General features: G+C 40.1%; 1 protein-coding gene across 2 annotated transcripts; it reads right to left on the bottom strand.

Annotated features, from left to right (window-relative positions):
* Positions 1-24026: 24026 nt before the first annotated feature.
* On the bottom strand, positions 24027-143875 carry adgra3 (adhesion G protein-coupled receptor A3). 2 transcript variants are annotated; one of them, XM_063043368.1, is made up of 19 exons: positions 143612-143875; positions 102448-102519; positions 70114-70185; positions 63024-63095; positions 59410-59481; positions 57884-58044; positions 53864-54077; positions 52956-53120; positions 45701-45899; positions 43573-43722; positions 42290-42451; positions 41811-42023; positions 38871-39078; positions 37729-37937; positions 36790-36914; positions 34598-34721; positions 33061-33206; positions 31747-31842; positions 24027-26180 (listed from the first exon to the last, which is right to left on the bottom strand). In XM_063043368.1, the coding sequence occupies exons 1-19, from the start codon at positions 143857-143859 to the stop codon at positions 24917-24919; spliced, it is 3972 nt and encodes a 1323-aa protein (XP_062899438.1). In that variant the 5' UTR covers positions 143860-143875; the 3' UTR covers positions 24027-24916. The 2 variants fall into 2 exon arrangements, with proteins under 2 accessions (XP_062899438.1, XP_062899439.1); XM_063043369.1 differs by lacking the exon at positions 143612-143875 and adding an exon at positions 102637-102685 and having other exon boundaries at positions 24028-26180.
* Positions 143876-144179: the final 304 nt, after the last annotated feature.

Raw genomic sequence — 144179 nt, 5'->3', positions numbered from 1 at the left:
ACTTCCCTCCCTGATGAATCTGAGACAATGGACAAAGGGACTTGTTAAAAGTAGCAAAAGCAGAATAAAATCTTACAGCAAGATAGCCCTTCAATTTTCTTTCATTTGTAAATTTTAATCCTTAATATTATTCACATTCTTTATCCATTTTAATTGGACTCTTGTTTACATTAAGAAAATGCTAATCATCAGCAATACATGTATTTCTTGAAACAACGTCTGCCTATACATATTATTACTTGGTCTATTTCTGACACCACTTTCCCCTTTCTTGATCTCTGCCTCCATCTCTGGAGACATACTATCTTCTGATATTTATTATAAACCTACTACTCTCACACATAACTTGACTATACTTCTTCCCACCTTGTCACTTGTTGAAATGCCATTCCTTTTTCTCAGTTCCCATGTCTCTGCTGCATCCATTCCCAGGATAAAGCATCCCTGTTGAGGATATCAGGGATGTCCTCCTTCAAAGAATGGTGTTTCCCTTCCTCTACTATTGAAGCTGTTCTCACCCATTTCTCCTCCATTTCCTGAACATCCACCCTCACCCCATCCTCCCGCCACCTTAACAGAGATATAGTTCCTCTTCTCCTTACTTGTCACCACATGAACCTCCACATTCAGCACAGCATCCTTCACAGCTTCAACACGATCTGTCACCAAATATACCTTCACCTCCCCCTCCCCACTTCTGTAGAGAACGCTTTGTTGTCCATGACTCCCTTGTGCTCTCATCCACCTCACTGATGCCCGCGCCCCCCCCCCGTCCTTGGCATTTATCCCTGCAAGCAGAAGTGCTAAACCTGTCCATTCACCTCCTCCCTCACCACCATTCAGGGTTCCAAACAGTCCTTCCATATGAGGCAATACTTCATCTCTGAGTCTGCCAGGATAGGCTGCAATATTTGGTCCTCCTGATGTGGCCTCATCTACATCGGAGAGACTCAATATCAATTGGAGGACCACTTGGATGAGCACCTTCATTCCCTCCACAAGAAGCAGGATTTCCCAGTAGCCAACCATTTGAATTCCACTTCCCCATTCCCAATCTTACTTGTCTGTCCATGGTTTCCTCTACTGCCATGTTGAGGCCACTCTCAGATTGGAGGAGAAGACCTCATATTTCTTCTAGGTGGCCTCCAACCTGATGGCATGAATATCAATTTATCTGACCTCCAGTAATATCTCACCCTCCTCTTTTTTTCCATTTCCCATTCTGACTTCTGTCGTACCCCTTCTCTTCAATTCACCTGCCTATCAGCTCCATCTGGTGCCCCTCTTCCTTCCCTGTCTCTCATGGTACATTCTACTCTTCCATCAGTTTCCCTCTCCTTCAGCCCATGATCTTTTTCACCCATTAACTCCCAGCTTCTCACTTCATCTCCCCCTCCTCTTCACCTATCACCTTCTAACTTGTTCTCCATCTCCTCCTCTCACCTTTTTATTCTGGCTTCTTCCCTCTTCCTTTCCAGTCCTGATGAAGGTTCTCAGCCCAAAACATCGACTCTTTATTCCTTTCCATAAAGATACCTGACTGGCTGAGTCGCTCCAGCATTTTTTGTGTGTTACTCTGGATTTCTAGTATCTGCAGAACCTCTTGAGGTTACTTGATTTATGATTCCTAGAGGAACGTTTGTCTGCTCTTGGACTGTATTCCTTGGAGTTTAGAAGAATGAGGGGAGACCTCATAGAAACATTTCGAATGTTGAAAGGCATGGACAGAGTGGGTGTGGCAAAGTTGTTTCCCATGATGGGGGAGTCTAGTACAAGAGGGCATGACTTAAGGATTGAAGGGCGCCCATTCAGAACAGAAATGCGAAGAAATTTTTTTAGTCAGAGGGTGGTGAATCTATGGAATTTGTTGCCACGGGCAGCAGTGGAGGCCAAGTCATTGGGTGTATTTAAGGCAGCGATTGATAGGTATCTGAGTAGCCAGGGCATCAAAGGTTATGATGAGAAGGCGGGGGAGTGGGACTAAATGGGAGAATGGATCAGCTCATGATAAAATGGTGGAGCAGACTCGATGGGCTGAATGGCCGACTTCTGCTCCTTTGTCTTATGGTCTAATATACATGCCACTGAAAATTAAAATTAAACCCATGATATTCTGATAAAATGTAATATAATATACAAAACTGAGGCTCTAAATACAACATAAGCATGGACTTGATTGAGTAAGGGGTTAGAATTTCAAACTTGCACCCAAATCCTTGCTGTGCGCAATTGAGTTGGGCAGAAGTAAAATCCAAAGGTGGAGGTTTGTACTAACAGAAATTCTTTCTTGTAAGAGAAGTATTATGATACCACAGCTTAATACCATTTTACATTGACTAAATGTTTATCAGAATACATAATACAGGCCAGGGGAGATGGAAGTTGGAAATGCAGTGGAAACTTACAAAATGAATTAGATTTTAAGAGAGTTAGGGTTAACTCAATGGGTTTTTGTTTATTGCTCTCTGCTCTATAGGTTTGTGTAATGGGATTTTATTTTAGTTAAGCATGGAAACTGTGGAATAGATTGCAAGTTCAGTTATGTCTGTTAATTGAATCCAAAGGAGGAGGTGTGATTCATTCTGAGGGAAGGATTGAATCCTGAAATGTAAATATTGATTCTGAAGGAGATAGATTCTGGAATGTAAGTTCATGCTATGCTTGTCTCTCAAAGATGGAGAGATGGTATGGATTTGTATCAGTAGTTTTGATGCAGGAGAATACAGGATGCTGGGAGGAATAGAAGTGCCTCCTACTAAAAATGCGAGAAAAGAAAGTCATCTTAATCCCAGTGCTTTCATTGCCACACTGAATCTTCTGTGTATCATGAGACCCATGATCCTTGACCATATGTGGGTTGAATCAGAGGCATTCAGCCTCCCGATCATAAATAAATTGTGGATCTACTTAGGTACAGATCGGCTCCCTACATCAGTATGTTATTGGTGTACCAAGATGATGCCACCAACTTATCTTTTCAGATTTAACCATCTGTTCCCAATATTTTTGCTGGCATGCTTTTGTACCTTATAATAGAAACATAGAAAATAGGTGCAGGAGCAGGCCATTCAGCCCTTCGAGCCTGCACCACCATTCAGTATGATCATAGAAACATAGAAACATAGAAAATAGGTGCAGGAGTAGGCCATTCGGCCCTTCGAGCCTGCACCGCCATTCAGTATGATCATGGCTGATCATCCAACTCAGAACCCTGTACCTGCCTTCTCTCCATACCCCCTGATCCCTTTAGCCACAAGGGCCATATCTAACTCCGTCTTAAATATAGCCAATGAGCTGGCCTCAACAGTTTCCTGTGGCAGAGAATTCCACAGATTGACCACTCTATGTGTGAAGAAGTTTTTCCTCATCTTGGTCCTAAAAGGCTTCCCCTTTATCCTTAAACTGTGACCTCTTGTTCTGGACTTTCCCAACATCGGGAACAATCTTCCTGCATCTAGCCTGTCCAATCCCTTCAGGATCTTATACGTTTCAATCAGATCCCCCCTCAATCTTCTAAATTCCAACGAGTACAAGCCCAGTTCATCCAGTCTTTCTTCATATGAAAGTCCTGCCATCCCAGGAATCAATCTGGTGAACCTTCTTTGTATTCCCTCTATAGCAAAGATGTCTTTCCTCAGATTAGGGGACCAAAACTGCACACAATACTCCAGGTGTGGTCTCACCAAGGCCTTGTACAACTGCAGTAGTACCTCCCTGCTCCTGTACTCGAATCCTCTCGCTATAAATGCCAGCATACCATTCACCTTTTTCACCGCCTGCTGTACCTGCATGCCCACTTTCAATGACTGGTGTACAATGACACCCAGGTCTCGTTGCACCTCCCCTTTTCCTAATCGGCCACCATTCAGATAATAATCCGTTTTCCTGTTTTTGCCACCAAAGTGGATAACCTCACATTTATCCACATAAATTGCATCTACCATGAATTTGCCCACTCACCTAACCTATCCAAGTCACCCTGCATCCTCCTCACAGCTAACACTGCCGCACAGCTTTGTGTCATCGGCAAACTTGGAGATGCTGCATTTAATTCCCTCATCTAAGTCATTAATATATATTGTAAATAACTGGGGTCCCAGCACTGAGCCTTGCGGTACCCCACTAGTCACTGCCTCCACTCCATTGGTTGGGTGTTTTTAACTCACTGTGTTCAACTCAAAACAAAATGGTAAAAATGATCTTGTAACAAAGGCTTTAACTCCTAAAATGTTGTTTAAATCCAGCAGGAGAGTCAATGGGAAAGGAGGGACCGGTGTCAAATAACGAAATATCCTCTTTTCAAACATGAGCACCTGAAATAGTTTGTATGAACTTATTGGCCTACATTAGGTGCATGCTTGTCCGTTTATTCCTTGGAATTGAACCAACGTCTTTCCAAAGCCGAAATGTTTAAATTCCTGCGCATAGGGATGGATCTTATGAACGTAAATGCAAGCAAATTGGGACTGAAAATCAATTAAAAAAATGGTTAGTATTCTTAGGTCTGCGTGTGTATCATGCGTGTGTAGCAAGGAAACAGTCAGTTGTTTAGCAGCTCAATTTGTAATTGTTGAGGAGACAACAAAGGAATAATTGGAGAAAGGTGCAATAAAAACTGAAACAATGGTCAGATAGCATTGAGAAAGAAAGACAATTATTGTTTAAGCTTGATGATCTTTCATCAACAGGGAGATGTGATTTGTTATGGTGTACAGACTTTAGTTCCTTAGATTAAGAAACAAGTGATGTTTTTAACCCCAAAGGCTGTTTTATATATTATTGAAATGTGGCTGGGAAATCACAGGTGAAATGTTTGGACCTTTGCATTGTTTTAATTGTTAGAAATGCTCACATTAAATTGCACATGTGTACTTACAAATGCCAATTAGATAAACAGCTATTTAACATCATGAAATCTGCACTTGCTGTAAAAATGAAATAACAGAGTACTAGAAATACCAAGCAAGTTGGGCCACATCTGCGGTGAGACAATCAGGCAATATTTCAGGTCAACGATTCTTCACCAGTTATGAATAAAGAGTAAACAGAAATGTCCATAATATGTGAATCAATATTTTAAAGTAAAGAAGAAATAATAGCTTAAAATCCTCGTGTTTTAGAATTCATGGTACCGTTCTAAACAGTGAGTGCAGAGACTGTGATTTCCCCGAACTGCTTTGATTCCAAACAATCATGCGTATGGCCATATTATTCATGAAAGAGGGATTAGATTAGATTATGAGGACATTCAGTCCTCATTTATTGTCATCTAGAAATGCATGCATTAAAAAATGATACAACGTTCCTCCAGAATTATATCACAAGAAAACATAGGACAAACCAAGACTAAAACTTACACAACCACATAATTATAACATATCACGCAAACACGATGACCCTGGGCTTCCCCCTCCCCCTTTTTTTCTCCCTAGGCCTCCTGTCCCATGATCCTCTCATATCCCTTTTGCCAATCAACTGTCCAGCTCTTAGCTCCATCCCTCCCCCTCCTGTCTTCCCCTATCATTTTGGATCTCCCCTCTCCCTCCCGCTTTCAAATCTCTTACTAGCTCTTCTTTCAGGGTCTCGGCCCGAAACGTCAACTGTACCTCTTCCTGGAGATGCTGCCTGGCCTTCTGTGTTCACCAGCAACTTTGATGTGTGTTGCTAATTATAACATATAGTTACAACAGTGCAAAGCAATACCATAATTTGATAAAGAGCAGACCATGAGCACAGTAAAAAAAGTCTCAAAGTCCCGATAGCCTCATCATCTCACGCAGACAGTAGAAAGGAGAAACTCTCCCTGCCATGAACCTCCAAGCGCCGCAAACTTGCCGATGCAGCACCATTGGAAGCACCCGACCGCAGCAGACTCCGAGACTGTCCAAAAACTTCGAGCCTCCGACCAGCCCCTCCGACACAGCCTCTCTGAGCACCATCCTCTGCCGAGCACTTCGACTCTGCCCTGGCTGCCGAGCAACAAGCAAAGCCGAGGACTCGGGGCCTACCCCCCGGAGATTCCAGACCACACAATAGCAGCAGCAGCAGCGAAGCAGGCATTTCTGAAGTTTCACCAGATGTTCCTCCGTACTCTTAAGTCCATCTCCATCAAATCAGGATTGTGCACAGCACCATACTTGACAAATAACAGACATCACCACTGGAGTGTCCGCTGCAAGCTGCATCACGCCGCCATCTTCTCCCTCCAGGATGGAAGCCAAAACGTAAACAATTATCCCAATACCAGAAGAGATGAAAATACTCGAATATTATTTAAAAGTGCTATATCAAGACACTGTATAACAGCTCTGACTTTCAGAGCCAGAGTTTCTATTTCAACTATTTAAAGATACAACATGGTATCAGGCCCTTCCAGCCCAACAAGCTTAGGCTGCCCAATTACTCACATGTGCCCAATTAACCTACAAACATCTTTGGATCTGGTACATCTTTGGAGGGTGGATGGAAACCGGAGCACCCAGAGGAAAGCTATGCAGTACTGGGGGGAACGTACTAACTCCTTAAAGACAGTGGTGGAATTGAACCTGGGTCGCTGGCTCTGTAACAGTATCGTGCTAACACTACACTACTGCGCTGCCCCTTTCATTGTAAGGAGACTATGGTTCGGTAAATTAGTTCAGATTTTTAAGAACATATTAGCCAGATTAGAAGGGGGAGAAACCTGGGGACATAGTAAATTTAGATTTTCAGAACACCTTCAGTAAAGTGCCACTCAAGGGGTTATATTACAGAAGACCTTCTTGGGGTAATAAATCAAAATTGAATGATTGTCACTGCTTCATCACAGACTTTCGCTCCATGTGGCTCCAAGTGAGAATGATCAATGATGATTCATTGATGCTCAATTCCAATTGCAATTCCTTAATGAAGCATTCTGTGACTGCAGGCAGCAAGACTAAGCTGATTAAGGCAAAAGCTGGTAAATGGCAAATAAAATTAATGTTCTCAGGTGCGAAGCCACTACAATCTTGAATGAGAAATTCTAACTACTTTCCTTTGAAATGTTCAGGTGTATTACCCTTGCTGAACTTTGACCCATTTGGGGGTTCACCATTACTTCATACAAAAGGACGCACTGAGACCATGACAGCTCCCAGCAGAAAATTCCTTTCAAACACAAGAAATTCCGCAGATGTTGGAAATCCAAACCAATATTCACAAGATGCTGGAGGAACTCAGGTCAGGCAGCATCTATAGAAGTGAACAAACAGTCGATATTTCAGGCTGAGACACTTCTTCAGGGCTGGAAAGGAAAGGGGGAAAGATGCCAGAATATAAAAAGGTGTGTGGGGGTAGAGGTAAAAAAAATAGCTACAATGTGAAAGGTGAAGCCAGGTGGGCGGGAAAGGTAAAGGGCTCGAGATTAAGGAATCTGATGGGAGAAGAGGGTGGACCACAGGAAAAAGGGACGGAGGAGGGCACCATGGGGACATGAGAGGCAGGTGAAAACAAGTAGGAGGCCAGAGTGGGGAATAGAAGAAGAAGGGAGGGGGGAGGGAAATTTTTTAAACTGGAAGGTAAAAGCAACATCATGCCATCTGGTTGGAGGCTACCCAGACGGGATATGATGTGTTGTTCGTATGCCCTGAGAGTGACCTCATCATTGCACAAGAGGAAACCATGGATCGACATGTCAGAATGGGAATGGGAAATCAGAATTAAAATGTTGGCCCACCGGGAAGTTCTGCTGTTAGCAGATGGAGTGGAGGTCCTCATTGAAGTCGTTTCCCAATTTATGGTGTGCCTTACCAATATAGAGGAGGTCGCATCGGAAGCACGAGATATAATAAGTGACTCCAGCAGATTCGCAGGTGAAGTGATGCCTCACCTGGAAGGACTGTTTATGGCTCTGAATGAAGGTGAGGGAAGAGGTGAATGCTCAGGTGTAGCACTTTGGCCGCTTGCAGGGATAAGTACCGTGCGGCAGATTACTGGGGAGGGATGAATGGACAAGGGAATCACGGAGGGAGCAATCCCTGCAGAAAGGAGAGAGTTGGGGATAGATGAAGATATGTGTTTAGTGGCAGAATGATTTTGGAGATGGCAAAAGTTGCAGAAAATGATGTATTGCTTGCAGAAGGTTCATGGGGTGGTAGGTAAGGATGAAAGGAACTCTATCACTGTTAAGGTGGTGGGAAGATAGAGTGAGCGCAGGCGTCCGGGAAGCGAAGGAGATGCGGGTGAGGGCAGCATCATAGTGGGTGAAGGACAACATCTCTGATATTCTGAAAAGGAAAGCCTCATCCTGGGAACAGATGCAGCAGAGATGAAGGAACTGAGAAAAGGGAACAGTATTTTTACAGCAGACAGGGTGAGAGGTGGTATAGTTAAAATGACTGTGCGAATTGGTAAGTTTATAAAAGATTGTTATTAGACTGTTTGTCTCCAGAGATGGAGAAAGGGAAGGGAGGTGTCAGAAATGGGCCAAGTGAATTTAAGGGCAGGGTGGATGTCGGAGAAAGAGTTGATGAAAATGACAAGCTCAGCATGGGTGCATGAAGCAGCACCAATGCAGTTGTCAATGTAGAAGAAGAGTTGGGGTGTATTACCAGGGAAGGCTTGGAACATGGGCAGGTCTATGTGGCTAACAAAAAGGCAGGCATAGCTGAGGCCCATGCAGGTGACCATGGCTATCCCTCGAGTCTGGAGAAAGTGGGAGGAGCTGAAGGAGAACACGTTTTGCGAGATGGGGGATGGTGGCGGCGGTGGGGAACTGGTTGGTTCTTTTATTGAGAAAGAAGCAGAGAGCTTTAAAGACTTCTTGATGGGGGATAGAAGTGTATAGGGACTTAGGTAAAAATAAGGCAGCCAGGGCCAGGGAACCGAATCTTAGTGAGGAGATTGAGAACATGAGAAGTGTCATGGGTGTGGGAGGGAAGGGATTACTTTATGTCCCTTTTCCTCTTCTTTCTCTATGATGTTGAAACTTTCACGTAACCCTCAGCTCCATTTGGATTCTTTTTGCAACTTGCCCAATAGGTAACTTTTAGTAGCCAATTAACTTTCGGGATATGGGAGTAAACCGCTGTGCCCTGCAGAAACGCATGCAGTTACAGGAAGGATGGTCAAAGTTGGCGCAGGCAGCATCTGAGGATGGTTGCTGGAGCTATGAGTCAGCAGCACGAACTGCTGGACCACTGTGTCATCCATCGTGCCATCCAAGGCATAACTGTACCAGCAATATAAACACTGTGGCTATAAAAAACACTCAGAGAACGAACACTGCAGCACCAGTACTGAGGATCAAGAAGGTATGGACAAGGGAAGTGCAGGAGCCCAAACAGGACTGCTTTGAATTGGTGGACTGGACTGTATTCAGAGATTCATCGTGGAGTCTGAATGAGTATGCCACAGCTGTCACTGAGTTCATTAAAGCTCGTGTGGATGAGTGTGTGTCTATGAGAACATACTGTACGTACCCACATCAAATGCCGTAGGTGTATCAAGAGGTTTGTAGTCTGCTGAGGGCCAGATCTGTGGCAGTCAAGTCAGGTGATCTAGATCTGTACAAGAAAACCAAGTATGACTTGCCAAGGGCTATCTCAAGAGTAAAGGTACAATTCCGTACGACATTGGAGGTGGAATAAGATGCACACCAACTCTGGCAGGATTTGTAGACCATTTTCTCCTACAAAGCATAACCTAACATCAGGAATGGCAGTGATGTTTCACTCCCAGACAGCTCAACACCTTTTATGCTTGCTTTGAAAGGGAGAATAAAACCACAACTATGAGGAACCCTGCAACACCTGGTGACCCTGTGATCCCTGTCTCAGAGGCTGACATCAGGCTGTCTTTTCAAGAGGGTGAACCCTTGCAAGGTGATAGGCCCTGAAGGAGTACCTGGTAGGTCTCTGAAAACCTGTGCCAACCAACTGGCGTGTGTGTTTAAAGACATTGCCAATTCTCATTGCTATAGTCGGAAGACACCACCTGCTTCAAAAGGGCAACAATTATACCAGTGCCCAAGGAAGAGCAGGGTAAGCCGCCTTAATGACTATCGTCCAGTCGCTCTCACATCTACAGTGATGAAGTGCTTTGAGAGATTGGTTATGGCTAGAATTAAGTCTTGTCTCAGCAAGGACCTGGATCCACTGCAATTTGCCTCTTGCCACAACAGGTCTACTACAGATGTGATCTCATTTGTTCTCCACACGGCTTGGATCATCTGGACAATACAAATACCAATGTCGGGATACTGTTTGTTGACTACAGCTCAGCATTTAACACAATCATTCGTACAGTTCTGATCAAAAAACTCCAGAACCTAGGCCTCTGTACCTCCTTTCGCAATTAGATCCTTGACTTCCTAACCGGGAGATCACAATCTGTGTGGATCAGAAATACAACACCTCTACTTGGCCAACATAACACTGGTGCACCTCAGGGATGTGTGTTTAGCCCACTGCTCTACTCTCTCTACACCCATCACTGTGTGGCTAGGCACAACTCAAATGTCATCTATTAATTTGCTGATGATACAACCGTTGCTGGGATAATTTCAGATGGTGACGAGAAGGCATATAGGAGTGAGGTATATTATCTAGTTGAATTGTCTTGCAGCAAAAGCCTTGCGCTCAACGTCAGTAAAGCCAAAGAATTGATTGCGGACTTCAGAAAGGGCAAGACAAGGGAACACATAGGAGTCGTCAGAGAGGGATCGGAAATGGAAAGAGTGAGCAACTTCAAGATCCTGGGTGTCAACATCTCTGAAGATCTATCCTGGACCCAATATATCAATGCAGCTACAGAAGAATGCACAACAGCAGCTATATTTCACAGAGCCTGAGATTTGGTACATTAGCAAAGATACTCGCAAATTTCTACAGATGTACCATGGAGAACATTCTAGCTGGCTGATTCACTGTCTTGTATGGGGCTGGGGAGCTACTGCACAGGATCAAAATAAGCTGCAGAGTTGTCAACTTAGTCAGCTCAATAGTTGGCACTAGCCTTCATAGTATCCAGGACATTTTCAAGGAGCGATGCCTCAAAAAGGCAGCATCCATTATTAAGGATCCCCCTTACCCAGATCATGCCTTGGTCGCATTGCTACCACCAGGGACGAGGTACAGAAGTCTGAAGGCACACACTCAATGATTCAGAAACAGTTTCTTTCCCTGTGCCATCGATTTCTGGGTGAACATTGAACCCTTCAACACTATCTTGCTGCTTTTTTATTTCTATTTCTGACCTGCAATGAGGCACACATCCTCCCTCCCTGAAAGATTTCGTACCATCTCCAGAAACTATACAGTCCTGATACTGACCTCTCATACCTACGCACTGAAGATATCTCCTTAAATCTCTTTCCATTTCTCTTTTCTCTCTAAATCTCTTTTCTACCAAACTTTTAGTTATTGTTTGAATCAGTCAGATTTTTTATTCATTTGGTGACAGCCACATGAAGTGCCTTGCAATGCTTTACTGTGTTCCTGGTTGCAAATTGCTGTTATAATTGACCAATGTTGACAGAACTGCTGGGGCAATCTTGGGAACAGAACCACGAACTGCAAAGAGTATAATAAATTCTAACTGACAAAGTAAATGTTCCCATGAGCCTTAATGGGTCTCAATATATCACAAAATCTCTCATTTCCATGACAAAAGTTGTTAATATATATCTTTGAATGGTGAATAAAATTAAGGTCTTGACATTTGAATACATGAAAAGAAACGTTGTGGTTTCTCTGAAAACACACTTAAATGTGTTAAATGTGCATCCTTTGTTTGCAAATGCATAAGTACTAGTTCATTCCTTTGGATAATCATTTCCTCATTTATACCCCTTGCTCTAATTATATGCTCCTGAGATCCCAGCAGCATCTAACCACATTTGTCTTTATATAAACAAATTATATCAGACCACAAAGGTAACAACAACCCAATGTGATTTTTTCAGCATAATTCTTCAATGCAGCTGGCAGTGTATTTATTTCATTAAGTGTTCATTTCTGTAGATCTTTAATGATCTGTGATTGAAACAACCATCGATACTCTCCAAATCAAATAAAGGTACCAGCATAAACTGGTGACAATACAAATCTAATATGTGCCAAACCAGCAGGAACAAATATATTTGGGGATTTAACTTTAGGATTGTAGAATGTGCAACAGAGAAACTGGCCCTTTTAATTTTTTTTAAATTCTGACATACAGACCCTTCTGTTCCTCCCAGCTATGCCACCCAGCAAATCCCTGATTTAGTCACAGGACAATTACAACAACCAACTAACCTACCAAACGCTACGCCTTTGGACTGTGAGGGAAACCAGAGCACGCAGGGGAAACCCACATGGTCTCAGTAAGAGCATACAAACTCCTGTGAAGTATTGTACTAACCACCATGCTAACTGCAGTGTCCTTCTATGCCAATCCCATCCGCATGCAATAGAACCATATTCCTCTCTGCCCTTTCTATTTATCTGCTTTTCCAAGTACTTTTTCAATATTATATCTACTGTACTTTTATCATCTCAGACAGCTTGTTCCAGATAAACATCAACCTCTGTGTGAAAACTTACTCCTCAGTTCTCCTTTAAATTTCTCCCCTCCGATTTCCAACCTGTGTTTTCTAGTTCTAGACCTTTCAGCCATGGGAAAGAAAGATTCTGACTGTCTATCCCCTTTATAATTCTCGAGACCTCCTCAGAATCAGCCCTGAGTCTCCTATGTCGCAGTGAGAATGAATCCAGCCTAGCCAATATGTTCTTATAATTTAAGCCTCCATTCCAAGCAACATCCTGATGAATGTCTTGTACACTCTTTGCAATCACATCATTCCTGTAGCAACCATAACTGTACACACGGTGCACCGTAATGAATGTTTTGTACAACTGCAACGTGATATCCCAGCTCTTATAATCAATGCCTCTCTGTTTGAAGGAGCCTTTTTCATTATCCTATATGTCCTAATGCAATTTGACAATTGAAAGGTTCATTACCTCACACATGGAAAATGTACTGTTCCCCAACAACCTGAGTATTTAAATTAATTTAATGAATAAACAATATCAATATTAATAAATCATAGCTCTGACTTCAAATGCATATTGAAGGTGTAAAATTAATTTGAGTTTGGTTGGTCACTTGATTGAACTTGTCCTCTCATTAAGCAACTCCTCCTTCAACTTCACTTATTTTCTTCAGAACAAAGATGAAGCTATGATCATTCAGGTGGGCTCAAGCTATGCCAGTTTATTTTTGGAAACACAGAACAGTTTTTGTTTCAATTCAGCTTGAGCTCACTCCCCCAACTCTTTCTCTGGCACATTATCAACTGCATTCCTGCTGGGTTTTGTCTGTACTAGCATAGACCTTGGAAAAATTCATCTTTTTGTACCTACTTCTAACTTTTTCAAGTTCCATCTCTGACTCCTCTTTCCTTTTCTAATTCTCCCTTTCTCCGTCTATTATAATCCCCCAGCTATCTCGATTACAGTTCCTCCCACCCTTCCCCCTGTAATGCTTCCATTCCATTCTCTCACTTCCTCCGTTTCCATCATATTTGCCTCGATGGTCAGACATTCCACACAGAGGCATCTGAAATGTCTTCCTTTCTCGAGGATCCACTTTATTCACCATAAACATTAATATGTATTAGGCCTTTATTATAACCTTCCCCATGTCCCAGTGAATGCTAATAATGTGAAGTGTGTCAGTGGGATGACAATAGACAATAGGTGCAGGAGTAGGCCATTCAGCCCTTCGAGCCAGCACCGCCATTCACTGTGATCATGGCTGATCATCCACAATCAGTACCCTTTTCCTGCCTTCTCCCCATATCCCTTGACTCTGCTATCTTTAAGAGCTCTATCTAACTCTTTCTTGAAAAAATCCAGAGAATTGGTCTCCACTGCCTTCTGAGGCAGAGCATTCCACAGAACCACAACCCTCTGTGTGAAAATTTTTTCCTCAACTCCGTTCTAAATGGCCTACCCCTTATTCTTAAACTGTGGCCTCTGGTTCTGGACTCCCCCAACATCGGGAACATGTTTCCTGCCTCCAGCATATCCAATCCCTTAATAATCTTATATGTTTCAATCAGATCCCCTCTCATCCTTCTAAATTCCAGTGTATACAAGCCCAGTCGCTCCAGCTTTTCAACATATGACAGTCCCGCCATCCCCGGAATTAACCTCGTGAATCTACACTGCACTCCCTCAATAGCTAGAATGTCCTTCCTCAAATTTGGAGACCAAAACTGTACACAATACTCCAGGTGGGGTCTCACCAGGGCCCTGTACAACCGCAGAAGGACCTCTTTGCTCCATTACTCAACTCCCCTTGTTATGAAGGCCAACATGCCATTAGCTTTCTTTACTGCCTGCTGTACCTGCATGCTTACTTTCAGTGACTGATGAACAAGGACACCAAGATCTCGTTGTACTTCCCCTTTTCCTAACTTGACATCATTCAGATAGTAATCTGCCTTCCTGTTCTTACCACCAAAGTGGATAACCTCACATTTATCCACATTAAACTGCATCTGCCATGCATCTGCCCACTCACCCAACCTGTCCAAGTCACCCTGCATTCTCATAACATCCTCCTCACATTTCACACTGCCACCCAGCTTTGTGTCATCTGCAAATTTGCTAATGTTACTTTTAATCCCTTCATCTAAATCATCAATGTATATTGTAAATAGCTGTGGTCCCTGCACCGAGCCTTGCGGTACCCCATTAGTCACTGCCTGCCATTCTGAAAAGGACTCATTAATCCCTACTCTGTTTCCTGTCTGCCAACCAATTTTCCATCCATGTCAGTACCCTGATGTCAGACTAACTGGTCTATAATTGCCTGTTTTCTCTCTCCCTCCTTTCTTAAAAAGTGGGATAACATTAGCTACCCTCTAATCCGCAGGAACTGATCCTGAATCTATAGAACATTGGAAAATGATTACCAATGCATCCACGATTGCTAGAGCCACCTCCTCAAGTACCCTGGGATGCAGACCATCAGGCCCTGGGGAGTTATCAGCCTTCAGTCCCATCAGTTTACCCAACACCATTTTCTGCCTGATGAGAATTTCCTTCAGTTCCTCTGTTACCCTAGGTCCTCTGGCCACTATTACATCTGGGAGATTGTGTCTTCCTAGTGAAGACAGATTCAAAGTATCTGTTCAGCTCATCTGCCATTTCCTTGTTCCCCATAATAATTTCACCTGTTTCTATCTTCAAGGGCCCAACTTTGGTCTCAACTAATTTTTTCCTCTTCACATACCTAAAGAAGCTTTTACTATCCTCCTTTATATTCTTGGCTAGTTTACCTTCATACCTCATCTTCCCCCAACCGGTCCCCAGTATTGCCTTTTTAGTTATCTTTTGTTGCTCTTTAAAAGTCTCCCAATCCTCTGGCTTCCCACTCATCCTTGCTATGTTATACTTCCTCTTTTTTATTTTTATACTGTCCTTGACTTCCCTTGTCATCCACGGTCACCCCTTACTCCCCTTAGAATCTTTCTTCCTCTTTGGAATGAACTGATCCTGCACCCTCTGTATTATTCCCAGAAATAACTGCCATTGTGGTTCCACTGTCATCCCTGCTAGGGTATCCTTCCAGTCAATTTTGGCCAGCTCCTCCCCCATGGGTCCATAGTCCCCTTTGTTCAACTGTAATACTGACACTTCTGATCTTCCCTTCTCCCTCTCAAATTGTAGATTAAAACTTATCATATTATGGTCACTACCTCCTAATGGCTCCCTTACCTCGAGTTCCCTTATCAAATCTGGCTCATTGCACAACACCAAATTCAGAATTGCCTTCTCCCTGGTAGGCTCTGATACAAGCTGCTCTAAGAATCCATCCCCGACGATTCAAATGAGATTGGCATGGTTGCCATTGGACAGTGGTGACACATACGGCAGCAGCAAACAATCAAAGGTATCTATTTCACACACAAAAAGCTGGAGGAACTCAGCAGGCCAGGCAGCATCTATGGAAGAGAGTACAGTCGATGTTTCAGTCCAAAGACCCTTCAGCAGGACTGAAGGAAAAAATTCAGTAGATTAAAAAGGTGTGGGGGGGGGAGGGGAGAGAGAAACACAAGGTGAAAGGTGAAAGGGGAGGGATGAGGTAAAGAGCTGTGAAAGTTGATTGGTGAAAGAGATACAGGGCTGGAGAAGGGGGGAGAGCGATAGAAGAGGAAAGAAGGCCCTAGAAGAAAGAAAAGGGTGGGAGGAGTACCAGAAGGGTGTGATGGGCAGGCAAGAAGATAAGGTGAGAGGGAAAAGGAGATGGGGAATGGTGAAGGGGGGGGGCATTACTTGAAGTACTCTTTTTCATAGATGCTGCCTGGCCTGCTGAGTTCCTCCAGCATCTTGTGGGTATTGCTTGGATTTCTAGCATCTGTAGATTTTCTCTTGTTTGTGAAAGGTATCTATTTGTTTTATTTCACCTACTTTTTACTAGTCTCCCTACAATTCAGTGTTTCAAATGTTAGGTCACAAGCACCGAGTCTCCCATTCTGCTGCTGTAAAAGTAAACTCTGCATTAGTCCTTATAAATATCTTAAAGCAGATGAGGGACAAGACTCCACTTGGTTTGAATTTCCTGTCCAATAATAGATGAGCAATCAGTATGTTCTCTCAAGAAGAATAGGATTAATGAGTTTCATTATCATATAACAGAATTTCCTTCAGATTAAAGAAGGTAACTGTTTTTTTAATTCTATAGTCAAACTGACTAGGATAATGAGTTTCATCAAGGATTACCAGATACAAAATATCAATCACTATTTCTCCGTATTGCTGATTTGTCTGATTTCCAACATTTGAGCCCTTGGAGTTCTGCAGCCAATTCAACTGACAGATTTGATGTCATTCCACATCTTCCCCACCTCATAACAGTCAGAAAATCTAGTACTCCTGGCATTGGGATTTGTATTTAGTTGTTGTTATTCAATGATAACAATATATTCCATGATAATCTCTTTGAAAATACAGTTTAAGTTGGAGCATAAAACCATCCACTAATCCCTCATTTACAAAACTTCTAGTAATTTTTTTTGATTTAGAAAAAATGATATTGATTTCTGCACATTATGAAATCTGAAGTAAATCCATACATTTTCTTATTAAATGATGCAGAACCCATGTTGTTGCTAAGAAAAATACAATTTTTTAAACAAACACTTCTAAATGTTTTATTTATTTTCCCCTTTATTTCAGTATCCCTCCTGAAATTGTAGCAATTCTCCAGTGTTGTGTCCTGGTTTATCATTCTCAAAATTTATAATTACTCTCTCCATCTAGAGCAGCACGTTTTAAAAGAGTTAAGCAAACAACTAACACATTGCCCCTTCAACCTGCCTCATGTCAGCACAGAATTCTCTAAAACAATTGAGACACAAGAGGGGGCAGGGGCTGGAATATGGAGCAACAAAATATGCTAGAGGAACTCAGTGGGTCACAGCGCATCTGTAGATTAGGGAAGGGACGTGGCCTGCCTCCAACCATCACCACTTACCTATCAACCTTCAGCCTTTGGGAGGTAAGATGAGCAGTATAAAGAGGAGGAGGAGCTGGACCAAAGTTCAAAGTAGATTTATTACCAAAGTATGCAACCATTATACAACCTTGAGATTCGTCTCCTAACAGACAGCCACAAGAAATGCAAAATAGTCCATTAAAAATGAATACTGTTAAACAGTTAATGTGCAGAGAGGAACGAAGACACAACTTCAAAAAGGAAGTCCGTCCACAGAGCCTTAGTTCAGAGCAGAGCAGCAAGCTGAACTGACTCATCCCTTGCCTCGGCCCCCAACACCCCGACATTTTCAATCTTGCTTGGCACCTAAGTCACCCTCTCAGTCCTAATGCAAGGTTTCAACTCGAAATATCAAAAATTCCTTCCCTTACCCACATCTCACAGATGCTGCTTGGCCTGATGAGTTTTTCCAGCAGATTAATTCTTCAACAACTTGTGTGTCACCTTTCCTATTTCCTCACATTACCTGTCTCACCTGTCCGTATCTCCTATTGAAATTGTTCAGAGAATTTATTTTCCAGATCTGTTGAACCTATATGTATTCGTTATACAGTAACTTGAAAGGAATAGTAAAAAGAAAGTCAAAGCAAAATCAGAAGGTGAAATCCAAAACAAAATGACATAACAAAAGTATGTATATGCTTAGTGTAGGTACCTTGATAAAGGACTCAAGTTGACTTTGAATCTCATTTGAAATTATGTATATTTTTATCTAATCACATGATGAGCTACAAAATTAAAATAATTGACTCTGCATTGGAATTTGTGAGATATGAGCATTTGTTTATTAAAGGGGGGTAGAGAGAGGGGGGCTAGAGGGGCAGAGAGAGACGGGGGTAGAGGAGGGAGTTGGGGAGAGGGGAGGTGTGTGTGTGTGTATATATATATATATATGTGTATGACAGTAACTCGGATAACAGCAGTGTGCAGAAGAGCATCTCTGAATGCACAACATCAAAGTTTGAAGTGGATGGGCTACAGCAGCAGAAAACCAAACATGCTCAGTGGCAACTTGATTAGGTATAGGAATTGCCAAATAAAGTGGCCACTGAGTATAGCCCAATTTACACTTTTAAAACAATAAAAAGGACCCTTGGAGAAACAGCATCTGGAAGTCTATTCATACACTCATTAGTAATACTCATTAAAGTGCTAAACGAGCTTATATTTCTCTACTAATTTCAAGACAAAGTATGGCATGGTAGGATTGTCAAAAATGCTGTAGGTTTAAGAAAGGAATTCTAAAGGGGTTCTTGGAAGAATACTTTTTCACAGGAACCTGCAGCCAGTGAATTTGGTGAAATCCAGTATAATCATTACATTTTAACAGTATCTAGACAGGCACTTGAATAATCAAGGCAAAAGTGGATATGGACCTCACAGGCAAATGGTATTAGTGTATTCAGGCAAAGAGTTTGGCAAGGATATGGTGGCCAAGTGGACTATTTTTATGTTGTACAACTGCTTCTATCCCCTTTCATCTGTTAGAGTAATGAAAACACTCAGTTAGAAATACTCTACACTTTTCTCTGTAAGGAGTGGGAAAAACATTATATTTCACATCTTTGATCTTGGACATCGACTTAAACTGTTAACTGTTTTTCTCCCTTCTGATGCTATTTGTTTTAGTTCAGAATATTAGTATCTCCAGTTCATTTTCTTTTACATAGAACATTGTACAACTCAGTACAGGCCTTCAGCCCACATGTAAAATTTTAACTTACTCCAAGAACAATTTAATCCTTCCCTCCCACATAGCCGTTTCTCTTTTATCAAGATGCTTATCTAAGAGTCTCTAAAATTTCCCTAATATATCAGCCTCTGCAACCAGCCCCAGCAGTACAATCCATGCACTTACCACTCTGTGTAAAAATAAACCTGTCTCTGACATTTCCCTCTACACTTTTCTCCAGTCACCTTAAAAGTACGTCCGCTCATACTAGCGACTGATGCCCTAGCAAATGGGTGCAAGCAGCCCACTTTATCTTGTATACTGTATCTCTATCATGTTGCCTTTCATTCTTCTTCACTTCAAAGAGAAAAGTCCTAACTTGCTCAGCCTATCGTCAAAAGATATTTAGCCCAGGGAGTATCCTGCTAAATCTCCTCTGCACCCTCTCTAAAGCTTCCTCATTCTTCCTATAATGAGGCAACCAGAACTGCATATAAAGTATGGCCTAACCAGAGTTTTATAGAGAGGCAACATTACCTCATATCTTTTGAGCTCAATACCCTGACTAATGAAGGCCAACACACCATACGGCTTCTTAAACACCCTATCAACGTGCATGGTAACTTCGAGGGACCTATGCACTTGGACCCCAAGACCCTATGTTCCTCTACATCATTAAGAGTCCTGCCATTAATCTTTTACTCTGCCATCAAGTTCAACCTTCCAAAATGCATCACTCTCAGCTTTTCCAGGTTGAATTCCATCTGCCACTTCTCAGCCCAGCTCTCATCCTGTTAATGTCTCATTATAAATTATGACAACAGCACCAAGATTTCTCAACAAAGTTGTATTCGAATATTTCATAGGAATCTTCCCAAAGAATATTTGATGACAAGCTCTTGAAAGAGCTATGAGGACTAAGATAGGCTTTTAAGATGTTGCATAAAGGAGATGAAAAATATGGAAAGGTCATTTAGGAAGGAAAATGCCCTTGGTCAGTGCATCTGTAACATTAGACAATGGATAGGAACTTCCAGTTTAAGATGTTGCTCATCATGATGATGTAAAGTCTTAATGATGTAAAGCCAAGAACTGTTGTTGAAAATGCATGTTCATATTACATTTTACCTACTCTAAAATGATGGAAAATGTTACCTTTCACTAGTTATTCAAAAACCTCCATGACTTTGAAGGTCATCAAGATTTACAGTGGGATCTTGATCATCTGAATAAGAGGGCCGAGCAATAGCAAATTGAGTTCACTTCAGATAAATACAAAGTGTACATTTTAGTAGTCAAATCAAGATAGGCCTTTTACAATAAACGGTAGGGCCCTGTAGAACAGAGGGACTTTGAGTTCAGACACATGGTTCTCTGAAAGTGGAGTTACAAGTAGACGGGATTATGAAGGTGGCTTTTGGCATGCTTGCCTTCACCAGAACAGTCACTGAGTATAAAGCTGGTGATTACATTGCAGTTTTATGTGATGTTGGCGAAGCCACACTTAGGAGTATGGTGACTAAGACCATAAGACAGAGGAGCAGAATTAGACTATTCAGTCCACTAAGTCTGCTCTGCCATTCAGTCATGGCTGATTTGTTTTCCCGCTCAACCCCATTCTCCTGCCTTCTCTCTGTAACATCTGACACCCTTGCTAATCAAGAACCTATCAACCTCCATTTCAAGTATACGCTTTGACTTGGCCTCCACAGCCACCTGTGGCATTGAAGTCCACAGATTCACCACCCTCTTGATAAGGAAGTCCCTCCTCATCTCTGTTCTAAAGAGGCACGCTTCTAACCCGAGGCTGTGTCATCTGGTCCTAGATTCTCCCACTATTGGATACAACCTCTCCACATCCACTCAATCCAGGCCTTTCAATATTTGGTAGGTTTAAATGAGATGCCCCCTTGTTCTTCTAAACTTCAGTGAGTGCATGCCTAGAGCTATCACTCCTTATATGTTAGCCTTTTCATTACCAGGATTAATCTCATACGCTTCATCTGGACCTCCCTCAAAAGCCTGCACATCCTTTCCTAGATATGGGATCCAAAACAGCTAATATTCCATATGTGGTCTGACCAATACCTTAAAAAGCCTCAGCATTACATCATTGCTTTGATGTTATCAAACTGAGAAGAGTGCAAGAAAGATTTACAACTATATTGCCAGGACTCAGGGGACTGAGGTCTAGGGAGTGATTGGTCAGGTTAGGAACTTTTTTCTCAGACTAAGGTGGTTAAAATCAGGAAGGCATAGGTATGGTGAATGCAGTCAGCCTTTCTCCCCCAAGGTTGTGGATTCCAGCACCAGAGGGCATAGATTTAAAGTGAGAGGAAAAAAAATTTGAGAGGAACTTGAGGGTGCAACCTTTTTCTTTACATAGTGGGTGGTACATATATGGAATGCGCAGCCAGAGGAGGCAGATCAGGCAGGTACAATAACAACCTTTAAAAGGTTCTTCAACAGGTATATGAATAGGAAAGGTTAAAAACACTATGGACAAATGGGACTAGATTTTATTGGCATTTTGGTTGGCACGGACCAGTTATGCAGAAGGCCCAATTCCATGCTGTTTGACTCTATAACAGGATCTTTGGCCCAATCTGTCCATACTGGTCAACAAGCACATTTAAGCCACCTATTTCTCCATGTTTGACCCATTTTCCTCTAAACCTTTCCTATCCATGTGTCTTTCAAACATTGATAGTGTACTTGCCTCAGACACTTCCCCTAGCAACTTGTCCACTCTGCATGAGTATGCCCGCAGGTCCCTTTTAACTTTTCTTCTCTCACCTTAAACCTATGTTCTCTAATTTTAAGATTCTCCTTCCTGGATACTAAAAAATTATAACAACACTGTCATCCCCATAAGAGGCAGAAGGATGGAATAAATTACTTCAGGTTTTAGTTCTAATGAAAGCTGAGGATGATTATGATGCAAAGTCTGAATTTAAACAAAACTAGAAAATACTGATGAGAACACAGAGGTCATGCAGCATCCATGGAATGAGAAACAGTCAAATACTTCACTCCACAGACCCCTTGATAAAGAAGTATAGTGGGTAACGGATGGTATGCAATGGATGGCTTTGACGATCTGAGAACAGCGCTGCTGTGAGGATGGTTGGTAATGAGGCAGTTTGAACACAAGAAGGGAATGTGCTCTGCTGCATATAAAATATCAGGATATGCTGTTGAAGCAGGGGAAGATACTTGACCAAAAATCACTGATTGATACCAGATATTTCCCCAATTACCTTAGCTCAATTGAATGAGAATGGAGTAAATTTTCCAAAAATACGAGACCTTCAAAAGCTCTGTTGCACATGCAGTATAATTGTCAGATCTCTACCATATTCAGCAAGCCATCGAAAATAGCATGACCCAAATTACAGTAAATCAACACAGCAAGTTCAGCTTAATCAGTAACTGCAGCTCTAACAGATTCAGCAAATGATAGGACACGACCAAATTGAAGTTCTTGGAAGAAAATGGGAGGATGTCTGGAGAAGTGCTGGAATACTATACAAGGCAATAAAGGCAGACATGAGTATTCAGCAACAAATGAGTAGAGGTTAGTGCCCAGGTTTAGGGAATGCTATTGGAAATAAGTCATCTATGTGATGATTTACCTAGTCAGAAGCTGGGTCAAATATGGCATTAGGGTTGCAACCAGTTTTGTACAATTCTAGACAGCTGGCAAATTTGGGTTATCAAGAATGAACAATGGGTTTGTTTATTATTATTTTTAATTAGAGGAAATTTCAGCTCTTGCAGTGATGTACATTGGACAAGCAAAGTGGCAGATTATCACTAAAGTGTCAAGAGAAAGGATTCTTCTTCTGTAAGTGGAAGCTGGTATTGCTTTCAGATAAACAATGAGAAACAATACATGGATGTGAAACTGGATTACTTCATGGGAAACACTTTTGGTCAGTGTATCAGAGCAGGCCGAGAAACGACGACAATGATTTCATAACTGGATGGATGAGAATGCAGACACATTTGAAAAGTTAAACAACAGGAATTCTGCAGATGCTGGAAATTCAAGCAACATACATCAAAGTTGCTGGTGAACACAGCAGGCCAAGCAGCATCTATAGGAAGAGGCGCAGTCGACGTTTCAGGCCGAGACCCTTCGTCAGGACTAACTGAAGGAAGAGCTTACTCACTCTTCCTTCAGTTAGTCCTGACGAAGGGTCTCGGCCTGAAACGTCGACTGCGCCTCTTCCTATAGATGCTGCTTGGCCTGCTGCGTTCACCAGCAACATTTGAAAAGTTACACATTAACAAAAGTGAGGAGGTTTGGTCTTGCCTCTTTGCCTGGGAGAGATGGGAGGCTGAGTCCTTATCTCAATATGAGAATGAGTATGGTCATCAACTGCTTCAAGGAGCTTCAGTTTTAAAACTTGACATCGCTTTCAAAAACAAAGTTACCATCTCTTTGCAGCTCAAGTGACTCTAAATCCCTTTGGTGTGACCAATGTACGCAAACGAACTGAGGCCTTGAGTGAGGAAACTTAAATGCTTGAAGTGCCTTCCTGCATCTTTCATAAATATATTGCCTTTCAAATGATAGGCATTCCCCGCAGTACTGGCCCATCACCAAGCTGCTCACTACAAAGGGCACTAGCTGAGTTAGTCCTGCAAACCGTTCATAGTAAATAATAGGATCAAAATTATTGAGTGATTGCCCAAGTAAAACCACACTACAGTTAAATTTCATGCACTGAGATTTGAAGATTATTTAATTTTGAAACCTGCTCAAACTCAGTTGTAAATCACTTATTTTTATGCAATGGAAAGATCTGGGATTCTCTTGCAAATCAGCAATTAGATTATTGATCTAATCTATGTTTAAAGAGTACTAGAAAAACAAATGTGTTGAAAACTGGTTTAATAGCTCCTTATACAGTCACATCTTATCCCTCTTTGGAAGATGCATATTTATGATGGGACATTGTTCTGCAGTCCAGAGCCTGCAGCAATTCACTAGCGCCATAAACAAACATCACGAACAATGTAAATTCTGATCCCATCAGAAGTGAGCAGTGAATTGTGATCAGTGAATCATAGTGAGCAGCAAAACTTGCACTAATTCTTTCCATTTCTAATTTTATCAAACCAGTTCAGTTTAGCTATTACAGTGCTAATCTAGCAGTTTTCTGGTCTTTTCCTCAGAACTAAAGTCATGTATCCATCCACCCACAAAATCAATGAGATAAAATAGCATCTGTGAAGTACATAGGAAATATATTTGTTAAAATTTTACATTACAAATTGAAAGCAAGCATAAAATTGCTTAATCCGCTTGATTTTCTAAAACACTCAGACTCTTATAATTGTGTCACAAGGCAAACCTTTTATTACTTAGAAAATTACATGCTGAGAAGCATGTAATGCCCAATGCTTCTGAGCTCTATTTCTCATGCAAATTTATGTATAAGAACATCCAGTCATGTGTAACAAAACAGGACTAAATGCTACAAAAGTAGAAACTGCGAAACTGTATTCAGTGTGACTCCACAAAACTGGCAACCTTGGGTCTCTTAAAAAGATATAAAATTAGATACAAGAAACTTATAGCTTCACATACTAGATGTATGACAGTACCTTCAGTTTCAATACACAATGCAAAACAATTCTGTAAACTTTTACAATAATTTTAATTGGAAAGGAATGCATGTCACAGTTTTATTTGCTTTAATAAAATTAAGGAGTTTTCGCAAACTACACGGTAGTCTCATTTCTCCAAAATCCAGTTCTGACATTTCCAGTGCTGTCTGCACTTAGCAAGGGAACATCTTGACCACTGCCTTTCAGCAGTCCGTTTTGACTGGCCAGATTAAGGCCATAAGATTTATTGTTCTCATGTTCAGTCACTATTGGTTTTTGCTTGCTTTCTCTACTACTACTACTAACTCCATTCTTTACTGTATTCTGATTGCACTGTGGCAGTGTGTAACAAATATCACTACCATCAGGTTGGTTGCGGCTTTGATGACGGTCTCTAAAAGTGGAGCGAGACTTCCTAATGCCATGATGACTTTCATGGTTACTGTGCCTACTCCTTGGCTGGATATTATATACACTCCCTTCCACACTTGTAGGTACATCATATGCATATTCTCGTAACACTGTCAGCCTGCTGTGCCGATGAGCTTGATGGGCCCTAGTCCGGTTTTTATGATGCCTGTTCACTTGTCCATTAGAACGGAATGGAACTTCCACAGGAGTCACATGCATTTTCAGATCATTGTCCATTGAATGTTCTGTAAGGCTGTTATCCAGCTGTGTTGATAAGTTACTTGCCAAAGGGGCATGCTGGTTCTGTACCGCAGCAATGTGAAGATTAGTTAGCTTACATCCTTGGGATAGTTTGTTATTGCTGGAAGCAGTCTTATTTGTGCAGGAGGATTCCGTGCTACTGTTGGTAAGTTTTGGAGTTTCACCATTAGCATGATTAGAATCTGTAGGTGGGACATTAATTTGAATGGAATAAGTACTCCTCCCTGGACAGCAAGTGGTCATCCAACACTGGCGGACATCTTCTCTGCCAATACAATGATGAAGTATGAGAAATGCAGCCAGGCTCAAAGCTGTGGCCCCGAACAGGCAGCTAAATATAAGGTCCATAGGGTAGTACTGGGATACTGCCAATGCCCCAGATACCCACAGGGCAATGTACATAAACAATGACAAACATGTGCCCAACAATTGTGCTTGAAAAGTGTGTTCATTCTCCAGTGCAGAGGATGAAACAACAGAACAGTTTGCTTGTGATGTTGAGGTTGAATCATTAATATTCGATTCTCCGTGGTCTGTATTCGCCAAATGCTGCTGTTCCTCCGCTGATTCCTTCAGCTCATATTTCCGTTCAGGGTGCTGCTTAAGTTGCACAAATATGCTGAGAAAATAAATGCAGTTTACGAAGATGATAAACCCAACAGGTCCATAAAATGCTCCCAAGCTGGGTTCCCAAGCCATCCAGCAGCTGAAAGGCAAAAAGGTTGAAACATAATTCTGTTAGAATAGAAGCACTGAGCAAATGGATACAAATGCAAAACCATTTGGATTAATCCACAAGATAGTGTATTCCAAAAAAAAATTCAAACTCAGGTCAAAGTCCAGTTATTCAATTCTAAAACATGTTTAAAAGTTATCATAGTTAAAAAATTTTATTTTGTTACATACCATTAAAACAAATTTCTGCACTTTGAGGTCTCTGATACTGCATAAACTCTTCTCAGGCTTCCACCCCGGTCCAGGTGTCAATTTTAACTGATGTTTTGATGACAAACTCAGCCATCTTCGTCAGGAATGATGCCTAGGCATGTCTATTCCAGTAAATATATATACACTCAACTCCTGTTGTCTATCCCTCCTGGTTGGTTAGTCCTCAACCAATCAGGTTTTCACTGTCTCACCTTGTTTAAAATCATATTCCAGTAGGATTATGATTACAACAGCGGAATCCTGATTGGTTGAGGACTAAAAAATCAGGAGGGATGGACAACGGGAGTTGAGCGTATTCTTTTACCCAACTAGACATGCCCAGGCATCATTCCTGATGAAGATGGTGGAGTTCGTCATCAAAACCTCAGTTAAAATTGACACTCAGTCCCAGCTGGAAGCCCGAAAAGAATTTATGTGTCATCTACATCGTAAAAACACTAGATCCTTTGTCACTGATACTTCTGATGTGTAATACCCTGGTTTAAGACCATGCTTTAGTTTATTAATACAGTTATGCTGTTGGGTATTTTATTTTCTGCAGATTTTCTTAAAATACAATGTGTTCCTTTAATTACATTATACAATTGAGTCATTCAGTTGATTGATAAGTGAGGCTTGTTGAATTAGCCAATAAGATTTGTCTTGTTAACATTTTGGACAATAAGATGCCCTGAAACATTCTAGAGGGATCAGGGGTAGCCATTTTCTGGAGTTTTGGAAGGAGGAGGAGAAAGATGAAAGAATGGAGACGGACAACAAACACGAGTAAAGAGCATGGTGAAATGCTCACAGAACCCATTTGGAAGGACAGATAGTGCTGTTGGAAAATCCTCATGCAGACAATGGTCTCACAGAGAATGTACAGATCACTTTTAATTAGCTAGTTATCATGCGACCTTGGAGAATGTTTGATGTCTTGTCCTTGGATGCTGCACAGATATTTATTTATGTTTTGCTTGGACTGTGCTTTCAGGCAGATATGTTCGGTATCATGAGTAAACAAAGTGAAGCCAACCAATTGACTAGGTAACAATAAGCTCCAATGATTATGTGCACACTGTGAACTAATACATGTAATGGGCCCTATTTTGTTTGTTACAGTTTAAAATATTTTGTCAATGCAATTTTAATCTAAGTTTATACTGATGTGAGCTAAATTATTGCTCCCTGGCGAATGATAAATTTGCATAGGTGTGTCAGCCTCATTTTCTCTTAAAGGGAGATTCAAACTTTAACGTTTGTATTTACCCGAATCATATTTACCCTAGACGTGTTGGAAATTGCCTTCTCATTATTTTCCATACGTTGTAGAGTTATGTTGCTATTAGGCTGATGAGTTCACAGTAATAGCTAACTCATTACAAGCTTACAGTGAGAGGATTACAGACTAACCTATTTTTCTCAATAGGTCCAAATGTCTCAGAAGGTAAACCTGAAGAGATGGAATAGATCATCCAAAATGGGACAGTGGGCTCTGCTCCTTTGTATTCAAAAGTAAATTATTTAATATTTATCATAAAATACATTTCCAAGCCATCCTACTGTGCTCACTCTGAAGGAAAATGTTCACATTGCGATACATAAGTACGCATGTGACACTTTTCAACTTAAGAACAGAGGCAGTCACAGTGACAATGAACCTCTTGTCTTTACAATACGGGTGTTAGAATAGAGGTAAAGGAAGGTAGTTATTTTATTATTTGAATCGGATAAGATTGCTGTTAGCACTTGCTATCCCTTGGACAGTTTGTCAAACATTAGAACATTGAAATTCATCCACTTATTGATTGATAAGATTAGCAAGTAATGAAGGGTAGCTTATCAGGTACATTTTTATAAGGAACATTCAGATTATAAGTGCAGTTTCATTTACCCACAATTATAATAGTGTGTGATAAATCCACAATGCCAGTCAAATGAAAATGTAGCCTCGTTTAAAAATTATTTTTAGGAAGTCAACATGACTGCTGCAGTTCACTTATTACCACTAGATGGTGCAACTTTTCTTTGTAAAAAAATTTGTGTAACATATTCTACATAGCTTGCAGCAAAAAAACTGTAGGCCTGCATTATATGCCAGTATCCCCTCCTCTTAATATCTACTGTGGCGTCCTTACCAGAGCACATCACTAAGATAATTCAAACATACACTATTATATCTGGATTTGATGTTCCATCATTCTAAAAATGTCTGATATCTCGACTTGTCTAACTGCCAATTTTCCATCACCCAATTCAGAATCAGGTTTAGTATCACTGAAATATGTTGTGAAATCTGTTGTTTTGCAGCAGCAGTACAACACACAAGAAAATACATTGTAACAATAAAAAAAAAAGGTAGTGCAAAAAGAATGAGGTAGTGTTCATGCACCATTCAGACATCTGATTTCAGAGGGGAAGAAGCTGGTCCTAAAACGTCAAGTGGGTGTCAACAGGCTCCTGTACCTCCTCCCTGATGGTAGCAATAGGAAGAGGGCATGTCCTAGACAGTGAGGGTCCTTAAACAATGAATGCTACCTTCTTGAGGCATCACCTTCTGAATATGCCCTAAACGGTGGGGAGGCTAGTGCCCATGATGGAACTGGTGGAGCTTACAACCCTCCGCAGCTTTTTTCCCATCTTGTGCATTGGACTTCCAAATCAGATGGTGATACAACCAGTCAGAATGCTCTCCACAGTACCACCTGTAGAAATTTGCTGGTGAAATGCCAGACCACCTCAAACCTCTATTGAAATATAGCTGCTAGGGTGCCTTCTTCATAATTGCATCAATATGTTGGGCCCAGAATAGATCTTCAGAGATGTTGACACTCAGCTGCTCACCTTTTCCACTGCTGACACTCGATGAGAACTAGTGTATATTCTCCCACTTTCCAGTTCCTAAGGTCCACATTAACTCCTTGGTCTTAGTGACGTTGAGTGCAAGGTTGGTGCTGCAGTATCACTCAAACAGCCGAACTCACTCCTGTCCACCTCCTCATCACTATGTGCCAACCATTGTTGATCCTTGCAGTTCTTCAGTATTTCAACTAAAAATTTAATCCTCCTCCTTAATGCTATTCATAATCACCCCTTTCTCTACCTGCCCTACCTTCACGAGATTTAATATGTCACCTTCCTAAACCCTTCATTCCGATTGTCTCCAGACCCCTCTGCACCACTTCCATTTCAAAATTTCAAAGTAAATTTATTAACAATGTATACCATATACAACCTTGAGTTTCATCTTCTTGCAGGGCAGCCACAAAACAAAGAAACACAATGGAATCCATGAAAAACCCCACACAACAAAGATGGACGAACATCAACGTGTGAGAAAAAGAACAAATCGTACAAACAATAAAAAAAGTAAACAAATTACACACAGAAGGTGAACCACAGAGTCCCTGAATGCGAGTCCACAGTCACACAGCCAGTTCAGTGCTGAGACATGTGAAGCCAGTCTAGGAGCCCAATGGCCGCAGAACAAACACTACTCCTGAACCTGGCAGCATGGACCCAAGACTCCAGCACCAACTGCCCAATGACAGAAGTGAGAAGAGAGGAAGCAGGGTCAAAACCAGGGAGATGGGACGGGCTCAGGTGGGGGATCTTGGCTGACAAGGACAAGTAAACTGAACACCACTTTGTCCTCTGCACTCTGTCTTGACACCCTAATAGTTTAAAATCTGGCTTGGTGCTTAAATCAGCTAAACATCGGCTAAATTCTTGCTCTCAGGCCCATGCCCTACTGCTTCAACCCGGCCCCACATCCACTCCAGTAATGGCTGCCGCAGGCGCACCTGCATTCTCGGGAGTCCAGCTCACCGAACCCTTTAGGAGACTGCAAAAATGCCAGGTCAATCAGATGGTTTAAAATCTCCTGAAGGAAATTACAGGGTGCGGATTGCAGTGAATGTAGTCCAAGGGAAGTATATCTAGTAGAATAACTCAGTTTTGTGAGCTGCCCGCAAAACATCGCCAGCACCATCATGGGCTTTTTTACCCCACGAGCAGGGATTAGAACTGATGAAGGTTCTTTGATATGAAATTAGTTCTGTTTTGCTTTACACGGGCTACCCAACTTCCAGCATTTACTGTTTTTATTTCAGCTTTTCAGTTTCTGGAGAGCATTTTTTAAATTTTCAATCCTTGGCCAAGTTATGCTGAACTTGGGTAACCTTTGATTTAGTCTTTAGTTTTCTGAAGCCACGTGCAGCTTTGGGATTCTTTTTCCATCAACGAACATTAATTACAAATTATGATTGCTATGCGCCATTCCAGGTTTACTATCATCGACAAATGTCGTGAAATTTGTTGTTTTGCGGCAGCTAGTACAGTGCTGACACACCTGCCTAATGCGGGAAGTTGACCATAGGTTAAAATTGACAGAATGCTAGTAGTCAAGCTGTTCAGTAGACACAGAGGGAAGAGCAGAGACCATTGCTCAGTATTAAATTAGGTAACTTCCCTACACCAAAGTAGGCATACAATACAAAAATTACATCATTCAGATGTTACTAGTGTCTTTCGAAATGTGATAACTAAAAATACAGCTCTTGCTTTTCCTTTGCTTATTTCAATTAATTTTCTTTGTAAATAAGTATCTAAGTTGTGTTTAATAAATATTTAGATACAATTCTGTGATTCTCTCAACACCCACTGATCCATTATAAAGCAGCTATAAAGACAATGGTTTCATTGCTTAGGCCCACAAAATTAAATTTATTGCAGTGGGAACTCTACAAAATCAATGCTGAATTTGTAGATATTTTTAATAATAACATAAAAACAAAGGAGACAACTTCCACTCAACACATCAGCTTGAGCCCACACCTTGCTCTCAAAATGTTCTACATTCATAATGACTCAATTCAATGTCATTGAAATGGATAGTGTAACATATTCTCTTCCCTTTGGAACCAATTAGGATTTATGGTAATACTTTAGGCTAAGTCCACAAATTCTGATTTACTGATTCATTTTCAGCCTTATGAATGAGAAAACATTAATTTTTCTAGACCTACAATATAACCATTACAAAGCTACTTCATGAAAATAGAATAAAAATATGTAGTTTTTGCATGCTCAACGGAATGGTTTAACTGTAATTTCTAGTAAATGTAAATGCTCCAAAATACCTAGTCTCTAAAATTTCTTCAGATAAAAAGATATTGCATTAACTTGTAATTCATTAAACTGATAACAAAATTCAATAAGCTGTTTTTAGGACGTGACATTTTTCAATATTACAATTTCAGTCAATTTCTTTTCCCAACTCATCTCAATTCCAATGGAAGTTCACTCAACAATACATCTGAAGATAAAAAGTAAACACTACTTACTATGGTACATTCACTTTACTTCCGTAATTTTTAATATTAGCTGCTGCTGTGATACCGCACACGATGATGGGAATTCCTCCTCCAATTAGATAGAACCTTTAAAGAAATGCTCATCAGGGAAAGTATGAAACAACTGCATGTCTAACAGATATAACTATTTATGAGATTTAGATTAACCAACCAGAGATGCAACATGTATGTTTATTCCATCTTAATTAAATTCAATTTCAGCACAAAGGCAATTTGTTATTTCTTGCTTCACAGCTGGTGAGATTTCCTTTAGCTTCTGGGTGAAAATGGCTATGTATTAATTTAGATTTAACACAACCTGCTGTTTTAATAGGTACGTGACTTGTTACTTTGCAAAATACTGAATTTATGTTTGGAAGCAAGGCACAATGTTTTGATTGATTAGCGTTAACAGAAATACATATCCTGTTTCTGTACTAAGCACACTATTTGTCACAACACATTATGCTGAACCTCTTCTCAGATATCCTTGTCCAACTCTTTCAACATAACATTCCATTTATCTGTCCATCTCTATGTTTCAACTTCTCCCTAATGATTTTTCTCACCCATTTCCTTATCACAGTGAATTACATATTCTAAGCCATGCTTTCTAAACCCCTAAATTTTATCCTAATTTCCCTCCTGCGTTGATTAATTAACTTTCAAGTTTTGGTTCTGCTGCAAGTTTATATTGTTTCTTAAATAGATTAGTATGTAAATAAGTGGTGTCAAATTAAATATTTTCTGCATGATTTTTCCTCAATGATTCTACTTGAAAGATTCATAACTTAACGCTTCAGCAAGATAAATGTGCATTCCAAATTCTATTAAGTTATTGCAGTTGTGGCTACTTCTTCAGTGAAAGCAACTTAAAAAAACCTCACATTTAAAATAACGGAAGAGCTTCAAAAGATCTGTACGATTAAGACCTAACTCAACTAATACAAGTGGCAATCAGTCCCTTGAGCCTTTATTCACCAGTCCCTTTATTCACCATTGAATAACATAAATAATCTTTTAACTAAGTGCCACTTTCCTGCAAGAACACCTATCTTTGGATACCTCTTCATATTCAAAAATCTATTCCTCATCTTAAACATATTTAGTGACCAGGTCTCCAGAACAGTCGAGTAGAGGCAAAGACTCATCCATCACTCACTGGGTGCAAACAACATTTCAATCTAATTGGCTGACCCATTACTTTGACACTGTGATATCTTGGGATAATGTAGCTTTATCTGTTTTACAACAAAACACAGTGCACATTAAGAATGATGTAATATGAAGAAAGCCTCTGCCTACCTTAGCATCGGCCGAGGTGGGGGAGGCGGTTCATCAGGATCCTGACTTCTCTTTGCTTTCCTCGTCAACTGTTTGAAAATATTTCGTGCTGTGACACCAACCCACAAGATGGTGGCAAGAGTAGAATAGTGTAGAATTATCCCAACCTATATTTTTTTTAAAGATTTAACACATGAGGATATATAGAAATATATAACCTGGAAGCCAGTCAAAAAGCCGTGGGAAGCCTTGTTATGATAATGGGTTTATGTTTCATGATTACGTTATAAAACATATTACAGAGTAAAACATACTAAACACAGACAACAAACTTTGTGCCTACAGGTTAACCCATCACTGAAAAACCAATCCATTTTTCTGTATTATTTATTGAGCTTTTACATTACATCGCAATCATAACTCCCAGTTCCCCAACGTGAAATAACTTCTTCCCATATTAAATCAAGAAACTCTAGTATTTAAGGAGCCTGCAGTATTTAAGAAGCGTACTGCACTCCCAGCAACTGACACTTTTCCTCCATTCTCATCATAATGCTACTTCAATGGAAATTCACTCTCCCAACTCAAGATTAGGCTCCCCTTCCCATTTAGAAACAGAGCCTTTCCAAAGTAAATACACGTGACAAACAAAATTAAAATCAAAATCAATAGGTAGACCCAGCATGGATATCCAGTAAAATTTTGTTTTTTTTAAATAAGACAGGAATAGTTCCCAGAACTACAGCTGACAGACTTATACTTAGGTAATAATTACTAATCTTGGACACTAAATAAATTGAAGAGGTGACTTTCTGAAAAGATGATGTCTCACCCTATTTAAGTCCCAAGTAAGGACATATATTTGCTGTATTTTACACAAAAATAATCAACAAGTGGCATTACTGAAGTTAAAATGTTGTGATTCTGTAATGGTAATTAAAATATTGGTCTCAACACACTAATGAAAATTTGCAAGCATGCCAATTTGCTTCTTGTACAACTGATGTTTAAAATCACAAACCCTCCTTCCCCTGATGAGAACCTTTTTCTGTTTCCATTGTTTCCGACAGAGTAAATACATACCACAAAATTAATCAATTTAAGATTTGTGTGGTCAGAAAAATTGCATGAACCTTGGGAACATTTTAATAATGGAGGTGTATAGAGATATATTTTGAAATACAGCTTATTTTATCTGCATGTTCTCACATTTTTAGAATACTCTTAAAATGACATTCCATATCAAGTCTCTGAACATTTTCAACCTGGCAGCACGGCCTCCCTCAACTGAATGAGAACAAAATTATCTTCACAATCTTCAAAGAACTGTGACAATAACATTCTGCCATTATTTCAAAATACATTTGATCACTGTCTCATATCTGAACTTCCAATCAACTAATCTCCAGAGATATTTAATTCTAATTTGTTGGTTCTTATTTCACCAATTTTCGATTGATGTTATTGAAAAAAATTGTCCTATTGCAAAACTTTACTGGTAAAAAAAAAATCCTGTCATTACGGAACAATTATGAAGTATGAAAATATTTTTACTTACCGCCTGGCAAACACTAATATTTCTGGTCTGATAGATGCCAATTACAAACACCGCACACGTAAGGAAAACGTGAAAGCAGAAGTTAACCAACATATGCCAACTCTTTCTGCTGATCCGGATCACCCTGCCACAACAAAACAAATTTATCAGGACTGTTCTCAAATAACCTTAAGTAAACTCTAATATTTCTTTGTCTTTTATTCCCTTCCTCACCTACATTGCTTGCACACGTGTCAGTATCGTGGAGCCACCGACATTCAACAGAAGAAATAGGAGAAGGAATTGGCCATCTGGCCCATTAAGCCTGCTCCGCCATTCAATAGGATCATGGCTGATCTGGCCATGGACGCACTTCCACCTACCTGCCTTCTCCCCATAACCCTTAAATCCCCTACTATGCAAAAATCCATCCAACCTTGTCTTAAATACAATTACTGAAGCAGTGGAGGCTACCTCATCAGGCAGAGAATTCCAAATTCAACAGCTACAATATTCAGCTGGCAAATACCTTACTCAAAGACACGTGCAACCTGTCTTTTGCCATGTAGTACTGAATAATTTTTTGCTATCTTTGGAATCAAACTTCATTTAGCATATGAGCAGCACCCTTTATTTTTTTTAAAAAAGTGATATGTAATTAAGTTTGTGGATATATGCACAGAAGAATTACAATATAGTTACCCAATGGTTAAAGTGCTAATCATATATAAATTTGAGTTTGCAATTGGATTTCTCCATTACAGTGGATTGTCAGAACTTGAACAATAACTTCCATTTAGATCAAAATCAGCTGTTCTCAGAAGAAAATCAACTCACTACCAATAATATGCAATCAACTTCAGACTGCAGTTAATGGCAGACAACTGATAAAACCTAGCTCCTAAGTTCCCATTCAGAAATGAATGCCTAAGAAGTACACACCAAGCAGTGACTACTAGCCCTGCAATTACTTTCAACAACATGGGATCTAACTAAGCACATTCTGGTATTTCTCCTGAATTGTACTGTATTTCAAACTTCTAGCTACAAATGTCTAGTTCCTGCAGTTTGGTCTTTAGCAAACATACAGCTCAACTAATGCCAAGAATCAGCAAGTCAGAAGGTTATTTTAACTTGCTTAGGCAGTGACCAACAGGGAAAAAAATCAAATGGAAAATAGTTACCATTCTAGAAATCAAAATGTTTGAAGATTTTTTCCCTTTGCTTTCATACATGTTATGCATATACACTCCAAATTCCAGAGAAAAGGATGCCTGACTCCATGAATAGATTTCTTTTTGGTAGATAGATTTGATAGGATATACAAGCCAGTATTTAATGACTTCTATATTTTCATGATCAGCCAGTGATGCAACCAACACCATTAACCCTCCGCAATTCTCTTGATTATTATCCTCCAGTACCAGAACCTTCTCCTTGCACCAAACTGAACAATCTTCCAGCAACCCACCAAGCACTGAGGTATGCAGCATACTTTATATAATCACATAAATATTTGCTGGATTCTGTTTTTCCAACTCTCAGCAGAAAACTGTATTCAGCATATGGAAGCAGCAGTGAAATCTGCAGTTCTTTCAACATTAGGGTTTAATCACCAAATAGCTATGCCCAACCACAATATGATTAATGTACAACCACTGATAAATGAAGCAAAAATCTGGCATGACATTTTAATTTGTACTTGTGCCCAAACTAAACATATACTCATTAATAATATGCCAAATGCACAATTATACAAACTTTTTGTTTACACAGGGCATGTCATTATAAAGCAAAGCTTTTGCTATTGCTCTTGAATTCAAGAGTTGATCCATCCTTCAATCACCAGGGTCTTCTGAAATATGTTTAGCACCGACTTCTCATTCACTTTATTTCCTGATACAATCAGTAGGCAAAATAGTCAAACTGATGGGCCTATGGAGCTTTATTAGGTGAGGCTCTCACTGTCTTACAATGATCTGCCTTTTTCCACTTTCACTTCCACGCTAAATCTGAATCACTTTAATATATTACTGAGTGGAAACTAGAAACTCCTACATTTCTAAGCACAGATTTTAAACACTGCTTTTTCAAAATATGCAGCAAGCAATAAGATTAAATGACTATTGTTTTGTTCATATGATATCATTTGCATTTAGTTTGAACTAATGGCACAATCGCTATATATCATTAAATGCTAGAGAAGGCATTACCTGTGGTAATATATGTAACTTATGATAATTATAACCAAGCAAGTGAGTAATACTGTTCCCGCAACATATATTACTGGATGCAAGAACTCAACAGTCTGCAGTAGGAAATCAGCACCGGTCAGATCCTGATGGGACAATAACATTCACGATTAAAAATAGAAATACACATATTCATTAGATCAGAGATGACAACTAACAGCAAAATGCTGCCACAAATAAAGCAGTTACACACTCTTTTCAGGGGAAGAATGGTTAAAAGGTAATAGTTTCAAAGCTTATTGATAAAATTCAGTCCATTTTCGATTTTCATTTGGAACAAATTTTGATACTAATATTTATAATTCATAAGCATAGATGGTTAGAATTTGTTTCTCTGCATTCAGGCTTGATGATGAAAATGACAGTGTAGCAAATGTAGGCTGCCAAATACATCGGCAGTGTGAGAGCTGCATAATCACATGTATTTCATGCAAAGTTTTGTTTTAAAAGTGGAACTAGAAGACCAGACAAAATCTAAGATTATTCAGGTCACCTTTAAGTTTATCCAGAGTAGCACAGTAGAGGTAAGGCAACCCCAACATCACAGTGGGGGTGGGGGAAGTGTGCGTTCCTAGAGAATGTGCTGTCCTTTCCTTTAGGTGAAGCCCAGTGCATGTGTCAAGAAATGAGAGTTGAAAAAAAAGTTTATTTATTTCAGTTTACACATAAATTCTATGAGAGCAAATGTTATTCCATATCTCAAGGGCTTGGCGAGTGATTTATGAATTTTGTAAGTGTCAATTTCTGTTAAAAGCAGGGGTTGCCTAGTGAATAAAAGATAACGCTGAATTTGTTGTTTGTGTTCAGAGGGAAGGTAGGCTACTCAGAGTTCCACAGTTTTCAGGTCACTGCCATCAAGCTTCTATTGGTGACGAGTTACGTAGAATATCAAGTCTTTACCATCAGCACTGCATAGTTGTTCAAAGTGTGACACTGCATGGTGGTGACATTCTCATCCGATGTGACAATCTGGCAGCCATCAGAAATCCACCCTCCATAACCATTCAGAAGGTTGAAGTCCCAGTACGCTGCAACAGCATCCACCCCGTGCGCAATACGACGCAGTGTAATAGTGACAGGTTGACTGAGAGAATACAGATTGTTGTCATCTTTTAAAAGAAAGCAAAGAAATATTACCAATTACAGATGCATGTATAACTAACTGAAGGATAAATATGGATAGCAAAAAGCTTCACTAAACTTTTATCACTTTTGGGTTTACTAATGTCACTCTTCCTCAGTGCTGGAAATGTCATCAAGAGGATTGTGTAATCTAGAATATAAACGTTGTACTAGAACGAACTATTCCTTTTGGATTCAAGATCACTATAATCAAAATTCTACAACTGAGTTCCATCCAGTTAATAAAAATCAACAAAATTTAAAGATGCAGTAGCAGGCATTTTGTGTGCATGACTGTTTTGAACGGGCAGGGTTTACTGAGGAGTTGAAGAGGAGGAATTACACATAAAAGACTTACTGAAGGTGAAGTTCAAAAGTAATGATTTCTTTTTCTCCTCATTAGTTTAAAATAAGCCTTTAACAATATTGGCATCAAGCCTCTTATCTGCAATAGTTATATAGAATATCATTAAGAACATATCAACTCTGGAGCAGGCTCGATGGGCTGAATGGCCTAATTCTGCTCCTATGTCTTATAAACCAGTTTCTAAAAAGAATTATGAATTACTTAATATACATATCTGCTTATAAACAGCTGGCTTGTTTTCTCCTATCAAGTCCATAAATTTAAGTTGCTTGACCAAATACTAAGACAACCAGAACCAATCAGATGAAAACCAATTGTTTGGAAAAGCATTGGGTCTCCTGTTTATCATTTACCATTTTGTGATTGCAAATTTTTCATTTTAAAATCATAATTACAAAATCACTCCAAGGATAATTTTTTTAAAATTCAAGCACCAACAGTGCAATGCAATAAACATATCTCCCCATCCATCACTTAGTAATTCTCTTAAATACTGCTCTAAAGTATTTACTGAAAAAAAGGAATGAGAAATGAAACCTGGGTACCTCCCTACCTATCTTAGTGTAGATGACTGGAGAGGCCACAGTCCGTCTCTTTCCATCATCTGCCAAATTTGTAGAATTCCCCGTGCTTGGAAAGAGTTTGCCATTCCGAAAAGCAATAAGCTGCAATTTGTAGACTGCATCTTCCGTTTGGCTTAGTACAGGATTTTGGGAAAACAAGGATGGTGGTAATTGAATAGATGCCTCTGCAATAGTATTCTATGGAGTATTTAAATAAATAGTTTTAGAATTGTTGTATCATTAGTCACTTGTCAAATGGAGTAGCAACAAATACAATGATTTTTATAAAAGTATTTTTACTTTACATTCTACCTGAGTGACGAGTGTTGATTTTGCCAATATTGTGACATACTGCTTAATGAAAACAAAAAAAACCACTTGGATTTACATTGCATAATTCATATCCTTTACATGATCCAAAATTGTTTACAGCCAATTAAGCTCCAAGTACAATGAAGTGGAATCACATATTTTAAGGGAAATATTCAGCCGCTCAGTACAATCAGTTATCCAAAATCAATCTGCCACACAAATGTATATCTGTTCAACTAGCTCTGTGGCATATTTTTTGTTTTGCAAATACATAGTGAACAATACACAATTTTTTCAGGCCACGATATAAACTTTGACTGCCACAAACACAGAATTCACATAGTATAAAATTAACCTGTTCAGGAGTAATCTAGAAAATTTGGGCCAATCTTCTATAGTAAATGAAGGGACAGAGAAAAACCAGACACGGAATTTAGCTAATTCACAACATATTAAACTTCTTTTAGCCAGTATGGTTGTTTGAAGCTGAAAAGCAGCTTTTAACCATTGACATAACTAAAATAGGCACTCAAAATCTCCCGGCAATTATCATTAGTTAGTACTAACTATAGCATTTTTCAACAGAGTGATGAACTGCATATTGTCGAGGCTTTATGCTTTTCAAACTTCTAGCCCATTTCTCAAAGCTTTGATGTGTATTAATTTTGAGAAATACTAATTTTATACAAGTATAGTCTCTTACATAGATGGATGTCACCTTATTAAAGACTACTTTGATCATTGTAACTCACATCATGTTGCAAAAGTTCCACATTATTACTGCAATTTTCCAGTGGAGCTACTGTTACCCCCAGTTTTGAAATATTTTAAAGATGTACTTCAATTCAGTCTCTTACACCATGGTTAGCAATGAATATATTCCAACCTAAACTGTCAAGACATTTCATTTCTAATTGTAATGAATCCTTGAATGGTATCTAACTGCTCCACTCCCAGGTTCATCAGGCATTCAAGTTCTCTGCAATAGAGCGAATGAACTGTCTATAGACTGACCAAAGCATTGCATGTCTCAGATATTCTTTTGTAAACCGCATTTTCTCCCCCCCACCCAGTTTTTAATTTTTATAATATAAAAATTACACACACACACATATATATGCACACACAATAGCACACTCCTGCTTATGTTCTCACATTTCAACACCCACTGGGCTGATAGCAACAGATAATTGCACAAACCCTATTCCTATTTAAGTCTTTTTTCTGTCCATAAACAGAATTCTACTGCTTCTATATGTAATTGGCTAAAATCAAGGAATTGCTGTGGTAGAGGAATTAAACTGTATTCTCATTGCTGAAGAGATCAGAATAAAGGTGTATGACCTCACAATTAGAGCTGGGTGCTCACAAGGCACCACAACAATTTAGAAAAAGAATAATTTTCATCTGCAGTTATTACATTTCACTGTAGTCAGTACTGCTTAATAACAATTGCAGGAAGGTTCTGGATGGTTACCTCAGAAGTGCCAATGGGTTAAAACCCATCACATTGAGATAATGTTACCTTATCCACCTACATTGGCTCCGTATGCTTCGATAACATTGGTTATCAAAAATCTACCACACCATGTGGGGCAGAGTTTATCATCTTTTGTATGCAAATATTGAATTTCCACTTAACTGCAAATATTGCAGTACATTTACAGTATGGCCCTCTACTTTGTACTCCAAGTAATTTAAAAGATAAATCACTGATCCTCTTGAGATAGGGGATTGAATATTCACTACTATACTACACAGTCCGCTAAACTAGTGGTGCATAGCCTTCATTACAGATCATAGCTCAGCAAGCTGCCATGCTTGCTATCACCCTAACCATAGTTACCTGGAACAAGTTACCAATGTTACTTTCAGTTCAAGGGTTTTCTGCTGGGGGAAAATGGCATTTCCTCTCTATATAAATGCTTTAATAATTGGTTAAGTGACTTTGATAATTGATCCATATGTATTCTTCCAAATTGCATTTGTTCGCTTTTAAATAAACATTTACAGAAAACAAGAAGCGATATTTGTACTAACCAATGGAATTTTTTTTTTATGATCAAAACGAAGCAATTCTAAGCTGTGGGCTGCCAGTTTTATTTTTGACAATTTCCTCTGAAGAACAGCCCTAACCATTAATTGTAATTTACCTTAACAAGCATCTATTCCATCTCAGTGAAATTAATAATAGTTACAATTAGCCCCAATTTAAGTATAAATTATAGTGAAGCATTTTACTTTGTTATTCAGTGTTCCGCAGGTGATCTTCTAAAACGCTGCAATACACAGCTGTCCAACCCACCCACTCAGATCTCTCCCATGCTCCTTGAGCCAACTGTAGTATTTTAATAAAAATAATAAGCAGAAAGGTTAAAACATTAAGTGGTGTTAAAAAGATAACACGAAGATATATTTTGCCAGTAATTACTGGCAATTCAGTAAAGTCAGCTGATTATTTTGCCCATCTCCAGGGGCACGGTTTCCAACAATAACTCTTAAGTGTATAATTATCTTTCTTTACGAAACCAACTTTTATACAAGTGACAATATGGTTAATAGAGCAAATTTAATATACAGTGCAGACACATCCTATATAGCCCAGATTGACTGCTTACCTTGATTACAAAACTAGAAAGTGTGTTGCTGATATTGCCAGGACTGCACTTAAAACTGAACTGTTTATCTAGGTTGCCATCAGGATCTCTGCGCCCAAAGTCAGTAAGTCCTGTTCGATCCGCCATAGCAACCTTCTGGAACACAGTGCAAGTCATTCCAGCAAAGCCATGGGCTTTCACCACAGAAGCTTCCATTGCAATGTTTGGAGAATACTGTACAAAGGGGGGGTAAAAGCATTAGAAAGCACATTACGTAACACATCAATAGAATAATTAACATTTTTACCTGCTATGGAAAAATGGTGATGGAAAAAAAAATGCGGGGGGGGGGGGTATGCTTTATACTTTAATAATAAAATTACATGATTTAGCAAAGTTGGTTGAAACTCAGACAGAAGGGAAGCATCAACTTAGCAGATTTGTTTCCCATCTGCACAATACGCAATATCTACAAAATATCTTAAAGACCCCATTCTTACTGTGGAATAAACTTGAGCTCCACTGGCAAGCCTGTAAGTAGCAATCCGTTGTAAGCACTGAACAATTCGAGTGCAGGCTTTTGCTTCCCACTGGGCCATCCAGAGGACGTGCTCATCTGCTAACATGATGTTACTGGCAATATCCACCATGACATCTCCAAGCTAAAAGAAATAAGCATTCTTTTTCAAATGTAACCCTTATATAGAAAAAAACTCACCAATAAGTTGTACAGTACAAAGTACTAAAACCATGTTTAGGTCAAAACTGACAACTTTAAGACAAAAAACAAACATTTGTTTAAAATAATTGAAAACAATATACCCACTGTACAGTTGCATTTTCTTTGATAAACTGGATGTCAGTACATATCCTGAGCTTTCATAATAGTTCCAGTGCCAGGAAATGAATTATAATTTTAAAAATGTTTTATAGATTATATGTCTTTCTTCTAATGTACCATTGGTTTTGTTTGTCAAAACAAAATACAAACCAAAGAGAAATGTACACAATGTACTGGAAGAGCTCAACAGGTCAGACGTTTCGGGGAGATACCCTTCATCTTGGCCCGAAATGTTGACTATTTATTCCCACCCACTGATGCTGCCTGACCTGCTGAGCTCCTCTCATTGCTCTAGATTTCCAGCATCCGCAGTACCTCGTGTGTACAACTAAAGATAAATAATTCTTTTTTAACTTTAAGCAATATTAATCTGGTCCTGATGTACTAGTCCTAATGTGTCCCAATTAACCAGAATCCACAGTATTTCTATTCCTTAATGCTACAAGATTAGTTATGTAATCTGATACAAGACAATTACAAACTCCCCACTGTGAAAGCACAATTGAATATTTAGTAAGGAAGGAAATGATGTTTGTATATTTATGTTAGTAACATAATAACATAATAAACCAAAGCATCTAGGCAAATTTCATAGAGAGAGCACAAGATGTCAGATCAAACGTGCTCGCTGGAGCCGCGGGACAGCTGCACCACATAAAGTAAGGCCACTCATACAAGCCTAATTAATCATTCCCACCATATGTAATTTGTCCTCTTGCAGATCCTACCCTTTATTGCCTAGTTAAAAATAACTTTTCTGAAATAAAATTCTCATCAACACGTGGATAATAAAATGAAGATACATTTGTCTGAGAATTTGACAATTACAAATCTCACAGAAAGCAAAATTAAGCATCGCTATTTTTGGTTTTAGGTTCATAATTTTAATGTGTTTAAATATTTATAGGTAAGTATTACAATCAAGTTGTAAGCAAAACTCACCTCCTTGTATTTCTCTGCAAACCTACCGAACTTTTCAATCATTTCAGCCACAAAAATGACATCCATCTTATCTGAGAAGTTTGCTGCTTCCATTGTATAAGCCAGCAGTTGCTGTGCTGTTGCTACAGCATTTGTAAGGTTCAAAGGCATCTATTTAAAATAAAAGATAAATTCAGCTGTAAAATGCCAACCCAAATACCTTTTTGTAACACATGGATCAGCATGGATAAAGTATTTGCAAAGACCTTGCAATGAAACTCTGTATTTTTCTTCTACAATCTTGTAGAAGTGAGACATGCTGTGAATCAGGCATTGAAAAATACTTCAAATGTTGTACCTGCCAATCTTGCAGACATCCAATAAATGCATTTCTATTGGTTACTGCGTCAGCAATTTGCTATTCTGAAAAGCAACCCAAGGGCTGCACACATAGAATCATAGAGCACTACAGCACAGAAATAAGCCCTTCAGCCCAGCTAGTGCTTGCCAAATTGTTACTCTGCCTTATCCAAGCTTCTCTTAAATGTTGCAATTAAACCCACTTCCAAAACTTCTGCTGGCAGCTCCTCACTTGCACCACCTTCCAAGTGAAGCTGTTCCCCCCAACCCCCACCCTCCCAGGTTCCCATTCTAATTTCACCCTTAATCCACGTCTTCTAGTTCTAGTCTCAAGCAGCGTCAGTGGAAAAAGCCTGCTTGCATTTACTCCATTTATACCTCTCAATTTTGTATACCTCTATCAAATCTTCCATCATTCTCCTATGTTCCAAAAAGGAAAAAAAAAGTCTTAACCATCTCAACCTTTCCCTATAACTCAGGTCCTCCAGTCCCGGCAACAGCCTAGTATATGTTCTCTGAATATATCAAATAATTCATTTGTACCAGATGCAGAAGTATGTACCATACAAAAGATAGAACATCCATTTTTTGGCATTAATCACAACACCCTTTACTCTTGCATGCAAATTTGAATGCACATCTAAATACCGTTTCCCCAATAAAAATTATCCAAAAACAGTATTGATTTCCAAGTGTTTAGATGACATCCAAGTCAATCTTACCAATACCCCTTCCAATTTTTCCATCTGAAACACCTGACAACTGAGCTGAAGAACAAACACGAAGACCACCTATTAAACGCTAGAAAGATCAAAGACTTGCCTCAAGTCTCCTTCACAAACTTTATTCCCTACCCACTGATTTCATCCCCATCTCTTCTACCTATTCCAAAAAAAAATCAGTCCATTTGCAACTTCAATATCAGATCTAACCCTAAAATATGCTGCTTATATTATGTTTACTCAGCAACAAGTTCAGCTGTTTACATATATCTATTCATTTGGTGTTGAAATTTCTATTCAGACTTGCTAATACAATGAACCAGTCTTCCTTCCTCTACTCTCTGTAAACTTGTGGACATACAAATTTTACTCTCAAGAGCCACCATCCCCTTCCTGCCAGTCCTTGCAAATACTAGTCACCCAAACTTGCTAATCTATGCTTACTCCAGGTTAAATAAACCCTAGATATTTCGATTTTCACCCGTGTTCTCAAATCTTCAACACCTTCAGAGTTAGCTTAATTGCTTATATGTCTCCCAGCAGACCTCCAATTCTGGATTTTTGCTCATCCCTCAACAATATTAATCCAATAACTCCCATGCTTTCTGCTGCCAAGGTTCTAAACTCTGGAATTTACTCATTAAACTCAGAGGTGAAAACAGGCTCATACAGTTTTTGGTCATTTTCTCCACTACCTCCTTTAGTCATTTACTGTAAAAATTGGTTTGATGAGGCTTTTGTGATGCCGTTTGGGATATAGGGACACGTTAAAGGGATACAGAAATAAAAAATTCTATTGTCGTAGTGCAGATTTTTTAGCCTGGATTGTGGGTTCAAGTTCCAGTGTGATAACCAAGCTGGCAATCTTTGTACAGAAGCTAAGAAGAGCACCCGTGAAGTAATAGAATAAATGAAGCTCTGCAAAGATAAAATGGATCTTCACCAACAAAAATATGACTACTGAACAATGCATTGCTATATTCATACAGGTATCTTTTCATTATACTTATTAAAGTCAATTTACAGGTTTAACTTCAAATAATTATAATGCTAATGATATTTTGTACCTGGTTAAACATGTAAAGAACCCGTGTAACATCATTTGCATACTGACATCGAGAGTAGTTGTCATCTGACCAAAAGCCTCCTCGATCGCATTTGCGCCAAGCCTTCTCATCCTGAGAGCCACCAGGGTAGATCCCAGTGCTTGCAGAGTAACGGGTACAGAGCAGATAGGCAGTGATGCCAGCCAGTGTACGAGGCCACCTGAAGACAGAATGTTCATTCATTCAATCTATCCATTGGGTTTTAATCAGAAATATAGCATAACCTTAACACCCAGTAAATGAACACATTCAACTATTAGATAGAAGATCTATGGCAGTGCTGCATGCTTGCTGAAAGCTCTTCAGGTGGAAGAAAATAGATAAGTTCTTCCCCTATATCATGGGAATAAATCACGGCATATTTTAGAACTGGAAAAAAGACAAACTGGTGCCTGTAGCTAGGGAAAATACAAAATTAATTTTGCACTTTTATGCTAGGGTGCTGCTTTCTCCAACTACTGAAAAAAACTACCATAATTTCCAAGTATTGTAGAGTCACCATATGCAAACAGATTACTTTAGCCCTGACCCCCAACCAGAATTAATGCTACAGAGGACTGTTTCCATCCATGCCCCTGAAATCAGTCCAAAAGCTATTACACAAAATCACTTGCTAGCTTACTTTTGTGGGGGAAGCGGGAGAGGAGAGAGAACCTGCTATTAAAACAAAATAGTCAAAAAAGATGCATACCAAAGATCAAAGGAAACAGTACAAAATAGCTGAGGGGCAAAAGAATGCACAATATTCTAAAGACTATTTGCGAAATGATAAGATTTCTAACATTTCCAAGTTTAAGTAGTACAAAGAATGCCCTAGGAGAGAATTTGGATCATTGGAATGTACCAGCTGAAGAGAGAGATGCAGATTGGCAATGGTGTCATGTGCAGAGTACTAGAATCAAAAATGTAGCCAGTACCTTACAAAATACATGAAGTATGGTAACAACAGCAGAATCTTATAAAGTCTGGTTGGAAATTTAGATTTGGTCCTTTTCCCCTTTACCGGATCTTGCCCTTTTTTTTTTAAAAAAAACAGCACAATGTTCTCCAAAGTTCTACCTACATTGGCGAGTTATCCTAACTAGTCCCAAACAAAATACTGAACAGGATTTGTAGGACTATGTGACCAAGAATACTTAAATACACAAGTGATTATTTTTAGAAGTTTTCTTTTGCATTGCTTCTGATTTTGAAGATATATCAGTTTGTAACATTGGCAACCTCAGCAAAGGCTTTCCATGACATTGACTCATCCAATGCTTCATCGACCTACAGTTGCAAGAAAAGTGTGTGAACCCTTTGCAATTACCTGGTTTTCTACATTTATTACTCATAAAATGTGGTCTGATCTTCATTCAGGTCATAATAATACAAACACAATCTCCCTGAACTAATAACACACAAACAATTGTACTTTTATGTCTTTATTGAACACATTGTTTAATCATAGTCCACGCTAGACAAAGTATATGAACCCTGGTATTTAATAATTGGTCGAACCTCCTTTAGCAGCCCCCACCAAACATCTGTATCTGCTAATCACACTTGCACAATGGCGAGGAGGAATTTTAGACCATTCTTCCACACAAAACTGTTTGAGTTCATCAATATTTCTGGGATACCTTGCATAAACAGCCTCTTCAGGTCTTGCCACAGCATCTCAATTGAGTTAGGGTCTGGACTCTGACTTGGCCATTCAAAAACATGCATTTTCCTCTTTTTAAACCAATCTGTTGTTGATTTACTCTTGTGTTTCGGATCATTGGCTTGCTGCATCATCCAACTTCTATTTAGCTTTAGCTGATGGACTGCTACCCTGACATTCTCCTGTAAATTGCCTTGATACAATTTTGAATTTTGGGCGGGGTTCTGAGTTGGATGATCAGCCATGATCATAATAAATGGTGGTGCAGGCTCGAAGGGCCGAATGGCCTACTCCTACACCTATTTTCTATGTTTCTATGTTTCTATTATTCCCTGAACGACTACAAGCTGTCCAGGCACCGAGACAGCAGAGGAACCCCAAACTATGATGCTCCTTCCACCACGCTTCACAGTTAGGATGAGGTTTTGGTGTTGGGTGTGCAGTGCCCTTTTTCCCCCCAAACCAGGGTATCTGCATTTCCACCCAGAAGTTCAACTTCTGTCTCAGAGGCACTGTAGAACATCCAGGTGGTCTTCTGCAAACTTGAGACATGCAGCAATGCTTTTCTTGGACAGCAATGGTTTCCTCTGCAGTGTTCTTCTATGAAGCATGATGCTTCTTCCACCATGCTTGTTCAGTGTTGTTCTTGCAGTGGACACATCACATGAACAGAGACTTTAGCAAGCTCTTGAGATTTCTGCAGGTCTTTTAGGTTCTTCATCACCTCCTTCAGCATTGCACGTTGTGCTCTTGTTGTGATCTTTGCAAAACACCCACTCCTAGGGAGAGGAGCAAGAATACTGAGTTTCCTCCATTTGTAGACAGTTTCTCTTACTGTGAACTGATGAACACTCAGGTCTTCAGAAATGCTTTTGCAGCTTTTTCCAGCTTCGTTCATCTCTATAATTATTCTTTTAAGGTCCTCTTAAAGTTGTTTTGATCGAAGCATTCTACACATAAACAGATCTTTCTGGACAAGAGCAGGCTCTGTCAGTAACCTGACTTTGTGCGTCTCTTTTTTTTTATATACAGCAAGGCACGTCTACAACCACTACCTGCAATCTCATCTCATTGATTGGAACACCCGACTCCAAATAGTTTTTGTACAGGTTCACATATTTTTTAAATGTAGAACGTAGACTGTGATTGTTTAAATGATGTACTCAGTATTGATGAGAAGTAGTACACTGTTTGTGTATTGTTAGTTTAGGCAGATTGTGTTTGTCTATTATTGTAACTTAGATGAAGATCAGACAACATTTTATGAGTAATTAATGCAGAAAACCAGCTAATTGCAAAAGGTTCACATAATTTTTCTTGTAACTGTACATCCAAACTCCCACTCTATTTACCCTTTACTACCATACTCATTCACCTGTGCTGGCCATCAGTTGGAAACTCAATTGAAAATTATCTCTCCTGTTCCACTGATTCGGGCTTCACCACCTCCCACACCTCAACTTGAAACTTCTCCATACAGTTAAAGCAAATTCTCAAACTTTAACCTTGTTCGATTCATAGCCAAAACCTGCTGCTCTTTCAACTTCCAGCACTGGAGACATGAAGGTTCAAAATTACAACTTGTTTTTTTTTAAAAAGTAATAGTAGTTGACTATTTATGAACATTATTTCTAAAGTCAGCATTATCCCACTACCTTAGATCACAGAGTACATTTTATTGCACTACATATTTCATTGGATTTCATTGATGTTAAAAGTATTATTTTTGTTTAAGCATAGTGTATCAAACTAAAATTAAAGATTGTAACACACATCAAAGTTGCTGGTGAATGCAGCAGGCCAGGCAGCATCTCTAGGAAGTGGTACAGTCGACGTTTCAGGCCGAGACCCTTCATCAGGACTAACTGAAGGAAGAGTGAGTAAGAGATTTGAAAGTTGGAGGGGGAGGGGGAGATCCAAAATGATAGGAGAAGACAGGAGGGGGAGGGATGGAGCCAAGAGCTGGACAGGTGATAGCAAAAGGGGATATGAGAGGATCATGGCACAGGAGGTCCGGGGAGAAAGACAAGGAGGGGGAAAACCCAGAGGATTGGCAAGGGGTATAGTCAGAAGGACAGAGGGAGAAAAAGGAGAGTGAGAGAAAGAATGTGTGTATAAAAATAAATAACGGATGGGGTACGAGGGGGAGGCGGGGCATTAGCGGAAGTTAGAGAAGTCAATGTTTATGCCATCAGGTTGGAGGCTACCCAGACGGAATATAAGGTGTTGTTCCTCCAACCTGAGTGTGGTTTCATCTTTACAGTAGAGGAGGCCGTGGATAGACATGTCAGAATGGGAGTGGGATGTGGAATTAAATGTGTGGCCACTGGGAGATCCTGCTTTCTCTGACGGACAGAGCGTAGGTGTTCAGCAAAGCGGTCTCCCAGTCTGCATCGGGTCTCGCCAATATATAGAAGGCCACATCGGGAGCACCGGACGCAGTATATCACCCCAGCCGACTCACAGGTGAAGTGTCGCCTCACCTGGAAGGACTGTTTGGGGCCCTGAATGGTGGTAAGGGAGGAAGTGTAAGGGCATGTGTAGCACTTGTTCTGCTTACAAGGATAAGTGCCAGGAGGGAGATCAGTGGGGAGGGATGGGGGGGACGAATGGACAAGGGAGTCGCCTAGGGAGCGATCCCTGCGGAAAGCGGGGGGGGGGGAGGGAAAGATGTGCTTAGTGGTGGGATCCCGTTGGAGGTGGCGGAAGTTACGGAGAATAATATGTTGGACCCGGAGGCTGGTGGGGTGGTAGGTGAGGACCAGGGGAACCCTATTCCTAGTGGGGTGGCGGGAGGATGGAGTGAGAGCAGATGTACGTGAAATGGGGGAGATGCGTTTGAGAGCAGAGTAACCTAGTTCATTTCAGGGGAGAACTCTTAAAAGTAATGCAGAATTATTGCCTCCATGTATCGATAAAATTGTACACGGAAAGAAAATGGTCTGTACCAAAGAAGATTATACTGTTACAACCAGCTCATCTTATTCAATGGAAATTTAAATATTGACAACTAGGGTGCCCAGAAGAAAACTAATCTTTGACTTAACCAGAAAAGCACAAAATAGATTTTCCAAATATCAGCTAGCTCCAAATTCTCAACAATTTACTCCTATTTTCGTACACCATTTTTGCTGCATTTCATTTTTAGTAAATGTTAGACATGTTAAGGCTAGCTTTCAAATATACTGTCTCCTTTAAACAGTGCAGTCAGCAGTTTTATCACACTCATTGCCACAGACTGAAATGGATGTTTCAGAACATTAATATTCTGCAGTGCCCCAGCTATTTACCTTTAGATATATGGCAGATAAATCTGCAGCAGATTTGTAATGGCATGGGGAGAGCTGTCAAGAGACTAACCATGTGACACACACCCAGGTCTGATCAGCCTGCGGTGGGCCTGCCTCAGCTGAGGGTATCTTGTGATAAAAGGCCAAAACACCCAGTGATATCGAGGTACACAACTGAAGATATGTCGTAATGGTAGTAACATCTAGTGGTCATCTTTAAGAACTACTTCCACTCAAGTCAAGTGCAGTGCAGAAACTTTAGGGATTGTAACATCCAGTCCTATTAATCAAACTATTTCAACAGAAGGTTAACAGAGTCAGGAATATCATCAGAAAGATGAAACCTGCCATGGATGAACCAGGAGGTACGTTGTCCGCTGAAGGGTAGATCTCTAGCATTCAAGTCTGGCGACCCAGGCCTGTACCAGAAAACCAGGTATGATTTGCAGAGGGCTATTTCAAAGGTGAAGGGACAATTTCAAACGAGGTTGGAAGCAACACTGGATGCACAGCAGCTCTGGCAGGGTCTGCAAGACATTACTTCCTACAAAGCAAAACCCAATTGTATGAATGGCAGCGATGCTTCACTACCAGATGAACTCAACACCTTCTATGCACACTTTGAAAGGGAGAACACCACTACAGCTGTGAAGATTCCTGCTACACCTGATGACCCTGTGATCTCTGTCTCAGAGGTCAATGTTAGGTTGTCTTTAAAGACTGTGAACCCTCGCAAGGTGGAAGGTCTCGATGGGAGTACCTGGTAAGGCTCTGAAAACCTGTGCCAACAACTAGCGGGAGTACTCAAGGACATTTTCAACCCCTCACTGCTACGGGTGGAAGTTCCCACTTACTTCAAAAAGGCAACAATTATACCAGTGCCTAAGAATAATCATGTGAGCTGCCTTAATGACTATTGTCCAGTAGCACTCATATTGACAGTGATGAAATGCTTTGAGAGGTTGGTCATGACTAGACTGAACTCCTGCCTCAGCAAGGACCTGGACTCACTGCAATTTGCTTATCGTTACAATAGGTCAACGGCAGACGCAATTTTAATGGCTCTCCACACAGTTTTAGACCACCTGGACAATACAAACACCTACATCAGGATGCTGTTCATCGACTATAGCTCAGCATTAATACCATCATTCGCACAATCCTGATTGAAAAGTTGCAGAACCTGGGCCTCTGTACCTCCCTCTGCAACTGGATCCTTGACTTCCTGACTGGAAGATCACAATCTGTGTAGATCGGCGATAACATCTCCTCCTCGCTGACGATCAACACTGGTGCACCTCAGGGGTGTGTGCTTAGCCCACTGCTCTACTCTCTGTATACACATGACTGTGTGTCTAGGCGTAGCTGAAATACCATCTATAAATTTGCTGACGATACAGCCATTGTTGGTAGAATCTCAGGTGGTGACGAGAGGGCGTACAGGAGTGAGGTATGCCAACTAGTGGAACGGTGCCGCAGCAACAACCTGGCACTCAACATCAGTAAGACGGAAGAGCTGATTGTGGATTTCAGGAAGGATAAGATGAAGGAACATATGCCAATCCTCAGAGGGATCAGAAGTGGAGAGAGTGAGCAGTTTCAAGTTCCTTGGTGTCAAGATCTCTGAGGATCTAACCTGGTCCCAACATATCGATGTAGTTATAAAGAAGGCAAGACAGCGGATATATTTTATTAGGAGTTTGGAGAGATTTGGCATATCAACAGCATTCTGACAGGCTGCATCACTGTCTGGTATGGAGGGGCTACTGCACAGGACTGAAAGAAGCTGCAGGGGGTTGAAAACCTAGTCAGCTCCATCTTGGATACTAGCCTACAAAATACCCAGGACATCTTCAGGGAGCGGTGTCTCAGAAAGGCAGCGTCCATTATTAAAGAAAGACCTCCAGCACCCAGGGCATGCCCTTTTCTCACTGTTACCATCAGGTCGGAGGTACAGAAGCCTGAAGAGACACACTCAGCAATTCAGGAACAGCTTCTTCCCCTCTGCCATCCAATTCCTAAATGGACATTGAATCTTTAGACACTCTCTCACGTTTTTTAAAATATACAGTACTTCTGTTTTTACACTTTTTAAAAATCTATTCAATATACATAATTGATTTACTTGTCTATTTATTGTTATTATTATTTTTATTTTATTTATCATTATTTTTATTTCTGCTAGATTATGTATTGCATTGAACTGCTGCTCCTAAGTTAACAAATTTCATGTCACATGCTGGTGATAATAATCCCGATTCTGAACTTAATGGAAGTTTACCTGAAATCTCCTTTATTATTCATAACCATCTCTGGAGGGCAATACTTAGCCGAGCTTTCCAAGACAACTACATCAACTTGTTTACTGCTGTTTCCACGTTTAGTTTGGACATGACATTCCCAGTTGCCAGAGGAATCCATTTGGATATTTGAAATAGTTAGTGTACTGCATTCAGAAACAGTATATATATATTAATTGCAAGCATATAATGTTCAATGAAAAGCCACATTTTCGCAATGTTTCTATGCTTTCAAATCTATCACATGCTTTCACATACTTTAAACTGGCAAATATAATTGTACAACATAAACTTGGCAGGTCAAAATCTTTAGATTCTAAACCAAAATATACACGTTTCTGATAATCAGGTGTTATCATCTTAAATTCTGCCATACAAGCATAAAATTGCCACCTTCATTAAAAATATATGGAGATATGAACTAGTATTTGCAGGTTTTGTCTGAAGAATGTATCTCCCGCAGTCATGAAGTTAGTTTGTTTTGTCTAAGTTTTGTACGAAAATGTTTTAAACAATTCTTCTACAGAATGTGGCATCACAAGCAAAGCCTATATTTATTGCCCAAACTTAATTGTCCTCAACTGGCTTGGACTTAAGTCAGTTTTTATTCTTGATTAATCTAATTAACTAAATTTAAAATTCTCAAATTTCTATTGTAGGTTTTGTACATTTTTTGAGATAGTTACTGCAAAATATTTTTAGAAAGATAAAACATTTCAAATATGCCAACGGGTCTGCATGAAATCAAAATATCTACGTTTAGTACAGAAACTGAATATTTTACAAAACTGTTTTACTTAGAGTACAGGAAGACGTTATTAAAACTATGCAACATGACACATTCTTACTTTTAATTCCAATAAATAAATTATGCAAGTTGTTGTATTACCTTGCAATAAAGGAACAATTATGAACCATATTTTTTTCAACATAAATTCCTTGGGACTCATTAGTTTCCACTATTTTTCCATTCTGATACCAGAGCACTTGCATGTCTTGGTCAATGTAAGAAGCAATACACTGGAAAGGAAGACTGTCTCCCTCAAACACCACCTGACGATGGGAAGGACTCAGCTGAAAGGATGGCAACTCAAGAGGGGCATCTGCAATACAAAAGGTAAAATGATTCCACAACTACACTCAAGTTACAGCATCAAATTACAGTAAAACTCAACTAATCTATCAATCAGAAATGCCAATAATTTGGCATCTAGCCGACATGGTGCCTTTCACCTCACTGGGTTCATTAGACAACTTTTTATAACAACGTGTAACACCCAAAAGAAAATGAATTAAAGGTGTGATGAGGTACAAACAGTGTAGAATCTGTAAATTCTGTTAGACCAGCATCAAGGTCCTGAGTGTGACAGATTTATTGGAGTTTTACTGTAAAAACACATTTATAAAATACAAAATGAAATGCTCCAACATTATCTGCTCAATTTATCATTCAAATTAGAAGTACTGAAATTTGAAAATGCAGAGTTAAAACACAGCATCCTGCATGTTCCAACATCACCAATTTGAAATGATTATATATTACCTCTAATTTAAAAGAAACAAACTCATTTCATAGATAGCTGCAGAAACGTATCCCTAAGAATTCTTGATTCTGGCAAATTAAGTCTTATTCACACGAATACACAAAGATTAACAACTCTGTTTTCACCACTCAGATCACTCACCACTATACAATTTACAGTGACTAATTAACCTATCATCAGTGGCAGAGAACGCACGTGGTCACAGGGAACTCTACGCAGACTGGATTGAACTGAGATTGCTGGAGCTGTAGGACAGCAGCTGTACTGTTTGCCACCCTAAATTACACAATATGCCACTCTTTTGTATGCACTTTTCTGTATTTTGTTAAACAAAAGTTAGAAGTGTTGATTGGAATCAGTCACTAATTCCATTTTCAACTTCTGTGTACACAGGAATGGAAGAGCAAAGGTGAGAAGTGAGTGATACATTAATGTCAGTCTCAGCTGTTATGCTACATTCTATATTCTTACTCTCCAAGCAGGGGACTTCTCTTGAACAAAAACATGAACTGCTGCTTTCTATGTGATGCAGAGTACAGTGTGTGTTAACATTTAGACTGAATTTACTCTGAAGCCCTGCTTTTCCTGAGAAATTCTTTAAAATTTACCTTCAAAAATATTCTTTTGTTCAATATAATTTACAATCTGTCAGAGATTAAATAGCATGTTACTTCTTACTAGAAGTGTTCAAATTTTGTCTTCATCTACTAGGTAATATACCATAAAGATTAATAAATGGCTGTTGCCTTCCCACCAGTTCAGAAAGCCAAGGCACAGCCACAGCCCATGAATCTCTGCTAAGCCCAAAACTTTAGTTACTTTTCCCTTTAAATGTACAATTTCCATTATTACTTTATTCAACTTCTTCAGCTTCTTAGGATTTCTCCGTGATGAATCAAGAAGAGTTATGAAGCATCCTGTATTCATCTTCAAGAGTTAGGACATTCTGTTAATGTATGCTGGAGAGCAGAGACCATAGAGGTAGGACAAAGAATAGGCAGTTTAGGAATAGGCAAGGCCAGGCCATTAGAATGTAGATTTTTTTAAAAAACACAAAGTAGTTTTAAATATTTCTCAATTCATGAATCATTGGCATCTAATGTATCAGCACCCACTGTTAAAAATTGTTTGAAGATGCCTTGTTTAAATTGTTGGGTGGTTAGATATCAATTCCACAACTCAGTGCTGAGGAATTTTCCTCAACAAGACTCCCACGACCACAGATGAGTTGCTAACTCATTCTAGAAATGTGAATCACTTGTCCTTTTCAATTTTTTTTTGCAGTCCTGTGGCAGACAGGACACCTCCTCCTTTCCAAAGAAAACAATCTGACAACTAGCAATATTGACACTTAAATGAACAGAGAATATTATAGTTTGTGTCTATACAAAAATGATGCTTTGTTTATTTGCCTATCATTTAAAATAGAATATATTTCTCAAAAATATTTAACTATGAACATGTCCAATAAATTTAATTTTCCTTAACACTGCACAAAAAATAACATAAGAAATGTTTTGTGGAACCTCAAGCTTGTGATAACATTCAGCAAGATCATGGCTGACCTAATCGTGGTATCAGTCACTCGTAGTCTCGGCTACCATACAAATCAAAAGTTATTTTAGTATTAAATACCTTCTGTGTTTCAGCCTTCTCAGCTCATTGAAACACAGAATCTGAAACATTCACTATTCTCATACAGACGAAATTCCTCCTCAGCTCCTTATGAAACAGGCATCCCTTTATACCTCAAAACTATTAACGTTACTTCTAGAGATATCCTCTTGGTAGCTACACTGTCAAGATCCCTCAGAATTCCATGTTTTAATAAGACCACTTTTCACGCTTCAAAAGTATTATGAGCACATACCAAATCATTGTATTTTTCTTTCAGAATGCAAGGCCTTCTACTCAGAAGTCAACATAGTGGGCTTTCTCTCAACTTTTATCATGTAAATACACCCTCAAATACTGTAGTTAGCATCTCACTTAACACTGAGGCAGTCGTAGCAAGACTTCTTTTCACCTTGCTCTCTTTGCAATGAAAATCAATACCTTATTTGCCTTTAACACCTGCTGCTGTTGCATACTAAATTTCTACACCTTCTGTGCATTTTTCTTCATCCACTCTTAAACAATATTCTGCTTTATTACTCCTACCGAAGGGAATAACTTCACATTTCCTTACACCATCTGCCAATTTCTTTTTAAACTTATTTGCTTAATCTGTCCATATCCTTTTGAAGACTACTACTTATGTGCTATTAGTAAATCGGGCACACACAGCTGCAAATACTTATCAGGTTAGGAGGCAATGGAGGGAGAAACAAGAGTTAATATTTGAGAACCACAAACAAGAGAAAATCTACAGATGCTGGAAATCCAAGTAACACACACAGAACACTGCAGGAACTCAGCAGGCCAGGCAGCCTCTCTGGAAAATAAGGACAGTCGAGCAATCGGGCTTCACTTTGTGGGAGGTGATAACATTCAAGCCCTGCTGAAGGGTCTTGGCCCAAAACATCAACTGTCTTTCCATAGATGCTGTCTGACCTGCCGAGTTCCTCTAGCATTTTGTGTGTGTTGCTTAATATTTGAGGTTCTGTTCCAGTAAAGTTTACTAACTTGAAATGTTAATACTAACCTGCCAGTACTTTTACAGCATTTCCAGGATTTTTTTTGTCAGATTTCTAGCATCAGTTTTTATTTGTTTTGATTTTGGCTTCAATATACCAGTCCCTCCCTCTAAGATAGCAATATTGATTATGAATGTTGAGGCATCAGAATTGAACCAAATGGAATCACAATAAATAAATGTTGCCAACTTAAAAATGAACAATTTATCCTGTTTATATTGCACTTAGTTAGCCAGTCTCCTATTTCTGCTAATATTCATCCTCCAACATCATGAGCTCTTAACCTATACAATGGCATTATGTGGCCCTTTATTAAATGCTTAGGGAAATCTCAATACACTACGTCAACTGTTCCACTTTATCCATCCATACCATTACAGCATAAAGAACTCCAATACTTTTTCATTATATGGTGTCAGAGTCAATATTGATGATCTTCTAAATATTCTGTTATTATCTCCTTAATAACAAATTCCATAATCATCTCAAAGGTGCCCAGGTTTCAAAGATAAACGTTCAATCAATGGACAGGCAACCAACAGAAAGGAATATTACTTGTAATAACTTAATGAGCAATTGCTTCTAGTTTTGTACAGTAAAATTTCTTCTCCATTGTTATTAAGTCAAGGCAAATATGTTAGTATTACAGAATCAATATCACCAGCATCTGTTGTGAAATTTGTTCATTTGTTAACAGTGTAAATATAAAGAGAAAATATGGACACTTACCACAAGTCAAAAGTTCTTTCTTAACACTCATGACAAGCTGCCTTTGCAGAGACTTTGGGAAGGCACATTTAGTTTCTCTTACAGTTATATTTTTGGTCTTTATCCATTGAATCATCCATAACAAGTTGCAATCACACAAAAGATAATCAGTCTGAAATTCTCTGACAATGATAAAATTGAAAATTAAATGCAAAGATTTCAAATAGATGTTAGTTTACAAGTGCCTCTCCCTCAATTCACCTAGTTATTAATTTTTTTAAGTTATCCAAGATCAATGTTATCCTTGAACACACAAAATCAATGAAGGATTGATCCACAGTATTGGAATTTAGGTTAACTTCTATCAAATTTCCTTATGGTAAAATTATAAGTTCACAATTTCATAATCTGAAAATTATGCTTTTATATAGTTCTGTAAGAATGATACAAGGACACTAAAATTCCACTGTGTTATGCATAGAGTAATTGAAAAATATTTAAATCACTATATACTAACATAGAAGTTGTGACAAGGTGTTCAAGCAATATAAAAGTCATGTAGGAATATTTTATATACACCAGTGTTTTTAAATGAAATCATGAAATTTAAGTACTGTTCCTGTTACATTTTGCAACACTACCTATATGGACAATCTGGCAGTAAATCCACGCTTAGATTTTTTGACATAAATAATTACAGAAGTCTTGTACAATGATTCGTATTGCAGCACACAATGGTGGCCTCTTCCCATGAACTACTGACTAATGTTTTGCTCCAAAAGGAAGTATATTCTCAGAATCTTGATGCTTTATTTAATTAAGGAGGGTGCTTCATACCAACTAGGTGGTTGATAGAGAGGATAGAGTAGCATGGGAATAGTTTACTCGCCTCCCTTCTGCATCATAGCTATTATGTGGCACAAAGCTCGATATCATTAATTAATGGAGAAACAAAAGGCCTTAGGAAGCTAGGAACAGTATGAACAGAGTGGTAGGTCTGATGAACCGCAGCCAGGGGTGTTTAAGAGACTCTTACATAGGCACATGGATGAAGGAAAAATGAGGGGCTACATAGGAAGGATGGGTTAGATTACTCTTGGAGTACATTAAAGGATCAGCACAACATTGTGGGCTGAAGGGCCTATACAGTACTGATCTATGTTCTCTGTTTACTATCAAGAGATAAATATAACACTTACAAAACTAATGTATAGTTGATTTGAGGTTGGTTGTGAAGCAAATGGGCAATTAATTAGTAACTTTGAATATCAATTGTACAAAATAAAACAATTTTAGTTATAACTAGTCAAAAACACTCAAAACTAAGATTTTTTTATGTACATCTGCAATCCAAAATAAATACAAGGGTCTTCAATGAATTATTCTGGAGAACAACATTTTGCTTAATGCAATCAACCAAAGTTGAAACCATGTGTTTCCTGTTACATCAGAATTTAATGTTTTATATAGTAATAAGTAGAAAGTTAACAGGACACAACTTTGTAAAGAACTGCCAAGAAACAAATCATCTTATGCAGCCAACTTACACATATTTCAACAACTGCAGATTCTTAAATATCCCGTCTGACAGTGTAGAAAACAGATTTCCTGAAATGTTTCTGAAAAATGAAAAAAAGTTAGTAACTTAAAACTTTAATATTATCACTTTCAGTGATTTTTAAATGACTAAAATTGTGAGGAATGGTCAACACCATATTAAACTGCAACAAATTAAAACAATACATTTATAAACTTGAATAATATGCACAGATCAAATTAATTCCAAAATCAAAGTTCAAAGTAAATTTATTATCAAAGTACACGTTACCATATACAACCCCGAGGTTCAATTTCTTGTGGACATACACAGTAAATCCAAGAACCAAAATTGAATCAATGACAAACAGCTAGTATACAAAAGACAACTATGCAAATACAAAAGAAATGTAATAATAATAATAAATAAATGAGCAGTAATATCAAGAACATGAGATGAAGAATCCTTTAAAGTAGCCCATAGACTGTGGGAACAGTTCAGTGTTGGGGCGAGTGAAATTATCCCCTCTTGTTCAAGAGCCTGATTGTCGAGAGGTAACAACTGTTCCTGAACTGGTGGTGTGGATCCTGAGGCTCCAGTACCTCCTTCCTCATGGCAGCAGTGAGAAGAGAACATGACTTGGGTGGTAGGGTCCTTGATGACGGATGCCGCTTTCCTGTTACAGCGCTTCGTGTAGATGTGTTCAATGGCAGGGAGAGCTTTGCCCATGATGGACTGGGCTGTACCTGATACTTTTTGCAGGATTTTCCATACAAGGGCATTGGTGTTTCCATACCAGGCTGCGATGCAGCCAGCTAACAGTCTCCACCACAAATCTATAGAAGTTTATCAAAGTTTTAGATGTTACGCTGAATCATCACAAACTTCTAAGAAAGTCTAGAGGTGCTGCCATACTTTATTAGAAATGGCACTACAAGCTAAACCAGAACAGATCTTCTGAAATGATAACACCGCAGAATTTAAAGTTGCTGACCTTCTCCATCTCTGATTCCCCCCCCCCACCCCCGAAGAGTGATTCATGGACCTCCGGTTTCCTCCTCCTGAAATCAATAATCAACTCCGTGGTCTTGTTGATATGGAGTGAGAGGTTATAGCCGTGGAACCAGTCGTATTTTCAATCTCCCTCTTACATGCCAATTCATCACCACCTTCCATTCAATCAACAACAGTGGCAACTTATGGAGATTTAAGTGTGGCGTTGGAGCTCTGCTTAGCCTCACAGACACAAGTATAAAGCGAGTAGAGCAGGAGACTAAGCACACAGCCTGTAGTGCACCTGTACCGATGGAGACCATGGAGATGTTTTTGCCAATCCCAACTGACTGGCGTCGACAAGTGAAGATCCAGTATTGAGGCCAACGTCTTGTATTGATTAGTTTTGGGGGAATGATGGTATTGAATGCAGAGCTGTAGTCGATGAAGAGCATCCTGATGTATGCATCTTCACTGTCTAGAGGTTCTTCTTAAGCACCAGTAGATCTGAAGTCTGCTTGAAGCAGATACGTACCTCAGACTGCTGAAGCAAGAGGTTAAAGATCTCAGTGAACACTCCAGCCAGTTGATCGGCACAGGTCTTTAGCACTTGGGCAGGTACCCCATCTGGGCCAGATGCTTTCTGAGGGTTCATCCTCCTGAAGGAGGCTCTTACATTGGTCTCTGAAACTGAAATCACAGGTTCAAAGGAGGCTGTAGGAGTTCGTGATGGTTCCTCTGTGTTTTGACAGTCAAAGTGAGCATAGAAGGCACTGATCTCATCTGGGAGTGAAGCCTTATTGCCACCTATGTCACTTAGTTTTGTTTTCTAAGAGTTGATAGCACTCAAGCCCGGCCATAACCGTCAAGCATCCTTCAGTGATTCAATGCCACTGTGCACGTGAGATGGTTTTCTGAAGACCACACCTGGACCTATTTTATCCTACTGGTCACCAGAGCTGAATAGAGTTGAGCTGGCTGTCATAGACCACAGATCTCATGGTTTATCCAGGGCTTCTGGTTGGGAAAGACTCTGAATGATTTTGTGGGGACACACTCATCTACAACCATGGAGCCCTGATGAGTCCTTGAACAAGGACCAGTCCACCAACTAAGCAATCCCCTAGCTGTTCCTCTGCCTCCTGCGACTACCTTTTTGTTGTCCCCATCCCTGGCGCCTTGCACTTAAGCCTTCTCTTGTATGCAGGCATGCGAAGGACAGCCAAGTGATCACATTTCCTGAAATGCGGACTAGATGTGGAATGGTTGACATTCCTAACTGTACTATTGTAGTGGTCGAGTGTGTAGAGGGCCCATGGTGCTGCAGGGTATACATTGATGATAATTTGACAGAGTTCCTCAAACAAGCCTGATTAAATTCTCAACAATAATTTGAAAGGCTTCTTGTTTGCTGATGGCGGTATTTAATATCTCAAGTATGTGATTAAGTGGCCTTTGATGGTAGTGAACTGCAATCAGGATCACTGAGGAGAACTCTCTTGGTAAGTGGAATGGCTGGCACTTGATTGTTACACGTTCCAGGTTGAGGGAAACAACAGTGCGACAAGCCCACTGCCTCCAAGCATCTCAAAGAGTTTTTCATGAAACAAAGATCCCCACCTTTTACATTCTCCACATCAGCAGTCTGGTCCATCCTTTGCATCAAAAATCCCTCGGGCCTTACCAACATATCCGGCATATCCACAGTGAGCCACATCTTCACAAAACACAGAATGCAGCAATTTCTCATTTCCCTCTGATACTGCAATCTTGCCCTTGGGTCCTCAACCTTGTTCTCCAGCAACATAACATTTGCTAACAAGATGCTGGGTAGTGGAAGTTTCATTGCCCTGCATTTCATTCTAGCTTCATGTTCTCTCCCACCCCCTACCCCTCTAATGCCTTGGCAACATACCTTTGTCTACTTAAAGGTGCCATGCCAGCATATTTGAAAGTCAAGTCCACCAACTCCTTCAGAAGATTGTGAAATCGCTAGTTTGTCAAGGTGGTTCAAAAGTATGTTGCTTAAAGTGAAATTACAGGCTGCAGACAGCAGTGAGAGTAGTTCAGAAGTATAGTTAGAAGTTTTGTAGGCTACCCGCATCCCATCACTATGGTTCACTAGTGCCATCTTGTTAATCACTTGACTTATTACAATTCCTAAAGAAAGTCCACCAGTATTACCTGGAAACTGAGAATTTTAGTGGCATAGGAAAGTGCTGAGGTACCCCAATCTCGATGAAACTTCCCTAAGTCGGCACTCTGCAAAGTCTGCTTTCTGAGGAAAAGCACTGAGTAGCTCCATTTTAGATATCTTGAGGAGGCACCCAACCAAATTAGTTTTTAATGAATGGGAATCCTTTGCTAGGTATACTTGTGTGGAAAGGAAAAACTAACAGACATCAATATGACAGTCACAAGAAAGGCACGAAGAGTATCAAGAGAACTTTCTTTACTTGAGAATGTTGAAGATGCAGAGTTCAAACATTATATAGCTGAAACTAACAGTACTGAGGTAGTTTAGTGGAAGCAAGATTTCAAGGACATAAAATATATTGAATGCAGCATCAAAACAAGAACAATTTACAAACAACTTTTAAAATAAATTACAAATAGGCTTTAATAACTTACAATCGGATAAGATTGGACAAGCCTTTGAACATTTCTCCATTGAGACAGCTTATCCTGTTGTTAGATAAATCCCTGCAAGAAAAATAAAAATATAATCCCCCAGGTCAAATCAGCTAATTTATACAATAGCAGAATCTTTATTACATTCTATTAAACAACATTTCATCTTACAAAGGCAGATACCAAAGATTATCTTGTATTTTTCAAAACATCTTTCCTCTCCTGTGCCATAGGTTTCATGACTGTCCAGATGTCAAAAGTACCCAGCAGAATCACTGGATAGTTGAGCAGATATGCCCATATCAAAATACATTGAAAAGATGGAGATCTAGGCTGACATGTTACATGGAAGTCTGACTGATTAGATAGATATTAAAAATCTTAAGGTACAAACACCTTTTTCATAGATGTGTGGGGTTAAATATCAGTTGTTTCTATTCTAGATCTGAGCAGTTGAATCTGCAGATTCTGTTCAACTCAGGGCAATGCTCCTTAACGAGATGGGTTAGTAGACAGTAAGAGAGGTGGTCCATTCCTGTTATTTTTACTGAACTTCCTATTGCTTTTATGAAAACATTAGAGGTTCCCAGGGACGTCACAGATGCTCTTTCACCATTTTGAATAATCATGAACTAAAAATTCTAGCAGCTCTGTGCAGATTCTACAACATTTTAAAGCAGCTTTCAGAACATCTTGAACAGTTTCTTCTGTCCTCCTGATAAATTTTGAACCAACCATAATGGAGTACATTGTAGACCATTTATTTCAAATGTAATGCAGAATTCCGTAAGAAATCAGTTATTTGCTCACCTCCCATTAAAAAAAAATTAAAGCCCAGCTAGTCCTACAGCAGCTGAACTCTGTCACCTTTACAACTTTATCGAACACTGCTCTGGCATCTCTGAACCAAGCTCTTGTGAAGATCAATTGCCTGGTGCCATTGAACCTGACATCGTTGCAATGAAGTCTGTTTGCATACTAACTTTCTGGGGTCCTAACTGCATCAGCCCATCTGTTTTAGGTACTGGATCTCCCACAATATTTAAAACAGAAATTCTGCAATCCACTATCCTGGTTTTTAATTGGGTTTATCTAGTTTTATCTAAGAGATGTCAAAGCCTCTTCAACCATGGAGCAGTCATACTGCTAGCCAGATGGCCGCAAGTTTATTGTCTCCCAGCTTTAATGTTTCACCTTCAGCTTCAACTTTGAGAAATGATAGCTATTCTATACCAAAACTCCTGCTGGTTATGCCCTTGTCAATAAGCAAAGTACTCCTGCTGAGAACAAGGGCAGAACTCAAAATGGCTGAATTCTCCGACATTATAATGGAGATCAACCTGTTGATCTACTGGGTTGAATGTGAAGCAGTAACAGTGGCTCTCTTCATCCGAGTAGCAGGGAATGATTATGAAGAGGCAACTTACATTAATTTTTACTTAAAATGTTCACGTTCTTTAACGTTACTTAACATTTTAAAAATGAGTGAATAAAATTATTAATTTAATACTTTTGCTTTTAATTCTTTAGAATGCTCCCAAGTTTTAGGTAGCTTTCACAGGTAGATATATGACTCTTTCCAGTGTTCCAATAATTTTTTTCAGCCGTATCTTGGTTGAACATTATCTTAAGATTTTTTTGCAGGCCCCTGGATCGGATCCTGAATTTACCAGCAAGTTAACGTATGTGTGATCTACAAAAGCTAAATTCAGGCTTTTTCCATTACAACAGCTGTGAGTATGATTGGTTTTGGGCAGGCAATGACTTCATATTATCCTATTTCTATAACCACATAATCTCACATACCGTCACCACCACTTATTAGGTAGAGGAGTGGTCCTCTCGTCCTGTAGCCCATCTACATCAAGGTTTGGTACGTCGTGCTTTCAGAGATGATCTTCTGCACACCAATGTTGTACCATGTGATTATTTGAGTTACTGTTGCCTTCCTGTCAGCTTGAACCAGTCTGGCCATTCTCCTCTGACCTCTCTCATTAACAAAGTGTTTTCAGCCACTCACTGGATATTTTGTTTCATTTATCACACCATTTTCTGCAAATTCTTGGGCCTGTTGTGTGTGAAAATCCCAGGGGATCAGCAGTTTCTGAGATAATTAAACCACCCTTTCTGACACCAACAATCATTCCATGGTCAAAGTCACTTGGATCAAATTTCTTCCCCATTATGATGTTTGGTCTGAACAACTGAAACTCTTGTCCATGTGTGCATGCTATTATGCATACAGTTGCTAGACATGATTAGCTGATTAGATAATTGCATTAGCAAGAAGGTACACCTAATAAAGTGACCATTGAGTGTATGTTAGCTCTTTCTCAATTCATCTTCTTCTCCTCATTCCCCCCTTTTATACTTCTATCTTATAAATAGAAACCAAGAAGCTGACATCTCATTTTGTAAGTAATTCGTAACTTATGTTCCAGAGCAACTTACTTCTGTAGGTTCTGCAACCAAAACCCCTCTAACTCGCAGACTTCATTGTCTCACAAAATTTGAGATGTGTCCATTTTAATGCAAGAAGCATCATGAACAAAGTGGATGAGTTTAGAGTGTGGATCAGTACTTGGAGCTATGATGTTGTGACCATTACAGAGACTTGGATGGCTCAGGGGCAGGAATGGTTACTTAAAGTATCAGGCTTCAGATTTGTCAGAAAGGACAAGGAAGGGTCAAAAGAGGTGGGGGCGTGGCACTGCTGATCAAAGATAGAGTCACGGCTGCAGAAAAGGAGAAAGTCATGGAGGGATTGTCTACTGAGTCTCTGTAGGTGGAAGTTAGAAACAAGAAGGGTTCAATAACTCTACTGGGTGTTTTTTTTATAGACCACTGAATGGTAACAGGGACATCGAGGAGCAGACAGGGAGACAAGATTCTGGGAAGATATAATAATAACAGGGTTGTCGTGGTGGGAGAATTTAACTTCCCAAATATTGATTGGCATCTCCCTAGAGCAAGGGGTTTAGATGGGGTGGAGCTTGTTAGGTGTGTTCAGGAAGGTTTCCTGACACAATATGTAGATAAGCCTACAAGAGGAGAAGCTGTACTTGATCTGGTATTGGGAAATGAACCTGGTCAGGTGTCAGGTCTCTCAGTTGGAGGGCATTTTGCAGATAGTGATTACAATTCTATCTCCTTTACCATAGCAATGGAGAGGGATAGGAACAGACAAGTTAGGAAAGCGTTCAATCGGAGTAAGGGGAAATATGAAGCTATCAGGTAGGAACTTGGAAGCATAAATTGGGAACAGATGTTCTCCGGGAAATGTACGGCAGAAATGTGGCAAATGTTCAGGGGATATTTGCGTGACGTTCTGCATAGGTACGTTCCAATCAGACAGGGAAAGGATGGTAGGGTACAGGAACTGTGGTGTACAAAGGCTGTTGAAAATCTAGTCAAGAAGAAAAGAAAACCTCATGAAAGGTTCAAAAAAAATACTAGGTAATGGTAGAGATCTAGAAGATTATAAGGCTAGCAGGAAGGAGTTTAAGAATGAAATTAGGAGAGCCAGAAGGGGCTATGAGAAGGCCTTGGCAAGCAGCATTAAAGAAAACTTCAAGGCATTCTACAAGTACGTGAAAAGCAAGAATATAAGATATGCGAGAAGAGGACCAATCAAGTGTGACAGTGGAAACGTGTGTATGGAACTGGAGGAGATAGCAGAGGTACTTAATGAATACTTTGCTTCAGTATTCGCTACAGAAAAGGATCCTGGCGATTGTAGGGATGACTGACAGCAGACTGAAAAGCTTGAGCAGACAGACATTAAGAAAGAGGATGTGCTGGAGCTTTTGGAAAGCATCAAGCTGGATAAGTCTCCGGGACCAGACAAGATGTACCCCAGGCTACTGTGGGAGGCGAGGGAGGAGATTGCTGAGCCTCTGGCAACGATCTTTGCATCATCAATGGGGACGGGAGAGGTTCCAAGGGATTGGAGGGTTGCAGATGTTATTCTATTATTCAAGAAAAGGAGTAGAGTTAGCCCAGGAAATTATAGAACAGTGGGTTTTACTTCAGCGGTTGGCAAGTTGGTGGAGAAGATCCTGAGAAGCAGGACTTATGAACATTTGGAGAGGTATAATATGATAAGGAATAGTCAGCATGGATTTGTCAAAGGCAGATCGTGCCTTATGAGCCTGATTGAATTATTTGAGGATGTGACTAAACACATTGATGAAGGAAGAGCAGTAGATGTAGTGTATATGGATTTCAGCAAGGCATTTGATAAGGTACCCCATGCAAGGCATATTGAGAAAGTAAGAAGGCATGGGATCCAAGGGGACATTGCTTTGTGGATGCAGAATTACCTTGCCCACAGAAGGCAAAGAGTGGTTGTAGGTCATATTCAGCATGGAGGTCAGTGACCCACAGTGTGCCTCAGGGATCTGTTCTGTGACTCCTTCTTTTGTGATTTTTATGAATGACCTGGATGAGGAAGTGGAGGGATGGTTTAGTAAATTTGCTGATGACACAAAGGTTGGGGGTGTTGTGGATAGTGTGTAGGGCTGTCAGAGGTTACAGCAGGATATTGATAGGATGCAAAACTGGGCTGAGAAGTGGCAGGTGGAGTTCAACCCAGATAAATGTGAAGTGGTTCATTTTAGTAGGTCAAATATGATGGCAAAATATAGTATTAATGGTAAGACTCTTGGCAGTGTGGAGGATCAGAGGGATCTTGGGATCTGAGTCCATAGGACACTCAAAGCAGCTGCACAGGTTGACTGTGTGGTTAAGAAGGCATACAGTGCATTGGCCTTCATTAACCGTGGGATTGAGTTTAAGAGCCGAGAGGTAATGTTGCAGCTATACAGGGCCCTGGTCAGACCTCACTTGGAGTACTGTGCTCAGTTCTGGTCACCTCACTACAGGAAGGATGTGGAAGCCATAGAAAGGGTGCAGAGGAGATTTACAAGGATGTTGCCTGGATTGGGGAGCATGCCTTATGAGAATAGGTTGAGTGAACTCGGCCTTTTCTCCTTGGAGCAACGGAGGATGAGAAGTGACCTGATAGAGGTGTACAAGATAATGAGAGGCATTGATCATGTGGAGAGTCAGAGGCTTTTTCCCAGGGCTGAAATGGCTAACAAGAGAGGACATAGTAACACGAGAGGGCATAGTTTTAAGGTGCTCGGAAGTGGGTACAGAGCAGATGTCCGGGGTAAGTTGTTTGTTTGTTCGTTTGTTTTTTTTTAGAAACGCTGAGAGTGGTGAGTACGTGGAATGGGCTGCCGGCAACGGTGGTGGAGGCGGATACAATAGTGTCTTTTAAGAGACTCCTGGATTCGTACATGGAGCTTAGAAAAATAAAGTGACACAGCATTGTTGGCCGAAGTGCCTGTATTGTGCTGTAGGTTTTCTATTTTTCTGTTTCTAAAATAAACCGGAATCAAACTAAATCTTCCCCCAACTAAAATGAGGAGCTTAGGTCATGCTAGATTTTAACATCAGTTTTACATTCTTATTTCAAATGCTAGCTATTAAATCATTCCAGAGGAGCTTATGCACATCATGTCATTTTTGCCCAAGGCCTACTCAGGTTCTTGTCACTAAGACCATCTAAGGTCTACCTTCTGAATTCATCTAAAATAAGCTGGTTGAGCACAGGGAATAGGGGGAGTGGGGAGCAGGGAGTAAAAACTTGTGGACTTGTGTCAGAATTTTCTTCCTCTGCACAAACTCAAAGCTCCTTATTCATTTGCAAGAGCTTAAACACTAACAGAAACCCTTTCTTGAAATGATACCTAGGTGTTCTCATCACTACTGCAGGATGAACTCCCCAACTTCTTTAAACATTTTTTTCCGAAGCATAAAGGGGAGAATAACTCTTAAATCTTTGTAGAAACTGGCTCAGACATCAGTTTGCTGATAGATCCCAGAAAGTTTACAATGCCAAGAAGTTTTAAAAGTAAACAGTACTCGCCGAATGCAATCCACCAGTTCCAACAAGTGTACATGACAAGGAAACAAAGCACCAGACTGCAGGCAACAAATAAACAGGGTGGCAGAGCGGACCTTGTGAAAGGCAGCCAGAAAAGTTAAATCAAAAAATTTCTTGACCTGCACCACCAGTGATTTATTCAAATAAAAATAATGTTGAAACAAGGTATGAATGGACTTATGGCAAATAAAAGAAAGCTGCTTTAAAATTAATATATTGGCAAAGTCATACATATCAAATGAACAAATCTGTGTCATCCAATTGTAGAATCAGAATCAACTTGAATGCTTAAATCACTTCTTTAGGTCTATACTGTGAAGTATCTAAACAGGTCAACTGAAGACCAGAAACAAACTACTGGAGCTTACAGCTCTATTTATTTTTTTGGCATTTAGGCCTTACAAATTTGGAAATGGAGAGTTTCAGCTTTACCAGTCCAAAGAATCACAATTTGGGAAAATCAATATTTGAGATGTAAAACACTAATATTCAATGACACTATAAAAGATTAAATGTACAATTATTACAGGAGTAGTAGTATTTTGAGTAGAATTTCCATCTGTAATTTCTTGGGAGGGTACCGGAAGTAAAATGGGAACTTGAGACAAGTCTTCAATTATCAATCACACATTTGCCAATCCACAAAGTTAAAAAAAAAGAAATTTGGGTTGATTTATAAATGAATCAGCTTTCTGATATTGTCTAGTTTGTCCTCTCACTGATGATGATTTTCAAGCACCTGAAACTTGCTCCAAAAGAGTGTTTTTCCATTTCAATCCCAAGCATGAAATCACAAGTTTTCCTAATGTGCTCATGGCTTACGTTCCTTGTTGACGATGCCAGGATTTATGGCCAACATCCCAGGTTACCACTAGACTGGGGAGGCAATTAAGAAAATAAAATTGACAGAACTGGAGTCATAAGGGCCAGTCAGGAGGGGAAGGCAGATTTTCTTCCCTTGAACCAGAAGGATCATGAAAATCCAATATGTTCATAGCTTCTGTGACTGCAACTACAAACGTTTGTAGATTTGTATCTTGCTCCTACCTTACTTGATTTGAACTTTTGTCTTTGAACCTATGATACCATACACATAGTGGATGCCTCATACCTGTATGCATGATTATCAATACTCACAGTCTTTTTAGTGCTGAAAGTCCCCATAAGGCAGCTAATTCTATGTTACTGATAAGGTTGTTCCTCATATCTCTGCAACAGAAAAAAAAAACAATATTTGAAATACTTCATTAGTTGTAATGCAGTCCTCATCTTCCTATCCTATCGTTCCAAAAAAACTAGATTTATTTATTTTTCTTTAACAATCACCAACAAGCAAGCATCTCTCATAATGGCTTCTTTGCCAACACCAAGCAAAGGACTCAAAAGTATTAATTGATAAGATTTTGAGTATTCAGTTAGACCTAGATGTGCAACTAAATTATCATTACCGTTCGCATATGCCAATGTAATGAACAACTTAATTTCTCTACTGGGCCTTATTTTTTTAAAGATGTATTAGTAAGAGAAATACATTTTAAAGCACAAATCAGTAGGAACAAAGGAGAAAAGTACATACTTTTTCTTAAAGTGCAAGTACGATAAAAATGCAGATAAAATTTGTTATGACTTCATAATCGGATAAAAAGGAAATGATCACAAAATAGTAAACAGTTAGTACAGCTCTTAAACTGATTATCTTCTACTATCTCCTATGTGCACGTTAAAAGTAAAATAAATGCCTTCATCTTGTACATCTTCTTCTCTTCATGTGCTTTGCACGTTACACGCGTGGGCAATCATGGCTCTCCACATCAAACGATCCCTCGCAGCGTCAATGATATCTCGCACACTTAGATCTGATAGTTCTTGCACAGTATCCATATATTTTCTTCTTTGCCTTCCTCTACCGCGTTTCCCAGGCATACAGCCTTGTAATGTAAGGCATTCTATTTCTCCCTTTCTGATGACATGGCCCAGGAATTTAAGTTTCCTCTCATGTAATGTTCTCATTAAAGATCTTTTTGTATGGGCACTTTGGAGTACTGTCTCATTAGTTACCCCAGCTCTAAGAAATCACATTTCTGTTGCTTCTATGTTTCTTTGGAGTTCTGGTGTTATAGTCCATGTTTCGGAAGCACACAGCAAGATTGAACAGATGTAACATTTTAGTAGCCTAAGCCTTGTTGTCATAGAAATGTGTCTGTTGGTAAAAATGGGTTTCATTTTTTGGATTTCAAGTTCCCTGGCCCCCACCACCTTATTTTCATCATGGATGTCCAGTCCCTATATACCTCCATCCCCCACCAGAAAGGGCTCAAAGCTCTCCGTTTCTTCTTGGATTCCAGACCTAACCAGTTCCCCTCTACCACCACTGAATTAGTCCTTACTCTCAATAATTTCTCCTTTGGCTCCTCCCACTTCCTCCAAACAAAAAGTGTAGCCATGGGCACCTGTATGGGTCCCAGCTATGCCTGCCTTTTTGTTGGCCTTATGGAACAGTCCATGTTCCAAGCCTATACTGGTATCTGTCCCCCACTTTTCCTTCGCTACACATTAGCGACCACATTAGCGCTGCTTCCTGCAAGCATGCTAAACTCGTTGACTTCATTAACTTTGCCTCTAACTTTCACCCTGCCCTCAAATTTACCTGATCCATTTCCGACACCTCCCTCCCCTTTCTTGATCTTTCTTTCTCCATCTCTGGAGACAACTTATCTACTGATGTCTACTATAAGCCCATGGACTCTCACAGCTACCTGGACTATTCCCCTTCCCACCCTGTCTCCTGCAAAAATGCCATCTCCTTCTCGCAATTCCTCCATCTCCGCTGCATCTGCTGTCAGGATGAGGCCTTTCATTCCAGGACGAAGGAGATGTCTTCCTTTTTTAAGGAAAGGGGCTTCCCTTCCTCCACCATCAACTCTGCTCTCAAATGTATCTCTCACATTTCACGCACATGTGCTCTCAGCACATCCTCCCACCACCCTACTAGGAATAGGGTTCCCCTTGTCCTCACCTACCACCTCACCAGACTCCGGGTCCAACATATAATCCTCTGTAACTTCCGCCACCTCCAACGGGATCGCACCACCAAGCACACCTTTCCCCCCCCCACCCCACCCCCGCTTTCTGCAGGGATCACTCCCTACGCGACTCCCTTGTCCATTCGTTCCCCCCCATCCCTTCCCACCGATCTCCCTCCCGGCACTTATCCTTATAAGCGGAACAAGTGCTACATATGCCCTTATACTTCCTCCCTCACCACCATTCAGGGCCCCAGACAGTCCTTCCAGGTGAGGTGACACTTCATCTGTGAGTCGGCTGGGGTGATATACTGCATCCGATGCTCCCAGTGCGGCCTTCTATATATTAGTGGGACCCGACACAGACTGGGAAACCGTTTCTCTGAACACCTACGCTCTGTCCGCCAGAGAAAGCAGGATCTCCCAGTGACCACACATTTTAATTCCACGTCCCATTCCCATTCTGATATGTCTATCCACGGCCTCCTCTACTGTCAAGATGAAGCCACACTCAGGTTGGAGGAACCACACCTTATATTCTGTATGGGTAGCCTCCAACCTGATGGCATGAACATTGACTTCTCTAACTTCCATTAATATCCCTCCTCCCGCTCTAACCTCATCCATTATTTATTTTTCCTTTTTTTGTCTCTTTTTCTCTCTCTCTGTCCCTCACACAATAACTCCTTGCCTGCTCTCCATCTTCCTCTGGCGCTCCCCTCCCCCTTTCTTTCTCCCTAGGCCTTCCGTCCCATGATGCTCTCCCTTCTCCAGTCTTGTATCCCTTTTGCCATTCAACTTTCCAGCTCCTAGCTCTATCCCTCCCCCTCCTGTCTCCTCCTATCATTTCAGATCTCCCCCTCACCCTCTCAAATCTCTTACTGTCTCTTCTCTCAGCTAGTCCTGACGAAGGGTCTCGGCCCGAAACGTCGACTGTGCTTCTTCCTATGGATGCTGCCTGGCCTGCTGCATTCACCAGCATTTTGTGTGTGCTGCTTCATTTTTTGGAAGTTGGTTTTGGCAATGGCAATTCTTCTTTTTATTTCTACTTTACTTCTAGCATCTTGTGATATAAAACTACCAAGGTAATTAAAGCTGGTCTTTTGTTCAATCTCTTGGTTACCGATGTACAATTGGCAGTTTTGATAATACCATATATTTCTTTTTTTCTTCTTCAGTTGATGGTTAGACCAAAATCTGCACTTGTTTGTACTACTTTGTCTAGAAGGATTTGTCGGTCTTCTGCAGCACTTGCTATTAGGGTGGTATCATCTGCATATCTTATATTGTTGATGCGAACACCTCCAATTTTTATCCCATCTAGGTCTTCTATTTCTGAGAATCATTTCACTATAGATATTAAATAATCCCAGTGAGGCAACGCATCCCTGTCTAATTCCTCTTTGAATTTTAGTCCAACTGCTTATATTATCAATTTTTACCGCTGCCATTTGATTCCAATATAAATTTTGAAGCTGTTGTTGGTCCCTTCTGTTAATGCTTAGTTTAGCAAGAATTTGAAATAACTTTTCATGTTGCACTTTGTCGAATGTTTTAGTGAAATCAATAAAACATAAAAACACAACATTTTGATATTCAATTGCCCTTTCTGAAAGCATTCGTAGTATGAAAACTGTGTTCCTAGTTCCTCTATCCTCAATAAGCCCATATTGCAGTTTATAAGTTTCTGGCCTTAGCTTATTGTTAATTTGACTCAGAAAAATTCTCAATAAAATCTTTATTATGTGACTCAAGACTGATTGTTCTATAATTTTCGCAGTCAATGGTTCCAGGAATTTCTGGCAGAGTTATAAACACTGATTTCAAGAGATCGTCAGGCAATACAGCAACAGATTTTCTTGTGCCATTTTTTCTTTGCTGTTGTTACTATGGCCTTCTACTTCATTGCATTTTTCTTCTTTGCAATATTGCACAACTGTCTGGTCCATCTGTCTAGCTCTCTGTATGGCACTTCATTATTCGTCACTAACCTTCTTTGTTCCATCAGATCTACAATTTCTTTGTTTATCCACCCCTTGTTGGTGTGTTGGATTTCTTGTGCTGGGATTATCTCCTCTGCTGATTGCTATATAGCAGTGGTCCCCAACTACCGGGCCGCAAGGAAACGATATGAGTCAGCTGCACCTTTCCTCATTCCCTGTCACGCACTGTTGAACTTGAACATAGGGTTGCCAACTGTCCCGTATTTGCCGGAACATCCCGTATATTGGGCTAAATTGGTTTGTCCCATATGGGATCGCCCTTGTCCCGTATTTCCCCTGCTAAGGTAGAGCGATCCTATGAAACCGTTCGTAAGCCAAAATGGTGTAAAGCGCAGAAGCAATTACCATTAATTTATATGGAAAAAAATTTTGAACGTTCCCAGACCCAAAAAAAACCTACAAAATCATACCAATAACACATAAAACCTAAAATAACACTAACATATAGTAAAAGCAGGAATGATATGCTAAGTACACAGCCTATATAAAGTAGAAATAATGTATGTACAGTGTAGTTTCACTTAACAGAATCGGGAAGATTAAGCCAAAACCGATGTGTAGGAAAAAATCGGCACGTACGCGCATGCGCACACAGGTGCCTGTGCAGGGCTTCATGATCATGGTAGTCTTTCTCGGGGTAAACACAAGTGTCCCGTATTTGACTGCTAATTTTGTCCCTTATTTGGGAGTGAGAGAGTTGGCAACCCTAACTGCAAAAGAGATGTTGAGGTGAGTTTAACCTTACTTGAACAAGAATATTGTCAATATTAAACCGGTCCACGGTGCAAAAAAGGTTGGGGACCCCCGCTGTATAGCATATTTAAATCTGTCCCAAAGAAGTGTTGTTTCATTTTCGTTGAGGTGTTCTTCTACAGCTGTTCTGAATTGTTGCTTAAGTATGCTATCTTTTTTAAGTTTTCCCAACATATCCTGCTTTATCTTTTTTTCCATGTTTCAGTTTCTTTAATTTTGTTTTAATGGTAGCTATTACTAGATGGTGATCTGAACCACAGTCTGCTCCTGGGTAGGCTTTAGAATTTGTGATATTATTTCTAAAGCATTCACTGATGGTAATGAAATCTATTTGATTCCTTGTTCTGTCTCCAGGGCTAATCCAAGTACACAATCTACGCGGATGGTTTTTATCTGAAGTACTGGTGATCACTTGGTTGTTTCTGACACACCAATCAGTAAACCTGTCTCCAGTTTCATTTTTCTCCCCTAATCCAAAAGGTCCTATGATGCTATGATGTTATCAACCTTTTCCCGTCCAACTTTGGAGTTAAAATCTCCCATGACTAGTTTTAGATCCTGAGATTTTACATTGCTCATAAGCACTGTCAAGATCTTCACAACACTTGTTGATATCTTCTTCATCCGCATCATTTGTTGGCTCATAAGCTTAGATTATGCAAATGTTAAAAGGGTTACCCCTTAATTTAACTAAAAGCAGCTGGTCGGATATTGCCCAATATCCCATAAGACATTTTGATACTTGTTTGCTTAAAATAATTCCAACTCCATAGATATGCTGTTGACCTCCAGAATACATTATCAGAGAACTATTCTTAGTGAATTTGCCACTGTCGGTCCATCTAATTTCTGACAGGCCTAAGATATCAACTTCCAACCTTTTCATTTCATTTAATGTGTTGTCCAACTTTCCTTTCTGGCAAAGTGTACGGATGTTCCATGTTGCTACGCTTAGCCTTTCCCTATTGCCTACAGTCTCTGGATGACGGTCTGGTGTCACCTGTAGCACATGACTACCCCTACCAAGTGAGGTGTTGTTCTGTTGATTAGAATCAACTCCATTCACGCTGTTGTCTGGTTTCCTTCTTTTGTTTCTTTCAATGATTGACTAGGCAGAAATTACAACAATGGTTTGCCGTTGCCTTCTGTTGCCGCAGTGCTCATCTAACTAGAGCATTTGACCTCTACTGGTGTTCCCAATTGGGAATCATACACTAGACCTCGCCCAACCTTTGCTGTTGTTGTACAAAGACAATCCTCCATCAAAGCTTGGAATCCATCTCCCTGCTGCCGGAGCCTTCAGTGATTTTAGGTGACAGCACCACCATTGGTCTGGTTATTTTTCTGGTGCCAAACACTTGCCGTAGACAGAGCTCCTTCAGCGAGACAGGGTGCACCCGGACACAAGTCCTATGTGAAGGCAGAGTTGTCTTGGGTGGTAGAAGCTATATAATCGCTATTGGAATTTCCTGATATTTAGGCAGGACCCAACCACCCCATACACCCCATATCTTGTACATATTTAAACAAAAAATGAACTCATAACATATTTGATGCTCTCTCACACAAAGAATTTTTGCCACCCTTTTACAGCTGCCAGTCCTTTCGCTGATAATAAATTCTTCAAAGGTACGTTTTGTAGGGGACTACACTGCAAGTGTAAACATATCACTGAAAAGCAATCTTTGATAGTCTTGTTGCAGTGCATTGCCAGAAAGACAAACTTCTTTATGAAAGTGTTCCATTCTGGCTTGTTGAGACAGGCAAATCATATACACTTTCAAACAGGATAGTGCCTGAAAATACCAGAACCCAGATAAAAGTATTGGAATGCGGAGACAAGAGACTCAAGACACAACTTACTGGCCTTTCGCTCTCAAATCTTGCCTGGAAATGATGGAAGACAAGCCAAATTGTACTATTTACCAGCTGTACTATTTCGTAATACAAAAAAAATAAAATGAGAAGGTTTTGTTATCAAAGCAATTTAGTTTGAAATTATTGAGCTTTTTCTTGTGTAAGCAGTGCATAGCTAATTTCATCACGCCATTGACTGAAAGCAACTCAGACGTGTTTAGAATTGATAAATGTCAGCTGCTCTGTTTACACCTTGTTAAACATTGAGAAAAGGGTAAATTGTTCTGGCTCAGCAAATTGTGTTGAGGTGATCAAAATTCAGGCACTTATAAAGAGATAAAGATAGTTGCTGCCACTAATTATAACATTCGTAAGTATGTTTTATATTGTGACCCAGAATACATATATCTGGAGGGAAAATAAGCAAGCTGCTGGAGGAACTCGGTGGGTTGAGGGGAAGGAATTGTCAGTAAATAACACTCTCCCCTACCTACCCCTCCAACTAATGCTGCTCAACCTGCTGACTTCCTCCAACACATTGCATCCACAAGACCCTCGTCATCAACTAAAAAGCTTTTCAGCATAACCCACTTGGTTGACTTATTTTAAGTCATGAGACAAGTCAAAGAGTCATACAGCACAAACAGATCCTTCAGTTCAACTACGCCATGCCAACCAAAAGTCCCATCTGAGCTGGACTCATACAATCACATTTGGCTCATATCCCTCCAGCCATTCCCGCCCATGTACTTGTCCAAATACCTTTTAATTGTTGTCAGTATAGACGCCTCAACCACTCCCTCCGGCAGTTCACTCCATATTACTGATCACCCGCCGGGTGAAAATACTGGCCCTCAGGTTCCAATTAAATATATGCCCCTCTTGACTTTACATACCTCTGTAAGATCACCCCTCACTGAAAACATTCTCAAATCTGGGAGGAGGCGGAACGGAGTAAAGATGGCACTAAATGGCGACTCCTTTGCTTGCATCTTCGGAAACAGCTCTACAGGTTCCCCCCGCTATCCGAAAGTAGAGCGTTCCTATGAAACCTTTCGTAAGCCGACATGACGTAGAGCCAAGAAGCAATTACCATTAATTATATGGGAAAAATTTGAGCATTCCCAGACCCAAAAAATAACCTACCAAATCATACCAAATAGCATATAAAGCAGGTCAGATATGATAAATACACAGCCTATATAAAGTAGAACTAATGTACATACAATGTAATTTCACTTATCAGAATCAGGAAGCCTTAGCCAAAACTGATTTGTAGAGAAAAAAAATCAGCACGTACACACATGCGCACACACCTGCCCGTGAAAGCCTTCATGTTCATGGTAGTCTTTCTCTGGGTAAAGACAAATTTAAAGCGGGCGCCTTTTTTCGTAAAAGTGAAAATCCTCTTCCGATTTCTTTCAGTTAGCAAAAACAGGTACTAACATAGGTGTTTCGTAAAAGCGAAGTGGCGTAAAGTGAACTTTCATGAAGCGGGGGAACACCTGTATTTCCATCATTAATATCTTTATTTTTCCCTTTCAGGGTTCTTTTGAAGACACTGAGCTGGAGTTACACGCTGACTTTGGTTCTTTGTGGGAATGGGACCCGTTCTCGGGGTTTCAGCACTGGCTGTTGTTTGGCACTCCAAGGGTTCAGACTGACAGTCCGGCTCGGATTTGGAAGCCTAAATCTCAGGACTCTGGAGACAGGTGGATTGAGGGTCAGTGTCATGACAGGAGACCCATTTGTCATCAGGGGAGTCGGAAAATCTACTGCTGTGTGCCCGAAGACCCAGGATCTTTGTAATATTCAGGCACAGAGCTCGAGAAAAAGCAACGTAACAGACTTTTAACATCGTAAACCAGCAAGTTATTTGTCATGTCTCCCAGCTCGCTGGGAAAAGGGAGATACCACCTTCCCCCTTATTAGAGAGAGAGAGAGAACCCGTGGTATGATGAATGCCAGGTGAAACGCAAAGTCTTTGGGGTAACTGCAAGTCTGTGTCTTTGCTGTTGCTTTGCTCACGCCGAGTGCTCGGCGGCGGTGCCAATACCAAAGCTTGCTCTTTTTTTTGCCTGTGGGGGGAGGGGGGTTACGCGCAGGAGGGAGGAGAGCTGGGGGTGACTGGGGTTCTTATGTTTAACTGTCACTCATTCTTTGGGGCACTCCTCTGATTTGGTGGATGTTTGTGAATAAAAAGCATTTCAGGAGGTATATTGTATACATTTCTCTGACATTAAATTGGACCTTTGAACCTGCTTATCCCCTTTCCATAACTCAAACCCTGGCTCCCAACAACATCCTCGTAAATCTCCTCAGTGCTTTTTCCAGCTTAATGACATCCTTCCTTTAGCAGGATGACCAACATTTCAAATGCGGCGTCGCCATTGTGCAAGACTTCCCAACTTCGATGTTCAGCGCCCTGACTGATGAAAGCCAGCATACCAAAAGCCTTCTTGACCACCCTGTCTACCTGCAATAGCACTTCCTGAGAACCATGTACACGTACTCCTATACTCTATCCCCCTGGTCTACAACACTCCCTAGGCTGCACCATTGACTGTGCATACCCGACGCTGATTTGTTATTAAAAGCAAAAATGTGGAGTTATTGATCATGATGGACAATAAACAAATTGCTGGAAATACTCAGCGGATGAGACAGCATCCGTGGAGAGAGAAACAAAGTTAACATCTCAAATCAATGATGTATGGTAGAGCATGAAAGAATGTTGACCAAGAGAGACCTGGGCTTCAAGGTCATAGCTCCCAGAAGAGAGTGAAGGTGGTACTGGGGCGTAGTTGGTACATTATGTTGCAACTTTACAAGGCACTGGTTAGGCTGCACTTGGAGAATTGTGTGTGTGTGCAGACTGGTTGCCATACTGTAGGAGAGGAGTGATTATGCTGGAGAGTTCAGAGGAAACGCACTGCCCATCTGGAACTCAATGCCAGTGAAACCAGATACAATCACTACTTTTAGAGGCATTAAGACAAAACAATTGAATAGGTAGCGCATAAAAGTTTATGGACTAAGTGTGTGCAAAAATGCTTCAGTGTACATGTGCAGACTTTGGTATAGACATAATGGACGAAGGAGTGCATTTCTGTGTTGGGTGACTATGACTTTCTCTGCTTGCATGTACATTTTCCCATTCTCTTGCCTGTGAGAAGACATTTATGTGTGTGTGTGTCTTTGCACAATCTTTCTATCTGTAGCTCCTTAAAGACCACATTGGGGAAACGGAGGAGCTAGATGACCTTCAGTTCGTTCAGGAGATGGAGAAGCTGATTGACAGGAGATACAAAGAGGTAGTAATGGCCTTAGGTACAATAAGAAGGAAGCTGGGTGACTGTCAGGAGACAGAAAGGGGAAAGAGTAGCCAGTGCAGGGTATCCCTGTGGGCCATTCCCCTCAATATCAAGCATATTATTTTGGATATTACTGGGTGGGGGTGGGGGTGGGGGGGAGAAATGACCTAGCAGCGAACAGCCACAGGAGTCAGGTCTCAGGCAGTGAGCTTGACTCAGCAGGGAAGGGAGGGGGTGGGGGTAAAGAGGTGGCAAGCGGTAGTGATAGGTGATTCATTGGTTAGGGGAACAGACAAGAGGCTCTGTAGGCAAGATCGAGATTCCTGGATGATATGTTGCCTCCCAGGTATCAGGATCAGCGACATTTCAGACTGCGTGCATAGCATCCAAAGGAAGATGGTCAGCAACCAGAGACTGTGGTCCAGGTCAGTATCAATGGCATAGACAGGACCAGCGATAAGGTTCTGCCAAGTTAGTTCAGGGAGTTAAAGGATAAGACTTCCAGGGTGGTGATCTCAGGATTACTACCCACACAGGATTGCTTACCTGCTAGTGAAGCTAGAAATTGGATGATAATATAATTTACCATGTGGCAAAGGAGCTGGTGCAGAAGAGAGGGCTTCAGATTTTTGGATCACTGAGCTCTCTTCCAGAGAAGGTGGGACCTGTACAAATGGGATGCATTGCACCTGAACTGGAGGGGAGCAAGGAAGGATTGCTGGTGCTGCTCGGGATGGGGGTGGGAGTGGGAGGTGTTGCAGGAGGATGGAAACCAGAATGGCAGGACAGCTAACAGAGTGGTTGTGGGGAAAGCAGATGTTACACCCACATACAAAGACAGAAACGAAAAGGCTGAGCATGGAGGGACTAATATTCTGAGTTGCATATATTTCAATGCAAGTAGTATTGTAAGTAAGGCAAATTAACTTACAGCAAGGATTAGCATATGGGAATATGATATTGTAGCCATTAGTGAAACTTAGTTGCAGGAGAAGCAGAACTGGCAGCTCAATGTTCTGGGGTTCAGTTGTTTCAGACATGATAGAGGATGAGGTACTGTTCTTCTTCAGGGAAGGCGAGGCTGGTCCAGAAGGTTCAGTTGCTTGGCATTCAGGACAACGTGGTAAACTGGATTCATCAGTTTAGCAGAGTGGTTGTTAATGGTCGCCTCTTTAACTGGAGGCCTGTGACTAGTGATGCGCCAAAGAGGTCTATGCTGGGTCTATTGATATTTGTCACCTATATTAATGATTTGGATGATAATGTGGTAAATTGCATCAGCAAATTTGCAGATGACACCAAAGTAGAGGATATAGTGGACAGTGAGGTAAACTATCACAGCTTGTAGCAGGATCTGAACCAGCTGGGAAAAAAAAATGGCAAATAGAATTTAAATGCTGACAATTGTGAGGTGTTGCACTTTAGGAGGACAAACCAGGGTGAGGCTTACACGGGAAACAGTAGGATACTGAGAGGTGCGGTAGAACAGAGGGATCCGGGAATACTGATCCATAATTCCTTAAGAGTGGAATCACAGGTAGATAGGGTTGTAAAGAGTTTCAGACACATTGACCTTCGTAAATCCAAGTATTGTACAGGATTTTATGTTGAAGTTGTGTTAAGATGTTGGTGATGTCAAACTTGTAGTATTGTGTGAAGTTGTAGTCACCTGCCTACAAGAAAGATGTAAATAAGATTGAAGGGAGTACAGAGATAATTGACAAAAACGTTGCCGAGACTTGAGAAGCGGAGTGATAGGGAAAGGTTTAACAGGTTTGGACTTTATTCCCTGGAGTTCAGAAGAATGAAGGGAGATTTGATAGAGATATACTTAAGGTAAATACAAGCAGGCCTTTTCCACTGAGGTTGGGTGAGATTCAAACTAGAGGTCATAGGTGCAGGGTGAAAAGCAAACTTCACAGAGGGTGGTGAGAGTTTGGAACACTCTGCCAGAGCAAGTAATGGACGGGGGATCAACTGGATAAGTACATGGATGGAAGGGGTATGGAGCAAGTGTGAGTCGATGGGTCTAGGCAGAATTAACAGCTTGGCACTGACTGGATAAGCCAAGGGTTGGTCTCTGTGCTGTAGTGCTCTATAACTCTATTCCCTCTTTCATTTCCCTGCCTCTAACTGCTTTGCTCTTTTCCTTCCCTCACTTTTACTTTCTCTCCAACTTCCTCGCACCAAATTTTGCTGCAAAACACTGAAATATCAAATTCAGAAGTTATTCTCAAGGCAGATTATTAAAACAAACACATATTGTTATTAACCGTCGCATTACTCCTTTTGTTTGTCAAAATTGGCTAAATACACCCTCCTCATACAATCCAACAGCAAAATCTCGAAAAAGTATTTGCTTTGTATGAATGATACATGTTTCTCCAAAACAGGACTATCCCAACATATCAACGAAGACTGATAAGATCCAACAGAAGAACTACATGACTTTCCATTTTTACAAGGCAAGTTAAGGCAAGTTTACTTGTACAGCACTTTTTAAACACAAGGCAGTTCAAAGTGCTTTACAGAAAAATATAAAAATCAACAAATTTCAGATAATATAAAGAGAATAAAATCACATAAAAATAAAGAAATAAAAGTTACAGTGCAGGAGATTCTAATTAAAAATTACAGAGAAGAGTTTTAAGCCTCGATTGAAAAGAGTTTAAAGTTGGGGCAGACTTCAGATCATCTGGAAGGTTATTCCAGATATGTGGAGCATGGTAATTAAAAGCTGCTTCATCCTGTGTTTAGTTGGGCAGGCCACAGCAATGTTTTCTTTAAATCTGTTGGATTGTCAAATTTTGTTTTCTTGTGTCTAAAATATTATTCAATAATAAAAACACAATCTGAATTAATATAAACATGGCTGATCTTATCCAGATATCAAAAATAAATTAAAAGCATTAAAATTTGAATTTAATTAAAATAGCTAAAACTCTAATTATCTGGGCTCACCGAGTTGTCCATTTAAGAATGAGCTTAAGACACTGCATCTAAAAGTGGCTGCATTGTTGTTCTGAGACCACAAAACCAACTTAAAGGATGTATAAATTAACATTACAAAACATCCAGTCATCTGAAAACTTGTCCCATTTATCTACAAATGGCAGAAAGATGAAAGAATTAAACAGCACATGTTCAACTCTGTTTCAGGTTATCATATGTAATACACTGATATTTTGAAGTGCAATTACTATTATTAAGTCAGGATGCCAGCCAGCCAAGTGAAGTGAATCAAGCAGCAACTGAATACCTTTACAAACTGTTGGCCCCTAATAAATACCTGCTCTTCTTTAACTCGTAGCAATGAAATCTTGTACATCTAGCTTAACAGAAAGATGCTTTCTTTAAACTTCTCCACTGTAAGATTAAACCTCTCTCAGTGTGCAACAATAGAGTATCTGCACAACACCCTCCCTATGGTGAAATATTTCAAGAACAAAATACAAGACTAACGATGCGGAAATTCTGTTTGAGGCTCAGACATTGAACTAGAGTATCAGAATAAATAAGCCGTTCAAGTTCTTGAGTAGAGCTTAAACCCAATTTAATATCTATTTATCATGTTTTTTTTAGACCTGTGACACATGCAATTCTTACATTATTTGACAAGGAAGATGCAAGGATAATGTTAGCTGCTGCTGGCGAGTCACAAAATAGAGTTGGCAATTCATGACAGTTAACAGAAAAAAAATTCTTCATTCAGAAATCTGTGAATCGCTACAATTCTTCAATTAAAAATGTTATGGAGGCCAACTGGTTGAGTATAGTTGAGATGGATTTCTGGATATTAAGGGAATTGAAGTTCATGGATAGCACAGAAAATCAGTACAGAGATAAAACATCAGGCAGAATCTCACTGAATGAAGATGAAAATATGAAGAGCTCTTTGGCTTACTCCCTCTTCTATTTCTTATGTACGAGATAGAATGTGGTTTCATATTGTATCACATCGTCATATGGACAGAGGCGAGTCAAATAATGAAAAACTCTGGAGGTCAGGGGTTTATTACAACACATCTTTTCAAGTCATTCAGCAAAATAACAATCTTGAAATATTAGTGTATTACACACCCTTTTTGTCATTTATTCATTGTTCATAAATCACTGTTAAGACTGGGAGTTTAGGGTCACAAATGGCCGCCGTCACCAACGTGCAAATGCTTTGATCCATTTCTGTTTCTAGCTTCTCACAATTAGATTGAGTGAATAATAAAATGGGAAAAACTGTGGCTCAAGGCTCTTTCGCACTAATTATTTCCTTCAAAATATCAGGAAAGGAACGCTGACTCAACTTGATCCTCAAAAAGGCAACAACACAAAAATAATCCCAGCAATTTGCAAATGACACTGAAAAATTGTTAGCAGAAGGCAAACTAGTTCTGCTCAACCTTTTGCAGGAAAACCAGAAAACCAGACGTGGTGCTGTAAACCACAGAAAGTCACACTATTTCATAACTGAACAGTTGCAATTGCCAAGATACTATGTTAGGAGATGGGCAAACAATATAGTTAAATGCAAATCAACTGCTAAGTCACTGCTCATTTCACTTGAATACCAAGGTAAAATTCTTTGATGAGAATAATTTTTATTCTGCACAACAGGGATGCACAATACATCAAGATGCAAGTTAGAAATGAAAATCTCTTGCTTGTCTTGAACAGCACCGCTTTCACAAATAGAATTCCTTATAAGTAACTGTAGATTAAGTATCAGCATGTCACACATCGCAATATCTCTGCTGGTTTTCATTGTTTTTTCAAGGCAAGCATGCTTGAAATAATATCAGAGCATCAGCAGTAATATGTCATTGCCGATTAGAAACAACTGCAGTCATGTTTAAATTGCTTCCCGTAAACCCAGTTCTCTATTATTCATTATTGAACAACTTTACAAGCCACAAGGAATACATTTTAGAATTATCGAAGACTGTTCCTAAATCAGTTGATTTCTAATCTGATATGAAAATAAAGACCAGCTAATCTATAGCAAAACAATTTTTTTTAAAAAAGTGAGAATTAAAATATGCAAGAAATTAATATAGTGTAGTTTGTGTGATGGTTCTCTTTTTATAATAATAACTCATTTGGAAAATAAAATGAAAAAAGACAAACCTCAACCCTGCAATGTCTTCCTCACAAACCTACAGAGACAGCTGTTTAAATTGGGAGCAGTTCCACAGACCTTAATCTTCCAGATCTTTCTTGATGCAGGACATTTTCCATGGGAAATTACAAATGAATCACTCGTTACAAAAAAGGAGATGGCTAGGCATTGCAGAGCAGTCAGTTTAACCTCAATGGTGAAGTGTTTTGAAGCAATAATCAAGAATAAAATTAATTATCAGAAAGATCTGACTTAATAAAGAATTTCTAGCAAGGGCATATCCGGCTTGACTAAACTTACGTTTTCTGAAGAGGTAATGGACAGATGACAGGGAGGAGATGGACCTATATGGCTTCTCACAAAGCATCTGACAAAATCCCACATACAAGGCTGTTCAGCAAAATTGAGTAGGATGGAATTAGGCTCATTTACAGCGGGGATCAAACAAAATTCTCAAGGACAGAAAACCTTGTGATAAGTAATTGTGTTTGATACTGCAGTGTGGTGAACAATGATATTCCTGATGACCAATGCACATTTTAAATATTCAGATCACTTACAGGAGGATCCATGCAGCAAATGCAAAACTTTTCAGTCAACACCAAATTTGGAGGTATGGTGAACAGTGAAAAGGCCAATGTAGATCAACTAGATGAGGACAGGCAGGCAGATAATATAGAAGTGTTACCAAAAGAGTGAGGAGTTAAATGGTGTGCAGAAACAGAGGGATTTTGCACTAATTTTTGAAAGGGGCAAGAAACATTGAAAGTGGTTGCTAATATACAGTACACCAGTTCCAAGGCTCTAATTGATGAATAGATTACAAATACAGCGAGGTTACACAGAACATTTATAAAGTTTAATCTATTGTAACCAGTTTATATCAGTACACATGAGACTGACACTCTTTCTAAAGATTAACTGAATAGTTTGAGAGATATGGATTTCTCTTATGTTTAGACTTGAAAATCAGAGGCCATTTTCCCCAAAACAAAGGTAGACAGTAGTAAATAGCATAAAAGTGTACATGATCATCATGGTACAATAGAGATAAACTGTACCCAGTCAATTATTTATTAAATACCAAAGGACAGAAAGCGAACAAGGGCATGTGTAGCAAAGTTAGAGGACTTCAACTGAGAACACCCAATCTACAAGAATAGAAGAAAAAAGAACCTAGTTTTTCTGAAGAGAACTGATAGGTATTTGAGAGAATCCAGTTATATGGCTATGGGATAAGAATGAGAGAGTGGGATTGGATAGGCTTCTGTTCAAAGAAAGGACATGGACTCAAAGGGCCCAAGAACATTATTCTTTGCCATGATTCTAACTTAACTTTGTGTGTGCGAACTTTTGTTGAATGTCCAGGTTCAGGAAAGACAGTTGGTTTGGGCTTTGAAAAAGGATAATAACTTCTTTTTGAAAAGAAACATTTACTAAAAAGAAAAATTTCCAACAGGCAAGACATAGCTTAATAGAGTTTTGAGTTTATGAGAGATCTGATAAGTTTGTTAACACAAGGATATTTTCAATTGAGTTAATGACCAAAATTAGAAGAAACAAATCCATCAGGTAATTCAGGATGAAGTTCTTTTTGGATTGTTTTTATTTTGGAGGCTATTCTGCATTGGTTCACAAGATTGATTCCTGGATTGAAGGATCTATTTTATAGGAAAGATTATGAAGGCTTGTTCAATAGTTTAGAAAAATGAAAGGTGATCAACTCAAATGATGCAAGGTTCCACTGTGCTTGACAAGGGTGAAGCTGCACAGCTTTGTTCCTCATAGAAGCTAGAATCAGGAAACATAATTTACTATTTACTTATTTTGTATATAAAAACATTAATATGAGGAAGGTGAAAGACTACAACTGAGTAAGTCAAAACATTGCCAGTCAGCTAAATGCAGCCTTAATTTGCAGAAAGTGCGCATACACTGCTTGTAAGGAGTTTGCACGTTTTCCCTGAGACCGTATGGGTTTCCTCTGTGTGTTCCGGTTTCCTCCCACAGTCGTACCTGCTGGTAGGATAATTGGTCATTGTAAATTGTCCAGTGATTAGACTAGGATTAAATCAGGGGATTGTTGGGCTGCGTGACTCAAAGGGCCAGAGTTGCCCATTTCACATCTCAATAAATAAATAAATTTAACAACAAATGAACAAGTTTCCTTCCAAGCACTGATATAAACTCAAAATAAAAATTACTGAAGTTGGAACCATGTTTAAATTGATGCCTGCTATTTCAGTTTCACAAAGACTATTACACAATTTATCTAGGGGAAATTAAAAATGCTGGAGGAATGTAATTTAATTCTACCTTCAATAAAAAAAACAGCAATCGTGTTTAGCTCTTTAGCCATAGATCCCTCTGATTTGATTATTCCTCTTTGAAAAATTATGCTATAAATTTTTTAAAACTAAAAATGAACAATAATTTTTGATGTATATTTCACATCTCAAATTTATCAGTTTGAAGCACTATTATTTGTATTCTCATACCTCTTTGGTCCTGAAAATATATTTCATATTGGATAAATGTAAGCTTTTTAAACCACATACAGTAGTATTTCAAAGGTTTTCACCTTGTGTTGAAAGGCAGTATTAACTTTCATACAACGCAGGTTCATTTAACAGGAAACCCAAAAAGCAAAATTCCCATTTCAGCCAGTTCTAAAAATTAATGTTACCATGTATACATTAATTATATTTGTCATAGAAATTTTGAAGGGGGAAAAGAGAGAAAAAGTTAGTTACATCTGAGCAAATGAGTTTTTGACTCACCCTGCAAGTGTGCTGAGAATATATGAAACAAGTATGAAGATTTTTCTTGAGATGTTGTTTGATGCACATAAACTGTTTTTTTTGAAATAGCGTAGATGATTTATGATTCAGATTAAAAATTAGTATTGCCACTCTGTGGAATACTAACCATTCCTGAAAGACTTTGTTATTTAAAACAAGTGCATATTAATGAAGGGAGATCCTAACCAATGTCAATTTTGCAACCAGTTTATGAAAACAGTCCTTGGATCCTGTGCAGATCAGCTGATCGGGTCTTTGCAGATATAGTTAACCTCTCCCTACATCTGCTTTAAGACCACTAGCATCCCGGTAACTAAAAAAAAAATCAAAGAAATTTGCCTTAACAACTACCGCCCAGTGGTTCTGACATCTACCATCATGAGTGCTTTAAGAGGCTGGTCATTGCATGCATCAACTCCAGCCTGCAATTTGCCTACCAATGAAACAGATTATGATGGATGCTCTCTCTTTCTGGAGCATCGGGACAGAAAACACACCTACACTCAAACAACTGTTTATTGACTACAGCTCTGCATTCAATACTATAATTGCAAAGAAAGCCCATCTCAAACTCTGGACAATGGGAGTCAACACCCTCCTCCCCACACCCACCACCCACACCCCCCCGCCCCCCCGCAACTGGATCGTCGACTTCCTGACCAACAGAGCACAGCAAGTAAGGACACAAGCAACACCTGCATGATTATTTTAAACACTGGCGCTAGTCTATTCCCTGTACACCCAGGACTACATGCACAGATTCTGCTCCAACTCCAGCTGCAATTCTGCAGGTGATACCAGCATAGTGGGTCTGTATCTCAAACAACAATGAGACTGAGATAGAGAGCTTAGTAACATGGTGTTGCAATAAAAAGCTTTCTCTCAATGTCAGAGCTTACCACTGACTTCAGGAAGGGAGGCAGAACACATGTTCTAGTCTAAATAAACAGTGTTAAGGTTGAACGGGTTTGAGAGCTTCAAATTTCTAGGAGTGATCACCACCAATGCTGCCCTAATCTGACTACCTTGCCGTCACGCCAAGAAAGCTCACAACACCTCTACTTACTCAGGAGGCTAAAGAAATTTGGCCTGTCCCAGTCGGCCCATACCAGCTTTAATCAATGCAGCAGAAAAAGTAGCCCGCTTGGATGCATAATAGCTTGGTATTCTGAAAGGTGCAGTAAGGCAAGGATTAAAGACAATGTCCAGGCAAGGATAGCTTGGGGCAGTAGTAGTCAAGTAAGGCCTTTGAAGTGAGACTGCCAGAGACATCTCTGCTTACTGCAGATGAGTTAGGTTTGGAGGGGGGTGACTGGGCAGTGTGTGCTCAAACCAGATGAGTGAGGCCTCTGTAGTAAGTATTTTGGTTAATTTACATTCGGTGACAACAGTATGTAACTACTCGGCACATGACAGCAAGAAATTCCAGGAAATTGTAGACACAGCTCTGCGCAGTATGGAAACGAGCCTTCCCTCCAAGGACTCTGATAATGCTGGCTACTTTACTGTGGAAGTGAGAGTTTAGACAAAGACCCCACCCATCCTAGGCAGTCCCTCTTCTTTTCCTCTTCCACTGGTCAGAAGATACAAAAGCCTGAAAGCACATACCACCACGCTCAAGGACAGCTTCTGGCCCACTGTTGGCAAACTCCTGAGTAGTTCCCAGCTATGATAAGCTGGACACAACTTTACAATCTCCCCACGATGACTGCACACATTATTGTTTACTTGCACTGCACTTTATTTTGAATTCTGTCATTATTTCCCTTGTTCCACTTCAATAAACTGTGAAATGATCTGATCTGCATGAACAATATGCAAGACAAGCTTTTCACTGTATCTTGGTACACGTGACAAAAATAGAACAGATACAGTACAGTACCAGCCCTACACACCACAATGTTGTACTGACCTTTTTTTAACCTACTTCAAGATAAATCTAACCCTTCCCACCCACATAGCTTCACATTTGACATTCATTCAGATGCATATCTAAGGATCTCTTACATGTCCCTAATGTATCTGCCTTTACTAAAGCAATTCAATTCACTTGCTTTGTTCAGAAGTTGTTCTGAACTTGCCAGCTGCAGACTGTAATTCTCCAGCTATCCAATCTTTCCTTCAGAAGTTTTAATTTCAGTTTCTTTCCAACTCTTATTTCTTCTTGACTGATATATGCTCAAGATGTTAATTAATCTACAGTGCCTATAAAATGCATTCCCCCCCACCCCGGAGGATATGTTTTATTGTTTTACAGTATTGAATCACAGTGGATTTAATTTGGCTTCTCCCCCTCCCCCACCTCAATACTGATCAACTGAAAAGTACTTTGGTGTCAAAGTGAAAACAGATCTCTACAAAGTGATCAAAATTAACTACAGATAGGAGGGTATGGGCTGAGTGCGGGTCAGTGGGACTAGGTGAGAGTAAGAGTCGGCGTGGACTAGAAGGGCTGAGATGGCCTGTTTCCATGCTGTTATATGGTTATATAAAACACAAAATAATGGATTGCATAATTATTCACCACCTTCAAGTCAGTTTTTAGTACATGCACCTTTGGCAGCAATTACAGTCCTGAGTGTGTATGGATAGGTCTCCATTAGCTTTACATATTTGGACACTGCAATTTTTCCCCATTCTCCTTTAAAAAAAACTGCTCAAGCTCTGTCAGATTGCAATTAAACAACCCTTTTCAAGTCCAGCCACAAATTCTCAATTGAATTGAGGTCTGGAGTCTGACTTGGCCACTCCGGGACATTAACTTTGTTGTTTAAGTCATTCCTCTGTGAAGAAGAAGAAGAATGCCCTTAAATCCGAGTGGAGTCATCGGGATGCCGTCATGGCGGCTTTTGTTTTAGCAGATTTCCTTATTTTTACAAGGCTGAGTTGCTAGCTCGACGCTCAACCCATGGAAAACATGCAGGGGAGCCAGCTGGATTCGAACTCGGGCCCTGATGCCACTAAGCCACCAGCCGGCCCATTCCTGTGTAGCTTTGGCTTTATGCTTGGGGTCATTGTCTTGCTGGAAAATAAATAAATCTTCTCCCTGCTTTCTTGCAGGCTGCGTCACGTTTTCCTTTAGGATTTCCCTGACTTTTGCTGCATTCATTTTACCCTCCACCTTCACAAGCCTTTCAGGGCCTGCTGCAGTGAAGCATCCCCACAGCACGATGCAGCCACCACCATGCTTCACGGTAGGGATGGTGTGTTTCTGATGACGTGTGATGTCTGGCTTACACCAAACATAGCGTTTAGTCTGATGGCCAGAAAGCTCAATTTTGGTTTCATCAGACCATAGAACCTTCTTTCAGCGGATTTCAGAGTCTCCCACATGCCTTCTAGCAAACTCTAGCTGAGATTTCATGTGAGTATTTTGCAACAGTGGCTTTCTCTTTGCATTCTTCCATAAAGCTGTGACTGGTGAAGCACCCAATTGTATGCGCAATCTCTCCCATCTCAGCCACTGAAGCTCGTAACTCCTCCAGAGTTATATAATAGATCTCTTGGTGGCCTAACTCTTGCATGGTCACCCAGTTTTTGGGGATGGCCTGCTCTGGCAGATTTACAGCTGAGCCATATTCTTTCCATTTCTTGATCATTGACTTAACTGTACTCCAAGGGATATACATCAATTTGGAAATTTTCTTGTATCCATCTCCTGATTTGTGCTTTTCAACTACCTTTTCACAGAGTTGCTTGGAGTGTTCTTTTGCCTTCATGGTGTAGTTTTTGCCAGGATACTGACCACCAGCAGTTGGACCTTCCAGATACAGGTGTATTTTTACTACAATCAATTGAAATGCCTTGACTGCACACAGGTGATCTTCATTTAACTAATTATGTGACTTCTAAAACCAATTGGCTGCACCAATGAGGACTTGGTGTGTCATATTAAAGGGGATGAATACTTATGCAATCAATTATTTTGTGTGTTTTATATTTGTAATTAATTTAGATCACTTTGTAGAGATCTGCTTTCACTTTGACACAAGTCTTCTTTGATCTGTGTCAAAAATCCAAATTAAATCCACTGTGATTCAACATTTTATCGGTCGGGCGCCAGACGCTCGGAGAGATTCAGCGGGGGGTGGGCGCCTGTCGCTCGGCCGGTGGCTGTGGTCAAGTGGTCGGCAACTTGGGCCGGCTTTCCCACCGGACTTAGTCTGGTGAGGAGGGTGTGAGGTCACCCAGCAGGACTAAAAAAAACAAGACCTGACAAAGGGCGGATGAGCTCCTTCTGAGCCAATGGCCATCTTCCGTGGAAGAGATTAAAGCCTCACCACGTATCTACAAATCATATGCTATGCACCTAGTTAGAAGAGATATGATGAACTTGGGCACTGCACTGTGTGCCTAGACCTGCCCAAGGCCTCCGCCTAAGGAAGGACCGAGCTCGAAGCAGCAGCCGCGGCTGGAGGCCGACATGGCCTTGGGTTTGGGTTCGAGTTCAGCGGGGACAGCAGCGGGCGGTGCCAAGGCGGCCAAACAGAATAAACTGGAGGAGAGGCTGTACTCGCTACTATCGCAAGATCGAAGAAGATGGAGGTGCATAACCGCCAACCCCAGATTCGGTTCAGCACCCACTAACTGACTGACTGATTCAACATTGTAAAAAAAACATGAAAACTTTCAAAGGGAGTGAATATTTTTTACATGTACTTTCTCCTCAGGTTTTATTTGATCTAATACAGGTTGTCTGTATTTTTATTCCAGCTCATTGACCAACCCAGAATGGAATAAAATTAATAATTTTGTGTGGACTTATGTGTTCATGATCTACTACACAAACTACTTCCAAGTTCTATAGTCAGTATCATCGTTATAACATTGGCATCTACCCAGCCCTGTGGAAGTTTGTCGTCCTTATAAAAAGCAAGATAAATTCAATTTATCAAACAACAGCAAAATAAAGCTGTCATTGAGCAGCATTTAATCACCAATAATCAACCGAAGCTTGATTTTCATCAGCACCACTCCATTACGGCCTTACACCTCCATTACACCTCAATACGGCCTTGGACCAAACATGAACCAAGAATTCCTGAGGTGAGCTGACTAGGGCTTCCATTGACATCAAGACAGTATTTGACCAAGGATTAAGGAACCTAGGTAAAATGGAAATCAACACGCATCAAGGGGAAAACAATTCAATGATTTGTCCTGCAAAAGAAAGGAACTATGGCTGTTAAGGAGATCCCAGCCCCAGGACGTCACTGAAAAAGTTGCTTGGAACCAGGTAGTTGTACCTATCATCTTCAGCTCTTCACCAATGACTCTTCATCAAATCAGAATTGGAAGTGTTTGTTAATGATTGTTCAACTTTTTAAAATGAAGTCGTCCATGTTGTAAACAACTTTCAATTTTGGGATGTGGCGGCAAGTAACATCAATGCCAGACACAGTGATCACCACGGAGAGAGAGTCCATCTGTGATATTTAATGTCCTGACCATGGTAGACCGCTCCCCCACCCTAAGAATCATTAACATCAAGAGTCCAAGGCCCACCACAGAACACAACACCAACAGGAACAGCTACACAAATACTGCAGCTGCAAGAGGAGGTCAGAAGCTAAGCACCTTGCAATCTCAAAACATTTTCACCAGTATTTTCCATTTGTCTGGATTACTGCAGATCCAAAATATTCAATACCTTCCTAGACAATAACAGAAAATCCTGGAAGCGTTGAGCAAACAAGCAGTGTTAACTAGGAGAGAGAAGGAGTCAGCATTTTAAGTCACAGACTTTTTAAAATCAGAACTAGAAAAGACGATAAGTATGTTTAAGTTGTGGTGGGGGGGGGAGTGAGATTGTGGAGAGGACAGATCACATGAGTAAAGACTAAACCTGACAACTTAATTGCTTTAAAAAAAAACGTCAGTTGGAGACTGAAACGAAACCTCAAACTGGCTGTAACAGGAAAGTAAAGCTACATTTGTGGACAGAATCACTCACAGAGCATTGATTTCAAACTCTCAGACACTGAACGTCAATTCTCAGAACCAAACAAGGTATTGTCTTCCAGACCACAAACCTCATTTCCTTAGGAAACCTTCCCTCCACATCCTCCAGCCTCAAACACATAATCCTGCACAGCCCATTTCTACCGACAAGATTCACAATGAGGACCATCCTGCCAAACAGATTTGGCTCACTCTTGCCTCACAGAATTCAAGTCTAATCCTGATCCTACAAGTACTTCCTTCCCTTGTCCAATCCCTGCCTGCTTAAATATAAACACATGCAACAAATGCAGGCAAGTGTAAGGTCTTGCACATTAAGAGGACACACCTGGGTAGAACTTACATGGTGAATGGTAGGGCACTGAGGAGTGTGGTAGAGGGATCTGGGAATACAGATCCATAATTCCTTGGAAGTGATAACACAGGTAGAAAGGATGGTAAAGAGAGCCTTTGTCACGTTGGCCTTCATAAATCGAAGTACGAGTACAAGAGTTGGGATGCTATTTTGAAGTTGTATGAGATGTTAATGAGGTCTAATTTGGAATACGAGGTGTAGCGTGCATAGGATTGAAAGAATGAAGAGAAAATTTACAAGGATGTTGCAGGGACTCGAGGATCTGAGTAAAAGAGAAAGATTAACAAAGAACATAAAACAGCACAACACAGGAACAGGCCCTTAGTAATCAAATGGCCAATTAAGCTAATCCTTTCTGCCTACCTTTCCACTGCCCTCACATTCATGTGCCTCTCTAACGATATGTATCTGCCACCACCATCACCCAGGAAGCACTTTCCAGGCAAACACTACTCTATGTAAAAATAAACACTTGCCCCTCGTATCTCCTTTGAAATCAACCCCTCTAATCTTGAATGCATACCCTCTGGTATTAGACACTTCAACCCTTAGAAAATGATACTGGCTGTCTACTCCTCTATGCCTCGAATTAGTAAGACACAACTTGCTCTGCACAAAGTCAAGCTGGCTTTCCCTAATTTGGCCATGGTTTTCCAAGTGCTCATAAATCCTATCCCAAAGAAAACTCTCCAGTAACTTCCCTACCACTGACATGAGTCTCACTGGACTATAGATTCCAGGATTATCCCTAGTTCTCTTCTTGAATGATGGAACAACATCAGCTACCCACCAGTGCTCTGTAACATCACCGGTGGCTACAGAGGACACAAAGATATTAGTCAGGGCCCCAGCAATCTGTTCTCTTACCATTCATGAAAGGCTACGTCCACACTACGCCGGATAATTTTGAAAACGAAGCTTTTTCTCTTCGTTTTGACCCTCCGTCCACACCAAAGCGGCGTTTTCATCCCCCGAAAACGGAGATTTGCAGAAACGGTATCCAGAGTGAATAAATCTGAAAACGCCTAATATCTGTTGTAGTGTGTACAGGGTAAATGGAGAGATTTAAAAACGCTGTCATGACAACACAGCAACAATGCTTTTTCTACTTCTGCTTGGTACTATACAAGCACTGCTGGACGGCTGTTATAACCCGCAGTCAGTGTGAACGGTGTGAGAGTTAAATTGTAAAGTGAGCTTGTTTGACTATTTAAAAACGCTGTCATGACATGCCGGAACAGATGGCCGCAGCACGGCATTTCATTGTTTTCTTGAACGCAACCCCCCCACATAACCTAACAATTTCAGAACAGACGGCAACGAGACTGAAGCCAGAAGAGTTAGAAATGTACTCACCAAGTACTTTGACCCATAGCTTACTGAATAAATAAGTATACTCACTTTGCCGTATTTTCTGTCCTTGCTTGTATGAGGGTGGTTTACCTATTTATGCAAGTACTTCTCTGACAATAGATGTATAACAGCCTAATGTAACATTGTATGGAAATACAAGATAACACTGATGCAGACATGTTTTATACATTTAACAAGATGCTTTATCAATTCAGCAGAGTCAGTCAGTTTCTCAATGTTCGTCGTCAGCTGGGTCATACTGTTCGTGAACTCCCTGTCGGTTGCCTCCATACGCTCCAGTATTTGTTTTTTTTAGTTTTAAGTCCTCCTGCGCGAGAGCCAAGAGCAATTCCTTTGAAATTTTTCTACTCTGTAACTGGACAAACACACACTAAGTATACAGTTTCCTCTTCGCTTGTTTTCTGTGTGTCCTGCGCGTGCCCAGTAGAGGAGATTCGCCCAAATATCCGTGTTAGTGTGGACAGAGATATTTTGAAAAACGCTTAGTGTGTACGCCTGTCGTTTTTACTCGAAACCAGCGTTTTCAAAATTATCCGGCGTAGTGTGGACGTAGCCAAAGGCTCAACACTACCTTTCTTTACCTCAAAAAGCTCCAGCATTATCAATACGCTCAGCACTAATCACCCTATCCTTCACGTGCTTTTCCTTAGTAATACTGATGCAAGTTACTTATTAAGGACCTCACCCATTTCCTCCACATCCAAGAAAATGTTCCCTCTCTTTATCTGAGTGGTCCTATCCTCTCCCTTATTATCCTCTTGCTCTTGATGTCTGTATAGAATGTCTTAAGATTCTCTTTAATCCTACTTATCAAGGATTTTCACAGACCCTCCTGGCTCTTCTAACTCCCTTTTGAGTTCTTTTCTGGCTTCTTTATAATCCTCAAGGTCTCTGCTTGATTCTAGCTTCCAAAGCTTTACATGCTTTTCCTTTTCTGGCTTGACTAAATTCATCACCTCTCTCGACACCCAAGGGTCTCTTACCTGGCCATCCTTGCCCTTCCTCCTGACTGGAACATACTTGTCCTGTAGGCTGTGCAGTTGATCTTTAAGCACTTTCCACATGTCAAATGCGGACAGCCAAAAATAACTGTTCCCAATTAACTCTCTCTAGTTCCTGCTTAATGCTCTCCTAATTTGCCCCGCTCCAAATTAATACTCTCCCGCAAGGTCTATACTTATCCTGACGAACAGCAATCTTAAAACTTACGGAATTTGGTCACTGTTCCCAATCTGCTCCCCAAACGAAAAGCTGATCATCTGGCCAGGCTCATTATCCAACACCAGGTCCAGTACATCCCCTCATCTTGCTGGATTATCTACATTTTGATTTCAGAAACACTCCAGGATGAACCTAACAAATTCTGCCTCATTTACACCTCTTGCACTCAAAGTCCCAGTTTTTATTTGGGAAGTTGATGTCCCCCATGACAACAACACTACTGTTTTCATAACTTTCTTTAGTCTGTCTGATTATCTGTTCCTCAGTGTCCTGGTGGCTACTGGGGGATCCATAGCATAATTGCATCAGAGTAATTGCACCCTTCCTATTTTTGAGTTCTACTCATATGAACTCAGTGGACGAGCCCTCTACTATGCGCCCTCTGAGCACAGCTGTGAGATTGTCCCGGTTGAGCAGTGCAACACCCCCACCTCTCCCCATCTTTTCTAAAACATCAAAACCCTGGGACATAAAGCATCCATTCCTGCCCCTCTCTCAACCAAGTCTCTGTAATGGCCACATCATAGTTTCATGTACTGATCAAAGCTCCGAAGTTCATCAACTTTACTGTACTCCCAGCATTAAAATGCACACACTTCAAACTATTCATCCCATGGTATCTATTACTTTGCTCCTCCTGTTTTTACTAGCTCTGAATCTACCTTCCTCTCCACCCCCTCACTTTCTGACCTGATGTTCTGGTTCCAATCTCCCTGCCAAACTACCTTAAGCCCTTCAAGATAGCACTGGCGAACCTCCCGGCCAAGATATTGGTTCCCTTCAATTTAGATGCAAACCATCATGGTTGAATGGGTTATGACTTTATTTCTTGAAGTGTAGGAGAATGAGGGGAGATTTGACAGAAGTATACAAATTATGAGGATGAAAGGGTAAATGCAAGCAGGCTTTTTTCTCTGAGATTGGGTGAGATTAGAAGTAGAGGTTATGGGTTTAGGGTGAAACGTTTAAGGGGAACATCGGGGGAAACTTCATTAAGAGGATGGTGAGAGTCTGGAATGAGTTGCCAGTGTAAATGGTGAATGTGGCTTCAATTTCAACATTTAAGAAAAAAATTGGAGAAGTACATGGATGTGAGGGATATGGAGGGCTATGGTCCAGGTGCAGGTTGATGGGACTAGTCTGAATAATAGAATAATTTGGCATGCACTCGAGGACCAAAGGGCTCGTTTCTATGCTGTAATGCTTTACATCTCTACATGCATTAAAGTATGCAATACAATTATATTTCTAAAAAATCAGGTACTGAATTTGGAGATGTTCTTCATCTTTCAGACACATGGAACTCTTGCTATTGGTAATGCGGAGAATGACTGCAAAATGAACTTGCAAGATTCTATGACATTACTTTTTTCAATCTTTGTGGTGTAATACAGCATTCCAACCATTCCCCACATTACTAATAGGAAGAATTTTTTTATGTCTTAAGAGTTCACATCATTAAATTTCTTAATTTATTTTTAATTCATTTGGTTTGAAATTTTTAAATTGCAACAGTATTTCCAAAATAAAAACAAACATGCTGAGGGTAGACAGTAGCATTAGAGATAAAAAGATTTAACATTTTAGTTCAATAAGCTCTTTATCCACCTTCATAACCATTTCCTCAATTTACAGTACTACTGTAAACTGTACTCAGTTTACAGTTCTCACTCTTCATGTATCCAAAGCCAGCCCTACAACAGTAACTACATTGAAATTTATCAATAATTGTCAATAATTTCCAACATTTCACACTTAGTAATTGAAAAAGTCAAATGCAAGAACTCAAGGAGGTGAACTTCAGTGGAGATTCTCTGACTTTGTTGTTTTATCCTCAGAAGGAAATGACAAAGATCTAAAGTTAATGCTGGTCGTCCACCAAATCTACAGCTGACAATCTGGGGTAGCCCTTTCCTAGGAACCAACTCTACCATGCTTGCTTCAACTGCCTGACCTTTTATCCTTTCATAATGTTCCTCATAAAACAAAAAAAGTGAAGTATTTTTCCCCCAGTTAATTCAGAGTATTCTGGTGAAACAAAATACTTAAAGTTATAGCTAACACATGACGGATCAGTGAGCAGCAAATAAAGCAATTTGTTGCAGATCACATAGCTGAGACATTAAGAGATTGCTAATAGTTTGTCAATTTGCCAACTATAGTATTTAATTAGCTTGCGTATCCATTTCCACCATGTCTAGAATAAACTGCATTCATTAAACCTATGCACTTAACAGTGCACTATTTAACCAACCAAGCTTAATGTTATGATGCTTCTGCAATTTTTCTAGATTGAGTCAATGTCATTGAGAAACTGAGCATTCACTTTGACCAAACAAATGTGGTTTGCATTTACTTCTTCACCACAACTGTACTAAACCTATGTAAAAATCCATCTGCGCTAATTGTATATTATTGGGGATTAAAACAAATTATATGCTTCAGTATTCACTACGGAAAAGGATTTTGGCGATCATAGGGATGACTTTCAGCAGACTGAAAAGCTGGAGCACATAGACTTTAAGATAAGAGGAGGTGCTGGAGCTTTTGCTAAGCATCAAGTTGGAGAAGTCTCTGGGACTGGATGGGAAGTACCCCACGCTACTGTGGGAGGCGAGGGAGGAGATTGCTGAGACTCTGGCAATGATCTTTGCATCATCAATGAAGACGGGAGAGGTTCTGGAGGATTGGAGGGTTGCAGATGTTGTTCCCTTATTCAAGGAAGGGAGTAGAGATAGCCCAGGAAATTACATACCAGTGAGTATTACTTCAATGATTGGTAAATTGATGGAAACGATCCAGAGAGGCAGGACTTATGAACATTTGGAGAGGCATAATATGATTAGGAATAGTCAGCATGGCTTTGTCAAAGGCAAGTCATGCCTTACGAGTCTAATTGAATTTTTTGAGGATGTGACTAAACACATTGATGAAGGTACAGCAGTAGGTATAATGTATATGGATTTCAGCAAGGCATTTGATAAGATACCCCATGCAAGGCTTAATGAGAAAGTAAGGAGGCATGGGATCCAAGGAGACCTTGCTTTGTGGATCCAGAACTGCCTTGCTCATAGAAGGCAAGGAGTAGCTGTACATGGGTCATATTCTGTATGGAGGACGGTGACCAGTGGTGTGCCTCAGGAATCTGTTCTGGGACCCCTTCTCTCCATGATTTTTATAAATGACCTGGATGAGGAAGTAGAGGAATGGGTTAGTAAATTTGCTGATGAAACAAAGGTTGGGGGTGTTGTGGATAGTGTGGAGGGCTGTCAGAGGTTACAGCGGGACATCGATAGGATGCAAAACTGAGCTGAGAAGCGGCAGATGGAGTTTAACCCAGATAAGTGTGAGGTGGTTCATCTTGGCAGGTCAAATATGATGGCAGAATATAGTATTAATGGTAACACTCTTGGCAGTGTGGAGGATCAGAGGGATCAATGGTCCCAGTCCATAGGACACTCAATACTGCTGCATAGGTTGACTCTGGGGTTAGGAAGGCATATGGTACAATCGCCTTCATCAACCGTGGGATTGAGTTATAGTTAAACAGCTATATAGGACGCTGGTCAGACCCCACTTGGAGTACTGTGCTCAGTTCTGGTCACCTCACTACAGGAAGGATGTGGAAACTTTAGAAAGGGTGCAGAGGAGATTTACAAGGATGTTGTCTGGATTGGGGAGCATGCCTCATGAGAATAGGTTGAGTGAACTCGGCCTTTTCTCCTTGCAGCGACGGAGGATGAGAGGTGACCTGATAGAGGTGTATAAGATGATGAGAGGCATTGATCATGTGGATAGACAGAGGCAAGAAGCGAAGAAGCAATTCCCATTCATTTATATGGGGGAAATTTTTCAGCGTTCCCAGACCCAGAAAATAACTTACCAAATCATACCAAATAACACATAAAACCGAAAATAACAAACCTATAGTGAAAACAAGAATGATAAAAAAAATCACAGCTTATATAAAGTAGAAATAATATACGTACAGTGTAGTCAGGAAGATGAAGGCAAAACCGATGTGTGGGGGAAAAAGTTCGGCACGTACGTGCATGCGCACACAGGTGCCCGTGCAAAGCTTCATGGTCATGGTAGTCTTTCCTGGGGTAAAGTGTCCCGGGATTTGACTGCTACTGTTGTCCCATATTTGGGAGTGAGAAAGTTGGCAACCCTAACTGTAAAAGACACGCTGAGGTGAGTTTAACCCTACTTGAACACCCCCCCCACCCCGTCAACCAGTCAGAAAAATAGAGGGCTATGGGTAACCCTAGATAATTTCTAAAGAACATACATGTTTGGCACAGCACTGTGGGCCGAATGGCCTGTATTGTGCTGTAGGTTTTCTGTATTTCTACCAACGTATATGCCACATTTAGAATCACCTGAAAGCTCTCCCACCACCGTCACTTAAGGCTGATAACTTCATAAGTATCACTTTCCATTTCTTGCATATATTAATTGAAAATACAGTTCAAAGTAAGAATTTTTAAAGGGAATCTGGCAGGCAAAATAAAAATTTAATACGCTAGTGATTATAATAATACTGTGGAAATGTCGATTTTTCTCAGCTTTGACAATGCGTGTTTCATGAACCTGTCACTACACCTCAAAACAGTGAATAACATTACACAAATGATTCTCATCATTTCACCGCCTACTCACGACTGAACCAAAAGGTGAAAAAGGAGACCAAACATGGCAATGAAATCTGGGGTTCTTTGAAGAGCAGAAGACTTGGAAAGAAAACTTTAAAGGATGAGACATCAAAAAACTAAACAAGTACAGTTGAGTTAGTTACAAATTTGATGGCGTGAATAGACAACTTGGTGGAAGGAGGTAGAAAAGCATGTTTGTTGAGGATGAGGATGCTGACAACCAAAAGGCACATTTCAAGGCACAGGTGATGTTCTGTTGTCTATAACTAAAGTCACAGCTGGAAAGCCTTGCTCACAATTACCAGCTGTCAAGTCTTTTACTTAAAAGAAAACAAACCTTCTTGAATAATTTCTCACACCTGCTTTTGTTTGTTTTAAATTGGCAAGTGATATTCCCAAAACAGAAGCATTGTACCAAATAAAGTCTAATGACAAAGGATCTGGTGCTTTCCCAGCGTATATTAATAAACTCTTCTCCCTGATGAAGATGGCAGTTTGTCATTGAAACGTTGGTTATAATTGATACCTGTATCCGAGAAACGTTTAAAGCGTAATAAGTTCAATTGATTGTAGTAATCCTACTTTGCTAATTCCAGGTGGCTGCAATGCTAATCGACAATGCTGTATACCACTTGATATTTTGCTATCTGTTACACCAGCAATTTCGAAAGTTACTCTAAACTAAATCGTTCAAGTATTTTTAGATGCAAATTCACTTCATGCCAAATACAAAATAACTTCATTCAAATGTGTCTTTGCAGCTTGGAGTTCTTAAAAAAAGGAGTTTTTTTTTAGAAAGCAAATTTAGTTTCAGAAACCATTGTGAAATGACAATTCACATGCCTATCTGAGAGTATGCACAGTTTTTGTTCCCCCTCCCCCACCGCACCTTGGGTGTCTGACACTTTTTTTTAAAAAAAAACAGGTTCCTCTGGGTTTCTTTATTTTGTGGCTGCCTTTAACAAATCTCAAAGTTGTATAATGCTTTGATAACAAATGTACTTTGAACTTTGAATACATGTTTTAAAGATTACTACTTACAATCTCTCCAGATATCTTTGTCCAGCAAATGAGTTATTCTTCAACTCAGTTAATTTGTTGTTGCTGAGGATCCTGTCAAAAACAAAACCAAAATTAAAGTACTCTGCAAGAATAACCACTATTGGTTTTTACATATTATTGTGGATTAAAAATCTTGTTATATGTGATGCATTGCCTGTCCAACCTAACCTTATTTCCTGTGCTACATTTTATTCACTCACACTTGGTAGTAATGTATAATGGAAATCATTCTCTATAGCGGTAATACCGCACTATTAATTGCTGGCTTCCTGACAGCAATGGCATTGTTCCAATTTTCTGATGCTATCATGCTGCAATGCAATCAGACAGAGCCCACTGCAATTTTCAACCTTATTTGTATTCAGACAAGGCGGCAATACAGTTGCGGTATCTAATTTTTCCCCCATCAATACATTTTCTCCAAAGTAGATTACAATTAGATTAAATATGCTGCAATTAAGATATATATTAGTACTACAAAAAAGTTTCTATCCTGTTCTCTGATCTGATTTTGCCCAACTTCAAACACCATCACTTGTGCACTGCTCTTAGATGTCCATTTATTCTCCTAGCACAGTCCTAGTAATTTATATTCTGCCTAGTCGTTCGGTAAATTATAGCCCTGGTATTGCTTCTACTACTACCATAACTACGTTCCAAAAAGAACCAAAGTAGGATCTCTGCATTCATATCTATATCCTGCTCAGATTCCCAGAAACTCACTCCTCGTGGATTTGTTATCCTACACGACTCATTATTACTACAGCCCTGCCGATATTACATTCACTATTGTCTCAAAAAAGGCCAGCACCACCTTTGCTAGATCTGCAGATCAGCTCTCCATTTTTGGTTATTTTCCATCAATATTAATCCATGTGGTAAAGGCTGGCCAGCAATAATGCAAGGTATTCAAGATTTGGATACACTGACTTTGAAGATGCACCACTATGTTTCTGATTCAAGATGGAGCTGATGGTACTCTAAGCACTTCTTGTCCTTTCTCTACTTGGTAGACATCGTGCTGTGGGAGGTGCCAGTCAAGTACTATTGGCTAGCTGCTGAAGTGCATCAAAAGAAAACATGCATTGCTGATGAGGGAAGTAAATATTTAAAATGGTATGCTTCATACCAAACAAATGTCATGGCTGTATCTCCATTCTTGAGGGTTTCTGAAGTTGAATTCAGCCAAGCAAGTGGAGAATATCTCATTAGACTGCTGAAATATCTCATAGATTTGTGGAAAAAATTCTGGGACAGGAATGGAATTATTCACCACAGAATATCCATTCTGACTGCTCTCATCGCCACAATATTTCTAAGATCGGTCCAGTTAGGCAGCTGATACCAAAGGTCGGTACTAATCTATAACAGTGGTGCTGAACTTCAAAAGAGAGCTAGATTGATTCTCTAGATGGAAGGAGTCATTCATGCCACAGAACTGCTAGATAATTGTATCTGCTACTTAAAGTCAAGCCTTGACTTTGAATATTTCTGTAATTCGAACCAGACCGTTTAATTCTCTGAAGAAATGGGATTGGAACACAAGTATTGTGGAACATTGCTACTTTTGACCTATGCTTTCCATGCTCCTTTTACACTTTCGCATCCATCATACAACCTCAAGTCTGGCAGCTTTAATTTTGTTGCTCATGCTACACTGAGCAGTATGATTGAAGGATATGGATTACCTTGAGATTACAGACCATGTCGGTAGACAACTTTGTGGTGCTAGTGATACAGGGCACCTTATGCCCTGTATTGAACTACTGCATCTATTCTCCATCAATCCTACTTCATGGGATCCGCAATTAATTGCAGACTCATCCCCTTCTGGCCATTTTCCAATGCACTTCCACCTATGGCAAGCCCATCCAGTCAACAGGACAGGACATAGCTAAGGATGATGATACAGAAATCTCTAGGGCATTGCCTGAATGGCAAGATTCTGAGTAGAATTCTGACCATGTTTGTTTTATTAGCCTGTAGAACAGCTCTCCCAATTATAATGCTACTCTCAATGCTACCAATGATTGTGTGTTTCAAGTATCAAGTACTTGTGCTGTAACTAAAGTTACATAGCAAGCTTTCATTCATGTTCCACGTGATCTAAGAAGAAATCTTTATTTTTGGGGCAAGAGAATCATTCAATATAATGGCTACGGTGGAGTGAATTATTAGAGTAGTTCTCTGATAGCAAACAGTAGTCAAATAGCACCTACAACATTTGGATTAATAACATGACAAAACAGTACCAATATTTGTTCTCTCTGACATTCCTTCTGTATCAAGTATCTAAAGAGCAAGGAGAAAATTGTAGAAAGCCATTTCTTGTTCTTTGGCTAGAAAAGGAGGAAAATCTAAAAATGGCAAGAAAACTGAATCAGGCCTGCCTAAGGATTTCGGCCCAAAACATCAACTGTACTCTTTTCCTAGATGCTGCTGGTCGGCTGAGTCCCTCTAGCATTTTGTGTGTGTTGCATGGCAAGAAAATTGATTGGTGAATCTGCTGTCATTTTCAAATATAAATATGTTATCCATCAATGGGACAAAGACAAAAACATTGGAGATTTTTGATGCAAAGAATGATGAAGCCCTCAATGATTTCAAAGGGTTTATGGAGGCAGAGAAGGAAAAGTTTCCTATAATGTTAACTAATGTATTCATGCAATGTTCACCATCTGAATTAATACACTGAGTCACGTATTTTAAATTCAGACTGAGTACCTAATCCAGTAAACAATACAAAAGATTGCAAAAGTGATAATGGTCTAAAACAACAGCTCTCAACAATGAAAACAAAAAAGTACTGGGAACTTAAGATAGGCACAGTCAAGTACAGCAGAACAGTACTCTTTTCTCAGTTTTATTGTGCTATTCAACTATTCAAAAATCTCAATGGTCTGGCATCTAGCTCACCAGGTGCAGTTTGCCACACATCCCTTCAGCTCACTCGGGCCCCTGTTCTCATTCTCCTTGTTAATTTATTGGGGTCAGTTGAAAATCCAAAAAAAAAGAATGTTTGGATATTAATAGCAATAATATCCAACATTTCAGATAACCTGCTTGTCTCGCACCACCAAATCTTGAACATGCTGAACTGTCAGATGCTTTTTTAATATACCCAGCCACAAATTGGAAATATAAATTTTATGTAGGATTTTCCATAGCACTAGAAAATCATTCCAGTGAAAGCAACTCCATTCAAATGATGTCTGCAGCAGTTGCAGTATCTAATATGCATATGAGGCTCCATTATCAATCTCTCTCATCTGAAACACAAGAGATACTGTTTACTCACAGAGCCACCGTTCTACTGAAATGTGGACATAAAAAGGGCCAGTACCCTCTGTGCTGAACTTTCCAAGCATTATCTGCTTTTATTTTTAAAAGCAGTGTCAGGATGACACACCAAGTCACTCTGCAGCCAGTAAAATGTAGGAAACAAATTTCTATCTTGTACCTTTGGAACTGATTATTAGTCAAGAGCCTGTGTCTGTGAAACCCAAGAATCAGTAGGATAAAATGCTGTCTCCACTTTGCTTGTAAATAGACTTGGTTAATCACTTATAAAAGGCAGCTGTAAGATCATTTTGCTCTCCAAACCAGAAATGAAATTGTGACTAGAATTTGACCTGGTTCCTGGCTTTGATACTCATATTTCAGTACTGATACTAATGCAGAACCTAAAAAGGAAGCTTATCCTTGCTCTGTCCCATGACTGTCAGGCAGTGACAGCTGTGATGGAGAAGTATCTCATCTTTAAGAGGATCATTTTACACCAGATAAAATAGAATGTCCTCTAATGAGAACATTTATATTCAAGTCTTTTACTGAAATAAATGGAAACTTAAGAAATGTGATTCACAAGACTTTCATAATATGGTTTGCAACAATTCAGCTTCTATATCCAAATTCAAGCATTTTCTTGAAAATGAAAGACTATTCTGGGATTTCTTTTTCTGAATTTAACTTTGGATATGTTGAAAATATAACCTTAGTGATCCAAAGCAACACATATAAAATGCTGGAGGAACTCAGCAGGGTAGGCAGCATCTATGGAGGGCATCTAAATGCAAGTTTGTTACTCCAAAACTGTTCTTTTTCTGTTCCAGAAGGAAACTGTACAATCATTTAAAACATTCATTTTTACAGTGGTCTAACCACACAGATGAAAGCAGATGCCAATGAAAAGGGGGAAAGATGGAATGGATACAAGTACCAAACGGCAGAAAGCAATCTCGATTTTAAAAACAATGAGGTCGGAGACATGATGATGATATTTTAGGAGGGAATCTAGAAGCATAAAAGGGAAAAAAAAAATCAAAAATGCACAAAATAGTAGGAGAGCAGAAAAAAATGTTAGGGCCAATCAATGTCGGATGATTATAAATACAGTGGATTCCTGTTAATTGGGACATATCAGGACCAGTACATTTTAAGCAGCTGCCCCAATTAGCCAATGTTTCATAGAGTGGTTAAAAAGATTTTAAAAAGTTAATTCTGCGAACCAAATGAGGTATTTAAATGAAACAGAACAAATTAGATAATCACCATTGCCACTACAGTACTATAAAAACTAGTTCCCAATAGCTATCAATGAAATAATTCATCCAGTGTACACTTTTGATTGACTGCAAATGAACAAAATCAGCACCGACACTTGGAACAGATATTTGGCTGCCTTCATACAATGCTTTTGATGATTGCATCCTCCAAATTTTCATCTTCAATCTAACACTCAATACCGTCAAATTCTTCACCAAAGTAGTGAAATAGTTTACTTCTCATTCCCGGCCATTTCTCACATCGCTAACCCTGAATGCTTGAAACCACAGTGAGCAAAACCGTTCTTATTTGTCTTACTCATTTCTTGCCAACAATCAGTGTCAAAAACTGACCGACTCGGTGGCTGTTACCACAGCCCTTACTTAGCTCATGGACCAGCTTCACTCGCCTTGGCAGCTCGTGGCTGTGGACTCCGTGGTTTCATGTTCTGTGTGTCATTTGTTTTCTTCTTCTTGTTTGTGCAATTTGTTCCTTTCTTCACACATTTAGTGTCCTTGGTTCTGTGGGGTTTTTCTTTGAAAGGGTTCTATAGTGTTTCTTTGCCTGCAAGATGACTAATCTCAAAGTTGTATAGTGTATATTTTGAGAATACACTAAATTTTCAATTTAGAACAAAAATCACTGCTTTTTGAACACAAATACATGGAACTAATGCTATTTACAAACTGCTCACTCTAAGCACAGTGTAGTGCCTAATGACCACATGAGTACACACAACTGGCAAGAGTTAGAAACTATTTGGGAACAGTCTCCTATCCTAATTAAGGGGCACAGTGTCCCAAATAAACAAAGGAAATCTTGGCTATTTTCTCAATAATCTTTGTTCTTTAAGAGCTGTCCCAAATAAGTGGCTGCAGCAATCAACTGGAATCCACTGTACAAGGTTTCTAAAAGTTGTTTTTTTTTTAATTACTAACCTGTTTTCTAGCTTATTATCATTATGCAGTGGTAGGTTAACTGAACAAAAAGTTGCAAACATTTTAAGGAAAATTTCCATTTTCAGCTTGGGATTGAAACTAGTATTAGAGCGTTCATCTGCACAATAACACCCTACCTTCACCAATGCCCCCCCCACCCCGATCAACATTGGGAAACAAAATGAAATCATGGACAATGTGCATAACACGCTCTCTTTTCACTCTCTGGACCAACACAGGCAGATCAGGATGCCATGGAAACAGTAAACAGTGGAGGTGTGGTGCAGCAAAGAGGGCCTGGGTGCACACTTCAGATAAGTATTTGCCACTGTGTGTACGTTTAGTGTCTGTTTTGTCCTGACACTTTGGGTGCTCAAATATTTATAACCAAATGCAGCATAAAAGGCTTACTGAATGTTTACTGTGTGCCTTGTCCTATAAGTAAGTAGTTATCCTACTTTCCAGTAATGAATCTCTTCTCCCACTCACTGAACCCACGTATCAGATTTCACACAATTGTTGCAGCAAGCACGGTTCGGTAATTGAACAGAAGATGAATATCTCAAAAAAGAAAAATAAGAGAGGGAACCAGGGTTCTCAGTAGAGTTTCCCAAGAGCAAGGAGAGACCATATAGTTGCTGAGGATCTAGGATGCAAGGGGTGCTGGAGTGAGTTTATCCAAGCAGGAGATGGATGCTCTGGGGCAGCTGTTGTCCCATCACACGATTAACAATGCCCACTTCCCACAGGGGAGATGAGTCGCTATGGGGCAGAGTATTAGCAGCGCTTAAGGTCAGGTATCCCTCTCTCCAAGTGGGAGGAATGAAGCCCAGTAGAGGGAGGAGCCAGAGCCCTTTGCCAGTGGGCTTTGATCACTGTGATCTATCACAATAGCGACAACCAACTGGAGGGTCATAGGTTAACCTGGACAATGGTAGGGTACTTAGTTAAAGTAGCAGCGGAGTGGTGCTGTCCTTATTGGGATCAGTGATAGGGGGTACCATAGACACCACCATCAGGTTATTGGAGGGATTTGAGTAGGTGAAGGATGGTCCCTGTGTTTGGTTAACCAAGCATTCTGGTGGTGAAGGGCCCCTCATGAGCCACAAGGCAATGCTTATGACGTTGCTCAAGCCGGGGTCCCAAGCGAGCAGGCAAATGGGTTCCCACTACCACTCTCTGTGCCACATGTAGGAGCACTGCCAGTAGAAGAGAGACAATGAGGCCATTAAGAGAAAAGGGTCATGCTCCAAGTTCTTGCCCGATGAGGGCTCCTTCTTCCCTCTGAGGACTCCACAAAGGGTTCGTATAACCTTTGCTGAAGGCACAGGTGGACCTTCAGCGACAACAAGTGGGCGTTGGGTGGCGCCCACCTGCAGCACTCATAAAATGTCTCACATTTCACAGGAGCCACAGCACATGGGTGGGCTGCACACTCGAGTATTATTTATTTAAAGCTACTGCATGGAATACAAGCCACTCTGAGAACCAACTCCCAATTTACCGCTAATTTAACCAAGCCTAATCATGGGACAATTTACAATGACCAATTAACCCACTAACTGCCATGCCTTTAGACTGTGGGAGGGAACTGGAGGACCCAGGGAAAACCGACGCATTCCGTGGGGAGGACGTACTGTACAGACGATGTTAGAATTGAACTCCAAACTCCGATGCCCCCAGTTGCAATAAACATTGTCCGAGCCACTAGGTGCCACATCTCCTACTCACAGATGGCAGGGCTGACTGAGCACATGAACAAGCTGTTGAAACAGCAGATCAAGTTACTGGCCCCCACCTTTCAGGGGTGACTGAGTACGCTGTAGCAAGCAGTGAAAAACCTGAACTCCTGGCCGGCGGGCCTGGGAGAGTCCTCCATGTCCTCCAAAAGGTGGAAGAGGTGGAGATGGAGGAGGAATTGGGGAAGGTTTGAGAGCGAAACCCACAGCAAGTACAGAGAAATGGTGGCGCGACATGATGGGTGGCGTTACCAGGGGAACGGGAGATCGCCTGTCTATCTACCAGGAGGGAATGAGTTTGTGTTTCCCTGCATTACAGAATGGCAAAGTGGTGGATGCTGACGGCAGTGGTCGGTTTGAAATCCTACAACACATTCTTATGTATGGTGTACGAGTATGTAAATCACACCAACACCTCGCACTGTTGGGTCTGCATGAGGGCACCATCCTACACTGCAGAAGGAGTGCCACTGATAACAATCGCCTTTAACAAAGAAGAACAAGACTGCAAGAGGAACTTGCCCAGCCTCCCTGACTTTGCCATTCTGTTTTGGAGGAAGCTAGGGGGGAGTAATCCATTCAGCAAACCTAGCCCCATCATATAGGAAAGGCCTTAAGGAACTTGAGTCTCAGTAATCCCCAGTGGAGTAAGTGCTTTAAGGGTTGGAACTTTGTCTAATTAAGGGGCTCCCAAACTTTTTTTAAAAAAAACCATGGACCAAAACCATTAAAGCAAGGCATCCTTTGATGCCAGGTTGGAAACCCTTGCCAGGTTCCAGCTCAAAGAAGTAATCCCTCTGCCAACAGGGAAGGGGAAGGAGTGTTGGTGCAGGCAGTACAATAAGCACAGGTCCAACCTGTCAGTGGGGCACAGCAAGAGCGAGTGGGAGCAGTATCCTGGGATGACTGTGTTAACACCAAATGGTATCGTGTAGATGGGATCTCCCTGGACAGTAAACGGTATGTACTGGATATGTCGCACCCAGGCCCACCCGTGGTTTCTGCAGGATGGTATGGCTGCTTCTATCCGATATGTGTGGTACCATACATACACTGCCTTAATACCTTGGACAATCACCCTGCCCACAATGGTCAGCACAGTAAGAGGCTCATCATGGAGCAAAAAAGGTTCCGGATGACAGCCTTTCCCCTGCACGATACAACCAGGCTATCCCAGGAAATGACATGCATGGCCTCTGTTTCCGAGATGCTGGCCAACGAGATGGCCACACCGCTCAAGCGTACAGATGCATTGACCAGAGTGTCAGTAGAGATAATGGCTATGCAGATGGTGGCCTTGGACTAGCTGTTCACAGAGCGGTGGCACCTGTGATGTGACTGGTCAGCGGTGCATGCTCCTACCGTACAGAGGATGGGAGGGAGCACTGACAATGCTGAAGGCCTTGCATACACAGTGCTCCTGATAAATATGTCTGATGAACAGACGAGAGACCTCGATGATCCTCTCAGCAGTCTTTGCATCCTTTGGAGGGGCTTATAGTCAGATGCTTCAATTGCCATACCAGGTGGTGATGCAGCTGGTTAGGACACTCTTGGTGGTGCTCCTGTAAAAATTGGTTAGAATGCAGGAGGGAGGGAAGCCTCAATCTCCTCATCAAATGGAGACGCTGCCCTGCTTTCTTGACCAAAGAGGTGATGTTGACCAGGTGAGATAGTCCATTAGGCGCACTCTCAGAAATTTGGTGCTCCTAACTCTCACCACAGAGGAGCCATGTACATGTAGTGAGGAGTGGTCAGCCTGCACTTTCCTGAAGTCCATAATCATCTCTTTGGTCTTGTCCATATTGGGACAAGTTGTTGTGCTCGCACCTTTCTATTGGCTGCTCTACCTCCTCTCTGTGTGCCCTCTTGTTGTTGTTCTCAATGAGGCCAATCACTGTTGTGTTATCAGCAAACTTAATGATTCAATTTGAATTGGATCTAGCAGTACAGTACAGTCACACGTTTGCGACATGAACAACACTGGGCCGAGCACACAGCTGGGGGGGTGCCGTCAGTACTCAGTGTGATGGAGCTAGAGATGTTTCTGGCCACATGGACTGACTGTGGCCTTTCTGTCAAGTAGTCCAGGATCCAACGAGGACAGCTTACCCACCAGCTTCTGCGGGATGATCATGTTAAATGCTGACCTGAAGTTGATAAACAGCATCTGGCAAACGAGGCTCAATTCTCCAGGTGGGACAAGACGGAGTGGAAGGTAGGAGCTATGGCATTGTCAGTGGACTAATTTGAACAATACGCGAACTGGAAAGGGTTCAATGTAGCAGGAAGATGGGATTTAATGCGATTCATAACCAGCCGCTCAAAACACTTCATTATTGTCAAAGTCAGTGCCACTGGATGGTAATAAATTGAGGTAGATTACTGTCATCCTCTTGGGCACCGGGATAATGGTGCCACCTTAAAGCCTGAGGGGACAATAGACTGTTCTAGAAAGATGTTAAAGATGTCTGTTAAAACCTCTGTTAAATAAACTACACAGTACTTCAGCACCCAACCAGGTACATTATCAGGTTGTAGGCAGCTTTACGTGGATGGCCCTGGCTTCCTCACATTAGCCATGACCAGATATTCTCCCTGAGGAGCAGGTATTCTAACAATGTTCCCTCTAATTTGTAATGGCTAGTGTGCGCAAAAATCTATTCATATTCATTTTAACAGCTAGCAAAAAACACCGTCAATAAGAACTTTGATCTCTTTTGGTTTGATCAATTTTGCTCTTGTTCCTCTGCACTCTGGCAAAACAGGTGTAGCAGGCCTGTAAAAGGTAATGAAGAATTTTCTCACCGAAGCTTTTGCACACCGTCCATGTAACTTGCTTGCTAAATGACACTTTATAAAGCCAAGTTTCCAAATATCACTCCACTTCTTCCCACTTGCAAATTCTCCAGCAACTTTTGTATCGCGACAATACATGCAGATAATGCCAGTTTCTTTAATGTACATAAATATTTCCCATTGCTGCACAATCCCATGAGCTTTCAGCGTAGCAGTTTCTACTGTTTCATTAAGCCATTCCGCTTTAAATGAATTAGCAGTTCTTCTGCACTTCACACCCTTCGCTTCTTTGGAATTCAACACAGTGAATCAATAATTTCTTCAATAAAAACAGTATAAATAAGCCAGTTCTAAAATCTGCAGATGAATCATCACAAACCTCACATTGTCAACACTGTCTGCATCAGAAACTGGAAAAGGGAAGTACGATTGTGTACAATCATGAAATATACTTAACATGCCAACAAGGTAGAGGGCGACAACCTTTTGTGAACAGTTTAAATTCCTTTGTGCGCTAGTAGCAAAAGATGCATGCACACCTTAGAGGGAACATTGCGCACAGTGTGGACTTGTAGTCTGTTATGATCTGAATACCCTGCCACATGTGTCTCACATCTGATGTCATAGAAATGGCTGTATATTCCCAGAATAAGCCCTTTTTACCTTCCTGATGGTGTGCTTTGCTGCACTTCTTGCTGACCCGAGAGCTGTCTTATCCCCTGATCTCTCAGGCATGCCTGCCATCAGATCTGGCTTCTGATTTGCTCTCAAAGTGATGTGTTTAATAAAAGTGATGTCCTCAATGCACTCCTCTACATAACCAGTCAGATTCTTCAACTGATCAAACAATGTTCTTGCAAAATGACTACGGTGTATCCGGACTTAGCATTGAAGATAGCCAGCCTATCCTAGGAATGGCCTGTTCTGGTGAAAGGCAATTAACCTGTAATGTTAACTTTTCCCCCCTCTAGATATGCCCTATCTACTGTGAATTTGCAGCATTCCTTTGTATTACAGATTTCCAGCAACTGCACTGTTTCCAGATACAGTATCTCCTTCCTTTGCCTTCTTTCCCCTCCATCTTCATCTCTTCCGGACAGATCAGCTGTGGTTAACAATCCTCCATCCTCTCTGAGCTGGTACCACCACCAGATGTCCCAATAGTCTCTCCATCTCCACCCCATCATGGACATTCCCTTCCTCTGCAACTTCATCTTTTTTGTTACTCTGCTGAAAGACAATCAACCCAAAACAATAAATTAGTTTTACTTCACCCCCACCTCCCACCCTGTCTGACCTGCTCAGTATTTAAAACTATTTTTACTTCATAAATCACTGTCCCCTTTAAAATAATGCTTTTATTTAGTTTGCTTTTATAGCTTGATCGGTGGCTGGAAAATTCACCCAAATATAGAAACTCTTGATGCAATTTCAACCCACCATCAACAATCTTAGTGTTAGACAGAAGAGTTCTCCAATGGGACATCCCAAGAGCACCAAATATACATCACACATAATGTTCTGGAATTCAGCAGAGTTGAAGAGGGAGAGAAAGAGCAGTAAATAAGAATAGTATAACCTATTCCATGATATTGGTGTCATCTATATAAAGAAGATGAGGTTAGGTTGCAGTCATTCATTTGATAAAGCCTGGCAAAAGAATTCAGCAGTTGTTAGTGGCAGCCTTCCAGGTTTGTATCAAGACAAAAAAAAAGCCCCCAAACTAATCTCAGTACATTTCATCAACCCAAATGTGTACTCTGAATGTCCTTGGTGAAACTTCAGATCCAATTTCCCCTAAACTTTTTGTTAGGGGAAATTGTGGAGAGAGCTCTATCTCTAAAAGTTTTATTACAACACAGTCATTACTTCCCAAATGAGGTTGCTAAGCAGAGCCAAGCTGTGAAAAATCAGTTACTTATTGAAATGAAGTGAAAGAAAAGAATACACAAAAAAAAGACAACAGATAAACAGGAAGACAGTATACCTCTTGCACTCAATCACCATCTTCCTGGGGCATTTGGTGCTCAAAGCAGTAATAATCAATTTTATTAGACCTTTTCAGTTGAAACACATCTCTGCTATTCCTATTAATATAAACTGTTTGTTCAAAGAGACTTCTTCCTAATTCTGAAAGATAAAGGTCAAATTTAATAAATCCTTTGATATTAAATTTATCATTATTCCAGCCACTGAAGATTTAATTAACTATTTTAACAAAAGAAAATCACATTACAACATAGAAATGTTTATCCATGAAATTTTGCATTGTTGATAAGGTTCGTGGGTATTGTTCAATTCTGTACCTGTTAAAGCTTTGTATTTTAGGTTCCCTAGCAACTCTAGTAACAACTGATTTTATTTCAAACACATTTTCAGTTGCTTTGCTTCCAATTGCATAAGGGCCAAGACAAAATACCATTTTGATAAAGGATGAAATGTCTAGAGATAAATCTTTATCACAGGAATAGCTTAAAGTTGTTCCTCTGAAAATGTTTTCCAAAACCTGATGGCAACAGATTGACATCTATAATAATACACAAAAACAAACAAAGGCAGATAATTTTGTTCAGACAGATAAAATAAACACTAAAAAGCAAACCCATGAAGGATTCATGCTTACATTCACACGTACCAGTTGGTAAGTTAATTGGTCATGGCAAATTGCACCATGATAAGGCTAGCATTAAATCGGGAGAGATTGCTGGGTGGCTCAGCTCAAATGGATGGAAGGGCCTATTCCATGATGTATCTCAATAAACAAACATCCACAATAATAAGTTTTCAGACCAAAATGGCTGTCGCTAAGTGAAAACAATTAATTTCTTTTTACTCACACAAGATGTTAGACAGAATTTCAAACTGAATCTGCCCCGTTGTAATACGGGAACTGAAACTGTATGAGAAAATTAAATACAACACAAAGGCGTAACCATGGACAAACCAAATGCAGGTTGGATGATCACTTTAAAGAAAATATGCATTCAGACCACAGGGTGACCCTGACAGAAACATAGAAAAGCTACAGCACAATACAGGCCCTTCGGCCCACAGCTGTGCCGAACACGTCCCTGCCTTGGAAATTACTAGGCTTACCCATAGCCCTCTATTCTTCTAAGCTCCATGTACCTATCCAAAAGTCTCTTAAAAGACCCTACCATATCCGCCTCCACCACTGTTGCTGGCAGCCCATTCCACGCACTCACCACTCACTGTGTAAAAAACTTATCCCTGACATCTCCTCTGTACCTACTTCCCAGCACCTTAATCCTGTGTCCTCTTGTGGCAACCATTTCAACCCTGGGAAAAAGCCTCTGACTATCCACACAATCAATGCCTCTCATCATCTTATACACCTCTATCAGGTCACCTCTCATCCTCCATCACTCCAAGGAGAAAAGGCCGAATTCACTCAACCTGATTTCATAAGGCATGCTCCCCAATCCAGGCAACATCCTTGTAAATCTCTTCTGCACCCTTTCCATGGCTTCCACATCCTTCCTGTAGTGAGGTGACCAGAATTGAGCACAGTACTCCAAGTGGGGTCTGACCAGGGTTCTATATAGCTGTAACATTACCTCTTGGCTCCTAAACTCAATGCCACAATTGATGAAGGCCAATACACCGTATATCTTCTTAACAACCTGCACAGCTGCTTTGAGTGTCCTACGGACTCGGACCCCAAGATCCCTCTGATCCTCCACAGTGCCAAGAGTCTTACCATTAATACTATATTCTGCCATCATATTTGACCTACCAAAATGAACCACTTCACACTTATCTGGGTTGAACTCCATCTGCTACTTCTCAGCCCAGTTTTGCATCTATGTTCCGCTGTAACCTGACAGCCCTCCACACTATCCACAACACCTCCAACCTTTGTGTCATCAGCAAACTTACTAACCCATCCCTCCATTTCCTCATCCAGATCATTTACAAAAATCATGAAGAGTAAGGGTCCCAGAATGGATCCCTGAGGCACACCACTGGTCACCGACCTCTATGCAGAATATAACCTGTCTACAACCACTCTTCGCCTTCTGTGGGCAAGCTAATTCTGGATCCACAAAGCAATGTCCCCTTGGATCCCATGCCTCCTTACTTTCTCAATGAGCCTTGTATGGGGTACCTTATCAAATGCCTTGCTGAAATCCATATGCACTACATCTACTGCTCTTCCTTCATCAATGTGTTTAGTCACATCCTCAAAAAATTCAATCAGGCTCGTAAGGCACGACCTGCCCTTGACAAAGCCATGCTGACTATTCCTAATCATATTATACCTCTCCAAATGTTCATAAATCCTGCCTCTCAGGATCTTCTCTATCAACTTACCAACCACTGAAGTAAGACTCACTGGTCTATAATTTCCTGGGCTATCTCTACTCCCTTTCTTGAATAAAGGAACAACATCTGTAACCCTGCAATCCTCCGGAACCTCTCCCGTCCCCATTGATGATTGAAAGATCATCTCCAGAGGCTCAGCAATCTCCTCCCTTGCCTCCCACAATAGCCTGGGGTACATCTCGTCTGGTCCCGGAGACTTATCCAACTTGATGAGCACATCCTCTTTCTTAATATCTACATGCTCAAGCTTTTCAGTCTGTTGCAAGTCATCACTACAATCACCAAGATTCTTTTCCAGACTGAATACTGAAGTATTCATTAAGTACCTCTGCTATTTCCTCCAGTTCCATACACACTTTCCCACTGTCACATTTGATAGGTCCTATTCTTTCACTTCTTATCCTCTTGCTCTTCACATACTTGTCGAGTGACTTGGGGTTTTCCTTAATCCTGCCCGCCAAGGCCTTCTCATGGCCCCTTCTGGCTCTCCTAATTTCCTTTTTAAGATCCTTCCTTTGAGCCTTATAATCTTCTGGATCTCTAACATTATCTAGCTCTCTGAACCCTTTGTAAACTTTTCTTCTTGACTAGATTTATTACAGTCTTTGTACACCAATTCCTGTTGTCTGTCACTTGAGTTCCTCATCATAATCGCACTGACCTATTGGTCTGTATCCTCCTGTATTCTCCAACCAGGGCCCAATGCAAACTTGAGAAACAGCTCATCTTCTTTCTGGACAGGTTGCACCCTTTGGACTCAATAATGAATTCAACCACTGATTACTCAATCTGTGTCAGTTATATAATATTAGCTCAGCTTGTTTTTAATTTAAAAATCTCTCTGGGAATGGGGGACACATCCAACCTGACCTGCTGGGCTTGTCCTCCTGCTCTGCACTTCACAACTCCTACATTCCTTTCTCTGCATTCTCACCTTCTGACTGCTCCCATTCACTCCTTAATGAGGCAACCTTGTTTACAGCCTAAACTGATAGTCAATCCATCTTTACTCAATCAGAAATGTACCCCTTAGCGGTTCTTTACAGCATACACTCCCACAAACCTCATACGCACACCTTTTCATAAATCCATGCATCTCTTATTTTTCTCCCATTTCTGATGTTAAAATACTGGTGTATGCTTTGCTATTTCTTTTCCTTTTCTTTTGTTTATAAATAGTGGAGTTACATTTGCTACCATATAATCTGTAGTAAGAGCACCAGAATATAAACATTTTGAAAGATATCCACTACTTCTAGGACCAATTTCTTTCATACTCTGGGATGTAGATTACCAATCCCTGGGATTTGTCAGTGTAGTCCCACCTAAATTTTGAGCTAAACACCTGCTATAATCTCAAATGTATGATCAGGGCCCAATTACAATTCTATTTTAAGCACTCATAATTAATCTTTCTCTCTAATACAGGGGTCCCCAACCTTTTTTGCACCACAGACCGGTTTAATATTGACAATATTCTTGCAGACCGGCCAACCGGGGGGGGGGGTTCAAGTAGGGTTGCCAACTTTCTCACTCCCAAATAAGGGACAAATGTAGCAGAAGTACGGGACACTTGTGTTTACCCTGAGAAAGACTACCATGACCATGAAGCCTTGCGCGGGCACCCGTGTGCGCATGCGTGACATGCCCATACATGACATGCGTATGCATGTACGTGCCGATTTTTTTGCCACAAATTGGTTTTGGCTTAATCTTCCCGATTCTGTTAAGTGAAATTACACTGTACATACATTATTTCTACTTTATATAGGCTGTGTATTTATCAAATCATTCCTGCTTTTACTATATGTTAGTGTTATTTTAGGTTTTATGTGTTATTTGGTATGATTTGGTAGGTTATTTTAAGTTCAACAGTGCGTGACAGGGAACGAGGAATGGTGTAGCTGACTCATTGTTTCATATCGCCAAATCATATTGTTTCCTCGTGGCCCGGTGGTTGGGGACCACTGCTCTCATACAGGGAAGAGAGAGGGAAAAATCTGTGCTGGACTTGAAAACACAAGGAACTAATGGAAGGTAAAAATAAAGTACTGGAAGGGAGTGGGGGAGAAGTTAAGCAGGTAATCAAGAACAGAGAGAAAATAACACCATCAATCTGCATCTCTTGACACCCTAAAATATGCACATGCATTGGTGCATCCAAGCAAATGCACATCATTCCATCAGTGGTGCAAGTGAATGATGATATTATTTATAAATTTTGCTGGAACGTGATTCCACAGTGAGATTTCACATATCTGGTAATCTGATATATTTGTTCAGCATAGTTGCAAAATGTGCAGAATTAAAAATAGATGGCTAAAATGTCTCTGCCTCATTATACAATGCAACCTAGTTTTCTCAAAAATTCTGCTGATCTTCCACCCGCCTGCCTAAGGATTTGAAAATGTCACCCGACCGTTCTCTCACACAACTTGGCTTGTGAACCAGCTATAAACAAGCAATTGGGAGACGTTGTTTAGGCCAAAATGCCATTTCAGAGAAACCTCTCTGGGTGTGGATGTATAACATTGTTCATTTCCTGCCTGAGGAAGGTGATCAAGAATTAATTTTTTTTTAAAGTATTCCACTTATTTAATATTCATCATGAAGGAATAATTTGACAAGATACTTCATCGATTACAAATCATTTGCTAATTCAGCTTCTACATGAGAAATAATAAGAAAACAGACTGAGAAAGGCCAGTACTGGAAATAGATGTCCAAAAGTGAATTAAAAGTCAATGACACTTGGAAAAGCAAGACTCTGGTGGTCAGAAATATTGCAAAAGAAAGATTAAATTAGAAAAATTATTTTTAAAAACTGTTGCATAATATTTTAATTGCTTTGGTATAAAAACATTGTTTGGACTTTTTGTTTGTCGTAAGTCAATATTGCCTTTGGAATTTATCTCATCTACCTTGTTTTGTTTGGCTATCCTTGCCTCTCCGGATAGTCTTTTTAATAATCATGATTACTTCCTCTGATGCCACTTGTTAAGAGCAGGGACTGTGGTTGTCTAACACGTGACATTCAGCCTTTCAATTACACATTTCCCCACAAAATCTTAACTCTTATTTGAATCAAACAACTAAATACTGGCAATAAGTCAGTTGAATCAGTTATGTTTAGTTGTAATGTGGACGGTTCCAGTTCAGTTTGGAAAATCCATCATGTTCAGAGAGAAGATCATAAAGTAAGCAAAGTAAAAAGTGTCTAAAAAGTCAGATCAATAGCCAATTAAAACCAAAGTACCATAACATGCAAAGGTAAATAACTTGGAAAAATGAAAAATCATATTCAGAGTTTTGTCGTCTTCAGCTAAAAGAGTAATTGAGAATATGCCTAGTTACATATAGTTATATTATTAACTTATTCAGCGACGTTAATAGGTAGTCATCAAGAACCACTTAGGTATTCAGCTATTTGGGTCCCATTACAAGGCTGAGAATCTACGAGCCTCGGGGCCAATCTTTTCAAAGATGATGCTGTGTTTCTAATCCTGAAACACAGCTTGAAGGTGGGAAGAAACTCTACTATTTGCTGTCAGTTTTCCAATCTACGGCTTTGAGATCTTGTGAGAGATATGAACAACAAAATTCAATACATTCAAGTATAATGATGACTTTTTTTTAAACTTTGCATTTAAAACCAAGCCTTGGTGAAATGTGATTTACTTAAATTGGGAATTAGACAAAGCAGTGAGTCATGGGGGAATGGAATTGAGGCAGTGTTTTGAATTACCTCAACTGTCTGGAGGGAAAATACATCTAGATTTGACAATTCCAATGTAACAGAAAGTATTGATGAAGGTTTCTGCTGATGAAATGAAGCACTGTTAATGTTGCAAAATTAGAACTAAGCAGCAGCAATATTATAACCTAATATGGCACCAACATCTGAAACACTGATTAGGTGAGAAATATCTTGCCAAAGCTTGAGATATATTCATGTTATAGGCAGTTAATCATAATTACTGTCCTAGGAAAGAAGACAGACACAAAGTGATACACGTTACTTCCTTTCGTTGAATTCAATACGAAATTGTGACTGAGTTCTGCTAAAAGGGGATCTATAAAAGAGCAATCAGGACCACCCTGCAGCATTTCTAAATCAAAGAAAAAGTAATTTTAATTGTGCAGTTTGCAGGTCATTACACTGAGTTCAATCCCCAGGCTCACAGCTGCAGATATCCCCTGCAGGTGCACATTACTAGGATTTACACACTCACAGCTAGAGGCTTTCCACCAGTTAATTATGGTGTACAAATTTCAGTAGCACATAATTACACAGGAAGCTATCAATTGTTACCCTGGAGGTACGGTGTGAGTAATTAGAATATTCAGTAATTTTTAAAAACTAAACAAACTGCCTCACCTTACAATTATTATTTTTTCCCGGGAGTGAAACACAACCAAGTTAGTTCAATGCACTCGTAAAATATTTTTCTGATCTATAATGCAAGTATGTACTTGCCTGAAAACCTACATTTCTGCAGCAAATATCCAAATCCGAGAGAAAAGTCATATTATTCAACAGAGAAAAAAAACTGCTGTGGCATAAAACCAAGCATAAAAACCTTTAAACAATGAAAATGAACAAATATTTCACATAAAGATGGTTTTAACAATGTTTGGTGAGCATTAAACCATACTGTTTTTCTCTGTTATTATGTATTGCAGGTACTTCTGCCGCAAAGACGACAAATTTCATAACATATTCCGGTGATATTAAATCTGATTCTGATACAAGTTAGAAATTTAACCTACAGTCCTTCACCTACAATTCAAGATCTGAGATGTTCCATCAATTTTTTAATAAGGAGTATATTACAGTTCAAATAAAAAACAATTTCCATGCAGATTTACTAGTTTGTCTAATCTGTAAGAGGGGGATCTGAAAAAAACTGTTCTGAATACTGCTGTCCAAGTTATCATTGAAATACCAGACAACTTAAAAATAAAATCAGACATTCAATATGCCTATTTGTGCACATGCTCTATATTCACGTAAATTTTCTGTTCAATACACAACACTGTAATTGAGTTCCCCTCTATATCACAAAAATGCAAAAATTCTCTCCTCAGTATCAGCACCATAGTTCTCCAAATAGTTGTACACAGAAGCTTCCTTCCAATTGTTTGTAACATTTTGTTACCTATAAATTCCAAATCAAATGTACAGAATAACTTGTCATCAGGCCTGTCTCTAAAAGAAACAAGTCCCAGGGTCATATCCTTTTCAATAGAAAGCTATATTTGGTTTGCATACAGTGGAACGTGAGATTAACTAATCTAAAAATAACCAGAGATTTGAGGACTTTGGGTATTTTAAAGGGTTGGGAGATTGTGGGCAGTGATTGACATTCTCCAAGTATTTTTTTTTGCTGGAGTCAAGACTTAAGATGCTAGAACCTGGAACAAAAGAAAAATTGTTGCTGCATGAGGTAAATTAGCCAGAAACTGAGAAAGAAAGGCTGGTAGGTGATAAGTGGAACCAGATCAGGGGTGGGTGGGGGGGGGGGGGAGAGAAATGAAATGATGGACCCACGGAGCTAGGTGGGGAAGGGACACAGGAGAATGTAGAGACAGAGGCTCAGAAGTGGTAGGTAGGACCAGATGAGGGATGGAACCAAACAAGGGAGGGGTTAGGAATGGTGAATCAAGGGAGAAGAAAGAAGACAACCAAGCAAGGAAGAAAGAGTCTAGGTAGCAAAGGGAGAGGGATGAAAAAGAACAGAAAAAGAGAGAACGTGGGTGAGCAGGTGGAAGTGGGTAAGAAACACAGGGGTTGCAAGTGACTTGAAATTATAAGATTCAATACTAAGCTCAAATTTGGTTGGCTGGGGTTTGGGAAGCAGAGTAACGGAGCATTTCAAAGTTCAAAGTAAATTCAAAGTACAGTACATATATGATGACGTACTGTATATGTCCCTGAGATTCTTTTACTTGTGGGCATTCAGAGTAAACAAACACAATAGAATCAAAGGATAGATAATCAATGTGCAAAGACAACAAACTGCAAACACAAAAAGAAAAATAAATAAATAAGCAATGAATAGAGGACATGAGATGAAGAATCCTTGAAAGCTCATGAAGGTGCCTCCATGTTTTGATGGTCAAAGCAAGCATAAAAGGGAACAGTTCAAATCTGCGGTGAGTGATGTTATCCCTTCTTGTTCAAGAGCCTGATGGCTGAGGGATATTAACTGTTCCTGAACTTGGTGGTCTGGGTCCTGAGGCTCCTGTACCTCGTTTCTGATGGCAGCAGTGAGAAGACAGCATAGCCCAGAGGTGAAGGGGTCCTTGATGATGGATGCAGATTTCTCAATGGTGGGAAGGGCTTTCCCTGTGCTCAACTAGGCTGTATCCACTATTTTTGTAGGCTTTTCCATTCAAAGACTTGTGTTTCCCTACCAGTCCATATGCAACCAGTCAATACATTCTCGGCCATGCAGATGTTTGTTAAAGTTCTATACAACGTGCCGAATCTACACACACTTCTAAGAAAATGAAGGCTTGTTTTCTTTGAAATGGCACTTAAGTGGTGGACAAAGGACAGAACCAAGATGGTAACACCAAAGTTAAAGTTGTTGACCTTTTCCACCTCTGATCCCCCATGAGGAAACCTCCAGTTTCCTCCTCCTGTAGTCAATAATCAGCTTCTTGGTCTAAAAGACATTGAGTGAGAGGGTTGTTGTTGTGGCACCACTAAGCCAGATTTTCAAGCTCCCTCCTCCAAGCTGATTTGTCACAATACTTGATTTGGCTAACGACAGTGGTATTGTCAGCAAACTTGTATATGACATTGAAGCTGTGCTTGGCCTCAGTCATAAGTATACAGCAAGTAGAACAGGAGGTTAAACACACAGCCTTGTGGTGCACCTGTGCTGATGATGATTGAGGAGGAGATGCTGTTGCCAATCTGAACTGACTAATGTCTGTAAGTGAGGCAACAAGATCAAATTGTACAGAGGTAGGAGGCCTCAGACTTGGAGCTTATTGAATAGTTTTGTGGGGGTGATAGCATTGAATGCCAAGCTGCAGTCAATGAAGAGCATCCTGATGCGTGCATCTTCACTGTCCAGATGTTCTAGGGTTGAGTAAAGAGCCAATGAACTGGCATTTGCTGTCGACCTATTGTGATTGTATGCAAATTGGAGTGAATCCAAGTAGCTTCTCAGGCAGGAGATGATACATTTTATCACCAAGCTCTCAAAGCACTTCATCATAGTGGAGTTAAGCGCTACTGGACAATAGTCATTGAGGCCTGCTTGAAGCAGGTGGGTACCTGAGACTGCCGATGCGCGAGTTTAAAGATACAAGTGAACCCTTCGACCAGTGATTCACAACAGGTCTTTAGTACCTGCCAGGTACCCATCTGGGCCGCTATATTGACTGTTCTGTTGTACATCTTACTATATATAGTATTTATTACAAATTACTATAATTTGCACATTTAGACAGAGACATAACAAAGGTTTTTACCCATGTCTGTGAAAGATGTAAGAAATAAAGTCAGTTCAATTCAATACATTCCATGTGTTCATGCTCCTGAAGGATGGTCTCATATTACTCTCGGAGACTGAAATCACAGGGTCGCGGTGGGGGGGAGGGGGGGGAGAACTGCGGCTGCTCATGAAGGTGCCTCCATGTTTTGATGGTCAAAGCAAGCATGAAAGGCATTGAGGTCACCTGGGAAGAAGACCTTGTCATCACCTATTCAGTTGGTTTCCCTTGGTAGGAAGCAACACCACACAAGCCCTGGCACAGCTGTTCAGTGTTTCAAGTTTGGTCCAGAATTCCCACTTTGCATGTGAGATGGGTTTCAGGAAACTAACTGGACATCTTGTATTCTACTTGGATTGCCAGACCTGAATGCCATTGATCTGACCCTTAGCAGAATGCTGATTTCATGGTTCATCCAGGGCTTCTGGTTAGGAAATACTGAATGATTTTTTTTGGGGACACACTCGTCTAGGATTCACGAAGTCCTGACAACTGTTACGTAGTCGTTCGCCCAGTCTATCAGCTCATAGCAATCCCATAGCCACTTCTTTGCCTCATCCCAACCACCATTCGAGTGTCCTCATCTCAGGAGTCTTGCTCTTTAGCCTCTGCCAGTATGCAGGGAAAATGACAGCCATATGGTCAGATTTCCTGAAATAAGGTCTTGGGATTATTAAGGGTGTTTGGACCCCTGCTACTGCATTTGACATTATAAGACCATAAAACATAGGCGCAGAATTAGGCCATTTTGCCCATCAAGCCTGATCCAGCATTTCATCATGGCTAATCTATTTTTCCTCTCAACTCCAATCTCCTGACTTTTCCCTATATCCCTTCCAACCCTGACCAATCAAGAATCTAGCAATCTTTGCCTTAAACATAAATAAAGACTTGGCATCCACAGCTGCCTGTAGCAAAGAATTCCACAGATTCATCACGCTCTAGCTAAAGAAATTGCTCATCTCCATTCTAAAAGGATGGCCCTCTGTTCTGAGGCTGTCCCCTCTGGTCTTAGACTCTCCCACCATAGAAAACATCCTCACCACATCCACTCTATCAAAGCCTTTCACCATTTGATAGGTTTCAATGAGGTCACCTATCATTCTTCTAAACTCCAGTGAATACAGGCCCAGAGGCATCACATTCTTCATATGACAAGCCGATCACACCTAGATACATTTTCATGAACCTCCTTTGAATGCTCTCCAGTTTTCAGCACATCCTTTCGAAGGTAAGGGGCCTAACAGTGCTCGCAATATTCCAAATGAGGCCTCACCAGTGCTTTATAAATTCTCAACATTACACCCTTGCTTTTATATTCTCGCCCTCTTGAAATGAATGCTAACATTACATTTGTCTTCCTCACCACAGACTCAACCTGTAAATTAACCTTTAGGGAATCCTGCACAAGCATTCCCAAGTCCCTTTATGCCTCACTTTTTTGTATTTCTCTCCATTTAGAAAATAGTCAACCATTTTTTCTACCGAAGTGCATGACCATACACTTCCCGACATGGGTATTCCATCTGCCATTTCTTTGCCCATTTTCCTAATCTGTCTAGGTCCTTCTGTAGCCTCTCTACTTACTCAAACTACCTGCCCCTCCATCCATTTTCATATCATCTGTAAACTTTAACATATCCAAATCTTTAACATATAATGTGAAAACAATTGGTCTTAACACAGACCCCTGTGGAACACCACTAGTCACCAGCATCCAATCAGAAAAGGCTCTTTTTATTCCTACTCTTTGCCTCCTGCCAGTCAGCTGCTGCTTTATCCATGCTAGAAACTTTCCTGTAATACTGTGGGCTCATAGCTTGCTAAGCAGCTTCATGTGTGTGGCACCTTTATCAAAGGCCTTCTGAAAATCCAAATACACAACATCAACTGATTCTCCTTTATCTATCCTGCTTGTTAGTTCTTCAAAGAATTCCAACAGATTTGACAGGCAAGATTTTCCCTTGAGGAGAACATACTGACTACAGCCTATTTTAATCATGTGGTTTCAAGGTACTTGGAGGCATATCCTTAACAATCAACTCCAACATGTTGATGATAATTGGGTAGATTTCTTCAAACAAGCCTGGTTGAAGTCCCAGGCAATGATTTGAAAGGTGTCAGGTTATGCTGTTTCTTGTTCACTGCACTAAGTACCTCAAGCGCTTGCTCCACATTGTCCTTTGGCAGTATGCAAACTGTGGTCAGGATCACAGAGGAGAACTCTCTTGGTAAGTAAGTAATCATTAGATGTTCCAGGACAGGGGAAACAAGAGTACGACAAGATCACTATGTCCGAGCACCACGAATAGCTTAATCACAAAATCCAGTCCCCGCCTTTTGCCTTCTCCCAATCAGCAGTCCAGCTCATCCACTGTATCAAGAAACCCTTGGGCATTTGTTGTAAAAGTAGATGCAACATGTAGAGAGACTGAGGAAGGATGGGCAGTCTATTGCATGGTTTGAAATGTCTCTACTTTAATGCAAAAAGTATCAGAAACGTGAATAATGAATAGTATGAGATTCAGTAAGGCATCTCTTCCAGTCGGCCACTTTACATACAGTGGTAGGTATCCTTTCTGGACACACAACAAATTTTACCACACCTAAACCTTTTTGCACTCAAGAGGTACCAATTGATATCAGGGAAGTTTGAGTCACATTTGACAACAACTTATTTTTGCACCTTTCCAAAATCTGCCTCCCAGTGCTTCTGTTTTTATTGGGAGGTCTATAGAATACTCCCAATATGGTGATTGATACCTTTCTGTTTCTGATTTCTACCCACACTGACTCAGTAGACAGTCCCTTCTAATGTCCTCATTTTCACCAGCTCTGATACTACCCCGCTTAACAATGTCACCCCCACCTCCTTTACCTCCCTTCCTGCCTCTGGATCTAGTAAAAGGCAATGAACCCGGTCATGTCACAGATTTTTTCAAGGGGGGGCAGTGAGGGTTGAGCACTTGGGGACAGTGACCACAACTCCATGACATTTACCATGGCCTGGGGCAGGGACAGGAGCAGGAGCAGGCTGTATGAGAAAATAGTTAACTGGAGGAAGGCAAATTATGATGATATTAGGCATAAATTGGGAACAGATGTACCACAGAAATATGAAGGTTGCTTAGAAACACTCACATGGGGTTGTAGATCAATTGTCCCATGGAGGTTCAGGAAGGTTTTAAGGATTAGGAAGCAATGATTATATAAAGCTCTTGAGAGCTAAAAGGTAGCCAGGAAGGAACTTAATAGAATTGACACAGAAGAGTTAGAAGGAGGCATGAGAAGGCCTTGGTAAGTAGGATTAATCCACAAGTTCTGATACACATATCTGAAGAACAAGAAGTTGAGTAGACTGAGGGTAGGGCCTATCAGGGATAGAAGAAGAAACACGAATGGTCCTTAATGAATACTTTGCTTCAGTATTCACTAGTGAGAGAGTCCTTGACAAATGAGAGGTCAGCGTAGAATAGGCTAATATGCTGGAACAGGTTGACATTAAGAAAGGCAATGTGCCGGACCTATTGAAAAGCATTAGGATAAGGGCCCAGGGTCAGAAAGGAAATAACCCCAGGTTACTACACGAAGAGATGACATTACCTTTGCCAATGATCTTTGCTTCCTCACTGGTTACAGTAGTACCAGTAGACTGGAAGGTGACAAATGATATTCCTTTGTTCAAGTTAATATTGATAACCCTGGGAATTATGACCAGTGAGTCTTGCAAGTGTGGTGGGCAAGTTATTGGAAAGGATTTTTAGAGAAAAGGTGTATTAGCATTTGGAGAAGCTCAAGTCTGATTATGGCAGGTCTGATGGAATTCTTCAAGGAAGTGACAAACAGATTAGATTAGATTATGAGGACACACAGTCCTCTTTTATTGTCAATTAGTAATGCATGCATTAAGAAATAATACAATGTTTTTCCAGAATGATATCACAGAAACACATGACAAACCAAGACTGAAAAACTAACAAAAACAACATAATTATAACATATAGTTCCAACAGTGCAAAGTAATACCATAATTTGATAAGAGCAGACTATGGGCACGGTAAAGTCTCAGAGTCTCTCGAAAGTCCCATCATCTCACGCAGACGGTAAACCTCCAGTGCCGCAAACTTGCCGATGCAGCATCCCAGAAGCATCCGACCACAGTCCGACTCCGAGTCCGTCCGAAAACTCCGAGCCTCCGACCAGCTCCCCCACACCAATGCACCGAGCACCATCTCTGTCGAGCGCTTTGACCCCGGCCCCGGCAACAGGCAAGGCTGAGGATTTGGGACCTTCCCTCCAGAGATTCTTGGTCGTGCAGTAGCAGCTGCAGCAAAGCAGGCATTTCAGAAGTTACTCCAGATGTTCCTCCGTGCTTCTTCACGTCTGTCTCCATCAAATCAGGATTGTGCACGACATCCTACTTCACAGATACGATATCAATTCGGAACGGCCGCGCGCACTGCGTCACGTCGCCATCTTCTCCTTCCTCGAATTTGACGAAGGTACAGAAGTGGTGTGATCTATATGGGTTTTAATATGGTGTTTCACAAGTTTCCCTACAGTAAACTGATTCAAGTCAAAAGGCAAGGGATCCAGGGACACTTGTCTGCGTAGATTCAGAATTAACTTTGTACAGGAGGCAGAAGGTGCACATGGCAGTATCAGACTTGGACTCAGATTGCAAGTCACTTGTCAAGGTCTGCAAGTAAGCAAATCAATAAGTAAGCTACACTTTAGACCTCTTTCTAGAAGCTGGCTGAATTCAAACTTCCCTTTCAGAACAGCAAACTGCCCAATGTCCACGCGTTTTACCAACACCAAATCAATCTAATGTTCAGAATGAATGCCACTTCCCTTCTGGAATGAGCTTCATTAAAGTAATTAACACCAGGACTAAAAAGAATAAGGCAATGGCTCAGTAATGAAAATTACAGATTCTTTGTGGATGCTAAATATAATAATCAAAAATGGACCAAAGAGCAGAATTCCAGAGGTGTTAAAAAGCAAACTACCTACAACATTAAGCCTGCATTTGAGCAGGTTTAGTATCAAGGTACACTGGTAAAATTAGTCAATGGACAAAAAGGAAAAAAAAATAATCAAACATTCAGATGCATACCTGACACAAAGAAGACGATATTAGAGGTCAATTACCCCTGACCCAGAACTTCCTGTTGGAGATCCTCAGGGCAATGTCCTAGACCCAGTCACCTTCAGATGATCCACCATCACAAGTGGTGGAGTACACCAAAAGTCAGATTGTGTTCCATTCCTACATGGTACTCCTAAACAGATTGATCAGTACATGCCTGGATGTAGCAAGATCAAATAACATTCAAGCACAGGCAGCATCAGGTGTCCAATGACATTTTAAAGAGCCAGACAATAACCATTCAGAAAAAGACTTTCAAATCTCTTACTATCTCTTCTTTCAGCTAGTCCTGACGAAGGGTCTCGGCCCGAAACGTCAACTGTGCTTCTTCCTATAGATGCTGCCTGGCCTGCTGCGTTCCACCAGCACTTTGTGTGTGTTGCTTGAGTTTCCAGCATCTGCAGATTTTCTCATGCCAGCTGGTATTCAATGGCATGACTAGCTATACACATGTTGTCACACCAAAACTAGGTCAAGTTGGGTACCCAGCAACAATTGACTCACTTCCTGACAGCCCAATACCTCTCTATCAACTACAAAACACAAGAGTGTGATCGAATAAATATTCTCCACTTCCTGAATGAATGTTCTTCCCATCAAACTTAAGGCAAAGCAGCCTAATCATCACTGACATGTCAAAAGTTGATGGGTTAATTGGCTATTATAAATAGCCTCTGAGTGACAGAATCCACAGGGGAGGGGGCAAATGATAGGAATGGAGGCAGATTAAAATGGGATTAGTATAGGATTAATGTAAATGGATGCTCGATAGCTGATGCAGACTCTGAGCCAAAAGAGCCGCTTCTGTGATATATGACTAACTATGGATCAGTTAATACAAAGCAACTCAACCTGAAATCCATTTTCCTCCACAGATACTGTTCGGCCCACTGAGTTCCTTTAGCATCTTGTTTGCTGCTCCAAATTTCAACATCTGCACTCTCTTGCATTTCCATAGTTCAATAAACTCACATTCAACAAAAACAAAACATGCTGTATACTGCAATAGTATGATCATAGCCTTTTATTTTCAAAACCATTTTAATGGATTTAATTGCACTAAAGTTTTTACATGTTCAACAGTGTAATTTGGCCATATGTCAAGTTTATAGTGAAAGAGATAATGTCTAACCTTGCTAATTAATTTTTTAAAAACTGTTCAATACATAAGAAAATCAAACTAAGGTGATCATTATTTTTTGTCTTGTAATCCAAAACATTTTGCAGCCTACCAGTTATTCACATTCAGAATTTATATTAAAGATAGTTGAAAATTTCACAATTGATTTCATGTCAGCAAACTGCACAAAGAGAATAAATGTAAACAATAAAACACAAATGCTGACAGAGTAGCTTCCGGAGCACAGCCAATAGAGGTTATTTGGATGATCAAAAACAGGATAATGCTTTCCCACACACTGATTCACAATCTTCGCAGCAAGAGTGTGATGAAGTAGGCTTGTTACCCGAAACTGTAACTTACTAGGTATATTTTTTTCTGGCTAGAGCCAGTAAGGCACTTAAAAAGATAAAAATATCATCTTTTAATTGGAGCTTCTTTTTCAGGAGTGCTACAATGATTCAAGTCAGGATACTCTTTCAAGTAATAGTGTATTTTAAAACATAAAACTGCCACAGAGATCAACATTTTCAGCAACCACATTAAAATTTAAATGCGTATAGTCTTTTTAGAAATAAAGGGCATATATTAAAATATATTCTTAATCAATAACTGTGGGTTCCATTTCCAAAATTGTACAACAGGGCACTAAATGTTTAATCAAAACGAAAGTGGCATGGAAATAGCTGATATAAATAGAAACAAAACAAGGAGATCTAAAATTGTAAATAAATAGGACTGCAGAGAAATATTCAGTGTTTTATGTCTTAGCTGTCTCCTTGACTTTGGAAGGTAATAAAATAAGAGTAGATTCCAGTTAACTGGAACAGTACATTTTGGCCAACTTAAGCGGCCGCCCCATTTAGCCAAAAAGTTTCATGGAATTAATCCAGTGTACATTTCTATGTTCTTTTGACTGACTGCAAATGCACAAAATCAGAGTTGACACCTAGTGCAGACAATGAACTGCCTGAAATAATGCTTCTGACATTGCATTCCTCCAAATCTTCATTTTTACTGTAATATTCAAGATGACTATCAATATTTTCAAATTTGTCGTAATTTCTAACTGGCTGAAGTAGGAAAATCATTTTATTTTAATTCCCGGCTGTTTCTGACACCTCCAAGTTTGAATGCTTGAAACCACACAGAGAAATACAGATCTGAACTGTCTTACTGCTAATTTCTCATCAACTATCAGTGACAAAAATCACTTTTTTAATTAAAACACAAACACATACAACTGACACTATTTAAAAACTGTTCACTTTAAGCACGACGTAGTGCCTAAAGGCCACACAAATGCACATGACTGAAACTAGTTAAACATTTCAGCAAGATTCTCCTGCCCAATTATGCAGCATAGTGACCCAAATAAATCCCAGCTATTTTTCTGACTATTTAAGAGCTGCCCCAAAGAAGCTGCTGCCTGATTAACAAATGGCCCAATTAACCAGAATCCACTTTATATACAGAAGAAAAATGGTAACCATTTGATTTTTTTTAAACTTTAAAAATACTGTTGCAAACAAATACAACTAAAGAAAATGTACCTACCCTATTCTTCCTTTTCTCTCTTGCAACTGCAAACTTTCCAATGAAATTTATGTTATATCAGATACTATAGCTACACAGGTCTAACCTGGCACAGTATCTGTGAGCAAACTCTCCTGCAATTGTGGGCAATCTCATGGTAGATACACTTGCAGAACTCAGAAGATGCCTTTAGTTATGCAGGTTACAGCCAGTTCAGCATGGAATTACCAACAATCACCAGCAAGATTTGATCCAAAATAGTCATCTTTTCATTCATTTAACTGCTTATCAATGTACCCAGATTTAATAAAAATGAAGAATTATAAACCACACAAAAAAATGTTCCCTCATGGAGTGGTCCTACTCAAATATTCCATTCAAACGATAGATACACATTCAAAAATTATACCAAATTTACCATGTGACCCCCAATAATCAACAATTATAGTTAATTCACAATGTTCAATAAGATTTAGAGGATAAAAATTGTCATAAAATGCGGAGGAGATTTCTCTTGTCATCAACTTTACTCATTGTCAGAAATCCTACACTAATTTTTTTAGTTCTACATATTTCTATTTTATATATTTAAATCAAAATATAGCAAGGATGACTTTCAGTACAGGAGTACATAACTGAACAAGCTATTTTTAAAAAGTGCTCGAGTTAACACACAAAATGTTGGAAGAACTCGGCAGGTCAGGAAGCATCTATGGAAAGGAATAAAGAATTGACTTTTGGGATGAGACCTTTCATCAAGGCACTCATTCCTTTCCATAGATGGTGCCTGGCCTGCTAAATTCCTCTAGTATTTTGTGCTACTCTGGATTTCCTGCATCTGCAGAATCTATATGAATAGCAGCTCTAACTGCCTTCTGTCTAACGCAAGTATGTGTAATTTATGCTGGATTACAAGGTAAACCTCATAGCAATTTTGTTTGAAGTTTGAGATATTAGGAAATCTCAAAGGATAGATAGGGAGAAACCATTCCCAATTGTCAGGAGCCTAACACTTGGTTGGAGTCAAGAACTTGACTTCGAGTCAAGATAGGGATCATTTCTACGAACAAATAGAAGTGGAAATTCAGAAATAACTGCATATGGTGGAAATCAGAATTCAAACATAAATGTTGAAAACATTACATATCTGCATAAAATACTGAGCCTTCACAATATTTTTATAAAGGGGTGGGGTCATGGAGCAAGCCAAGAACTCAGTGCATGGCATCCTAGATGCAAGTGGCAAAAAATCCTAGGCTACCGTATCATAAAACACATTACATTAGTGATTCCATTGCTTTTCCTTTCAAATTACATATCATTCCAATTTGAAACTATAATGCCATTCCTTCAAAGTCACTCAACAGTTCAGTAGAAATACCTTCACCTAAAACATTTCAAGATGACTTGCCACCACCTTCTCAAAGAAAGGCCAATAAACGCTGGCATTACTAACAATGCCCATAGCCCAAAAAAACGAATGAGCGGTCACAAGCTTGGTCAATGAATTAAGTTTTAAGGATCAAAGATTGGAAAGAATTTTAGCTAGAAAGAGATAGCAAGAGAACAACTTTTAGAGAAAATGTCTTTGCCACCCAAGGGCAAAGTTGCCAGTGATGGAGTAAATAAATCAAGACTAGTCGAATGGCCACAATTAGACCGGTGCACATCTTGTAGACGTCATGTCTGTATTGCTGCTGCGAAGTTAACAAATCTCATGACGTATGCCGGTGATATTAAAACTGATTCTGATTGCTAGTTCCAGTCTCACCCAACCTCAGTGGAAAAAGCCTGCTTGCATTTGCCCCATCTATACCCCTCATAATTTTGTATAGCTCAATAAGATCTCCCCCCCCCCATTCTCTTACACTCAAAGGAATAAAAGTCCTAACCCATTTACCTTTCCATGTCAATCAGGTCCTCAAGTCCCAGCAACAACCCTGCAAATTTTCTCTGCATTCTTTCAAGATTATTGATATCTTTCCAGTGTATACCTAACCAGAACTGCACACAATACTCCAAATCAAGCCTCACCAACATCTTGTACAACTTCAATATCCCAACTCCTGCATTCAATGCTCTGATTATGAAGGTCAATATGCTAAACGCTCTCTTTATGACTATCTACTTGTAACAGCACTTTCAAAGAGTCATGGCTCTATATTCCTAGATCCCTTTATCCTACCGCTTACCTCAATGTCCTACTATTCACTGGATAGGTCCTACCCTGGTTTGTCCTGCCAAAGTGCACCTCACTTGTCCGCATTAAATTCCATATCCCCCAGTCCTCCTGCACCTCACTCATGGCTAGACATTTTAAATAATAATTTACTTCGAGATTTTATTTAAAGTACTTATGTGTTACTATGGGATTCATTTGCTGGCAGGCATTCCCAAGAGAACAAAGAAACACAATAGAATCAATGAAAAACTACACGTAAAGACCAACAAACAATGTACAAAAGACAAACTGTGCAAATATAATAAAAGTAAATAATAAAATAAATAAATAATACTGAGAATGAATTGTTGAGGCCTTGTAAACAAGTCCAGAAGTTGAGGAATCAGTTCAGTGTTGAGGTGAGTGAAGTTATTGCTAAAACATATTTCAATTCCTTTTAAATTTCTTTCATCACAGACAGACAAAAATGGTTCAAATGCTTTGAAAGTCATGAGTTGCAAAAAAAACACCATCAGGGCATTCCAAGGAGGTTGGGGTGAGGGTGTTGTGTGCTCTGCCAAAGACCGAGTTATCTTGTGGTTTGTCCATTCCTCTGGACTCAGTTGGAACCATGCAGTTACAAATTTTAAGTGTGGCTATCAGATCAGTGCAGGGGTGAGAACATGCACAGGCAACGGGTCGTAAACACAAAATACTCTGCAGATGCTGGGGTCAAAGCAACACTCACAACACACTGGAGGAACTCAGCCAGGTCAGGCAGCATCCTGTCAAGACTGAAGAGGGAAGGGGGGCAGAGGCCCTATAAAAAGGGTGGAGGGGAGGTTGGAAGGAGAAGGCCGGTAGGTGCCTATTCCTTCTTCACCTTTCCTGCCTATCCCCTCCCTGCTTCCCCTCCCCTTTATCTTTTCCCTTACTGGTTTTTCACCCGGCACCTACCAGCCTTCTCCTCCCCGCCCTCCCCCCACCCTCTTTATAGGGCCTCTGCCCCTTCCCTCTTCAATCCTGACAGGCAACGGGACAATCTGACCCATTGTGCCTGCATGAGATAAAGACAAAGCTGTAAAAATAAATATAGGCGATAGAGAGGGGTCTTTGTGTCAGATTGTAATGTTATTTTTATATCTTTGCCACAGGATTGAGCAGCAGTATAGCTATAGCCTTTTTCAGGAAGAAATAGTGACCGTAGCCAAGTTATCTTGGCATTCATTTAAGGCATTTCTTTTGAATTATCGGGGAAAATTAGTGAACATTTCAAAATGGATGGGTCAATCATAAATACCACTTTGATTTACCAAAAGTAACAGGCATTTGCTGAACATTCTACTTTTAAAGATAGAAGAAAATGTTTTAATTGGATTTTAAATGCCATTTAGGGAAGCATGCCCCAACCATTTAAAAAAATACACTTGGGTAATCTGCAAAAAGAAAACACAGCAAATGTACACTCAGTGGCCACTTAATTAGGTACAACAATGCAAATATCTAGTCAGCCAATCATGTGGCAGCAAATCAATGCATATACACAGGCAGACATGGTCAAGTAGTTCAATTGCTGTTCAGGCCGAGCATCAGAATGGGGAAGAAATATGACTTTAAAGGTGAAATGACTGTTGGTGCTATATGGGGCTGTTTAAGTAAATCAGAAACTGCTGATTTCCTGCGATTATCACACTCAACCTTCTCTCAAGTTTGCAGAGAATGGTGCAATAAACAAAAAAAAAAATCCAGTCAGCAGCAATTCTGTGGGCAAAAACAGCTCGCTAATGAGATCCGAGGAGAGTGGCCATTCTGTGTAAGTGACAGTATCTCAAATAATCACGCCTTACAACAATGGCCTGCAGAGGAACATGTGAATGTACATGTCAAACCACGAAGTGGATGGCTACAGCAGCAGAAGGCCACACCGGGTTCCACTCCTGCACCTAATGAAGTGGTATATTAACAATAATGAGGATAAATGCATATGCCAGAAATTGTAAATAAGGACATACTGTATTCAAAAGTTTGACCTCAAACTATACAAGGTTCAAAATCATCACCCTCAAAACAGATCTCTGTAACTGAGTTTGACTGGAATAGAGATGTCATTAGACTCACAGTTCAATCCAGACAACAATCCAATTCAGAAACTCTTCATTGCATTTTTTTTAAATTGGCAATAAAAGCCAAGATTATTTATCCAATATCAAATTTGGAGTAGCAGTACAGATAGGTGCACAATCACGACCCACATACAAAAACAACAGATAAGGAACGAATGCAGCCTTGCAAACATCAGTCACGTTGAAGACAAATGAAGAATTCCAGCTGATGCAACACAACTTCAATAATAGTTTTAATAGAGTAGTTTGAAATGCAGTGCAAAGGACACAGTGCAATTTCCAAACCATACTTACAAGAACAGTATGCAGTATTTTGCACTACGTAGTAGACAGAAAACAGGTCAAGGGGCTCGTTACTAATCCACGCAGTAAGTGTGCACTCACCTTTCTTCGATCATCAACTAGTTGGTCAAAACTGCAACAACACCTGACATGGAAACACCAGTGAAATGGCTAAAAGAATAATTTGATGTACTGCTAAGCCACGTTCCCAGTTTAGCTGGATGTCAGACCTGAGAAAGTGGTAATTGTGTCTGAATGGTGCTGAAACTAAAAAAAAACAAAAAAAATCTACAAACTAACTCATTTTACTAAACACAAATACTGATTATCTAATTTGATTTCTCACAGGAACTTTTTTTTCCAATCAAATAAATGAATTTTCTGTTCTTGTGCAAGAACTAAAAAAGGTATGTCGCATCCGGAATTATTTCCAGTTAGCGGACGATTTCCTTCCACGCCACTCTGACGTACGAAATCGGGTACGAGGCAAGTTACAGCAGTGCTTTGCCTGGGTGAGTTTTTTTTAAAAAAAGAGATCATGAGCTCTTACCAGGAGTCGGCTGGATTCGAACTCAGGACCTCTCGCCCCAAAGTCCAGCGCTGATGCCACTACGCCAGCAGCCAGCAAGGACTAACCCCACTCAAATTGAGTTGATAGATAACCCAATGCAAGTGATACACATTCTTCCATGAAATTCACAAAGAGCAGCAGGAAAACATGGCACTATTGAATTTTTACTTTAAAAAACACTAGGTACCACTTAAGCAAAGAAACACTAAAATGTTCATGAACAACATTTCCCTGTATATGGCCCAATAAGTGGCACTGTAGCGTACTGGTTAGCACAATGCTTCTCAGTACAGGCGGCCAGAGTTCAAATCCCGCCGCTGCCTGTAAGGGGTTTGTACGTTCTGTCTGTGAGTTTCCCCCAGGTGCTCCCATTTCTTCCCACAGTCCAAAGACCTACCAGTTGATAGGATATTTGGTCATTGTAAACTGTAGACTCAGATTAAATTAGGGATTTTCTGGGTGGTATGGCTCAAGGAGCCAGAAGGGCCTACTCTACTCAATAAATAAGTCTAAACAAAGTCAGAGTAATAGGAGCTTTTAACTGAGTTTTTTTTGTACTGAAGAGATAATGATAGCCTAGGAGTTAACACAACCCCATTACAACTCGGGGCACTCGGAGTTCAACTCTGGCACTGTCTGCAAGGAGTTTGTACGTTACTGCAAGGTTTTCCTCCAGGTGTTCCAATTTCCTCCCATAGACACACCAGCTGGCAGGTTAATTGGTCATTGTAAATTGTCCTCTGATGAGGCTACTGTTAAATAGGTGGGTTGTGTGGCTCATTGGGCCAGAAGGGCCTGTTCTGCACTGCATCCCGAAATAAATAACGATGAGACACCAATGATAAATTCAGGAAGGGAAGTCAAGGGGAAAAAAAATAAAAATTATACTATAATGAATGGAGGCAGACATGATCTCATTTTTCCTTTTAATTGAAAAGTAAACAAAGGGAGCCAGGTGGGTCTGAGGAAAGATCAGGGCAGTGGATATCATTCTAGTTTGGTAGAACAACAAGCAGGCACAGACATGACAGAGAATAATGTCTCTCCTGTCTGTATGCTTTGTTTCCGTCCCTTACATATGGGTAGGAACTGCACTCTAAAAATTGCACTTTAAGAGAAAATACGGTTATATTGACAAGAGCTTACTAGCAATAATGAGAAAGGGGGGAAGGAAGGGGAATGAGTGAACAAATAAAGAAAGTAAGAAAAAGTTAGAAAAAGAGGAAAGGACATAGGTAGAATTCTACTTGTATGGAGCCTTTGCAGCCTCAGGTAACTTGGACAATAAACCAGGATAATCTTTTAAACATTGATAAAAGATTAGTGTAGCTACAAAAAAAAAGTCCTGTTTACCCCAATCCCTGAAACCAAATATAAATTTCACTAACTTAATTGAGGATATTGGATAATAAAGTTATAAAGCAGGTATTTCAAAATAAAATCATAAAACATTCTACAAGCGTATTCCTTTAGCCAAAAGAGTATATTGTAATTTGTCATTTCAGTTGCACGCATAGTATGTTTCTTTTGTCGCCCTTCGATTATTCTTAACTTCCAATATTCCATTTCAGAAGTTATGAATTCTGAGCACCTTCAAATATTTAGTTACATTTCAAATAACCTTGTACATTTTGATAAACAAGTTAGCTTAAAAGGAATACTCTTCTAAATAGGCTCAGTAAAGCTTTGTAAAATAAGTGATTACCTTCTACTATGTACAATTTGAAAGCATATACACACACTCCAACCTACAAGTCAACTTGACAACATCATACCACATTATCCCTTCAATACAACTTCGAACAAATATATACAACTTTGCCTTGATCCTGATCCAACACATTTGTTCAAATCTAAATGTCTTTGCATAGTATCTTTATCTGTAGATCTCACTTTCCCACAGTTGGTTATCATCTGTTAACAATATCCTCAGAACAGTCATTAATAAGACGGAACAGCAACCACAGTAATGTGGGATTCCATTTGCCACCACTGAACTGGAACAGTTCCCATTGACTAATAACACCTTACTATTGCCTGGCAACCCCTTCCTTAGTTTTAGTCCAACATGAAAGGCAATGTCAATGGCTTATGAAAATGAACAAGCATCAGGAGTAGTTTTCACACAATAACAGATATGATAACATTTTCATGCAAGCTTTTGTTCCAAATTCAGCCTTTACTGCGTCTTGCATTAGAATCAGCTCTTCAGACTAATGAGTTCAGCACACAACACAGACACTAAACTCGAATGAACAAGAAAGCAGTTTTGTTAAATTGAGCAGTTTAGATTTTGGCATTCTTCTATAATTGGACGGCAACACAAAATGTTTTACATCATGGAAATAAGTAACTTGACAAAATCTAAGATTAAGATTTGCATCCGATTCAGATTAAATTGTGTACACTACAAACTAATTTCATATGGAAAATCATATTGTTCTTATTCAACTCAACTGAAGCAGACAATAATAGTGGAAAATTACACACTCAGAAACAAAATCCTTGTAGGTGAATATACAAAATAACAGAACTAAAATATTGTATTGGGATCAGACGAGAGGAAGTATATTTTGACCTTAAATGAGCCAAGGCACAAAAATTTTCCAACTGTAAAATAGATCGATTTACTGAAAGGACATTACCCAAGTGGCTTTTTCATTCTGAATTTACATAATTATTTCTCACTTGGCCTGAAGCTGATGGCAATTCCTTCCATCCAGAAGGTCAAAGAACACAAACAATTTCATTTGTTCCTATTTCAGAATTCATTTATGGCACGACCTAAATTGTGGGATGCACTTAAAATTTCGGATGACGGACAAAACTGGAAAAGGAATGTTTACTTTCAATAAATGCAGGGATTTCCAAAGTTTGGCTGAGTGTAACACCTGCTATTCCAGGTGTAGCCATAAGGGTGGCTGGCAAGCAACCACACCAAGGGCCAGTTGGAAGTCAGGGAGCCTAGGAATGCGAATGATGCATAGGGAAAATTACACAATGTGGCCATTTGCAGTAAAAGGCCCAACAATGAGATACAGTATCTGCAATATTGTTATTTTACTACAGAACTAGTTACAGTCCAATGCTGCTAAAATGACTTGGATTAGAATCAGGTTGAATATCACTGGCACATGCTGTGAAATTTGTTTTGCAGCAGCAGTACACTGCAATGCATAATAAAAGCTACAAATTGTTATATAAATATTTCACTGTACTGCTACCACAAAAAACAACAAATTTCATGACATACATCAGTGATGATAAACCTGATTCTGATGTGGGTCTATTGTGGACTGAGAGTGAAAGGGAGAGGGAGCGGGAAGCACCAGAGGCATTGTGATGGTCAATTAACCAACTGTCTGGAATCAAATGACTTTGCCTGAGGGCTGGGTGTGTCTGCACCCACACCCCCCGCCCCCCCCGTCCCATGGCACTCTTCCTCGGCCACCTGTCCCACAACCCTCCCGAGGCACTCCACCCTGACAAGTCCCAACATCCTTTGCTGCCATCAGATTTAGAAACTTGCTCTCTGCTCCACATTGACAAATACAGTGGTGTGCAAAAGTCTAAGGCACCCTAGCTACATAATGCAAAAAGAGAGGAAAAAATATTGAGATAGTGTTCATGGGTTCATTGTGCATTCAGAAATCTGATGGGGGAAAGGAGAAGTTGTCTGAAATATTCGGCGGGTCTCTTCAACCTCCTGTACCATCTCCTTGACGATTAGCAATGCAAAGAGGGCATAACGTCTCCACTATTAGGACCCTCCAAATAAGTAGTCTCTAAATTCTGACATTTCACCTACTAAATTTGTTCATTGGACCAGTATCAAAACCGAACACCTCACCAGAAACATCTAATCCTTCCAATTCTAGACCACAGATAATACATTTACTTATAACTTCATAAGCACTTTTTTCATCTCAAGGACAAAAGGTGCAACCTCCATTTTTAAATGCCTTCAAAATATGCCTGAAATTAAAATCTCCAAGTTAATTGGTCTTACCAAAATATTTTTTGATACTCCCAGCCCAGTACTGCTGGTACACAACCCATTATCTACGTTTCTAAAAGCATGTTCCATGAATGACAACCAATGTAAAATTGTAATTAAATCTTCTATTTCTGATAGTCAGGATAACTATAAACCTCTGCAAGTGTCACCGTTCAGTTATCCTCTAGCTTCAGGTAAGTAAATTTTCTTTCCTTTCAGAAATATGCAGATAGCCCAATCACCAAGGCCAGTGAAGCACTGTGATTCTCCACCAGAAGGCCAAAACAGCATTTTCAGAATGAGGTTTAAAAATTACATTCTAATAAAAAGCATTTTATCAAATACTTCGTGATGAAAGATTTCCAGATATTGACTAATCTTTGCTTTATCAGATGGTCATGCTTGGATGCCACAAATTATGCTGCTGGAGGGAATGAGCTTTGATCTCCTCACATAGCCTGCAATAAAGCTACTAACATTTGTAAGATATGTGTGATTTTTTATATTAAAATGCACCCATCTTTTTATATTAAAATTACCACATTGATGTTAAGGAAATCTAGAATGGTTAAAGTATTGTCAAAATTGGTCAGGTAGAATTTTACCAATTAAAATCAAGAGAAACTTCAATCATTTATCATAAAAAATCTTCATATCCCATATTATACATTTTAGTTAATACTCTAGGCTGCATTCATGCTAAACATACAACATGGTTGCAAAGCAATTCCAGCTTCATGCCAATGATAAATAATGTGCAGCAGAAAAAGATTATCATGGTCAAATGAATCGCAGATATGAAATTGATGCGTCAGCTTCAGATCTCACAAATGTATACAGCAAAGTCAAAATTTCAGTCCAAGTGTAGCTACTACTCTGGCTTATGTTGTGAAGCCTAGAGCCATGAGCAATTAGCAAGTCATTCATGTGAAGAACAAAGTTCATTCAGAAATAAATCTGAAAAATGAAGTTCATTGTGCAGATAAAACAGAAACGGAGTAGAATTAACACCAAGAGCTGAATGGTACAGGGTTGCTCCTTACCAGTTAGACACATCTTATGGATTGTGCAGAGTCCCTTTAAACCAAAAAGTAAGTGCAGGTGCTTAGTTAAGCGGCGGTGTTAAAAGTGAATATTTTAGTACAAATGTTTGTGCTTTCCTAGATTACAAAACCAATCTTCATTTTTACAGATATTCTACCAGAAAAAAATCACAATCATGCAAAGCTTATCTGACACACATCATAAATGATTACATGATGGTAAAGGGGCTTTCATTTATCAGGTGGACATAGAAATTCATAAAATTGGTAATCTGTGCAGAAGGACTGTCATTTACTCTACTGGATCTATGCCAGCCAGCTTTTAGTAATGCAACCTCATCAATTCTATTCTCTCATAACACAGCAAATTATTTTCTCTAAAGCCTAACTAATTCCATTATAATGCATTGGTTGATTAGACATCCATCACCCTTACAGGAAATGACTGAGTAGCTTTTGAGTAGGTTTTTAAAAGTGCTGCTGAAGAATACTATATTAAAAATAAGTGCAAACTCTACCATTCAAGTGTTTCATCATTTTGATGGATTTTCCTCCAGATTTTGTTCAGTAGAGGTTTGAGTGGTCTCTTAAAACTGAAATGTTTTGCACATAGCACCTCTTCCTAACATCATTAACCACTCAGGTACATTTGAAATGTCGAAAACAGCATACAATTTGGGTTCAAGAAACTTGCACCATCGACATGAGAAGGAGCAGATCATCTGTGTAAAGTGCGAGCTGAGAAATAAATTCTGAGGAAGATAACAGAGAAAGATCCTACATCCATAAAAAATCCCATGGTCATCATGGGTGTGAGATCTTTCACAGTGATCTGGGAAGAACTTCAGTTGAAAGTCACATCAGTACTTCCTCATTTAAATGTCACCTTTGATGTCTGGCCTCACTCTCCTCAAGTGGTACATTAAATCACAGCCTTCTATTAGAGACTGCCCTTATTAGGTTTAGTCGATGAGAAGCATTCTCATCGCCCCTAACTAATTATCACGAGTATCATTCAGTTTTTCGACTATGTTTATGCATTATACAAAGGATCGAGCTTCCGCCTATCTTTTTTTTTTGCGGGAACCTAAGTCACTATGTCTTCATTAAATAGCCTTAACGCTTTGAGAATTAAATGGCCTACTAAATATTAGAATTAAATGCTCAGAAACACGTCATAAAGCGACGTTATGTCAATTTCGCCGCAATTTCAAGCTTTTTCAATACAAATTGGTGTGGCTGATTTATACATTTGGTAACTTGGGAAAAAGCCATACTTACAAAGTAACAGTCTTATTGGGGAGGGTGTCTAGTGGGAAAACCTCTGTCAATTCCAAATTGGTACAAACAACTTTGTCGGCTGTCCCAGGCACTGAAGAGGCCGCCGGGAATGCGGCTGAGGAGAGTTTCAACGCGTTTTTTGGACGCTCATTCAAACGTTTACAACCGCTCGGCAGAGCATTGCAAACACCGATCACCAGCAATAACACTACCCCTGACAACTCCACGTCTGCGGTACGAGATTTCATTTTCTTTCAATGTTAGTCTTAATAAATAGTTTTCCAACCGTCGGAAATCTCAGCAGAAGGCAGCAAAACTTTCGTCGGGCTTGTTCGTGTGTTCACTGTCGTTAGGAGAAACGAGCAGAAAGGCCAACCACCAAGGCCTGCGGTGCACGGTGATTCTCCATCCAAAACCCGAAATACGAGCGGTTGCACACAAAGCACGGCTACAGAGCCTTCCTCATGCGCCCGAAATGCCCCGTGAAAACATCGCCGGTGGGCTCGAGTCCTTGCACCGTGCCTTTCCTCAATGCCGACTGCCACCCCGAATCAGTCCACATCCCTTT

Source organism: Mobula hypostoma, chromosome 3, assembly GCF_963921235.1.
Source record: "Mobula hypostoma chromosome 3, sMobHyp1.1, whole genome shotgun sequence".
Lineage (NCBI taxonomy): Eukaryota > Metazoa > Chordata > Chondrichthyes > Myliobatiformes > Myliobatidae > Mobula > Mobula hypostoma.
Note: the sequence above shows the minus strand (reverse complement) of the source record. Positions and strands in the feature narration are given on the sequence as shown.

Excerpts from the sequence above, each read along its gene's own strand:
- adgra3 (XM_063043368.1), bottom strand. The coding sequence starts at position 143,859 with ATGAAATCTCGTACCGCAGACGTGGAGTTGTCAGGGGTAGTGTTATTG. Across the intron at positions 53,121-53,863 it reads AATTGTTCCTTTATTGCAAG|TACACTAACTATTTCAAATA; the intron begins GTAATACAACAA and ends TTCTGAATGCAG. Across the intron at positions 36,915-37,728 it reads ACAACTATGCAGTGCTGATG|GATCTGACCGGTGCTGATTT; the intron begins GTAAAGACTTGA and ends TTGTCCCATCAG.